The 117,088-nt window shown below is 37.7% G+C and overlaps 2 protein-coding genes across 12 annotated transcripts; one reads left to right on the forward strand and one right to left on the reverse strand.

Annotated features, from left to right (window-relative positions):
• The first annotated feature begins 17,538 nt into the window (after positions 1-17,538).
• pkn2b (protein kinase N2b) lies at positions 17,539-84,114 on the forward strand. 3 transcript variants are annotated; one of them, XM_079841792.1, is made up of 22 exons: positions 17,539-17,950; positions 39,410-39,710; positions 56,855-57,009; positions 63,137-63,260; positions 63,355-63,512; positions 64,866-65,079; positions 66,286-66,471; positions 68,455-68,564; positions 70,376-70,519; positions 70,618-70,693; positions 72,398-72,575; positions 72,829-72,955; positions 76,079-76,200; positions 76,302-76,374; positions 76,564-76,655; positions 77,756-77,932; positions 78,039-78,101; positions 78,194-78,270; positions 78,364-78,506; positions 81,344-81,451; positions 81,613-81,693; positions 81,777-84,114. In XM_079841792.1, the coding sequence occupies exons 1-22, from the start codon at positions 17,930-17,932 to the stop codon at positions 81,978-81,980; spliced, it is 2,934 nt and encodes a 977-aa protein (XP_079697918.1). In that variant the 5' UTR covers positions 17,539-17,929; the 3' UTR covers positions 81,981-84,114. The 3 variants fall into 3 exon arrangements, with proteins under 3 accessions (XP_079697918.1, XP_079697919.1, XP_079697920.1); XM_079841793.1 differs by having other exon boundaries at positions 63,358-63,512; XM_079841794.1 differs by lacking the exon at positions 17,539-17,950 and adding an exon at positions 36,297-36,472.
• Positions 84,115-92,452: 8,338 nt separating this feature from the next.
• On the reverse strand, positions 92,453-101,313 carry LOC307141525 (kynurenine--oxoglutarate transaminase 3). Of its 9 annotated transcripts, none has more exons than XM_079841806.1 (14): positions 101,012-101,060; positions 99,648-99,727; positions 99,511-99,575; positions 99,289-99,433; positions 99,062-99,211; positions 98,890-98,976; positions 98,681-98,806; positions 98,490-98,610; positions 98,320-98,396; positions 93,556-93,645; positions 93,266-93,452; positions 93,112-93,185; positions 92,937-93,023; positions 92,458-92,737 (listed from the first exon to the last, which is right to left on the reverse strand). In XM_079841806.1, exons 2-14 carry the CDS (start codon positions 99,723-99,725, stop codon positions 92,681-92,683), a joined length of 1,344 nt encoding a protein of 447 aa, XP_079697932.1. In that variant the 5' UTR covers positions 99,726-99,727; positions 101,012-101,060; the 3' UTR covers positions 92,458-92,680. The 9 variants fall into 9 exon arrangements, with proteins under 9 accessions (XP_079697933.1, XP_079697932.1, XP_079697931.1 ...); XM_079841805.1 differs by lacking the exon at positions 101,012-101,060 and adding an exon at positions 100,960-100,991; XM_079841810.1 differs by lacking the exon at positions 101,012-101,060 and adding an exon at positions 99,786-99,844 and having other exon boundaries at positions 99,648-99,702.
• Positions 101,314-117,088: the final 15,775 nt, after the last annotated feature.

Consider the following 117,088-nt stretch of genomic DNA (forward strand, 5'->3'; position numbering starts at 1 on the left):
ACAAGAAATGACCCTTACATCATTGACCCATCTCTCTTTTACAAACAAAAACATTAGGCCTAGGATATTGCACTGGTGGGAATGAACGTCTATTTGTAATGAATGTGAAACCCAGTCAGAGTACAGAAGTAGGGTTACACTGCCCAATACGGTCTGAAATTACAGCCTTTCCACTGTGCAAATTAATGAAGTCGACAAACACTGGCCAAATGTATGTGACCAAGCTTTAACGAACATCTGTGATGGTACAGGGCTCTGAAGGGAATTCCTCATAAAGGGGCCATATGACAAAATTTATGTTTCTTCCTCCTATTACCAGACCTTTAAATAATAGTGTAAAATAAATAGCATCCATTAAACTGATCGCATTGTGCTAACTCAAATTGTGTTTATTATGCTAATGGTACATGAAATTAAGAAAAAGACCTTGATGTCAGGAGAGTTAATTAATGGACTTTCTGAGAAAGCGCAGAGATGTAATTCATTTCGTGGTAAGCGACTCTCATTTGCAGTTGCATGGGTCCGAGCACTGCTGATTGCATGAGTTATTCTTGCAGATGTGCCACTCACAGCGAATTCCCTTCATTAGAACTGAACACCTCATTATATAAAGCAGCTAATTAAACATAATATAGCCCTGCAATGACTCATTAATACAAGGCTCCTGTACATAAGTGCTATGACTTCAGAATTTCAATGCATCTCTATACTTGAACCAACAATGATATTAAATACACTAATTGGGAGGGTAACATCTTTTCCTCAATCCTTTTCATCATTATTTTTAATCTACCTACCGATTTTTCTTTACCAGGTGCACCTGTTATGGTTTCAGTTCATATTCACTGAATTTGCGCAGCCTTGGTTGTTAATGCACTACACATCTGTTCTTCAAGGGACTCATAATCAAATTCATCACATATCATAGTGAGGATACTGTAATTATAGCAATGTAGGACAAAACAAAGGAGGGTGAAAAACTATCCAGGCCACTGTATTGAATCTCAATCACACAAGTTCTAATTTTCCTATACAAACACACACTTTATTCCACCACTAAGCCCCATAATTCATAGCTAATTAGAAACGCTCCAGAATACACAAATGCTCTGAGAGAAGGGGGAAATCATCAATCGAGCGCTCTAAGGTTTTATTCCAGTAGCTGTGTGTGTTTGCGAGCATGTCAGAAAGACAGACACTCATTATGCCACTAGTTGGCAAACAAGTGACTGTCTTTATGAGTGAGTCATTGAATCATTCACTGAACCAATTTCAAACTCATTGATTCATTATGAACGATGTGTTACTCAGAGATGCTGCCCGATTGATCATGCTTTGACTTCTTTGGAACTGTTTTCATTGCAGAGCAAAAATAGACCTGCAATATTGTGTCTAAATTGTAAGTTACTCATTATTAACAGTGTTGGGGGTAACTCATTACAAGTAACTTGAATTACGTAATAATATTACTTTTTCTAAGTAACTAGTAAAGTAACGCATTACTTTTCAAATTTACAACAAAATATCTGAGTTACTTTTTTAAAAAAGTAACGCAAGTTACTTTTTCACATTAATTTGACTGACAGCTCTCCTGTCCCCATGTTGAGAAAAATAAGTGCAGAGGTGTGTGTGTGTGAACATGATGGTTATTGTAGTTCTAGACTAAATGTGAGCATTTATTTATCTCACTTGCACAATAAAGATTCTGTACTCCTCGGAATGAATAAAATCAGTCAAATGCAAAATCAAAATACTATGCAAACCTCCAATAATTGAATGTTAAATAAAACATAATATTTGTATGCATAATCTACCTTTATATTGAATTGACCAATGTCTTGCTGCTGACCTTTGATGATGAAAATTACTAGATTTTTAGTTTTTATTGGTAAAACTTTTTTCTCCTGCATCCTATTCTACCATTATCCAGAGCTGTGCCCTCTACTGTTCATGCGGGAATCTGCATTTTTACCATTTTTATTATTTCAATTTTGGTATGAAGAAGTCTTTACCGTTGCACAAAAATATAACTTTTTTGTTATAAAAAACAAAACAAAAACAAGCCCAGCCCAGGTGAGAAAAAGTAATGCAAAAGTAACGTAACGCATTACTTTTCTTAAAAAGTAACTAAGTAACTCAATTAGTTACTTTTTAAGGGAGTAACGCAATATTGTAATGCATTACTTTTCAAAGTAACTTTCCCCAACACTGATTATTAACTTCTTGTTTTTAGTTGTATAAAAGCAATATCAAACTTGTCTGAAAAAATATGGCTCATGCCTATGACCGAATATAGGTGGAGGCCACATGGCTCACTTGCTATTGTGATATTACATAAATAAATATCACTTATTGGTCCTATTGCTCTTATTACAATTAGGATTGTTATTTTGTTTGTCTTTTGTAATATTACTACACATATTACACTATACATATTTCTTAATAAGATTTCAATTTGTCTTGCTGCTCTGGCAGTGTACTTGTTTTAAAGGACTAGGTCGCCCAATATTCAAAATTCTGTCATCATTTACTGACCTTCATGCTGTTCTAAATACACTAAAAATAGACTTTTATTCAACTCAAAACACAAATGAAGAACAAAAACATTTATAAAATGTAAGTAAACGTAATCCATATGAATTGTCTCAAGCAAGCACATTTAAACTTCCATTGACCATATTTGATGTGGTATGTGTATTGATCAATGTTTATATGATAGTAAAAACATAAACTAAAGGGATAGTTCACCAAAAAATGAAAATTAGCCCTTGATTTACTCACCCTCAAGTCAGCCTAGGTGTATGTGACAACACTAGTCTCTCGCGAACATGCGTACGACAGTTTGCGGAAGTTAGAGATTACAGTTTGTAAAGTTTCAAATATGGATATTTTTCTTACACAAATCGCTTCACTTCAGAAGGCCTTTCTTAACCCCCCCGGAGCCGTATGGATTACTTTTATGATGGACAGTTGCTCTTTTATGGACTTCAAAACAGAAACTGCCATTCACTGCCATTATAAAGCTTGGAAGAGCCAGGACATTTTTAATATAACTCTGATTGTATTTGTCTGAAAGAAGAATGTCATGTACACCTAGGATAACTTGAGGGTGAGTAAATCATGGGCTAATTTAAATTTTTGGGTGTACTATCCCTTTAAATCTGTTCATGATCATATCTATTCAGAAAACTTGGATTAAGTATCTTTATTTGTGCTTCAAATGTATAAAAGTCTTATGGGTTTGGAACAACATGAAGGTATTGATGACAGAACTATTTTAAGTATAAACAAACAATGTTAAGTATAAAAACAATGCAGAAAGACAAAATACACTTGTAAAATATTATCTACAACATGTTTTTATACATTCTAAGCAATGTTGCATCTCAAGTAAATGTATCTTTTAAAAAGTTGTAGATATTTTAACTGTAAAACAAGACAAAGAAAATGTCAAAGAAAATGATTTAGCTGATGCTTCACACCTAAGGCAATTTATACTACACTTATAGTGGAATAGACTCCCTGGAGAAACGTTTTCCTCTCTCAGTAACTCTTGCCGGCACCAAACAATGTAAGAGGTATTACTGTGAAAACACTGGTGTAATTCTAAGTTTGTACTGCTGTGGTTTAACATACACATATACTTAACCTATGATTCATAGCTTTCATTACTCCTGGCACAATACTAATTAAACAAATATAGCTGGTTCATATCAGCCAACAATATACATGTCACATAATTAGAAGTGTTCAATTCACCATGTTCAAATAACACTCCCATTCCAGGCTCTGTTTCATGAGAAAACATGAATTGTCCATTCTGTGAATCCACAGGAGAGGGCATAGCCTCAGTCAAGCAGACGGTTCGAGAAAAGGCCTCTCGGTGGAAGTTCAACTCTGTCTGCTTGTGTGTAACATAAAACCTTCCTGAAAGTCTAGAGATCTGACAGTGGCTTGACGTTGAGCTGTGTTAATTACTGTAATGGCACACATTCTCATTAAGACATTGTTTACGTGTCCCGGGGCCTCGTGGAGTCCAAGTGGCGGTCTTGCTCACTCGTATATGCCACCGTGTCGTTTTGTTCATCGCGATGGCCTCGTTAGTGTAGACAGCTGTTCCTCCCAGCCAAAGACAAGGCCGTGGCAGTGAGGGCAGCCTCTACTGGGTCAGGACAAGCAGCGGCACAACTTGGGAAAGGGGAGGACATGCAAGTGTGTGCCCCCCGCTGCATCAGAAATAGCAGCGTGCCACAAGGTGGGCTAATGTTAATGAGTAATCATATGAAGAGGAATAGGAAGAGGGTGCCCAAGGACACATCATTCGCACCACCCCCTACCCTTATCCAGACACCCCCTTACTAAGTCCATGTGGCAGACTCCCACGGGCCCTCACCCTTTCCTAAAGCAAACATGCATGCTACCAAAATTGAGAATTGATGCCAGAAGCATCAGCGGTGGAATTTGTATCTCACACACACATATGCATATACATTGCCCTCAAGCGTAGCCAGAAATATTGTTTTTACTAGATCCAAATGCATGAATCAAGCAAAGTTTGCACTCGAAAGGTTTTGCAGTGATACTATAGAAGAACCATTTTGGGTTCCCCAAAGAACGTCTTAGTAAACAGTACTTTAAAGATTTTTTAAAGGACATTTTAATAACCTTTTGTGCAATGAAATACAGAATTGAAAATATCAAAATAAATATAAAATATGATTAAAATTATACAAAATATCCATATTATTTTTATGATTTGAATAATAATAAATGACCATCTTGGAAGTAGGAGCTTCCCAGGTGCTCTTGAAGGCAGCAATAGAGCCTGGTAGAACATGCTCTAGGTTAGCTCATCAGAGGAGCATGTTAAACCTACTCATTAAGCTTTGTGATAACTCTTAGGTGAGAAGTACGTTCATCCTCTACTCGACTGCAGACAGCAAACGCAGGGGATATTAGAAAGGAGCTCTGTCTTCCACCGCCAAAATCCCACCAAATCTGGGAAGAAGTCTCTTTCACTCACTTCCGTCTGCTGCTCTGAATGCCAATCAGCATGTACCAACCTCCATTTTTAGAAGCTGGTATAGTGATCCAACCAGATGACGGCATATATCTGCTCTCTCTCTCTCTCTCTCTCTCTCTTTCTCTTTCTCTCAAGCAGACTAAGCACAGTAATAAGGCAAAGCAACACCCACCCACAACCTTTAGATTCTACACACTTTCAAACTGTGAAATGTTGGTTCAATTAGACATTTGTTTTTTTTTTAAATATGATCACTATAAGCTGACAGTATTTAAATCTACAGTCTGTCTGTGTCCATAGGCACACACAAAAAAAATCTAAATGTCTAGTTAGTGCACATGCTATTTCATCTGTGTGTGCTAACTATAAAGCTTTAATTTCACTATCATCTCTAGGATCTAGCTGAAATTGGTATTCTTTGTTGGGCGCCCTTCTGTTGCTGCCACAGAAAGCCTTTGAAAAACAAATTCCAGTGAATAAAGGAGAGAAAGATTAATTTGTCATTAAGGCTGCACCTAATTGCAGTCAATTCTGAGCAAACTTAAATTCAATTTATGCTCATTAAAATGAATATGCAGTGCGTTTCTCCCCATCATTGCTTTGAGCTCGGAGATGAGAACAAGGGAATAACTTCATCCTTATTAAATAGAGGGGAGTTTATTTGGCCCTATTGTAGCCGAGCCACTTTGATTTTGGCACAGATCGAAGAGAAGAGCAGCTGGAGGAGAAATCAAGTTGAAACCAAGCCTCGGAAAATTGACGGAAACGTGAGCGTAATAATATTTAATAATTAAATTCGCACAAACAATGTCAGGCAAATAAAGTAATCTGCGGGAAAAAAACACGAAAACGTAATTTGCATAATTGACACTGGTCCCCCCTCACCATACCGTCATCCCCGTGCAGCACACCCCTCCCCCCATAAATGAATAATGAAGATAATAAAAGATGTTGCTAAAATTGGGCACAATAACAGCAAAATTTCATCAAGGCCCCCGCGCTCTGATTAATCTGCTCTTGCAAATCAGCACAGCGAGGAGAGAGAGGGCGGGAAGCGCGTGATTAACAACGCCGGGGACCGTTGCGCTGGGCACGCTGCCCTGCGCGCGAGCCGCCCCTCCGCGCGCAGCTGCTGCGCTCGCGCTGTCTGGCGGTGCCGCCGCCCGGAGGAACAAGACCAACTTTCCGCTGCCGTAATTTGTAATGTCGTTAACCCCTCGCGTACCGGTCCGTGGTTTAAAGCCTCATTAGGCCCTTTCCCTTTTCGTATTCCACCTCGAGCGCACCTCTCGCTTAAATTAGCCGCGGTGTAGCCTACCTTGGAAACAAATGAGGAAGCCCGAGGCTTTTTTTTCTCTTCTTTTTCTATTTATGTGGGGGTTAGCGCTAGATATTGTCCCCAACTCGAGGCTGGTTCTTTAAACGAGCCAGTGCGTGATGAAATGGAAACTAATTTAGGTTATTAGAAACTGGATTACAGTTCTATGATGTTTTGTTGGCATTAAATATCATGTTACCACCCTCATTGATTTAAAACATGGTTACACAGGCTGTCGTTACTTTTTAAATCATGGAGACAGTTTAAAATAAGTTAACAGAACTTTAAATAGCCTAACGTTCTGCAAGGTTCTCTAAAGGTTTTGAACAAACGCTCTTCCAGTAACGTTAACGGAATGTTCTTCCTAAATTAGACTATATGGTACTATTTAAAATGTTTTTTAAACATTAGCACAACAAAAATGTATTTATTCATGGAAAATGTTTTCCTCAAACATTTTAGATGGAGGTTCATTTGTTTGTTTGTTTTTTTATGTTAGGCTATACTTACTTGTACTCTGTTCTCTGAACAAAACAATCCCATAATGTTTGCAAAATTATAAAATAGAATCTTCCCTTAACGTTCGCATAACCAAGAAAAACGTTTTAAATGTTTAGAGAACATTTCATGGGAAAGTAACCATTCTTAGACCTTGTTAGCTGAGGAGGTGTATCCCTGCCATTTAATTTGATGAGTAAACACAGCATGAAGCCATAGGCTACACAGACCTCCTGTGTGAATGATAAAGGAAATATGACTCGACAAGTGTTTCTCTCCCTCCCACTCTTGGTCAAGAAGCTGACACTATACTGCCATCTTTTAGATAAGATCTGTGCTCATTTACTAATGTTTACCAAGATTGAAAAGCAAGCTGAGTTATATATTTTCTTTTTTATAATCCCAATTACACTTGTCTTTAATAGTCAATTATCTTGATTAAATTCATAACTGTGAAATACAGTTTAATCTTGCTGAATGATAGAGACTCTCATCTCAACTTTCATCTGCTCTATGTGAAAGTAGAAGTGTAGTGTCCTTTTCTTGGTCGCTGTCCACCCCCTTTAAAGCTATTTGCATATTGCCCTATTTTTAATGTATTTATTTTTAATTACCTCACTTTACAAGGACATGTCTATTCTAACGTCATTTTTATTCATCATCATTTTATATTAGTGCCATTTTTTGTGATTGAGTGCTGAAATTATCGTTAATGGTTAGTTGGTAATTGCAGTAGCAATAAGGTTGAGTTATGCATTTAGTAGATAGATACCGAGCCCCCCTCCTCTCTCCACCCCATAATCAAAAAGACAACAAATGAAAAAAACAACAGATGGGCGATGAGAGCACTCTCAATGTGCGAGTTCTCAGTTGCCATTCGCCCAAGTGCTTAAACACACATTCTATGTGATTAACAGAGCACACATTCAGCAACTCCATGAGTCAGATATAGAGGAATTAGACTTCAGAAGAAAAACAAAATCACTTTCACTCTTTTCTCCCTCCCACTGATCGTCAGTCTGCAATTTGCTACGACAAAATATTTAAAAGCATTTCAGATGTTCAATAAGCCCACATCAGTTCCTCAAGATATTAATAAAGATATCGATGTGACAATTACACCCAATTCCCTTCTAAAACACAGAGGTTCATAGGGAAATGAACCTCCAGTTAAATAAAAGACATTCTAAGTGATATTGTAATGTCACTCAGCTCTTTCTTTTGCACTTTAGAGATAAAAAAATACTCATGGAAATTAATTTAAAAAAAAAAAATTCATTCAATAAATATTCAGGAAAAGATGAGTTTTCACCTCTGAACAGTCAGTGTGTTAAGAAATAGCACTTCCAACAAGTAAAAATCTCCTGTCCAAATACTGGATGTACACTCTCAGGAAAAACTTTTTAGGTTTTTTAGGTTCCAATATGCACCCCTTTAGGTACAAAAGTGTATCTTTTGAAAAGGTACTGCCCCGATGACAGCTTTTGTACCTTTTTTCTGAGAGTGTAGTCAGTTGTTAATCATGGACATGCATTTAAAATGGCAGCAAGTTTAAAAAAAAGAAATTAATACTTTTATTAAGCAATGGCAGTTCTTTTGAACTTTCTATTTATTATTTATGGAGGGTAAACTGTTTAGAACCTTAAATAATAATAAGAAATGTTTCTTGAGCACCAAATCAGCATATTATATAAAGGATTTCAGAAGGATAGTAATTCATAATTCAGCTTTACCATCACAAGAATAAATTCTATTTTAAAATATGTTTAAATTGAAATTTGTTACTTTAAATAGTAACAATATTCCAAAATATAGTAGCCTAATGTTTAAATTGCATTTTTAATTAAATAAATGCAGCATAACATACTTTTTTTTTAAACATTAAGAAATGTAACCAATTTGGCTAATTATATATAGTGCTCTCATTTTATATATATGTATATATACCATATATTATTGATAGCCTACACATATAGCCTATAACAATAGGCTATACAAATATACGATTTAAAAAAATTCATATAGGGTCCTTCCAAAAGTAACTCGTGGCTTAGAGCTGTGCAGAATAATCTAGTGTCAGTAACGGTATGACCCCAGGCCTCTCTGTGCTGTTATTTCTTCAAGCATAGCTGACCTCAAGTCTGTCCATTGTGGCATTAACACCTTTGACATCATTAGCACTATAATCCCTCCACTCATTAGTATATTAATAAAGGCTATGAACATCTGTGAGGTTCATCTGCACACAAAGCACATGTATGAATGACACATTCCCTTATTTAATGACAACAGACTCCCTCAAGCACCCAGCAAAGATCACTCATGACTTAATATTCCCGCAAGCCAGCCAGCCAGCCAACGCCGTAGCCTTTCTTGCAAATTCCGTACAATTAGCGGGTTCTTGCATAGCCGGAGACATCATTTGATTTTAACCTCCTCTGTCCAATTAACAAAATGTAGGTTGGAAAATAAATGGCAGACGCCGGGGCAAATTAATTATGTGTCCTGCAAGATGTTAGCCAGCGAGCGCCATACCGAGCTGCCATTGGAGGCGAGGGTGAGTGTGTGCGTGTGTGTGTGTGTGTGTGTGTGTGTGTGTGTGTGTGTGTGTGTGTGTGTGTGTGTGCCATATGGCTTGTGTGAGAACGGACATCATTCGGGGTGCAACAGTGAACCCCCTAGATGTCTAGCAGATCTTCTCACTTGGATTTCTCACTTTCTATTGGACTACATGCAGAAATGCGTTGTCTCTTTAAAGAAGAACAACATTAGCCTATATGTTGTTTGTTTGGTGAGTCTGTGAAAGTTGATAGCAATTAGGAAAGCTTTTCAAAATCTGGGTAGCGTTATATATTTCTCATATGGCCTTCCAAAATTCTATCTCAGCAATATAAACAGTTCATCACAATCAGTTGTAGTGACTCGCTGTACAATACCGCCCTCTAGAGATTAAATTGGGAATGATGCAAACAATATATAGGCTGCAGTATTTGTGCAGTAATTTTAAGTGTAAAACTCGAACATTTTGGAATGGAAGGAAACTCTAAAGCATGAGACCATAAGGGTGGAGAGGGAGTTGTATTTTTATTATATGTGCGCCCGTTGAGGCCAAATTAAACAGACCAAACAAACATGTTTTTTTTAAGAGAGAAGGTCTTTCAGAGCTTTGCCTCAGCATGGAAAACATCAAAATGCATTAATTCCCTTCGCAGCTGAATGCATTGAAACAGATCTGCCTTAGTCTAAATATTTGATGCATTTTTTGGTGGTCTGAGTTGACTCGGTGTGTATAAACATGAGGTGTGTTCTGTGCGTCATGGCTCAGGTGGCGGATTTGTAAGCTAGAACTCATGAATGTCACAACATCCTTGTTCGTACACTGGCCCGTACTGTGCTTGATAAACATAACTACTGCCATCTGCTTCGGTCTGCAAAAGGAAATGGGAGAGAAATCTGTGATTACACATTGTGTTCTCAACCATTTCAAATATGACACATACAAAACTGAAATAAAACCAGATCAGAAGAACAATAGCTTATAGGCAGCCCACCCAAGGAAGTAATTTATCCTGTTGAAAAGCTGATGGGTCAGTGACAAACAAGAGTTCAAAACACATGTGCTAAGTAGAAATGTATTTGTGTTGGTTGCATATGTTTTTGAAAAGCCTTTCGAGAAATATTTAAATGTAATGACTTTGGTTTAACCAGCTTTTTTGATGTTGTTGTTCGGTTTTACAAACATCAGGTTTTTGGGATCACATCACGATCACGTGACATTTTACAACCTGAAATAACCTTGCCTTGTCATAAAAAGCTCAAATTATCTGATATTTCAAGAGATGTATTGACTTTGACAGACAGTTGGGAGGGTCTGCAGGGGTCCTCTTTCTGATGTCAAGTCTACATGACTTTGTTGGTCGCACCACATGACTCTAAGCTATATTCATTTCAAATATTCATTTGTTAAGAAGAACTAGAACTCTTTTAGTTTAAAAAAAGAAAAAAAAATGTGACAAAGAATATTCCAAACATTTCGTTTTTTAGAATGTCTTTGCCAACATTCTTCAAAATGTTTTTTTTTTTTTTTTGTAATCAACAGAATACGGAACTGTATAAAGGTTTGGAATTACATAAGAGTGAATTAAAGGGATAGTTCACCCAAAAATGAAAATTACCCCATGATTTACTCACCCTCAAGCCATGGTGTATTTGACATTCTTTTATATCACAAAATATCCTGGCTTTTCCAAGCTTTATAATGGCAGTGAATGGCAGCCCAAAATCTGAAGCCCAAAAAAAGTGCATCCATTATATAAGTAATTCATACAGCTCCGGGGGGTTAATAAAGGCCTTATGAAACGAATCGATGGGTTTGTATAAGAAAAATATCCATATTTAAAATGTTATAAATTAAAAGATCTACTTGCCAGACCGCCTTCCCTATTTAACTTACAAAGAAAGTATAATGCCTCTCGCTGTTCAAAATGCTTACGCTATATCTGACGTCATATGTCGCGCCATTTACTTTTTTTTCCGTAAGTTGAATACGGAAGGTGGTCTGGCAGAAGGCTGGCTCCTTTATTAACCTCCTGGAGCCGTATGATCTAACCCTTTAATAATGACATAATTTTTGGGGTAAATTATCCCTTTAACTCGTTACTGTTGCTTTAAATTTCAGAGCCTGAAAAATGAGAAATACTACTGCAATAAACCCCTTTGTTGTCTATTAAGTTAAATTGATTATTAAACCTAAATCTATCTATCTATCTATCTATCATCTATCTATCTATCTATCTATCTATCTATCTATCTATCTATCTATCTATCTATCTATCTATCTATCTATCTATCTATCTATCTATCTATCTATCTATCTATCTATCTATCTATCTATCTATCTATCTATCTATCTCTATCTATCTATCTATCTATCTATCTATCTATCTATCTATCCGTCTGTCTTGTCTGTCTGTCAGTCATTCACTGTGATCCATTCTGTAACATTTATATTATCAATGTTACACCTGTCTGCCTGCCTAAGTACGTCTGTCTGTCACTTAAAATAATAATACATTTTTATTTTAGATTGAATGTGATTTAAAACAGCAAAAACTCTGAAGAATCTGAAAAGGTTGTAGTTTTAATACTTGTAATCATGTTTTCTTCATATAAGTTGTATATCAACATTTATTTTAATATAGAGTTAAAAACATGTTCATCACAGAGCTAGCCTGAAGTCTCTTAGTTGTTTCTTTGTAAGCTTATAAACGCATTGCAAAGTGACTGATGGACATTGAATGCCCCTTTCCGTAGTAAAAAAGTGCTGTTATCAGCTGATACATAATCATTTGTCGAATTTAGTGTTATTAACTCAAAAATTTAAATCAGATAAATCTCAACTTACAGATAAAAAGAAACATGAACAATGAGAATTATCTGGTAAGAGTTTGCTTATTTATGAGCATCTGAGGTGACACATGCAGGTAACTATTTACATTTGTTATTTGCTCTGGTTAATATGGAGATTAAATTAGGTGCTGCTCCCTTTAACCCTGACATTGACAGCTGTCATGTTTTAAAGTTGATCCCTCACTGCACATTCATAGGGGATTAAGGACTGAATATGGCAAATAGCTTGAATGTGTATAAAAATGGATATCTGCGATAAGCTATGGATAAATGAGCTGGGAAAATGGTAATGAAAACCTGAATGAATGAATGAATGAATGAATGGTCAACACCTGCTGTGGTTTGAATTGCTTTTTTTCTTATTGGTGTTTATTTTACTTCAGCTCTTTGCTAGATGCACCATGAATCTGAATCGAATTAGAATCACTTTCATTTGCCACATGTAAGAATTTTTAAATAAACTAAAACGATATATACAAAGAGCTATTTTAACTAAAAGCTAAATTAGAAAAGTGTTTTAGAAGCTTTAGAAGCATAAAAACAGATTGCATTTCACATGGTGCTTGCAGAAAGCCACTCACGCAAAAAGCATGCAAACTCTATAATAGCCTACAATATAGCATAACCAAATGTGATATATGTGACCTGAGAGAACACAAATGCATCTCCCGCTCTAATTGACCAAGATGAATGTCTTTAATTGTTAGGTACAGATACCGTCATCATTCTATACATGTTGTCGGAGTGTACATCAGTCGGGGCAACTTTGTCTTAATTAAGTGTCTATGTGTGAATAGATTTCAGAGGGGATAATGGGTCAGATTTGGGTCAGATTCCCTGAAGGTTGACAGCTCTGAAGGAAAACCTTTTTTTATTTTTATGTTTGTGTTTAGTTGGTTCTTCTAAATCTTACAGGGGAATTATTTTATCCATTTTTATTGTGCTTCTGTTTCACCCATGAACATAAAGCTCATCGACATAAATAACATAATCAAATGACATAAATAACATAACGCTCAGGTGATGTTTCCCCACTGAAATCGTCATCCCCCATGGTATACACGGGAAATAACAAAAACATACGTATCTCTAAATTGGAACATAAAGCAGATCAATTTGTAATCACGATAAGAGACTTTTCAGAAGTTAACCAATGTAACTTTTTAAAACAATTACATTTAATCACATTAACTAATATTTGTATTATTGTAAAGAAATGTATTTTAATTCTTAACACAGCCTATAGTGAATAGCAGTTTCTTAATTTCTTCTATATCTATCTGTCACACTTGATTTTGGAAGAATATCTTAGTTGTAAAATTACAATTTACCACTAGATGGCGCAAAACACATGGTAATATCCAGATTCCAGATTCAATTTAAATCAATTCATAGTCCATGACATTAAAATCATTCATTCAAGCCAAGCCAAAAGGTTTTGTTGTTGTTGTTGTTGTTGTTGTTGTTGTTGTTGTTGTTGTTGTTGTTGTTGTTGTTGTTGTTGTTGTTGTTGTTTAAATATCATGAGTTGTCAGTTCATAAATATAAATGGATTGGGAGTTTTTATAGTATACAATATTATAAATATTATAATATATGTATACAATATTAAAAAATATGTTAAGCTATGTGATGGTGTTTTGGTTTTGTGGACAAATGTTTTTTCAAATATTATTAAAAAATATAATAATAGTAAATAATAATAATAGTAAATAAATAAATAAATATATGTATATATATATATATATGCTATTTAATAATTTCATTCTTCATTCGTTCATATAATAATAATAATAATAATAATAATACGACGGAGAAGAATATTTACTTATTTGTCATTTAACCCTTGTATGGTGTTCGGGTCTGTAGGACGCGTTTTCAATTTTTTATCAAAAGAAAAATTATACGATTAATTATTTTTTCAAACTGAGACTCATTGGCCTTGGCTCATTTTCTGTGAGGAATATATATCAGAAATCATTTTCAATGACTACACACTGTACACAGGATGTTCGGGTCCACTGAACCCGGGGCTAATAAAAGTGTGGAAATTGTAGGTCCTGTGTACCTTTACTCTGTCCTCCTCCTGTCAGGGCCTGCTGTTAGTGTGTGTATGTTCATGTATATGGTTTATAAGGACACAAATGTGTATAATGACATGGGTATTACAACGTAAACATGGTTTATGACGACATCTGTGTCCTCATACTAAAACATACTAAATGGTGTTTTTTGAAATTCAAAAAATGCCAAAAGTTTTCTGTGATTGGTAGGTTAGGGATAGGGTTAGTGTGGGGGAATAGATTATACAGTTTGTACATTAGAAAAACCATTATGCCTATGGAGAGTAACCATACACCACATATCCAAGTGAGTGAGTGAGTGAGTGAGTGAGTGTGTGTGTGTGTGTGTGTGTGTGTGTGTGTGTGTGTGTGTGTGTGTGTGTGTGTGTGTGTGTGTGTGTGTGTGTGTGTGTGTGTGTGTGCGTGCGTGCGTGCGTGCGTGCGTGCGTGCGTGTGTGTGTGCATGCGTGCGTGCGTGTGAGAGAGAGATTGTGTGTGAGAGAGTGCAAGAATGAGTTTTGTTTACCCCTGCCGTTCCCACACGAGGTTGCAATTATTAAATGTGATCTAACAAAGGTAAAGAGAAAATATTAACCATATATGCTGTTTATATTGCTTGTAATTGGGATGAAGTAAACATATGTTAAGTATTTTAACATAACATTTTTGATTGTGTTGAATTAAAAACCCAAAAATGCAGCGGGTCCACCAGACCCACGAACACTGGCTGAATAACAAAAATACGAACACCAAACAAGGGTTAAAAAAGCAGAAACTATAAACCAAAAAGGTATCATAATTGTTATATTGAAATTCTGCCACTAGATGGCGATAAAATGATACAGTAATAGCCAAATTGAAGTATTTAGACCTCAAATGGGAATTGATAGGACTGCAATTCCCAACACTGAAATTAATATTTAATTATAAATTAATAGTGTTCACTAGTATTATACTAAATGCATGTGCTGCTGTGCAGAGTCTGATCATCTATCCCAGTGGGGAATTCAACCTGAATGCACACAGACTCATGGGGACAGTGTGTGTGCGTGTGCGTGCGTGTGCGTGCGTGCGTGCGTGCGTGCGTGCGTGTGTGTGTGTGTGTGTGTGTGTGTGTGTGTGTGTGTGTGTGTGTGTGTGTGTGTGTGTGATGTATGATACAATGTTTCAGTCAGTCAGAATGACAAATATCATTTCATTTTTAAATGATACTAAATTGCATGGTTCTTCAAAGTGCCTGTATGTGTAACATCAGCTCTGTGTTGAATATTAACCCAATCTGTACAGTCTCTCTCAGGTTTGTTTGACAGCATAGTAAGAGAATCCCTCCTTCAAATATCACACATCTTGCTCGTTGCTCATGACTCACGATACAAGGCCAACCTGCTCCCAGCACAGATACAAAAATCAATTGCTATTATTACTCCTATTGCCCCAGAGACGGGTTTTACTGGTTTTCCCTAGTGAATGCACAGGGCATTTATGCTTTTATGGTAATGTTCTCATCTCCATACAGCTGATAAAAGCACCATAAGAAATGTATTAGAAAAGCTATTTTTAAGGTAATGCTAATGTTTTTAAGGTAATGAATTCTCATGCAGTACAACAGTAAGTCAAAGTAAGTTTTTAAGTTTTAAGTAAGTTTTTATTAATTGCCCCATAGAAATCCATAATACACTGTCATTCTAAATAAGGAACTCTTGGGATGCTATTGCCATTTCATGCTTTAGTCCAATGTCCAAACCCCTGTACCGAGCTTATACATTATAAAAGCAACAGCAGATTATCATGTGTGATAGAGAAACACATGGTCTAACACAGGAAGCCCAATTGTTACCACAGGAAGTTCTAGCTCTTAAGCTCTTTGGAAGCTGGGAAGTCAGAAAGCCAATGGTGGTTACAGAGGTTTCAAACAGGAGATGACTCCCCATGGTATGGACCAAATTCAAACCAAAGATAGATCAGAAAACAGACGAAAAAAAGGCTGGACAGATTTATGAACAATGTACAAAACTACTTTAATGATCTAAACCTAAAACAATCTTGTGGGGTTCATTAATAAAGCGGAGAGGGAAATCTGAGAAGATGTGAGAAGATGAATCCACCAAGCTCACAGTCACACAATGGGTGTATTATTCCTTGCTTTTATTTCACTGTGCAGCTGTCAAACCAAATGATTTACATACATACTATATTTGTGCCTTGGCTTGATTAAAAACTTGCTGTAGAACAGAAAAACTGTTGTTTTGTCCTTTATAAAAGACCTTTAAGAAATTGGGTGATAAAAAAACAGGCTACCAATATAAATCTGCTATATTTAATTTATAATGATAAGCATTATATGCGACCCTGGACCACAAAGTCATAAGTCGCACGGGTATATTTGAGCCAACAACACATTGTATGGGTGAAAATTATCTATTTTTTTTATGACAAAAATCATTAGGATATTAAGTAAAGATCATGTTCCATGAAAATATTTTGTAAATTTCATACTGTAAATATATAAATAATTATTCGTAGTAGCAATATGCATTGCTAAGGACTTCAATTGGACAACTTTTAAAGGCGATTTTCTCAATATTTAGATTTTTTTTTTGTTGCACCCTTCAGATTCCAGTTTTTCAAATAGTTGTATCTCGGCCAGTTGTATTGTCCTATCTATAGCAAACCAAACATCAATAGAAAGCGTATTTATTCAGCTATGCATAATTTGAAAGCTGAATAAATACGCTTGTATAACATTTTTTTTTTGGTTTTGTGGTAATATTTTCACATATTATAATTATTTAATTTAATTTTATATTATATTAAATTATTTTAATAATATAATAAAATGTATGCTAATATAATATGTTGTAATTATATTAAGCACTACAAATATATGTTGTCCTTTATTTAAATACCATATCCTAAATACACAATAGCCTATTTGTTAACAACCTACAGTATTCCTACATTTCTGACAGGTTAAAGCCTACGGAAAACACTGAGCCCCACCTAGTATCAGTCTTGTGTAAAAAATTAATTCCACAGATTTGGATTTTTGCTCTTGTTAGAGAAATGTTTGATGGGGTTTTTGGTGTTTTTTTATTTGATTAATTATCAAACATTAAGCTCTGATGTAATCTGATACGACGCTCTAGTAAATATACAAGAATGATTTAAACTCTATATTTGGCAGTGTGCATGGACACTCATGGGAAAATGCTTGCGAGTTTCTGATCACATGACTGGAAGTGTAGGATTTGACTCCAGCTGGGAGAGCAGAGGAGAGGAGCGTGTTCAGCAATACACGCTTTCAAAACACTCGCATGTCCACGTCCCTATGCGTGGATCTGTCACGGAAAACTATTGCATCGATTTCTTAAAACTTTTAAAGCTTCTACCCTATTGCCTTTTTAATACATCAAACAAGGATATTTCGGCAGCGTCATGGGAATTGGGAAGTTTACCGGCTGCGCTGTGGAATAGCCCAAGTCGTGGATCCGATGTGTTTTCTTCAGTATCAGGAAGAAATACGAGCTAACTTGGAGAGAAGTGGAGAGGTTTAACTTCTTACTGACATTCCTCCTTTTTGCTTCCTTTGAGTTTGATTCAAAGTTATTAAGAGGCAAGATGGCGGCCGATTCCGTGCAGGTGAGGGAATTATTTTATCTTTTATGTACTAACGCCGCGCTTCAACATCGTCAACACTTTGATCTCGGCATCCATGTTTACATCTGTTCACTACTTTAACATTTCAACACTTATCTTAAGGATTAGATGGTAGCGACTTTTAACGGTGTCTGAAAGGGTTAAATGTGGCCTAGAAATATTGACACAGAGACCAACTGTTGCTTTAATCCCACCCCATACCTTTAGTTAAACTATCCATTTTATTGTAAATACAGTGTATTATATGTATAATGATATTGTATTTACATAACTCCAGTAGCATACAGAACAGCAGTTGCTCACTGTTTTTTACCTCTTTGTGCCGGTTCGCATAATGTAGCTTTTGTATAATGCTAACGTACATTACTTTTTTTTTTCAACGGCATATTTAAGTTACAGTAAGTTATGTTTGCTATGTTGACTGTGTGAAAAGTAAATAGGTTTTCTTTGTGTATACTGTCTAAAATTTACTAATAGTGTCCTTTCGTGCCTTGGAAGGAAATATTAAATTATAAAAAAAAACGTTTGGCTAAACAAGTGAATTTGTGCACATTAAATAAATGTAGAAACAGTGGAGCAGAACCTATCTTTCGTGTCTGAGTCGTGGGGGGAAATCTGGAGTAAAATCTATTATTAGTAACATATCCTGAACGATTCCACCCTAGCAACTCCCTGAAACACTTTTGAATGTACTGTGAGGCAATGTCAGTGTTTGTTTGCCTGGTTTTTATGAAACGCGTTTCTAAAAACATTCCCTTTGCACTTTGTTTTAAGGTGTCATTGTTACAGTGTAATTATATATTTAAGTACCGAGTAATATTAATTAACTAGTACTTACTATAGGGGTTGGTTGAGGGGTAGTTGCATGTAATTATATGCATTATTTACTGTTATTACTATGGGAAGTAGGCTACATGTAACATGTAACAAGAACACTGTAAAATAAAGTGTTACCAACATTCCTTTTAAAATTATGTGGGAAGTTACTTAAAGAAAATGTAGATGTAAAATAAAACTGAGCAGCACTGAACAATAAGCAAGTTTTGATTTATTAATGAACTTACTGAAGTAAAAACGGGCTTTTTGTGAATGAAAGGTCAGATATGTAAATGTAGGGTTTTAGTCCAGCTGTTGCTTAATTTGATGGTCTTCACATCATGGTCATGTAACTAAAGTTTGTATCTGTTATGGATCTGTTTATTTTTTATTGTAAGCCATGTTTCATCAAATATAATGCTATGTTGTGCTGTTTTGGATTTTTGATTCATATACTATAGTAAACCTTTTACATTTATTAATTTAGTTTGTGACATCTAAACATTGTACAACTGCTGTCATTGTAATGAGACATATGTTTCAAACTTCAAGATAGAATATAAAAATGCAAACAATTAATAACACACAGTAAAGTAATAGAATAGAAAGTGTAAATCAGGCACTTGCTAATATGATCCTTTTTGAACTCCTGTTATTTTGTTGTTTAGTTTGATTGATGTGCTTTGGTTGTCTCTTCCCCACCTAATTGCAGTGAGTCACAACTGAAACCCAACAAGTTAACTGTTACTCTCGGTTTGAATGTTCAGAGGGACTCTGGTGGGTTGGTTTTGGCTGGAGTGTGGGACAGGTATCCTCTTTGGCATGGCCCTTAACTGGAGCCAAATCACCAGTTATTGAAGGAGAGAGAGGCATTAGCTCAGAAATGCCACTGTCTTTGGGTGGGAAGTATTTGTAGAGCTGAGGGAAGAGGACGTAAGGATAAGCTATTTATTTATAATATATTTTTTTTATTGATACATTTATTTATTTAATAAAAATCTGTATTTAAATAGTATTGGTTAAAGGGTTAGTTCACCCAAAAATGAAACTGATCCCATAATTTACTCACCCTCAAACCATCCTAGGTGTATATGACACTCTTCTTTCAGCCAAACACAGAGTTATATAAAAAATATCCTGGCTCTTCCAAGCTTTTTATTGGGAGTGAATGGTACCATTTTTTTAAAGCCCGAAAAAGCGCATCCATCATAAAAGTAAGTTAATAAAGGCCTTCTGAAGCAAAGCGATGTGTTTTTGTAAGAAAAATATCCATAATTATAACATTATAAACTGTAATCCCTAACTTCCGGTAACTGCCGTCTGCGTGTTCACGAGAGAGTCAAGTTCCGGCATAGGACGTAGCGTAAGCTTAGGTGAGAGTAGACGCCTCTCGCATTTCAAATAAATAGGGCTGGGCCACAAACTCAAGCTCCTCCGACATTTCTCTTTAAAAATTCTCATTTTAAACTTCTAATTCGTGACCGGTGTTTTGTTTTGCCTGATCCTCTGCACTTCCGCATTCGTCAATACGTCATGTGTAGGGTCAGAGGTCACCCTTCCGCCAGAACTTGACTCGCGTACGGCCGTTCCCGGAAGCCAGTTATTACCAAGGGGGTAATCCAGCCCCCGGAAAGCGTACCTTACATAGGGGTAGCCATTGCCAACCAAGCCATCACCTGCTGTTAGCATCCCATTGACTCCCATTCATTTTGGCCTCACTTTGACAGTGAATATCTTTCCATCTGAGGCGTTTAAAGACTCCAATTGTCCATTGTTTATTTCTAAACAAACACGACAATGTATAAAATGCTCCATTACCTTGTAGCTTTCACTATCGCCCCGTAGAAGCCGTTTTTGTAAAACATAGGCTAACGATTGCGTCATAACCACACGACTCCGTCGCGCTGTACCGTATAGACCCAAGGAGAAGCTCGCAGCAATCTTTTACTGTCTATGAGGCAATCGGGGGGGCGTGGAGGCATAAACGCCGATAGAGATGTACTCAAGCTATACTTGAGTAAAAGTATAGATATCTTACCAGAAAATTACTTTGGCAGGGCTCTACATAGCGACCATTTCGGGTGCATTTGAGCCTGAAAATTACTGCGTGCGACTGCAAAAAAATATTTAGGCGCACCAGTGCGAGTGACCCGATCGATTCTCATGAATAGATGTATAATACAATCGGAATAAAAACTACAACTGCCAAAGTGCATCAACACTGACTGAGCAACAGTTACGTTTCGTGCTGCAATCAACTGCTTTTCATGCATTCTGTCAGCAGAGCATGTGCGAAAAACGTGTCCGACGGACTACACTTCAAAGATTGTTTACATGGTGAAACGGGTGTGATGCAGCCATGCGCACTTACCAGACGCCTCGGGCTGATGTTTCTTTGCAGCCAAGTCCAAATTAACTAGAAATACCACATTTGGATTATCATAAACAAGGTCGGGAATTAACGGGGGCTTGGGGCAAAAATGCCACCAAAAATTAATTAATACAAAATAATTTAAAAACGCCCCTATAGGAGTTCTTAATTTAATCTATCAGCTGCAGTCCATAACTTTTATTGTGTTTAAAAATGACTAGATGTATATATGAGTGAGTACATAATGAATCCATTTTCCAAACCGTGTTTTTATCTTACCCTGAATCACTGCGGTACACATACAATAAGTGTTTATATTCTGACTATCCAGTTCAGGCCGCAGCGCTGCCGAGGCACAAAGTCCCTGTGTGACTCGCCATTGACATAAACAGAGAGAAGTAGCACCGGCTGCAATGTTCTTCCGCAAGACGCATGCAGTTATGTTTATTAAGCACCAGAATGCCTAAAGTTACAGACTGCTATTACTCCGAGTATTGGCATAATTGCAAATGTGATACAAATGTTTTAGCCACATGTGAAAAAATGTGAAAACACTGTTTTAGCCACAATACTGTCTATTTCGTGAAAATCAAAACTACACCAGAACTGTTGCTCATCTCCAAGTAGTTCGATTCGAATGAATCTTTTTGAATGATTGAATGAATGAATGACTCGCACATAGACTTGACGCCACCCACTGGCGGTTTTTATATTCGTATTTATACTTTGCATGGACTTTTTATTTAAAATATAAATCTTTTTACTAAGTTTAAGTTTAACTTGTACATAGCCTATTTCTAAATTCAAAAACTTATATTTAAAACATTTATACAACATTATTTACCCATGCTGCATTAAGTCTATGTAAATGTGTCTAAACACCACTCCAGATAGAGCTGCTGTGCCACTTCTACAGTGCAAAGATTGATCTTTTGATGCTGATTTAATTAGATTGGTAACAGTCTGGTTGTGTCTTATTGCTCTAACAGAATTTATTGTTTAAATTAACATTTTTAAAAACAACATTTCTATTTTAAAGGAATGAAGAGATGATGCATACATTTAATAAGATTAGAAAACATTGCTCTTATAGTGGTGAAAATGCCCCTGGACATTAAATTAAAGGGACAAAGATTGTCCTGTAATGGGAAAGATATATTTGGAATGCATGTTATTGATCAGAAAGTGCTCCTAAATTTTTGACTGCTCCTAATTTTTTTTTAATTAGGAGCACAAGTGCTCCTCAAGAAAAATGTTAGCGTAGAGCCCTGTTTGGTAGAAGTTAAAGTCACTGTTTAGAATATTACTTGAGTAAAAGTTTTAAAGTATGTGATATTTATTGTACTTAAGTTATTGAAATATTTTTTAAAAATATTAAACGTACTTAAATATTGAAAGTAAAATTAAATTTAATGTTTATGCAAATTACAAAAGGAGCAAAATAAATAATCATTTTTGAATAATAGAAAGGCAATGTTGAGTTAAAAAGGCAATGTTTATTGTAAGTTTTAAATATTAAAAATTTAATATATTAATTATACCTTGATCATTCATGTTAATTCATAGTACAGTAACTCATTTAATATAACTTTAAAATGTATTAGTAAATGTTGAAATTAACAATGTTATTAAGCTTATTTAATGTTACAAATGGACCAATTCATTGAAGTGTAGCATTGAAATTATACACTTGTATAATGTATATTATGTGTATACTTTCACACGTTATTTGCTTCTATTTTAGAACACTTGATAATTATTTAATCAAAATATGTGTTACGCTGCATTCACACGGGGCGTCTGCGTTAAAGCTTGGCTGAAGCTTCGTGCTGATGCGACCATCATAGTGACAACAGCCAATCACACGTCTGCTCTGGGGTTGCATGAACGCAATTGGCTAGCGTCTGCTCTAGGGTATTTGCATAGGGCGATCTGATTGGATGATGCCTGCGTTGACGCTTGAAAAGTTGAGAAATCTTCAACTTCTGCCACTTGCAACGCGAGTGAAGCGGCGCGACGGAACCCACAATTCAGTTCGGCAACGCATGACGTCACCCATTCAAAGTAAATGAGAAGCGTTAACGCAGACGTTGTGAATGCAGCGTTACAGTGCTGATAAAAAAACACTGAAATCGAATGCATTTCTTATATGTTATGTTTCTGTTGGCTGCATGAGGATACAGGTTCCGACTCGCAGGAAATATGCAATTTCGCTGAATAATGAATGCATTAAAGTGAACAACTGGATAAAAACTCATGCAAAAAGATGGTAACAATCGTGACATTAAACAGTTGGGTCAGTTTTGAGTGTGTCTACAGAGGTACTACTAAAGTTCCGCTCAGCCCTGATGGCAAACACAGTGCTGTTCTCCATTTAGTCAACAAAGTAAATACTTTATTGATATGAAAACATATGGCGTACCATATAACATAGTTTTGTTGTCTGTGTTTTGAATCTGTTTTTAAAGTGTCCCGACTCGCGTGTCACAACAAACTCTACGAAGCATCGGTGAGTTTTTATTTGGGCTCTTGTACTGTATAATGACTGCGCACCCTTCTCAGCCGCTATTGCAATGGACGCAACCCGGAAAATGAAATCAGCCGCAGTTGTGCATCACTTGTTTGCACATGCTTGCTTGCAGTCTGTGTTCTTCTGATTTTATTTTGTAGTAAGTAACAAAAATGCTTTGGGGAAATGTATCGGAGTAAAAGTATACATTTTATGTAGGAAATGTAGTGGAGTAAAAGTAAAAGTTGACAGAAATATAAAAACTAAAGTAAAGTATAAGATTCTCAAAATACTCAAGTACTGTAACGAAGTATTACTTCGTTACATTACACCACTGGTTATTAACATGGTTTCTAAAGTTATAAATATGGACATTTTTCTTACAAAAACAAGTCGCTTCGCATCAGAAGGCCTTTATTAACCCCCTGGAGCCTTGTGGATTACTTTTATGATGAATGGATGTGCTTTTTTGGACTTAAAAAAAAAAAGTACCCTTCACTCCCCTTATAAAGCTTGGAGGAGCCAGCAGGATACTTTTTTTTTGATTGTGTTTGACTGAAAGAAGAAAGTCATACACACATGGCTTGAGGGTGACTAAATTTATGGGATAATTTTCATTTTTGGGTGAACTAACCCTTTAAGCAGTAAGCACCAAACAGAAAACAAACAATGGTATGCACTACTTCCTTTTTTCTTTCTTTTTTGTTTTAAACCAGTTGGGCTATGTAAAAAAGCCAGATGGATGTGTTTGGCCATCACTTCTCATTGTTTTGTAGTACCTTTGGTTTTGGTTTCAATCCCTTGCTGCATGCAGAGCTGTCTGAGCTGTCTAAACTAAACTGACAGTAGCACTGCACGATTCTGGATCAATTGAGAATCACCATTTTTTTTTTTTGGTTTAAAATGGAAAGAGCGATTCTAAATATAGACAACTAAACAAAATAACATGTAATTTACTACAGGTTCTGACAAAATGTTAATTGCTCCAATTTAATTAGCTTGAAATAATTATTTTAAAAAAAAATAGTTTTGAGTGAATGATTCAATGACTCACTCATAAAGACTTCATTACATTTCATTACTGGATGAATCAGTGTTTTTTTATAAACAATCCTGCTGGCACAGACAACGGTGCTTGCATCTGAACTATAACCTATCCCAGTACTTGTGTGATAATTTGAATTATTGTAAAACAGAAATAATGATACTGTTTATGAAGCTGTTTCATACCTATACATGACAATTGCTCTCTGGCTCAGTGGCAGCATGAATGTTCCCCTGTGATCATACTTGTCAAAGGTTGACATAGCCAAATCACAATTAGGAATAAGATCGCATGGGGGTTTGAATCGAGATCAGTCTTTTAATGATTAATCGTGCGGCTCTAACTGACAGCGTATATGCGTAAATATTGCTTTCCCATTTCTAACCAAATAGACTGCAAGGTACTGCCCAATATGCCATTGTAACCTATTGAAAAAATAAATATAGCTGTAGGTAGGGCTGGGCGATATATCGCATGACATTGTTAAGCGCATCTCGTCAGTAAAGCCGGTTCCTTGATTAGTAGTAAATCGCCATCACCTGCTTTCAGATGGAGCGGCATTTACTACACAGAGCCGTAGTTCACTGACAAGCTGAGCCATATCGCATTAATTATCGCAGGCGATACGTCCGCGATAATTAATGCAATATGGCTCAGCTTGTCAGTGAACTACGGCTCTGTGTAGTAAATGCCCTGTGTAGTAAATGCCGCTCCATCTGAAAGCAGGTGATGGCGATTTACTACCAATCAAGGAACCGGCTTTACTGACAAGATGCGCATAACAATGTCATGCGATATCGCCCAGCCCTAGCTGTAGGTAACATTTTTCAGAATGCATATGCTATAGGAAGTTATAATGAAGAAGTACATGAAATGGACTTCTGTGTTGATAAATGTCAGATCAGTCAAGTAACAGGGTTTTCTGAACTGAAGCTGGACGATGACATCACTGTTTTCTCCAGAGCTGCTGTATAGATAAATTAACTAAATTAATAACTAGTGTTTTTTCCAATGGAAATTAATAAACACTGAACTTACTTAAGCTGGACAATGACAATATTTTCTTCTAGAGCTGCTATACAGCTAAAATAAACGGTTGCATTATTTTCCTGTTATCACTCTAAAGCTGCTTTGAAACAATCTGTACTGTAAAAAGCACTTAATGAATAAAGGCTTGACTAAACAGTATAACAATTTATCAGTAAACTTAAATATACCTGTCAGAATTTCTAAATTTATATATATCAAAATAACCGCTCCACTGGGTGAGCGCGTTCATTAGAAGGTTTTACCTGTCAATGTCAAATGCTAAAAAAAGTATCATGGCTTATGGGTCAACCTGGTGCCAAATTTGTTTCCGATGAGGAGTGGGACTCTCATGTAAATAAGGTAGTGGGGCTGAATTGTTTGAATTATTTAATATTTATGAATGATTGAATGTTTATTTATTAATATTGTTCAAAATTATTACATTTATTTTTGAATGTTCTTCTTTGAATTGAAAATGTGACCTAGTTGCTAGGCAAACATACACCATATCCATCAATTAGCCACAGACCGTTTAAGAACCGCCTAGTCAGACAGGAAGGGGCAGCCTGACCAATGTGTAAAACGAACAAATGTTTTTTTTTTTCTTTTCTTTTTTCTGTCTTTCTGTCCTTTAATCTGTCTGTCCTTTAATCCAAATTTTTACTTGGCTAGTCACCTGACATAACACATTATTCACTTTGTTTAATCTAGTCCATAAAGCACTCTGTGCAAGACGCTTCCTGAATGATCCGTGCCGGAGCACAAGGTCTATTGGCTTACAGTATGTGTTTGCTGTGAGTTAACTGCCGTGGTGAAGGTAATGGAGCAGATAAGGTTTTGGGGTAGAGGAGAGTCGTTTCACTGCTGTGGGTCATGGTAAAACCATTATAGAATGAGGTCTGAGATAAAACTGAAAGAATGATCTCAAACCCTCATTGGCTCTGAGCTCATCCATGACTCTCTTCAGTGGGTGGAGTCTCAAAGAACTGGCCAGTCACTGATGATGTCATGGAGTTCCAGCTTAGTTCTGTGGAGGTCATCATATGTCTTCTTTCTTCCAGTTTTTGAACATGGACACTAGAAACTTGGAGATTTAGTAAATGAATAATGTATGAAATGTATATTTATATATTTAATATTATAAATATATTTTTTATATAATTGCAGGTTATTATTTGTTCATTATATTTAATAATTTTCTGTTATATGCATGCACTAATATGTTTTGTTTTTTTGTTTTTTTGTTTTTTATTAAAGACATGCTCACCAAGGGTGGAACATTTTAGATGCATTAAAAATAATTGTAATTTTCTCATAGAGAGGAACTCAGAATGTCAAAGAGTGAGAATCTGTTGTATCAGTTTCAGCCTTTCTCTCTCTGTTTGCGTCACTATTGTCCAGTATGTCTCTCATTGAAACAACTCTGACCGCAGTAAGGAACAGTCGTTTCAGAGATTCCGCTTATTTAGATATTTCTTGTACTTACAGAATGATATGTGTAGACAAGTTTAAAAAGGTTGAATGCTGAAGGGTTGATGCTCTACTGCAGTCTCCGTTACAATAAAAAAATTGCAATGCAGTAGGAGGTGATAGGGTTTGTGAACCTTATCTGTGAGAACCTTTGTCTCACAGTTCGGTTCTATTACGATTATCATGCCATCGATTCGGTTCAATTCGATATCACGATGCATCACAATGCTTTGATGATGCACTGCATCCTCATGTATACAATTTTGTCAGGCAGTTATATGAAATGAACCTTTAATTTTACCTGTTTAAAGAAAACTTGCTTCTTGAATGTATCAAACAAAACTCAAGTCTGGGCACAGAAGACAACAGGAGCGTTTTGAACAAATACACAAATACTAAAAGCCAGTTCAGGAGGTGATCTAAATGCATCTAGTTGTTGAAACCACAGATGTAAATTTTACTCCTCGCAACAATGCTATAAAAAAATTAACATGTGAGAGCGTTATGGGCTATATGACAGCGCTATATAGCTGTATATCTCTTCATCAAGCAAACTACTGAAAGTAAAGGTGCTCAACATACAAGCATATTCATTAAAAGTAAAGAAACTGAATGATCTTACCAGTGCTGTTGCACGCTCTCCTATTGCGGTCTTTGATTATGAAATGAGCTGATGATTAATAAAAAGCTGTTGTTCTCGGTGACAAGAACTACAATAAATATGCATATAGTGCGGGAATTGAAGATAGGATTTATATCCGTTTTGCGGAGATACATTTATGTGCCCAAGTGTAAATGAAATTGATAAATCAGATAGCTTTGATTTACACACAGCACGTCTTCTCCAGGTCGTGCTTACCAGGTTGTTCATAAAAGCCGAAATGTGCCCAGATGTCTGCTTTTAAAGTAGTTGGAGCATTTGAATTACTCACACTCGCGTCTCGCCTCCCACTGCCATTGTATGCTACCGCGACAAATGACGTCAGAAAAGAATCAGTACATTATATTCGGTTATGGTCTATTACTGAACTGATACCGAATCGTTCTTGTCTGCATCGCGATGCATCGAAGAAACTATTAATTTCGACACCCCAGTAGGTGAGCTACTGAGCAAGTTTACTATATAAGAAAAGTCATACATATGGAGCTGTTATGTGATATGAACATGTATTATTTTACTAATCATGCACAGTTGTAGAAGTGTTTTGACTGGTCATACCATAGTATTCTGCAAGAAAGAAAAAGAGCAGAAAAACTCTTTATTAATGGATAATCTGCCCCTGTAATCGCAATAGAGTAAAATTTGCTGGTGTTTTACTGCCACTAGTGTTCATTTCAGCTGGAAACTGCAGTAAATTATATAGGATTGTTTTTTTGAGTTTTGCAAAAATTTAGGTGAAGGCACGTTTTTCCAACAAGACTTTTCCCTTTAAAATGATCAGTGACAAATTAGTTTCTCACAAATTCTCACTTCTCACAATCTTGTACATGTATGTAAATGGTCTGAAGGTCTTTTCTACCTCAGTGTCACAGGCCATGTGGCAAACTGCTATCTGCTGTATGGCAGGTTGTTATGCAATGTGGCGACTGTGTTCCCAGTGAGTGGATTTGTTCCTCAGCCAGGTTCTTCTCACAGGGTGGGGTATTTGTTACTGGAGAAAAATCCAACTGAGAGTCTCGGCCGACGTCCTTTTTGTTCTTTATTTCTTCCTTTTCTTTTTTATGTACATTTTGTATATGTTATGACCCCACACACACACACACATACACAATTCACTGACTCATGCTCTTGGCGTGGTCTTTCTTTAGCGTCAATTCCTGGCTTTTCTGTTAGCTGCATTACTTTCCGTTTTCAGCCAGCCAAAGCTACATGACTCTCCACAGCCGGCACACAGAAGTTTCCCTGTCTCTCACTATCCACGTTTCCATTACAGATTTGCGCGAAACTTTTGCAATATTTTCTAAATGTCGATTAAAAAAACTTGTGAAATGACTGTTGACTTTCCGTTAACTGATGTTATGCGACTAAAACTAGGTAGGTTTATGTATATCCCAGGCACCGCACTAGCCATTATTTTTAATCGAAGGAGACATAGACGTATCCAAGGATTAATGGCAAGGAAAGCCCCTTATACTTGGGAATGGCCACGTATGAGGTGTTTCTGGGTGTTTCTCCGTCAGTCTGCTTTGAGGTTTTGATAAATTGTGCCATTTCTTTGTTGTTTAGATTGAATCTTTTTATGAGTTTAATAAAGAACTCTGTCTTGTCTTCTGTCCATTGTATCCAAACATTTACCATGCCATCTATGTAAATGCAAAAAACCCACCATTGGTTACTTTGCAGTTTCCATTGCGGTTTTGCTCAATATTCCTTTTTCAAAATGCCTGAAAAACCACCTCATGCAAGCATAAAATCTTTTTTCAGTAATTGACCTGTTTCCATTGGGTATATATGCAATTTGCAATTTGGATGGTAATGGGAATGGCTGCTGCTGTATATCATAAATCTGAGAAGGTGAGGATGTTTTCCAGCCACACTTACCGCTGACGCATCGCACTGCACCGCAACAACTAGAAGCTGTCTACACTGGACACGACCGTTGCAAATCCATTTGTCCTTCCTATGAGAAATATTGTGCTTGGGGTACGTCATAAATAGAACGAACCATCAGTTTACTGTCGAGGATTTGTTGTCGTGCCGCTCCACATACAGTGTAGACAACATCATTGTCTTTTGTCGCGTTTAGGGCTGAACGAGTTTGGAAAATAATACAATTTTATAATTTTTTTAGCAATATTGCGATTTAATATGTGCTTATTTTTTAAGATCTTTATCTTCTGTACTATTCAACAATAAATCATTGTATAGTTATGGTGGGAATCTTTAGGCACCTCACGATCCGATTCCAAAACAATTCTTGAACTTTTACTTATAAATTAATCTCATAGATTTAAAAAAAAAAGATTGTTTTATTAATATGTAATTAAAAGTACTTTTTAAAATGATTACACATTAGAAAATGTAATTGATACATTTGCATGTTAATAATTTTAAATAATATAAACTAATATAGTTTATAACACCGTTTATAATATAGTTCAAAACAATAAATGCTAGTGAATGATGAACAAAGAGTTCTTTCAATATTTAAGAGTATCTGAACTGCGAGTGATTTTTCTCTTTCTCAGCTTTACTGTTGCTTGATTATGGTGACATCATAGAAAGAGGGAGATTTGCATTCACACTAATGCACAGATCTCTTTTGAATTACAACCCCAAATCAGAAAAAGTTGGGACAGTATGGAAAATGCAAAAAAAAAAGAAAAAAAGAAGTGATTTCTAAATTTACTTTGACTTGTATTTCATTGCAGACAATATGAACACAAAATATTTCATGTTTTGTCTGGTCAACTTCATGTCATTTGTAAATATGCATCCTTTCCTGTCATTCAGACCTGCAACACATTTCAAAAAAAGTTGGGACAGGAGCAATTTAGGGCTAGTAATGAGGTAAAATGGTTAAATAATGATGTGATTTGAAACAGGTGATGTCAACAGGTGATTGTAATTATGATTTGGTACAAAAGCAGCATCCAAGAAAGGTCTAATCCTTTAGGAGCAAAGATGGGCAGAGGATCGCCAGTTTGCCGACAAATACGTGAGAAAATTATTGAAATGTTTAAAAACAATGTTCCTCAAAGAAAGATAGGAAGAGATTTGGATATTTCACATTCAACAGTGCATAACATAATTAAAAGATTCAAGGAATCTGGAGGAATTTCAGTGCGTAAAGGACAAGGGCGCAAGCCTAAGCTGAACAACCGTGATCTCCGATCCCTCAGGCGGCACTGCATCAAGAATCGTCATTCATCTATAAGCGATATCACCACATGGGCTCAGGACTACTTTGGCAAACCTTTGTCAAGTACCACAATACGTAGTTACATCCACAAATGCCAGTTAAAACTGTACTGTGGCAAAAGGAAGCCCTATGTTAACAGTGTCCAGAAGCGCCGTCGACTTCTCGGAGGCATCTGGGATGGACCATCACACAGTGGAAACGTGTACTGTGGTCAGATGAATCAGTATTTCAGGTATTTTTTGGGAGGAATGGACGCCGTGTGCTCCGGACCAAAGAAGAAAAGGATCATCCAGACTGTTACCAGCAACAAGTCCAAAAGCCAGGGTCTGTCATGGTATAGGGTTGTGTCAGTGCCCTTGGCAAAGGTAACTTGCACTTCTGTGAAGGCACCATTAATGCTGAAAAGTACATAGAGATTTTGGAGCATAATATGCTGCCTTCAAGAAGACATCTTTTCCAGGGACGCCCATGCATATTTCAACAAGACAATGCAAAACCACATTCTGCACACATTACAAAGTCCTGGCTGCGGAGGAAGAGGGTACGGGTACTTGACTGGCCTGCCTGCAGTCCCGACCTGTCTCCAATAGAGAATGTGTGGCGCATTTTGAAGCGCATAATGCGACAACGACTGTCGGTACTGTTGCCCACCTTAAGACTTGTTTGCAGGAAGAATGGGACAAAATTACACCTGAAACACTTCATCACTTGGTGTCTTCAGTCCCTAAACGTCTTTTAAGTGTTGTGAAAAGGAATGGCAACATTACAAAGTGGTAAATGCTTTACTGTCCCAACTTTTTTTTTAAATGTGTTGCAGGTCTGAATGACAGGAAAGGATGCATATTTACAAATGACATGAAGTTGACCAGACAAAACATGAAATATTTTGTGTTCATATTGTCTGCAATGAAATACAAGTCAAAGTAAATTTAGAAATCACTTCTTTTTTCTTTTTTTTTGCGTTTTCCATACTGTCCCAACTTTTTCTGATTTGGGGTTGTATAAGATGTGGTTTGCCCTCTTTGTTTAATTCCTTAAGACATTACTGACTGTGTTTACATTAATTTTGCGTCATTAGAGCATTTTGAGACGCGCACTGCCGCATGCGAGAGCACTCTTCACAAAGCGTGGCACGAACATTTGAAACTGAAAGTCTTCTGTCAGTGAGTTTCCTATTTTTAATATATAAGAACACTTAATTCCAAACCACATAAATTAAACCTTCATAGAGCATTTGTAAGGAAAATACTGACGGGCGAGAACACGCTCTGTAAGCGTAACATATGCGCTGTGAGAAACGTGCACTTAGCTTGATATCCTGTGCAATGAAGCCCGCAAATGTCATTGTAATTTGTTTCAACCTTTACAATGCGTTATGAAATATTATTTTATGGTTTGAGTGGTGTGTGTGGTTTCTAAAACACACGCAGCGCCATCGTGCACTTGCAGTTAAAAGCTAAGCTCAGAATCTATCCAGAATCATTGGAGAGAGAATATTTTCTCCCACCCCTATTGAATAGTACGACCAACACTATAGAGTCTGGGAAACTACGTCATTGCGCATTGCATTATGGGTCATCGCCACCATGTTTTAGGACACGCTCAGGAGCGTGCAATGATAACAAATGCGAATCACCAGAGAAAAAAATGACTGTATTTACGTTAATACTTTTTAAAAACTGCTTGCACTCACTTCGATTGAATGGACTAATATTTGAATATCTTTTACGTACATGAGCTCTCAGTCATGCGGCCAGGACATTGCACATATTCATAACGTTTCATAAGAAATCATACGGCCGCCTTCTATCGCACCACACACACAAGACCACACATTGGTTTGTCTTTGGCAGTTTATTTTTTAATAGCCTAACTAAAAAGACTGTATCTGATATGTAAAATAATAAATAGCCTACATCTTGATCTCAACCTGTGGATCATTTATTCAATCAACATAGCCTACATCATATCGCCCTAATTCCTTAAAGTTAAACATTAAGGGATAACCGATTATGGCTCGTAATGCAGCTTTGAAATTATATGTATTTGAAAGCGCTTTAGCCTACAGTACTAAAAAGTTTTACTGGACTTAAATGGAACAAGTACAATATTCCTTCTACTGAGAGAATCTGACCAATGAAGCATTTCCAGACGTGTTTCATACATTATTTATGGTGTGAGCACATACAAGTGGTTCAGAAAGTATTAATGTGTAATATATCTGTTATAAATAATAAAAATTATAAAGACACATTTTGGTTAAGTTGTTTATTTTCACTGAGTTTTACTTTTACTTTCACTTCTTGTTTCCAAGCTGGTAAACTGAAAAATTGCGCATTATTTAAGATACGTTTTCCACGCAGGTTGTGAGAGCGGCTATAGCAGTCCATAACACAGCAAGCGTAGACCATTCTAATGTTTTTTGAACTGTATAATACAAGTTTTGACGTCTACCTCCACTACTACTCATTCTCTAATGTAGTGTACATGTCCTAAAGTCCACAAATGCATTGCGTTGCTGACGTCACGTTCCTGTTCTCTATATTCGAGCGATTAAACACAAACGGTTCTTTCCTTTAGGCCAGGCTTGTAGGTGTAATGTGCCAAGCTGATGCTTCTTCTGCAGACTGCTTTACTCTCATGGTATTATGGTAAATGCAATTAATCGTTCAGCCATAGTCGTGTTTCATCGCGCCGCTCCGGTTCGCTGTAGACACTGTGTTAGGCTTTTGGTTCTTATTACAAGAAGTTTACTTTTAATTCGCCTGCCTGTGAACCATCATCCACTGCCTCCTCATGACTAGGGCTGGAACGACACTTCAACGTAATTGATTGTTGATTAGGCACTAGGGGTGGGAATCTTAAGGCACTTAACCGATTCCGATTCTGGGAGTAACGATCCGATTCCCAAAACGATTCTTAACATACATTTTTGGTAACTAATTATCCTGCTGTGCAAATACATGAACTTTACATTTTAACAAAAATTGGAGCTAATGTTTTTTGTTTATAGTTAGAATATCTGTTTGACAGTATTGCCATATTAAAAATTATTATGAAGATTTCTTTCAATACTTTTATTTTATTAACGAAGTTATATTCAAGATTAACAAGCTCTAGTGAAACATAGTAAGCCATACAATTGCAAAGAACAATCATTAAGAATAAACAGTTCTCAATTTGCAACTGTGACAATTTTTCAGTTTCTTTAGAACATTTTAACAAAATTTATTTAAACCAAAAAAAGGTTTACTTTGGTTAGAGCCACAAAAAAATCTTTAAAACATAGGCTAATGCAGAAGAAAAACAACTTTAGCGCTCGCTGAGAAGCCAAATTCAGTGTGTGCGCATAACATCTCACATGAGAGAACTTGCCGAGCTGCAACAGTCATGTTAGAGACATTCACGAATCACTCACCAAAACGAAGTCTTTGTTCAGAATTTTCCATTCTTTTGAAACATTGTGCAGTAGTTCAGCAATATTCAAGAAGTCATTCCAAAAATTATGCCACGGATGTTGGTAGGTTTATGTATATCCCGGCCACCACCAGCATTAATGGCAAAGTAAGCGCCTTATAGCCTACTTGAGCACCACTTTGTTATTTTGGTTCAGAATTTCGTTTGTTGGAAATATGAACTTAATTTAGAAATGCTTTTGAAATGAAAAACTTTGCATTTAATAAGCAAAATACATTTTTGAAGTGGGGAGGCAGCCGCAGCGAGCGCAGACAGAGCAGCCAGAGAAACAGAGGAGCGACTGATGTAAGGCGTTTGTGCAAAATTGCGGAAAAACTGCATAAAAAGTGCGGGTGTTGAACCCTCTCACCGGGAAAAGTGTCCCCACGGGTGCGACGCCCCTGAGCGGTCGCAGTTTGTCCATTTTATCTTAAACGAAGCCAATTCACCAGCATACGAATGTTCGCCTATCAGCGGGTTTTTCTGTTTGGCCAGTGACCACGCGCGCGCAGTGGTGAAGTGGCCGTTTGAATTTAACACAGAATCGATTCTGAATCGTTAGATAACGTATCGCGATGCATCAACCTTTTCTCCCACCCCTGTTAGGCACTGTTTATGTTCATCCCTTATCCCCTGTCAAGTTTCACACTAAACAAAACTCTAACAGATGCTAATGGCTAGTATGGCAGCGTTGCTCAAACGTACGCTCTGTTTAGTATTACTAATAATTTAAAGTAGTGCTGGGGACATTTTTTTCCGTGATTAATCACATCCAAAATAAAAGTTAGTGTTTACATATTGGATGTATGTGTACACACTAGGGGTTGCACAGACTAGTCGACTAATCAACTTTAATGCTCTGCCATGATGCTTTAAGCTTGATGTCTAGTCGCTGGCCTATAGAGAGGGCGCAACAGGATAAGCCATTCCCTGACATGCACGCTCTGTTCCCCACAGTTAAAATGAGAAATAGATTCATACTCCGAGAGCTCTCCACAAGACATGTTTGATCATGCCATCTGGATGCTTAAAATTGATCGGGAGAATGCACATTTTAAACAGTTTCTTGTACACATAAGTTAATCACCATTCTAAACGAATGTATGTTGCATTGTAACGCACATCACACAGAGATCGCACGCACAGCAGAGACTCATTCAGTAGCACAGACATGTATTGTCAACACTGTTCTGTGATTTATCAATAAAATAGCTTAGAAACTTAAAAGTTCTAGCCTATATTTCTCTAGTCTAGTCACATTTACAGTTGTTTTGAAAATTTGTGATCGAAATTTCAATAGGAATCTTGTCAATTGTGTAGGGGCAATTGATTTACCCATGCAGATTTCACAATGGGTTCAAGTTGGTCAGATGAATTTGCCTCGTTGACCAACCTGCTTGGTTTCAAAGTGACCTCTGTTGTGAGCTGTGCTTTATACATCACTACACTACTGAAATACACAATGGACCTTTTTCCGCACCTTCAAATGTGAGGAATTGTTGGTGTCTCTTATGCTTTTCTAGTAGCAAGTCTACATGCAAAACAAGCAGCTTTGTAATGTGGCCAGATGTAAATTTGTACTTTGTGTCGTTCTGATTGGTTGAATTTGAGGAAGGAGATTTTTAAGGCAGCTGGAACTGCAGTGTGGTTATTGTCTTTGACCCTCATTATTGTAAGATCACCATGACCTCTGTCCGAGTTGCTGTAATTTAGCAATAGCTTAATACAAGGCTTATCCGACATCAGGCTTACCTTGAATGGAACTCTTCGCTGCCAAAACTGGTTTCCACATTCACAGTCTGTCCCTGTTAGAGCTCTGTGCTGCTTTATAGTTTTACATTTAGAGTGGGAATGTATATTTCGAGAGATTGCTTGAGGGGTTTTGTGCTATTAAGAGGGAACAATGTTGGGATCTGTGTGCACAGCTGGAATCGTCCATTTCTAGGTAAGAACAAGTTCTGTATTGTTTGGTTCATAAACTATGCACATGTTTTATTTACCTTTCTTTTTTTGTTATGTGATTATAGAGGATGGAATCTTTGGGTTACTTAAAAGCCTAAAATAAAAAGAATAAGCATGTATAATAACTATATTAAAAATACTATGAAAGCATTTCATTTTAAAGAAAAGCTGTTACAGTAGTTGTATTTTAATGAAAGCAGTAACTATATTGTTATGGGGTATAAATGTAATATCTTCACTATATTCAGATAAGTGAATGTGTGTGTTCTTTTGTTTTTCTTTAGTGTGGTAAGTTTTACAATGTAATGTTTATATTTTAACCTTTTTTTGGGTTAAATTATATTTCGATTTTTAAAATATAATATAATATTTATTTATATATTTATTATATATGTTACATATTTATTATATATCACTTTATTATATATATATATATATATATATATATATATATATATATATATATATATATAATATATTATATTTTCTGCGGGACAAGATATATTTTTTTATTTATTTATTTTTACTTTTTTCAGATTAATCGAAGACATAATCAACATATTTATCATTATCAAAATAAATGTTATTGTTAATGTTATTGCAGCCCTAGAAGAATCATGATGCATTGAGGAATCTGTTTTTATTTTTATTTTACCCCTACTGATACTGACATTTATTTCTTCCAGATATGGTCTATAGCCTTACGATTTATAGACTGTTGCACTTAAAAGCTTGTGGTGACCTTCCAGACGTTTATACTTCCCTTTTTTCAGGAAGCCTCTAGTTTAAATCACACCACTTGTTTTTCTCTCTGTGTGGCCGCATCTAGTTGATTTGAAGCAGTTGGGCTCCTCGGTCAGTGATCTGTGTGTGCTGACCCCACCCTGCTGATAACACACGCTCTGAATGCCAAACCCCATGTTTGCTGTATGTCTATAAATCTTTCTCAGGAGTGGTCTTCTTATTCACTGTGCAGGCATGTTTGTGTGAACTTTGAGAACTACAGGCCATGCTGTAGTGAGAAGGCAAGGCTGTGAACCGACATAAGGTGGAAAATTATTCTCAGTTGAACTTGTTTTGATATATGCTTTGACCTTGCAAATGCAGTTTAATGTCTAGTTGTGTTAAATGGATGCAAACAAACCGTTCTAAAGACTGTAAATGGCTTATAAAGCATTGTGAAGTAGGGCCATCACGGTACAAAGATTTCAGTAATCGCTGGTACCAATAACAGTAAAATTGTGCAGTTCTCTGTACCAATTAAGGTACCAGAGCAAAAATTGTTGAATTAAAGGGATAGTTCATCCAAAAATTTAAAATGCGCCCATGATTTACTCACCCTCAAGCCATCCTAAGCCGCGTTTCCACCGCAGGAACTTTCCCCAGGAACTAGGGACTTTGGGGTGGTACTCGGTGTGTTTCAACCGCAGGAACTGAATTAAGTCAAGTTCCGGGTAAATATTTCCCCCTCAAAATGGCCCTGCTCTTGAGGTAGTACTTTTTCAAAGTTCAGGAACTTTCGGGGGTGGGACTTGGGCGCTGAACATGCTGATTGGTTGCGTTTACGCAGCATTTTGATTGGTCAACTCGACGCATTTTATTTCAACCACTATTTTTAAAAGTCTGTTGCGGACACGGTGCGTGCTGTAAGAGCTGATTGCTATTCTAATCAACAATGGAGTTTAAAAAATATGAACGATGGGCCGACAACGAGGTTCAGGCTTTAAGTTTATTTGCAATGGACGAAATCCAGTGGTAACTGGAAAAGTCGCGCACAGTCCTACGTCACCGGACTAATCTTCATGGTAAATCTTCAATCTTTAGCGCATTATGGAAACGCAGACAGCAAGCAGGTCTGGGGATAAAAGTGTTCCTGGGAAAAAAGTTCCTGGGACAAATTGTTTCAGGGTAATTTCAGCGGAAACAGGGCTCTAGGTGTATAAGACATTCTTCTTTCAAATGAATACAATCAGAGTTATATTAAAAAAGTCCTGGCTAATCTAAGCATCATAATGGCAGTAAATGGCAGCCCAAAATTTGAAGCCCAAAAAAGTGCATACATCTAATTTTAAAAGTAATCCATATGACTCCAGGTGTTAATAAAGGCCTTCTGAAACGAATCGATTGGTTTGTGTAAGAAAAATATCCATATTTAGCATGTTAAAAGTAAAATATCTAGCTGCCTCGAGACCACCTTCCGTATTCAACTTACGTAAAAAACGTAACTGCCACAACATATGACGTCAGATGTAACGTAAGCATTTTGAACCGCGAGAGGCATTACACTTTCTGTGTAAGTTTAATACGGAAGCCAGCCCTAATTATATGTGTAAACTTTAAAATATATTTTTGAAGATAATTAAATTGTGTATGCTCACTTGTATTTAAGGTGCAAGTTATTTTTGGTTTGATGTTTACACCACATTACTTTTTATTAAATTTTTTTTTTAAGAGTTATTAAATGTAAACTTGTTGTGAAAAATGGAATAAAAGTGTTTTCAAAATCAAATAAAACCAACTGCTTTTCTAACTCCAAACTACATTTCTATAAAACTTGGTACATGTATTTATTTTAATCATGTACACTCTTGTTTATCATTGACCTTTGTGCTTGTCTGAAGGTGTTGCATTGTTCTTGTGAGCTCCCTGGGCCTCCTCAAGCTGATTAGCTAGTACTTTATTCCATTGCATAACAACCTGAACCGGGTCATACCCACCACTGTGTATGTGAAAGTGAATTCCCATCATTCTGCAACATAGAAGGATATTACTCAGAGAATGCAAACCACTTATTATTTTGAGAACTTGCCGTTACATTGCATCTTGAGAATGATGCTACATTCCAGGACGCATTCCATTTCTATGAAAGCCTCGGATAATTGTAAACATTTCTGCTATCTCTTTCTCTCTTGCTCCTCAGGGTGATACTCGGGGTCAGATGGTTTCAGAACGTTTGGGTCTCGGCCATAATCTGGACCTCTCAGACACTATGGTCCAACAAAAGTTGGATGAAATCAAGGATCAAATAAAACGAGAGATCCGCAAAGAGCTGAAGATCAAAGAAGGAGCCGAGAACCTGAGGAAGGTGACCACAGATAAGAAGAGTCTGGCTTATGTGGACAACATGCTTAAAAAATCCAACAAGAAGGTGGAGGAACTGCATCAGGAGCTTCAGGAACTGAACGCACACATAGTGGTGAAGGACCCAGAGGAGGTTGTAGGTATGGCTGACTTCACTCCATCTCAAACCATATCTCGTTAGCTTTTATATACTTGTATATTTGTTTTTAATCGGTGAACATTTTTTAACAAAAAGTTACCAGTCATTTTTTAGTCATAGTACTTAGGCTGATGGATATATCTTGATATTTTTCAGCCATTTAACTTTATCAAATGTATATCCCCATATTTATTTATTCGCACTGAAATGGCTTGAAGCTGCAATATGTAACTTTTTTTTGTGCTCAATTTATATGAGTGAGTACTAGGGCTGGACCAGAATATTCGTTCGATGGGTTGGTATTCGATTTTCAAATTTATGATTTGAATATTCGTTGTTGTTTTTTTCCACGAACACCTGGCATCCCGCTCGAAACGGCTCTCATTCGCTTGCATATGTTTACACTATAAAATCACTATAAAATACAATACTTTTTTTCAATTATCTTATAGCCAAGCCATTTTTAATAGCCTCGTTATACTTAATAAATATATTTGCTTCTTCTTAGTGTTCCCTGCAGCAGAGCGCACAACTGCACAAGCTTATATGGCAGAAGCCATGTCTGAGCTTGCATTTTGGGTTAAACTGCGTTCGATTGACATTGTGGAAAATAGAATAATAGAATCAAAATGTATTATCCTTTTTACATGTTAGGGATGCGACAGTGAAAAATGTTTCCCTCACCGCTGTGCTTGTCCACTGAGCGGCTGAACGCATGCAGCCGTGCGCAGTTTACTTTCGGTTTGCCAATTCAGGGGCGGGTTGCTTGAATTGTGGGTTCATTAGCTATTATTCTTAATGAAAAACATAGCAACAAAACAGTACAATGGCAAACTCCCTTAAATAGGCGCTTTTATATCGCTTTGAAACCAGATATTCCGCGATCATCTTGTAATTTAGCTCCTCGCTCTTGTGAAGAATATGATCTGACTGCTGCTGCTGATGTGCTGAGACGCCCGTTAGTTTGGCTCAAGTGGCACGTTCAGTTTTTTAATTGTAGTTAGTCTTAGAGCCCTGCACGGGCCTCAAATCTAGGCCCTAGCCCGGCCGTGTCCGACAGCTTACCAAAACTATCGGCCCGAGTCCCGTGATTTTTATTTAATTTTTTTATCCTCCCTGGCCTACACATCTTTGCAGCCATTAAAATAGTTCAGTTTTGTTTTTAATGTCAAAGTAGTTATATTTTGTTTTGTTTCTTTATTAAGTTAATTTAGAAAAATGTTTAAAGCATTTTTTGGTTTGTTAAATTAAAGTTTTTTTTTTTTTTAAAGTAACAACACGTTTGATCCATTTATCCTCTTAAATCAACACTTGACTTGTCTTGCTTATAATAAAATCCATAGATATAAAACACTTCAAGCATCACAATGTTGGTTTAAACGTTAAGCCTATACTATTACTTTTTTGAACAACTTTTAGTGCCATATAGAACCTTTTTTTTTTTTGAGTAAACGTGTTCAAAAGTAAATAAATAAAAAAAACAGGCAGGTTGTCTTAACTTACACCTCTCCGCAAAATTAATATCCGATCTTCAATTCTTGCGCTAGCCTATGCACATTTAACGGAGTTCACGTCAACGAAAGCAACATATATGAGCTGCATTATATTCAGCTCATTTCAAGAACAAGTGACCTAAGCACTGTAAGAGCATTTAGTCTCATTAGTTTTAATGAAGATGATTGTGTTTTTGAGCATCTAAGACGTTCGGCAGTTTGCGTGATGGCTTGCTTTGCGGCGATACTTTAAACACTGTGCGAGCCGTCTTGACAGTCGTGGTGTCATAGTCTCATGTTGTTTCTACCAGTGCAGCACACCTCATTGTTTCTTTTAATTAATGAATGTCTAAAATATAAAATGAAGGAAAAAGCCCGCGTTTGAGGTATGACGTGAAAATTGGCCCGAAGCCCGGCCCCAGGGGCAGAAATGCAGGGCTCTAGTTAGTCTGTTCTATAACTGAACATAATTATTTTTACTAGCTACTATAATATATCAAAACTAACAGACCTGTGTGTTTTGTATCACTAGTTCATTGCCCGTACGCGGAGCATATAAGCCCTGCCTGCGTGAGGCGCGCCCCTTCTTCAGATTCCAGCCTTTATTAGAGAGAAGGATATGTTCAGCTCCTTCCCTCCGAAGCTTCGAATATTCAATGTTGATTACTACCAAAGCTTCGAAGCTCAAAAAATGGTATTCGGACCAGCCCTAGTGAGTACATCATGAATCCATGTTCCAAACCGTGTTTTTGTCCTATCCTAAATCACTGTGGTACACTTATAATTAGGGCTGTAATCAACCAAAGAAAATCTTGGTCGACTGAAGTCCTGAAATTTTCGACTAAAAATCGACTAAAAATGACGTTAGGAAAAAAAAGTTAAATTAATTAGCTGCGCACTGTGCGCAGTACTTGGTAGCCTTGTTGTCTGCATAAATTAATTATAAATAAACATAAAAAACTAGTAGGCTATTTGCAGTATATTAAATAGTTTTTGATCTGATTATTTTGCACTGAAATGAGTCTGACACACGAGTCTGTCAGCTCTGACAGCGTCGCATCACGTGCACCTGCGCAATATCATAGCCTATGACTTCCCAAAATATAGTACTATTGTCAACTAGATATCATCACAAGAACTTTTGAGGAATATGCAACATAATTTAGACAATTGTTTTTGTCATATGTATTATAATAACTGACAGACAGTATAATTTCAGCCGCTCTGTGCAGCTCGAACGTTAGGAGCTCAGCTTCGCGGCTGAGACACGAATAGACTATTAACTTAAAGCTTTTACTCTTAAACACAAAAGGCACGTCCACTTTAATAAAAAAATTAATATTTATTAAACAAGCCAGATCAAGAGCAGAAAAAACGCTCTCACAATTAAATAAATAATATAAGTTACAGAAAACTAGCCTTCTTCTATCTGTCTCTCTTCTCCAGTGGGTTGGGCCAATCCAAAAGTGAAAACAATGGGGGTGTTTTGAAGACAGTCTGTTACCTGTGAAACACGGGTGCTCTGAAAACACCCCCATTAGCAATTAGTGCTTTCCACCTGATGAAATGAACGCGGCGCGGCAAAACTGATGAAATGAACGCGGCAAAACTGATGAAATGAACGCGGCAAAACGGACAGTACAGATCCACTTTTGCGGCACGACTGAAGCGTGGTGTTGTGACGCTTCCCCTCATGTGTATGTTGATGGGCGTTCCTCAAGTTTACCGCTATGGGTGTGGGTTTGAGCCAGCGGGGAATGAAAAAAAAGGACCGGCGAGAGACTTCTCTTCGCCAGTTGGTTGGGCCAATCCAAAAGAAGTGAAAACAATGGGGGTGTTCTGAAGGCAGACTGATACCTGTGAAACAGGGATGCGCTGAAAACACCCCCATTAGCAATTAGTGCTTTCCACCTGATGAAATGAACGCGGCGCAGCAAAACTGATTAAATGAACGCGGCAAAAACTAATTAAATGAACGCTGCAAAAAATCGACCAATCAAAATTTTGGTCGAGCCAGAACGTATCGACCAATAATCGACTAATCGACTGGGAGATTACAGCCCTACTTATAATAAGTGTTTATATTCAGACTATTTTAAACCCGTCGGGTCGCCACCACTGCGGATTAGCCCAGTACCTGCGTGACTTGTCATAGACATAAACAGAGAGAAGTAGCTCCGGCGTCAATGTTCTTCGGCAAGACTCATGCAGTTTTGTTGATTAACCGCTAGAGTGCCAAAAGTTACATAGTGTTGCTTTAGTTTTGATTTGTTTATTTAGTCATTCAATCTGAGGAACCATATTTTCCAAATAGATTAAAAATGTTTAACCCTATCGCACGTATGTTCACACCGATGTGATCAGTCTTGGCTGGTCCCTGGAGCGTACAATCACACTGGTGTGATTAGTACGGTCAGTGCATTAAGTGATCAACAGAAGAGAAGGATTTTTTGAAGGGGCAAGTGAAAGTGAATTTTTCTAGCCCGACCGGAGGGGGGTGGATTTTTTTCAGGGGGGTGGTAGACCTCCCGAAACTACTAGTGTCGCGGAGCGGGAGTGTTATGGATACGTGGTGTTGCCATAAGCCCTATTCGCACGGGATTAGTATTATCTGGGGACCTCTGGTGATTTGTAATAATTGCAGAGAATGTCTGTGATCTTAATCCCGTGCGAATCGGCCATGTCTGTAATGTGTAAAGTAAAAATTCCCCCGCAAATTACCTACCATATTTCGCCGAACACCGAGGTCCGGTGATAATATTAGTCCTGTGCAAATCGGCATCTCTGTGATTTGGCCAGGATTAGGCGGATCTTATATCATTTTTGCAAGGTTTTTGTTTCCTCTGCGCATTTCTATCTTTATCTTTCACGAAGAATGGAGCTAGGCTGCATATATGCGCACAGTTATGAATTCCAGTGGGGCCGCGCGGATTATAGCCTACTTTCACTTTAGAATGAGCACCAATTGTAAATTGCTTAAATGCGTTTAATATTATTCTTAATAAAAAACACAAAAACAGAACAGTACAATGACAAACTCGCTTAAATGGGCACTTTTACATTTAGCTTTGAAACTGAATCTTCCACCGTATATTGTTATTATATTGCTCAGTTCAGTTTTTAAGTGTAGCGTCTGTTCTCTAACTGAACTAAATTATTTTTATTACTATAAAACAATCAAAATGATATCGATACGACGGTTTATAATTTCATACAGCTATATCTATAACGAAAAAACATTTACAAGTCTTGACATCATATCCAGGAGATAAGTAAGTAAATTCGAGTAAAATTACTGGCTTGCTTATCCCGTGCGAATGCGCCACGAAAAATTCAGATGTGGGGGAGTAATTTCTAAATCACACGAGGTCCCCAGATAATACTAATCCGGTGCGAATAGGGCTTTAGACAATAACTAATTTAATTTGGAAAATAAATATAAACAACATTTATTTATACATCACACAACTATTTACAACACTAAAGAGGTTGGATTTGCTTGAGTTGTTTCTCTGGATTTTGTTGCTTTTAAGAAAAAAACCCCTAATTTTAGCCTGTTTAGGTTCGTCACCTTCTCCGTTGCATTTTTACCACTAAAGTTACTACATGCAAATCCGTGTATTTTTTTTTGTTTTTTTTTTGGGAATATATTTCACTCATCAGAAGTGGTGAAAATGTACGTCTGATATGGGTTTCAGAATTAGGCGTGGCAAAATGGCTCGATAGCGCCACCTACAAAATTTCAATTAAGCGCCATTCCTGCTGTGTTTCACGTACGAGTATGAAATTCGGTAGACACATGTAACAGCCCAATACCTACAAAAAAGACCGTGTCCATGGCGACCTCAAAAAATCTGATGTTTCGCCATGAAACAGGAAGCTGTTGTAAATCAGGCATACAATGTCCGATCTGCCCCAAACTTCACATGTTTGATAAGAGTGCTGACCTAAACACATCTACTTGCCAATATTCAGTTAGTCATAGCGCCACCTGCTGGCAACAGGAAATGGCATGCTTTATACTATAATTCACTCCCAGAAACACTTTTAAATATGCCATGAAATCTCAAACATGCTAGAAACACATTCAATCTTGCAACACGTGGCTATGTGCTAATGTATGCGATTTACGCCATGAAACAGGAAGTTGTTGTAACTCAGGCATACAATGTCCGATCTGCCCCAAACTTCACGTTTGTTAATAGTCCTAACCTGAAGACATCTACATGGCAATATTGTTACAGTCAAAGCGCCACCTGCTGGCAGAAGGAAGTGTGGCACATTGAAGTGAGTTTGCCATATTTCTCCTATATTTACCCGCTTAAAGGGATAGTTCACCCAAAAATGAAAATTTTATGTTTTTCTGCTTGCCCCCAGGGCATCCAAGATGTAGGTGTCTTGGTTTCTTCAGTAGAACACAAATGAAGATTTTTAACTCCAACCTTTGCCGTCTGTCATTCGTATAATGCATGTCAATGGGGTCTAATTTTATAAGAGAAAAAAAAAACATGCACAAACAACTTCAGGTTAAACCCTGCGGCTCGTGGCGACACATTGATGTCTTAAGACACGAAACGATCGGTTTCTCAGAGAAACCGAGCAGTATTTATGCTATTATTTCACCTCATATCAGACGAATGTCATCAGCTCTCCAGACCGCCATAACTTCCTGTGTGTAAGGTCAAAATACCCGCGAGATCATAGAATATATACGTAGATGCCTCATTCGACCGATCCGCGCAGGCACTAATGAGGCATCTATGTATATTTCTATGATCTCGCGGGTATTTTGATTAAAGCAGTATTTCTAGATATCATATGTTCCAATCATATGAAAAGCGTCAGTGACGTGCATTGAGTACACAGCGCAAACAAAGACACAACAGCAGTAATCGAAAGTAATCCAGTTTATTGTGGGGATAGCTGGCTAGCCTAGCCCAGATACGCTCACGCTTACCCCCTTCTGCTTAATCTCACCCCGCATTTGGTGCCTCCGCTGTGGGCCAGATGCAGTACTGGGGGTCGGGGATGTTGAAGGCCGACCGGTCAGTGCAGCCCGAGCTTCGGCGTGCGTGAGGTTTATCTCTAAAGAGATGTGAGTCTGCCGATGTTGAGCAGAAACTCATGACTGTATGCACATTGTAGAACAGATAGACGCGACGAGGACGTACAAAAACACTGACTCACAAGATAGAAAACAGTTGAAAACAGAGAGAAGCCGCAGTGTGTGCACGAATAATAAATAATTAGCTACACATAAGAAATCACTGATCACAGATCAGAAGGAACTGAAAAAAGACTTCTGTTTTCACTTGTACATCCAAACACTGAGAAACTCGTTCACAAGCCACAAATATAGCGCTTGCATGGGCGTGCCAGATTCTCTGGGCGGAGGAAAGGGAGGTAACCGTTCCTGTGTGGACGTCATAACAGGAGACTTCAGGATTGGCTAGTCTGGCCTGTCATTTTCTCAAAGGCAGAGAAAGACAGCCAGAACTCGGTTTTACACCGATCAACATTTCTATCCACTTGGGGACAATATTCAGGCTAGGGGAACTCTTATTAATGTTGAAATACCTCATAAAATGAAAATTTCATGCCATGGGACCTTTTTAATCAAGTAGTAAAGTTAAAAACGATTAAAAATACATTTTCACTAAATGAACATGAAGATGAACAATATTTGATCATTTTCTTTTGCATGTAGTAAATATAAAAAATCCATAGTAATAAACAGCAGAAATAACCTATGTTTATTCTATTAAATCTTTTAAATGCCATTTGAGGAACATTTTCATTTGAGTGAGTCAGTTGATTTAAACCGATAGATTGAACCAATGCATGGAAAATAATCAAACTTACCAACTCTTTCGCAATTGTTTGCTTCTAAAGTTTAAAGGGTTAGTTCACCCAAAAATGAAAATTCTGTCATTAATTACTTACCCTCATGTCGTTCGACACCCGTAAGACCTCCGTTCATCTTCGGAACAGAAATGAAGATATTTTAGTTGAAATCTGATGGCTCTGAAAGGCCTCCATTGGCACAATGGCACTTTACACTCTCAAGACCCTTAAAAGGTACTAAAGACGTCGTTACAAAGTCCATCTCACTACAGTGGTTCTAAAATAACTTTATGAATCGGCGAGAATAGTTTTTGTGCGCAAAAAACCCTAAATAACGACTTACATAGTGATGACGATTTCAAAACATGGCATCATGAAGCTTCGAAGCGTTATGAATCAGTGAGCCGAATCATGATACGGATCGCGTGTCAAACCGCCAAACTGCTGAAATTTGGCGATTCAAACCACTGATTCGACTCGCTGATTCATAACGCTTCGAAGCTTCATGATGCCTTGTTTTGAAATCGTCATCACTATGTAAGTCGTTATTTAGGGTTTTTTGCGCACAAAACTATTGTCGCTGATTCATAAAGTTATTTTAGAACCACTGTAGTGAGATGGACTTTGTAACGACATCTTTAGTACCTTTTAAGGGTCTTGAGAGTGTAAAGTGCCATTGTGCCAATGGAGGCCTTTCAGAGCCATCAGATTTCAACTAAAATATCTTCATTTCTGTTCCGAAGATGAACGGAGGTCTTACGGGTGTCGAACGACATGAGGGTAAGTAATTAATGACAGAATTTTCATTTTTGGGTGAACTAACCCTTTAAACAAAAATATGCTATTAGAACTAAAGTGTGGCAAGGACGGATTGCAAAACTAGTCTGACATTGTCTTTTAAGAAACTAAATGACCAAATAAAAAAATAAAATTCCTTTAATACGTATCTCACTTGGTACCATGGCAATAGCATGATTTTGGACTGTATAGTACCATAGAATTATTTGAACCATGTTGTAAAAATAACATAAATATCGTTATCAGTATAATGGTATGCTTTTAAGCACCATGTTATTACTGTCTAATACTGTCACTGACTCTACCTTGGTACAACCACAGCAATTTTATGCTCTACTGTGGTTTTACAAGGGCTTTGTATCCAAAACAAGTTATCCATGGATGTTACTCTACCCTGTAATATACTGAGAGAAAACAAAATCACAACAAAGATCAATGTTAATGATTTGCCAGGGGTTTAAGGGATTATCTAAAATAGATGGTTTTGTATTTGCGCTTTAGCTTCTACAAGAGGCTTGCTTTTTAATTATGTTGTTACTTATTTGAACCATCAACTGGTTTACTGAAGGAAGAACCTGTTTAGTTAATCGAGTGTCTTTTATTATTTACCTGTGAACTTTATTGTTGATAATACTACAGTAGTATAATATACCAAGTTAATCCTAAATTAATGCAAAGAAACAATATGGCAAGAATGGATGGAGTGTCTCTGTCTTTGCATCTCTCTGTGTGTAAGTGTTGTATTATGCTCATGGCGTTGTGGTTTGACATATATTATAGTGACTCTTTGTGGACTCAGAAAATGATGAATGCGGACTCATGATTACAAAGCTGTTTTTTTTTTCTTTAGTAGTGCTTCAGGGAACTTCTGTTGCATTTAGAATAATGTCTTTAGTTTCTCTGTACACACATGCATTTGTTACTGTCTCACCAGCTGTTTTTCTTGTTCTTGGTTAAGGCCAGCTGTATTCTTGGCTAAGGCCAAGAGCGTTAACTAAAATAACTATATTCCCGTCTACACGGTAGACACTTGTTTATTTTAAGTTCACTTCAGTTATGTTCCATGAATGTAATTACAGCACATGCTTTAAAGTAGGAAGTATTTTGATTGGTTTTTTTAGTGTTATTGTTCATCATCTGTGAAAGTGATCCCAACAATATTCTTCCTCTGTATCCTTATTGTTATTGAGAATGAGGAGATACGTCATGGTCGTGGGCGGAGTCTGAGCCCTACACCATTCTGGGATCCCACGCTATTGGTTGCCAGGGGTAACATTGTAAGAGCGATACAGAGATCAGAGCAGGAAAGACGGCTCGAGGAATTATCATCGCGGCGTTTAAGCGGATAAATTACGAGAAAACTTAGAAGAAATGGAGAAGAAGAGGTCTCTTACAGGGAGAAACTTACTACCAGCGCCAAGCTGAGGTATTTAGAGAAGCTGATATCAAAAACGTTGACCCATACAAGCTGCCACGGCAGAACTCCGAACTCTTTACCACCTTACACTGAAATGTTTCTATAAATATATTTCCTGTGCATTCTGAATGATAAATATATCTCCCCACTATCCTGCAGCAGTCCAGTGCTCGTCATCATAGCAGTGTTTTTCTCTTACTGATCATATTTTATACCTGTTGAGTTTATATTTTTAAATTAATTTGACTAAAAATTTAAATGATCGTTTGTGTGCGCTGGTGCTTTTATTCCAGCCTTCTTAAGTAGAATGAATGCTCAGTACGTGCCTTAAATGAATGTAACGTTAACAATGTTAAATATTGAATTAATCTTAAACAGTGATGCACACAGTAGAGGAAAATGACAGTCAACTAGGCCTACCTTGAATATTAATTAAGCGTTTTGGGCATAAACATGTTTATAACATACAGTAAAATGACTGACAATGAAAAATGACAGAATAGTGATCAACATGTTTAATACAAATAAATAAAGGTTCGTATTGATCAGGTGTCTCACACTTCAGCATCGCGCTCACTAGTTAAGACCATGACTGACACCCTGTGGTGAAATAATGGCGTACGTTTACCAGCCGCTGCTTTCTCAGATCGGCTTGGGTGGATTAAAACTTCATGTTCAGGTGAGTTTGGAAAACTATGTACATAGTAATCATCAGAATATCTCTTCTCCAGTCTCTGTCCGAATCAATTACCTGGCGGGCAGACCCCCAAAATGGCGGAAGGGGGGCGGGGCGCTGTGTCGTGACGACATCTCCTCATTCTCAATAGTTGTGGTGTTGACTTTTAAAATGTTGTTTATGGTTATTGTTATAAATATTGTTCTTGAACGGATCAAACCAAAACATTTGACTCTTGAGGTTTTTCAATTCAATGTACGTTTGTGGTATGGTATGTTTAAATGCATGTTTTTACTAGTCTGGAAAAAGCAACCTGCCCATCTTCAAGCGGGGGAGGGTGATAGAGGGATTAGAGGAGAATTAGGACAGGAAGTGTGTCTTTCCTGGCACTTAGTAGTGGGGAAACCCATGGCAAATGTGAGACTTTTCCTGGTCAGTTCCACAAGTGCTTCATAAAAATCACTGTTTTATAAAATATGTTTAGCCAGATTGCAATAACAACTTACTTACATTTTGATGCATAGAATGTCTCTTGAGGCCTGTTGCGTAAAGCAGGTTTCAATTTCTACCCAGGTAAGTTTGAGATTAGTTTGAGCAAGCTAAGTTTTTCAGGCTCAAGAGGGTGGATTGGCGGTGTTCATCGCTAATTTTCGCTACACGGCTAACTTGCTCTGGAGCAAGTTTTATTCTGGGTTAGAGATCACAAACCAAAACTGGACCAATCAGCTGTGGTCAAAATGATGTGTATCTGATGCAATAAAACCACTCCTCCATATCTCCCGCTTCAAATTAAAGCCGTTTACATTGTGGATTTTTTTTTCACAAAATCTTTTGCTGCTAACTATTTAATATATTTTATATTAAATAAGTACACATGCATTGAAATGGTCAGATTTTATTCATTCACTTTAAATTAACATTTTTCATAATAAATAAGTGACCTCTAGTGGCGGAACTTGCATACTGTGCCTTTAATTTGCCTGGCTTCCGGTGTCATTCGGTTTCAGTTATTTTTAGCTGTACAAACCTGCTTGTTATGCTTGACTTGGTAATAAATAGTTAAATAAACCTAAAACTTAACATCAAGAACATCCAGGTAAACAAAGACACCTGAACTAGGGGTGGGCGATTTGTTTTTATTTAAATTGATCTTTATTAAAAATAAGAACTAAAAAGGTAGTCTTCACATTAATTAAATATACACTGATACATAATAAAGCTAAGGTTATTCAGCCAAAAGCACTGAGTGATCTTTTCTTGTTTGACAGACAGTGGCAGGTTTACTGTATTAGCAGGCTGTCACTTTAAGACCTAATGCACGGATCCTATTGACACGCATTCGGTTTCTTTCCCCAACTGATATCATTCACTTAAAGCATAACCGACTGTGTTTACATGAATTCTCGTAAAGACAGCCATTTTGACATAACTGTGTGTGTATTTTACAGTTTGAGTGTGTAACAATGCAGAACTGAATGGATCACACACTTCCAGAGAGGCGGCTTGTGCTTTTGTTATTAAACTTTTTATATAAAAAGTTATTAAACTTTGAGTTTAATAACACTTTATTTTAACGTCAAGCAAGTCACATAAGTAACAGTCGTGTGCCCAGTCTATTCTCTGCCAAATGCGTCAACATAAAACGTACACTTTTCACAATGTTAAAGTAGCCTATTAAAATCATTCAGATATTGCATGCCGTTGCGATATGCATATCGCGATATGTACATTTGCTATATTTCGATATATTGTGCAGCCCTACAAACTGGTGTTTCTTACCATACTATTTTAATGTGTTGTCAGAACACGCTGGTTTATAGCGCAAACAGTTGTACATTTTACTGCACTTTTGATATATTTTTCTCGTTATTTCCCTATAGTGTCTAATAAATAGGAAGTCTCGCACATTCACAGAAAACACCTTACTTCCGTGTTGAAAAATAAGGTTGATTGATACTCTTATTCATGATTCCCTACATTACTCCACTAATATAGTCCACTTGAAGGAGTGAATTCAGACACCTGAAAGGCTGGCCCTGAAAGGCTGGCACTTTTTGCGTAGTTTGAGCTTGATGTTCATTTTGAAGCAGACTCCAGTAGTAATTAAAATATTTATCTTGAACTCTGATATGGATACTCGCGTGTATAAACCTTATTAAACTATTTAATAATCAATTAAAAGGGACCTTAATTGGACCAGCAGTTTGGAAAATATGGATGGATGATTCAGCTGCAGCCCCTGACTTGATGGAGAATGTTTATGCTGAGCATTGTGAACCCGCTGAAGCTGATCTAAACCATGTTGGATTTCTGCAAATACAACGTCTAATCCTAACTCATGCACACTATGTACTAGAGCTGCGCGATTAATCGTTATAAGATTGCGATCTCAATTCAAACACCCATGCAATCTCATTCCTAAATATCAATGATTCGCTTGTGTCTATTGAACCTTTGACAAAGTCATACCGGAACATTCAAATCTGTGTTCATGCTGCCGCTGAGCCAGAGAGAGCAGCTATCATGTAAAGTATAAGCGGCTTCACAAAAAGTCTTTCCAACCACACAGTTTCATTATTTCTTTTACAAATATTCATCATCACAGAAGTACTGGGATAAAGTTTATAGTTTGGATATAAACACTAAAATGTCAAGTTCACATTTTGCACAAGGGATTTTTTTCTTTAAACATTTAAAAGTATAAATCAGTGTACACAAACTGTGAAGGAAGGCATATGAGCTTTTTTTTTTCATGAAATTACTATGCAGAACAAGTCAATTGGAAGAAGCGTAATAAGTGTAAATGGTGCAAGTGAGCATCTCATTTCCAGAAGAGAATAACACACAGAATGAGCATTTCTTAGTTTATTCAGAATCATCTGAACCATTTACAGGAATGTTCTACATTCTGATATACTCTAGATGTGTTGCTCAGAAATCTGAAATCATTACTTTGCTTTCAGATACAGTGAATAAATACATGTGAATCATGCAGGGAGTCATCTGCTCGAAGTCAGAGGATTTCAGATTGGTGAAAAGATCAGATTTGTGCATCTATGTTTGATTTTACTGCTTAATTTGAATCTTTTTTTATTGCTTTTAAATGACAACTCTGAGTACCATGGATTGCATTGAGATATAAACATTTGCATATTTGTGTGGACGTTTCTTTTAAATCAGCGAGCTTGAGATTCAGGTATTCAGGAGAAGGTATTCAGGTTATATACTATAAGCTGCTTGTCTAACAATTAGCTAATAATTAGCAAAATGCTATTTAAAACCGTAGATTTAGTATTGCATGTCACATTGCATTTCATGCCAGCTATAATTTTTTTTGGTGACAGAATTTTATTTTTTTTATTAATATTTAGGGCTGCAACTAACAGTTATTTTGATAATTGCTTAATCCGATGAAAAAAGAAAAAAAAAGAAATATATATTATATATATTATATTATATCTTATATATTAATTATTAATTATATATTAATTATTAATTATATATTAATTATATGTTATATTTAGGGCTGTCAAAATTACTTTTTGATGTTGTTATCTGTCCTGCAATTAAACATTTTTCAGCTCAGGGTCAAAGTCATATACAGAATGGATTAATCTGCGTTATTTTTTTTAACACGTTATTTTTCCTCAGATTAATTAATCGAAATTAACGCGTTAAAAAAAATAACGCAGATTAATCCATTCTGTATTGGACTTTGACCCTGAGCTGTAAAATGAAGGAGGGAGACGAGAACGCGCTGCCTGGATCATTGATTGGAACATTTACGTAGCCTATATTAAAACGGCCTGATGGAAGTGCTGATAAAAATAAAGTCGTCTGCGATGTCCTGCAATGTCCACTATCCCAAGAGCGTGTCATAGACACGCCATAAAGTCCGTATCATATGCACGTGAAAAACTGCGTAGCGTATACATTCCACGACACTGCACACTAGGCATTCTCAACAGGGAGCGCGCACTCTTAAAGGGGCCACACTATATTCCTACACATCCATGCATTCAGCAGCCCAAATGAATACCTGTCTGTCATTAATGTTAATCAAACAACTACAGGTGTTAAATAAATGTATACATATTAAATAAACCTACTGTATCTGTATATTTTTTAAAGAAATGTATTATTGTTTTTGTAATTTGCTTCTTTGTTCTTTTATTTAGCCTATATTCAATTTCTCATATTAGCCATATTGCCCACCTGCACATGCCAGCTGATATACAATGTAGTCTTGATTTGGGTGGTCACTCTGTATTGAAAGTTTGAAAGGGTTTTAAATCTTCTAAATCAAGTAAAATGACTCAAAATAAAGTCATTTAAGCATGCCAAATGCAACCTTAATCATATAAAATGTAATTTCCAAGCAGCAAAATTGTGGCCAGTGAAAAAGTTTCACTTTGGAAAACCACTAGCCACAGTGGCTGGTGAGCAAAAAAGTTAATGTCAAGCCCTGTTTGAATGTACAGTGAAAAAAATCTTCTTCCTGAAGCAATTTTTAATTATATATTAGGTCATATTGTTTATTGTTATGGCCAATATTTGAACAGTGAAAATAATAATAAGAGCGTTTTTGAACTTTAATGTCACTAATGCTGATTATTCATTGATTCGTTTGAATTGAAATATTTAAAATACTTTCACAGCAAAAATTGTGTATGTGATTAATTTAGATTAATTAATCACAGAGTATCTAATATGTAATTTTTAATCGATTGACGGCCCTAATAACATTATATTATAATACATTAAACATTTTTTTTTATTAATCCATTATTTTAAAACATTTTATTCCATATCCTGCCCAATGCTGTCCTCCAAATAATGTGTGATTAAAGCCTATGAAAACAAATATAGTGAATGTTTTTATGTAGGCTATGCTCTACATTTATTAACAAAAAAGGGATGAAAACAAACATTACATTCTAAACCTAAAAACAACTGATTGCTTACTATTTGAAAGCAGAAATTAAAACAATTAAATTAAAATGATGATAAACAAAAACAAAAGCCCGAAAAGTTAACTTGTACGAGGTTTGAAGATCACACACATTGACTGGTCTGCATAGTAATTATATTACATTCAATAGGCTATACCAACAATAGCGCCTTTACTGCTCTCATAAGTGTGATTACTTCCGTACATGTATATTTTAGTCAGACTTATTGCGGCCCAATTCTACTGCACTCCGTCTGTTTGACACGCATTTATTTGACTTTTTCATTGAAGTCTGTGAACTTGTGAAGTTAAACAAAACTCGCTTGTTGCCAGAATATTCCAAATGGAAATCATCATTCACAGGACTTTCTAACATTTACAAATAAGGATATAACCATAAAATGTAAGTTATGCGCTGAGGAAAACACTTGTCAGAGGTATTAAACAGCACACGCATCTATCATCGCACGACTGGGCAAGACGTGATAAATATAATATTAATATAAATTCTCATGTTTCAGACAACTTGTATCATGTACCTTTCCTGCAGAAGCTCGCTCTATGTCCTATGCTATTTTCCATATGTGGTTTGTTCATAAAAATGGGTTATTCACTTCTCTAAAGTGACATGACTGGCTAATGGTTTCCAAGCACAGAGCGCAGACGCGACTTATCGATAATCAAATTTTGTTGTCGATAATAATCGATTAGTTGATGCAGCCCTATTAATATTAATGTTTTGCTTTAGTCCTTTATATGTCATGACAGCTGTCAGAAACAGGGATTCCACCTTACCTTCGCAGGTGTATAATTTGTGGTTAAGTGTTCTTGTCAGGACATGAGTGGATGATCTCATCATTCTGAACCTCAGCTTATCATAAAACAAGTCTGAAGTATATGGCGTGTGTATGTGAGAGAGAGAGAGGGGGGAAGAAAATGACAAAGTTAGCCGTTCACCAATTCCCTTTATCACGTTCTAAATAGTATGCAAATTTGAGTAGTTTTTAGAAATCCTTGTTTAGGAAAAGATGAAGAACCTCTAATACTGACTTACCAGTTTTGCCCCATTCTTTCTGTTTTTCTCCTAAGGTGTTTTCGGTTCATGTTTGTGTTTGCTCAATCTTGTGCAAGTCTTTCCATGATGGCCTAGTTTTTCTCACAGAGAGTCTTTGAGAAACTGGCACACTGTCACCTGAGAGAACATTTGCATTTTTCCTGCCTGCGCAAGTCCTTCACTGGGTGTCATTATATCATTGTCATTTTTGTGTATTACACAACTCCTCAAACACTAAAGTTAAATAAAAAAACACCCTCATAATATTTGGCTACGTTTGGCTAATATTTGGCTATGTTTTAACTAGTTATAATTTTGGCTTGGAGGTCAAATGTTCTTTGTTATAATATACCCTAAGATTATTCTTAGTATTGTTTCTGTTGTCACAACTCTTATAACATAAAGTTTTTTTTTCTTCTTCCTCAGTTAAACACTAACGTCTGAGGTGCTTAGTTTAGTTTGAGACATTTATGAGGCAATTGATCAAGATATCCACAAGCGAACTGAATATCCCATCAGTTAATTTCTTCCTGGAGACGTAGGTGGTTCAGGTGGCCAGAATTAGCTATAATGTGAACAGGACCTTTTGCTGTTTAATTAAAAACCTTGCTGTGTGAGACTTAAACCTTTATATAAAGGGTAATCAAAAACATGCAAAAAAGACTGTTAGCATCATCCTCAGCTACACTTTTTTTTTCAGTGTAATTGTTGTGCTCATGCTAGCTGTCCTGCATTTAGCATTTCCTACCTGCCCTGAAGGATCAAGTGTGGTTTTGCTAATCTTATGTGCATTTCCTGCCCAAGTGTTTACAGTTGCTGTAATTTCTACAACATTTCAAACATGCTGCATTTGTTGTTGTTTTAGTGCTTTTATTAACTCTTTGATGTTGATTTGTGTTTGTTCAATGTCAGAGTACCCATTAACCCCAGACACCCCCAAGAGTGAAGCCCGGACGTCCACCAACAGTAGCCGACTGGCCGCTCTGAAGAAACAGGCCGACATCGAGCTCAAAGTGAAACAGGGAGCGGAAAATATGATACAAATGTATTCCAACGGCTCTTCCAAGGTAGTAGCCTGTCTTTAGAGGAACTGTGGTGTGGGGGTTGTGTTCTCTAATGTATTTGCTTGTGAAAAGAACAGTCATTTTGATGGACATAAATTCACTGGAAAGAATGGCCTTGATGTTTCCTGAACATTGCTCCTTTTTGATAGTTCTGCAACAAACTCGCAGCATTTAGTACTGTGCAATAGTCTTAGGCACGTTTGTATTTTCACACACAAAAAAGGTTTTAAGCCAGTTGTTTATCTTTTGCTGTAGTGTGTCAGTAGGAAAATGTTTACATTTCCAAACACTCCTTTTGCCATTAATTGTAATTAATTGACTCTGACAACAGCCGGTATGCTCCACACAGAGATCTGATCTCACCATCCAGTTGGTCTGTGATTTACTAGCCTGGTCCTACCGGACTCTCGTACATTTAATTTGTACAGAGAGTCTGGCCACTCTCCATTGACAAGCGTTAACTTCCTTGAAGGCGGGTACTCTGTTGAAGTTTAAAATTATTGGATCTGCCCAGAGCCACTCTGGATCTGCCATAACCAATCGCTAACTGCGTTCACACCGCTGCCGGAGAGGGTCAAAGTGGCCGGAAGTCATTCATTTTCAATGTGAGATGGCGGCGAGAGTGGTGTCGCGCGTCTTGGATGTTTTGGGCGTCGAGGAGAGTTGAAATCAGCTCTACTTTATGGTAATGAGCTATGACGTGGTTCGGCGGCAACCAATGGGAATGTAGAAGTGCTCCGCTTGAGATGATTCTAGAGAACGCTGTAGGGCTGTGCGATATTGAAGAAAAATGCTATATCCTTGTTAAATAATGCGATATGCGATACGATATTGCTTTAAGTGTGTAAAATCTATTTATTTTCCCAACTATAACTTCCCAACTTCCCAGCAATACCGACTGTGTTTACATGAATACCGTACTCATCAAGACATAACTGTGTGTGTATTTGACAGTTCGAGTGTGTAACAAGACACAAAAAAAATAACTGCTTGTGCGCACTTTTCCGTGTGCGTGTCAGACAACAGACAGCACGAGACTGCAAGGAGTTGTTTTTTGCAAGTTATTGCGTTTAATAACTAATTTTAATGTCAAGCAAGTCACATAAGTAACAGTCATGTGCTCAGTCTATTCTCTGCTATATGCATCAACCTAAAACATACACTTTTCACAATGTTGAAGTAGCCTTTTAAAATCATTCAGATATTGCGTGATATTGCGATATGTACATTTGCGTTATTTCGATAATTTTGATATATTGCGCAGCCCTAGAACGCAGTGCTGTAAACTTTGGTTCCGACCACATTAGTTCCCTAGCAAAAAATGGAGGAGATGTTGATCATTGCTGTGGCGGGTTTGATAAGAAGGCATGCAACATTATTCATAGGCAACATTTTCGCTTTAGAACTTTTGTTTTTCGGCAAGAATACAATTAATTTGCTCAAAACAACACCGATTTGACCACTTGCATTAATGCTGCACTTCACCCAGGACAGTTATTGTAATGTAGGCTGTACACAAATTAATGTTAATTAAAGGCCACGGCTAGCAAACGCCTTCTATAAACTGCATGTTGAAATTATACTAGCACTTAACCATGAACACAAAAGCCACACCACACAAATGGCTTTTAATTGGTTTGTTTCGTTAGCAAACATGTTAAGTTCTTTCAATCGATCTCTTTTTTTTTTTTTTTGCTTTCACATTTAAATGATTTCATGAGGTTATCTTGTTCTTGTATGGTTATACCCTACCTGTGGTCAGTCTGCACAAATGCCGATCAACATGATCGTTTGCTTTGCAGCCCCTTTAAATTAAGTTTAAAAAAAGACCAAGCATTCGATCAACGTCAGAGCGTCAGCGTGTCCACGAATCTTTCTACAGCATCGCTGGCAGGGCGGCCAGAGCGAAGTTTGACGCTCTCGCCGGCGGCGGTGTGAACGCACAGTAACGTTTGGTAGTGACGCATGTCATCTCAAACTAGCGCACAACATCAACGTCATCATTCTCAGCCACTCCCTCTGTTCGCTGATTGGACTGGTTAAAATTTGACTGGAGAAAACTAGAGAATATACTACAATCCCAGACGGAGTACTGAAGGAAAAGGAAAATTGAGCGGAAGTACATAGGAGGGCGGAGCCAGGCTAGTGATTTACATGAAGAAACAAAAAACTGAGACCGACTAAATCCAGAAGAACTGCGGCAACGTCTACAAGATGCTTGAAGAAACCAACCTGCAAAGCTACCTGAAAAACAGCAAAATGTGCAAGTGTACCTATAGGACAAAATCTGTTTTACACGTAAATGGTGGTCTCACCAAATATTGATTTTTATCCAGTTAATAGAAGTTAATCGACAAATAAAATCTATTTGACATTTATTTTTGAAAGCAATAAAAAAAAACAGACGTACCCAAGAATTTTGCACAGTACTGCATATAAAAAATACACTTAAGTTTTAAATTACAGTAAATACTATACTTCGCTCTTACTTTCAGAGAAGTTAAACCGTTTGATCTCTCAAAGATGAGAGAAGATTCATCCCAAGAAATGAAAACAGATGTTAGCAAAATGTCCTCTAAAATTGGATGAAATCTCCTCTCCTTTTTCCAAAAGAGGTAAAGGAAGCCAGACTCATTTATACACATATGCCAATGTCATGGTTGTAACCCCCTAGGGTGCAGCTGACATTAAGGAGAACTGGAATAGAACAGTTTGGTTATGTCTCCACCCTCCCCCTCAGGAAATCAGGCTTCAGTGCTGGTTACTGTACATGCATAGTGTCTCTCTACATGTAGTATCAGCAGAATCGCTCTCATGGTTTGGTTTGGCTTTGGTCTGAAGTGTCTGACCCTCCTTCCCTCCTTTTTATCAAGAATGGCGCTGTTAATTAAAGAGGCTCTGTGGCTAAAATTATCATCTTGGACTCACAAAGGAGTTGTTAAATCAGCACAGTCTTTGTGGGGGAAATATATGGAGTGATAAACACAGGGAGACAGAACAAGGGAGTCTGACTCATTTCCAGATGTATGAACAGTTTAGTACCCTCCTAAAAAAGCTGTCACGAAAACATGCTCAGCACTACGGCACATGACTTCATTTGACTCTCACCGATTGAGAGATACTCCTACGTTTCTCTTGGCCCACGAATGCTCTGTTCAAGAACTTTTAAAGCTGATTTGTGTCATTTTTGCGCCACTTGTGGCAACAAACCAAATTGCAACTATAAAAAAAAAACGGCTAACCCCGTCCCAAACTCATATCGTTGGTTAAGCTAATGTCGGGCCCTGAAAAAAAGGATTGCACATTTTACTGGTATGTGGGTTTTGTCTGGTCAGTCAAGATGAAGTGGTGAGTCCTGCATGCAGGTTCCCAGCTGCTTTAGACATCCGGAGGAAAGGCCTCTAAGGTAACGTCAGCCTCTAATGGCTGCTTACAGGAAGTTCAGTCCATGGAGACTCCTGACCCACAGTCAGTCACTAGATTTGAATGCTTGCTGTGACAAGGAAACATCCCTTGACACTTCTGACAAACAGCAAGGTTTTCATTTGTTGGTTTCACTTTAATAACATTTAAATCATAAGTAATAAATACTAAGAATATGAATAAGGTATGAGAGGTCATGCAATGTTGTGAGTGTTAGGTACAACATGCAGCAACTTTGATTATATGCACAATACAACATGACCTCAGGGACCTTTTTTATTATTAAACAGTTTATACATATTTTCTAGGCCGCCTCAAAAGGGAACTGAGGGGCTGTTTACACTACCGTTTTCAACAAAAAACTGAACACTTTTTATGCATTGTGGCTGTTCATTTACACGACAGTAACGTTTTGAATGCTTCAAAATGCAAACTTTTGAAAACTGGTTTAAAATGGCAAGTTTTTGAAAACAATACCGTTATTGTCGACAAAAATGTGAATTTGTGAAAAAGTCACTTAGTAGGCAAACCGGCAGTTGGCATCACATTGGTTCCATTGATTAAAAAAACAAGCTGTGCGATCAACAAAAGTTTGATACTTACACGTTTTGTCCATCAAGATAATTATCACAGATGAGCACAAATTTTATGCATTTTTGAAGCCTAAATGCAGTCACCAGAAGTAAAAAGCTAAAGGTAGGCTATAAAGGGACTACACCACGGTCGCTCGACTTCGACTTCAACATCACCATTACCAAGCTTCCGACAACTCTTTCAGTTTTTATCTAAAAACATTTTCCCCGAATGTTTGAGACAGACTAATTTAAAAGAGCACAATTATGAGCATACGGTTGTAAAAGCGGACTGAGGTTACCTTTTCGGCATGATGACGTTTAATCTCCACCACAGCCACTGTAGTCCCATTCACCCACTTGTTAGCAAATGCCTTTTTCAAGACCCGTAACTAGGGCTGTAACGATTTGCCCAAAAATAAAAACCTCGATTAATTGAACATTTTACCTCGATTACGATTAATGAACGATTATTTTGCTGTTTTTTTTTTGTTTTTTTTTGCCCTCATAAGGTTTTTGAGTAAGTTCACTGATAAGGTTTGTACTGTAAATATGTTCTACATATTTATATATAGAACAGGTGGATTTTTTTCTAATGAAAAAGTGCATTTCTTTGTGATTTTAAAATACTTGAAGGAAACGGTTCACTTTCAGCAGTTATGGTCTATGGGGCAGATTTATGTTTGTTGTACATCAGATACAGATACATTAACACAGTAGTAGACCTACATTACATTTATTTGAATGCATTAATGAGAGAGTGATTGTGTGTGTGAATTACTCATTCCGTCTCTATTCATTATGAAGCTGTGGTTTGTACTTCAAAGGTATTAAAATGTATGCCTATAACGGTTGAGTTTCTAAGCTACTTTAGTGACTTTACTTTAGTCACAGGACAGCGTTGATCCTGCGTTTCTGCGCGCGATCTTCATGTGATGTGCGAGCTTCTGTCTGAGTGTTCGTTTGTCACAATATATCAGGCATTAGTTCAACATAACACACATCTGATGGTCGAAACTCGTTTTAATGTTCAAACTGGCAAGGCTTAAACCACATACAAATGACAAACTTTGTGAGTACGCAGATGAAAGATCTGCCTTCAGGGCGCGCGCGTTTTCAGAGACGCGACACGGCTCGGCTCTGTGTATCACAGAAAGAAGCTGAGCCCTGAACGGATAAGTTTTCCGTATTGTTGTTTTTGAATAGAGCACAATCGCTTTAAATGTTGAAACTGGCAAGCCTTTAAACGCATGTACTTGACAAACTTTATGAGCACGAAAGTGAAAGTGATCTGGCTTCAGGGCTTGCGCGCTCTGTGTGTATGTGTGCGCGCGCGTCAGCGGTAGGCTATATGAAGAACGGCAATTAACTGACCTGTATAAACTGTGTAAAACATGCAGTTACTATAGTGATTCTGAGCATCTATAAACACAGATAATCGCTCCTGCATCTCTCTGTGTGCCTGCAAACTGCACTTGATGTGACTGACGGGGCGGAGTCACGTGAAAACCGAAATAACCGGCATGGGAAAAAAACGCCGGTTAGAGGTTCTGAATGTCGGTTTCGGTTATTTTTCGATTAATCGTACAGCCCTACCCGTAACGGCTTTAAAAAAATCACGAGTGGGGTAATACTGATGTATTTTATGTCTTGGAATAAAGCGTGAAAATGTCTTGAGCTTGTGCTTACTACAGACCTTATTTCAGCCATTTAACCAAAACTCCATTAAAAAAAACAATTAACTTCTGGACAAGGGAACCGGAAGTGCTAAAATGCTAACGGCCTTCCGCGTTTTGGCCTACAATTGATGTCATACCCGCACCATTCTATTACGTGTTCAGTCTAGAGGCACATAGTGTTTCTTTACAAAGTAACATCGCCAACTACTGGCCTGGCATGCATAGTAAAGCTTTTTTTAATTGTGAGAAGGGGGATCGTTTTGACAACATTTTTTTTTGTCTGAATAGAAATTGAACTTGTATATCTCCTTTTATATTCATATTTGAAGGTTTATGAATTATGGTTCTGCATTAAATGCATGTCATTGTTAAGTGCTATTTGTGCCTATTTTATTCCTTCTTTCTTTTCTGAAATCCTCTTCTGTTTTTACTTTTGTCCTGTGGCTACATCTGTAGGACCGCAAACTGCTCGCAGCAGCTCAGCAGATGCTTCAAGACAGCAAGACAAAGATAGAGTTCATTCGAATGCAGATCCTCAAAGCCAGCCAGACCAGCGAGATGAACTATGAGAACAATGATGGTATGTGGTGTAACTGATTTCCTCTCTAATTATATCTATGAGTTACACTTTAAATGGGCAGAAGTTGGGTAATAAGACATAAATCTGATGTTAGCAGTGACTTCAAGCAAGCCTATTATCAGCCCCCTGGACCTGAGGATAGAAGAGCTACGACATCACTTCCGGATAGAGTCTGCTGTGGCAGAAGGTGCCAAAAACGTGATGAAACTGCTAGGAACAGCGAAGGTGACGGAGAAGAAAGCTCATTCAGAGGTATAGTTGCTTCTGATTGATTGATCGTTTTCTTGTGCTTAAATAAATACTTTCATTTCTGTATCTATTTCATCCAGTTTTTCATTTAACTATATATTTGTAATGGCCTGCATTGCCTCAAGGGCCAAATGTTTACAGCTTTTCTCACTTAACTCACTTTTTTTACTTTACACAAAGTGGTTAAATAGTCTTTAGAACTGTCATGAAATTGTTTTATTGTGTGAGTAATACTTTGTCACTTTCCTACCAATTGGAAGGTGAATGGGAAGTGTGTATTTGAAGTTGATCAAAATACTAGCCATAGTCACTGAATCATTGTGTATATTTGGGATCTCTCCTGCTGCTCAACTGGTAGAGCAAAAAAAAAATCATTGGTTAATTTAAGGGCTGGAGTTTTGTAAAAAAACTGATTGCAATATTTTGTTTCAGAATATATGCATTTATATACTGTATATATAAATATAAAATAAAGTATTTCTCTATTTGAAAAGAATAATTCTAGAGTTTATGGGGTGATTTTGTTGGGGATGCATTACCAAAGAAAATATAAATAATTGCAAAAGAAACTGGAAAAGTTCTTTTTACTCTAAAAAGTAATTATGATAATTGTTTTTTTTAAAACATTAAATAAAATGAATATATTGTAATAATACTATTGTACTGTCCAATAAAATGAGTTAAAAAAATATAATTTTATAGCAAAAAATATTACAATACTTATATTTACATAATTTCTTCATTTTCGAATGGTTATCCTTTTATTTTGGCAATCAGGATTATTAATGCTTCTCATTACAAATCTGTTGAAGTGGGTAACGCTGTTCACAAGTGTTCACAAGCGTATATTATAAGTGACTCTCAGCACTTGCAGAGTTCATGTGGATCAGTATTTACTGTGAAATATCCAATATAGAGTGATTTATGTCCCGAATTTACCCATACTGATAAATGGCAAAATCACTAATATTGACCCATAACTGTTTTGCTACCAATATATTGCTCATTCCTATACAAAATAATAACTATTTAAAGCAAATAATTAACACATTAATCTAAAAACGTTTTTTAAAAAAAACAATCATCTGCAACAATTTCTGGTATACGTTCATTTGAACTCTGAAGCAGCACTGCCACAAGTTAGTGATGCATTTGCGTTAAACTGTGGCATACGTCCAGACTATGTCCCATAGATTTACCATGCAGTTTTCCACTCACACTGCCAATGTTACTCATGTAGAACTGTTATCTTTGTGACAGGTTCTAATCCGGTTTCAAAAGTCTTTGATTCTGCATTCAAAATGTGTGTATTTATATCGATGCATTTTGTAAATGCTGTCTAACTTTGTCTTGCAGGCTCAAGCCCGCTTGAATGAGTCCAGTCAGAAGCTAGACTTGCTGAAGTTCTCTCTGGAACAGAGACTCAGTGAGCTGCCCAGAAATCACCCGAAGGGCAATCTGATTATGGAGGAGTTAGCCATGGTGTCCTCCCCACCTCTCAGTCCCCGCCATAGCATCATGTCCACCAGCAACCAGTACAGCACTGTGGCCAAACCTGCTGCTCTAACCGGTAACAAAACAGAATTAATACAGTCACATGGTGCTAAAGGGGTTTTGAACTCTGTTGTTATTTTCTAGTTCCATTTTAGCTTGGTTTTAACAATGGCAGCTTGTAATACTTCAAATGGTTCATAAAGGTCTTGTAAAAGTAAGGTTAATTTGGTTTAGGCTTTAATTCAAATAAAACATTGATTAACACACATCAGATATGGTCATTGGTAGCTCACAAGTGCTTCCTTGTCGTGTCAGAACCAGGTTTGTTGTCACACATCAAGCAACTGTACAGTTGAGCTGCTGTTGACCATATTTAATGTACTCTATACATGGGTTGATCAAAGATTATATGTGAATAAAAGCCTAAATTATATCTGTTCATCACATTAGGCAAACTTGTCTTTTTCAAAACACTTAAACAGCTCGATTCCTATGGATTACTTTGATAAAAATAAAAGTTTTGTGGAATGGACTTCCAATAAATGGACAGAAATCTCTCAGCTTTCATTTGTTTCAAACAAAAATCATATGGGTTTTGAACAACAATATCTGATGACTCTCATTTAGTTTTCAGTGTTTGGTAAAACGCCGCCCCCAATTGTATGTAGAAGTTCTAGACAAATGTATATACTTTATACTTTATTGGTAGATGAGTTTTGTCATTGGAAGAAAAGAAAAAAAACCTATACAAGGGTGTAAAATCCTTCTGTGTTCAGCTAAATTTTTGTCTCTGTGAATAGATCCGTAGGAATGCATTGTTTCAATATATAGTCTTGTTCCCTGCAAATATTCCCTCCCTTTGTAAATGGGTCCTTTAGTCCTGTATCACAACACATGGTACTGTATGTTCAACCCTGTTTGAGAGGCGGAACAGCTGTCTGGGTATAGGCATGTAGGAACTACACTCGAATTTTCGCACTGCGTCCACACACTCGGCCCCAGCGGCCCCTCCCCCACCCTTGGCTTTATCACATACAACTTTGACCTTCACTCTAAAGGAGAATGAGAGCGCTTACGTTACCATTATAGACTTGTACCATGTAGTGCTTTCCATATAAGGCTCTATAACCACTGCATGTGTCTTGAAATAGACATTTGTGATTGTTTGCAGCTTTGCACACTTATTATCTTGTGTTAATCAGAATGGATGTGTTTAGTGATTTACATCTCCAGATCACGCAGTGTTTTGGCTCTGAGTAGGGTTTCTGTTGTAAATCCACAGGCACATTAGACGTGAGGCTCATGGGCTGTCAGGACCTCCTGGAGAACGTCCCAGGTCGCTCAAAGACATCATCTGTTCCTCTGCCCGGCTGGAGTCCCAGTGAGGCACGCTCTTCATTTATGAGCCGAGGAAGCAAGAACAAATCTGGCAGCAGCCGAACCCTGTCCAAGTCCGATGATCTGTCCAGTTGAGTGGCTTTGTATTTGTTTTAAATGCTTTTTGAAAATCCAAGTTAAGGTCATTCCTAAGGTACTTGCATGGCCGTTGTGCTTCCCCATTTCAAATCGAGTAACCACTGTAAATTACACTACATTCACACACATATAGTCCGCATTTGGTAAACTACAAAGTTAGGCTCTGCAATTCGACATTATTTCATCTTCACTCATTGTCTCCCCATCAAAATGTCTGTACACTTGTATTCTATAAAGTTATTTGGAAAATAACAGAGACTTGTTCTGCAAGTGAATACACTACCATTCAGAAGTTTGCGGTCAATAATATTTTCTTATTAATACTTTTATTTAGCTATGATGCATTCAATTGATCAAACATGACAGTAAAGACATTTGTAATGTTCTAAAAGAACTACTTTACAAATAAATGTTTTTCTTATGAACTTTCTATTCATCAAAGAATCCTGAATAAAAATGTATCACAGTTTCCACAAAAATATTAAGCAGCACAACTACTTTCAACTGTGATTAATATAGAAATAAATGTTACTTGAGCAGCAATTCAGCATATTAGAATGATTTCTGAAGGACCATGTGACACTGAAGACTGGAGTAATGATGCTGAAAGTTTAGCTTTGAAATCACAGGATTACAATACATTAAAATATATTTTAAAATCGAAAATTTCATTTCAATTTTCATTTTAATGTTGTAATATTTGACAATATTACTGTTTTTACTGTATTTTTGATCAAATACGTGCAGCCTTGGTGAGCATGAGACTTCTTTCAAAAACATTAATAAATTATGACAGTCCCAAACTTTTGAATGGTCAGTCAATTCAAAATATGAATTGAATTACTCAGTGATTCATTACATGATGTGCAGATTAATTAAATCACAATTAAAAATATCAATATTTGCTCAAATAATCATCCCTGTAAATTCAAAGTCATTTAAATCAAGTTTATTTAAATCTGCTGAGTTGTATTCCATCTGTGCTATTTTTACATTTTTAGTCTAGTATTTTTGTTATTTTAATCATATTCAGACTGACGTCACATTTTTATTTTCATCACAGCATTTTTTTATCACATTACATCAATCTATTGAATATGCATCTCTTATGTAAGGATAATCCACAGCTTGCTGTGCATTAAACCATTTTAATGCGTGACGTGGAGGCAAAGAACCACCCAACGTGAAGCGGAGGTTGCCTCTTCGAAGTGCATTAAAATAATTGAATGCACAGATAGCTGTGAATTATCCCGCTTTTACCATGGTCATGTGACAGCATTGAGAAGTTAAAGATGTTGGCAGCGCAATATTTGACTGGAAGGGTAAAATTGGCGGTTATTTTCATCAGTTACGGCTCGTTAGATCTAGCATTCTGCCCACTTTGAATCAGACACAGAATCAGACACATTTGAATAAACTAATTATAGAGAGATTTGTACCTGTCGTCTGTTCAGTGTCTCTTTCTCTATTAACAATGAAGCTGTGTTAAGTGTTTACTTACTTCAAAATAGCGATGTAACCCCCTCGTTGCTGGGTAATATAATGTAGAGATTCAGTAGCGAATACATTTTATTGCTAAAAGTCAATTGATAACAAGTTTCTATGCTGCTGAATGTTTCTGTGTGCGCAGTGCAATCTCCGCTCTCTGTGCGCGAGTGTAACCCCTCCTGTTCGAACCGCCCGCTCGAAGCGGGACTCAAACCCGGGTCCGCCAGCATGAGAGTCAGACGCACAGCAACTACTAGCTGGCCTCCGTTACACGAGTGTTGTAAATTTGTGCGCTTTAATGAAAACGGTGCATTAATATTATTGAACGATGATTAAACTGACTTGGAACTACCTGTGTATTATTGCACAACTTCCAGTCAATCAGAATCGAGTATTCAGACAGACCATGGTATAAGAATATGAATTTAAATGTATGCCTCTGTTAAAGATTGAATAGTTAAAGAGGTGTTCTGTGCTGTTATGGCAGATGAAATCGGTGCTGTTCTGAAGCTGGACAACACGGTTGTGGGACAGACCCATTGGAAGCCAGTCAGCAACCAATCTTGGGACCAGAAGTTCACACTGGAACTTGACCGGGTAATGCATGAGGAATTGTCAACACAGTTGTCAAACCACAGTCTTATCCCATAATCCCCCAACACATGAGTCAAAGGGCACACATATGCACGCATGCTCACCATTCCAGCCTCTCTTTAAATTAACTTTGGAAAAGTTAATCCCAGATTTGACCCAGTTCTTATGGAAACTCACAAAAGGCGGATCAGAAGTCATTGTTCGTAATCTCTTCATTCTCACATATATATCCCTTTCTGTTATGGCTATAGATTTATTATTGAGTCACACTGTTGCACAAGCGAACCTCAGCTTACTTTTAATGTTTGTCATTGTGTTCACAATCAAGAGTTCCTTATTCATTCAACTTTATAATGTATGTCCATTCCTCCAAATTTAAGAAACTTTTTCAAACTTTTTTTAGAAATGCACAGGTTTCTCCTTGATTGAATTGAAATTAAAGGACCTCCTTAGGAATGATATTAAAAATAGTTCAAAGTAAGACTGATTTGGAGGCTTACTACTTGCTATGTTATTGTATTCAATTTATATTTGAGGATCGATTATTGAATGAACTTACACATACTGTATTTGGACTTGCTTGACGGCGTAATCTTTTAATCTCATGGCAGGCAATGAGAGAGAGCTCTAATTAGCAGTTGTGCAATGGTAGACCCACTCTGAAAAGACCTTTAAAAGGCCTAAATGTCAATGTCAAACTTTTGGCTGTGAACTGTAGTAATACTCATAAGTGGTGCGTGCTGGGTTAAGCTTCACAGTTACTGTTGCTCATACTACAGATTTATGCTCACAGCATAAACAATGAGGTGTTAGGCCCATAAAATTCTGCTGGTCCTATTTAACCCTATTGATAAATAATAAAGCACTTGACCAATGTTTTTTTTTAAAACACTTTTTAATTGGCATTTAATATTAATTATACATATATTTTAAGTTTATCCAACATTTTAAATATAATTTAAATATTATTATTATTTTTATTTTTTTTGTATAGTGACTTGTCTTTGGATTTCTTTTTTTTTAAATAATATATTGATCAATTGATTTGTTCTTTTTATTTTTAACTGGCACTAGTCGTCCATATACTATTCCTTGCTGATCAGAAATACAGTTTTCGCCTGATGGACCATAAAACGAGTAAAGATCTCATAGACATAAAGTTAAGGAGTATCCAGTAAGCAACTACCCATAAGTTTCTAGCAAACGCATAGCAATGACTTGGCAACCATGCAAAACACTAAAGAAACTAGGCAGAATTTTTCATTTTTTCATAAGTAGTTTTAACCAAATCGCATTTATGTACACTAACGTTCAATAGTATAGGGATGGTCATTTTTTCTAATGTTTTTGAAAGGAATCTCTTATGCACCAAGGCTGTATTTATTGTGAAATATTATTGCAATTGCGGTTTTATATTTTAAAATGCAAGTTATTCCTGTGATGACAAAGCTGATTTTTTTTTTTTTTTAAGCAGCCATTACTTCAGTCTTCAGTGTCACATGATCCTACAGAAATCCTTCTATAATGCTGATTTGGTGCTAAAGAAACTTTTCTTATCACAGTTTAAAAAAAAACGGTCGTGATGCCTAATATTTTGTGGGAACAGTGCTAAAAAATGTAATGAATAGAAAGCTCAAAAGAAAAGCATTTATTTGAAAAACACATTTTTGTAATAAAAAAAAGTGAACGTCTTTACAGTCTCTATCATTTTAATTTGTCCTTGCGGAATGAAAGTATTCATTTCTGTCATAGTGTATACAGTGTTTATGTACTTAATATCAGATTTTAAATGCTTTTTTTGGGTTGACCTATAGTCTCGTGAGCTGGAGATAGCTGTGTATTGGAGAGACTGGCGCTCACTGTGTGCTGTGAAGTTTTTACGCCTGGAGGACTTCCTGGACAACCAGCGCCATGGCATGTGCCTCTACCTGGAACCTCAAGGAACACTGTTTGCTGAGGTATTTGAATTTATTCATCACACACAGACATGCAATATACAAATTTGATGGCCTTGTTGAGGATATTATTGAGATTATCTCTGCCTCTTTGGAAACAGGTTACATTTTTTAACCCAGTTATTGAGAGGCGACCTAAACTACAAAGGCAAAAGAAAATCTTCTCCAAACAGCAAGGTAAGATTATGAAGTGGCAAATATGCCTCAGTGTTAAGAATGGTTGACATGTTCACTCAAACAGATTAGATTAAGCAGCCTACTCTTAACACAGTTCTGTGGTTCAATATTGCTCTGCTGCGGGGCCAGTGTTTACACAGTGAAGTCAGCATGAACTTTGACCTTCTTGTTTGAACTCCTTTGAACCAAGGAAGGTGAATAGCTGGTTTAAGCTCTGTTCCAAAATCTCCTGAGCTGTCTACTGCCTACATAGGCAGCTGCCTTCTAAGAAAGCACTCTACCGTCATGGATCCTCATAAAGGATCAATTTGGAACGGGCAGCTTAACTGGTCACACAAATAGTGCTCTGCATGGGAGTCTCAAGTCAGAAGATTTCAGCTAGCATGTTGCTAAGCTAACAGCCTATTCACACTAACACAAATGTTCGAAAAATAAATTTGGTCTGATTCGGTCTGTATGTGATTTAGCCGTTTAGACCAATGCATAAAAAAATGAAGACCGGCTGAATGAACATGTAAAATTCACTCTCTGACAGTAAAGGCCATTACATACTCTACAAGAACAGAGAAAAAAGTTATCGCTTCCAGGGCTACGAGAACAAAATTACGTCATTTTGTTCTCGCAGCCCTGGTTTGGGAGTTCTCTTAACTAGTTCTCGACACATTGTAAAGAAAAGCAGAAATAACCTGGTTGCTCCTGTAGACAGAGTTGCACAACTTTATTTTTTCAGACAGCTGTTCAGATTTTAGTATTTGCTATGGTGTTTATAAAAAGAAAAAAACAATGGTACATAGACAAGAGACACTTCCGGATTCTTCTGCTATTCACTGTCTTTTAGCAAAACACTGTTCGTAAGCACCACCTCTGTTTGTAAGCGGCACCAAGTGATGGTTTTATGTAACATCAGTGACTCTGGGCATGTAAATCTTATTTGATGGCCATATTTATGCCCAGTGCAATAGAAAAGAGATTAGAAAAATAACTATTTGAAGGATACATGCTATGTTGTCTCAGTGTAGCTAAAATTAGGTATCTTGGGGTGTTCACACTTGGCAGGTTTGGTTTGATTAAAACAAATTCTTATGCAGATTGCTCCGTTAGAGACCCCTGAAAAGGGCCGCTGCCAAATGAACTCTGGAGCGGTTAGACTAAAATATGTATGCAACACGGCCAAAAGCATCTAAACAAACCAAAGACATGACGTGATGTCACAAGATGTGACCCTAAAAACCACAGAATGCTCAAGTTTACCTGTTTTGTCTCGTCATAGTCGTGATGTTGCCCATTACAGTTCAGAATAGGCATCGGAAACACTGTCTTCTTGCAGAAGATCTTCATTTATGTGTGTAACGGAGGAATTCCTGGCTGTTTCGACTCCTTTAAACATTTTCTAAGCTCTGTGAGTTCTCAGCTGGTAACAATGAGTGCTTTTAGCCCAGTTCCGTCGCAAAATGTAAAATGTTTTGTGTTTTGTATCTTTAGATTTGGTGTTAAAAATGACAGTGAACACTAAGCGAACCAGGACTAAATGTATTAGTTTATTTTTTTTGGTCCGGACCAAGCGAACACACTCGTAGTTGTATATAAACTTGCCGGAAAATGTAGCGTATACTGCCTCCATAAGTAGCGCACAAGGCTCTGGAACTAATGTTGTCTACTTCTCAGAAGTTTCTTCATCTCATACATAAACCTTGTTTCTCTTAGGTAAAACGTTCCTGCGTGCCCCTCAGATGAACATTAACATCGCCACCTGGGGTAGGTTGGTGAGAAGAGCCATTCCGTCAATCAATAACTCATTCAGTCCTCACCAGACTGACCTGGGTTCAGCGTTAAGCCCTGAAATGGTACCCATCGGCCACCCAGACGGCGACTCCCTACCCAGGTGAATATGTGTACAAATTCATTCCATCTCATCCACACAGACTAATTTCCTAAAAGAGCATCAGTAGCGGAAATCCCTCAAGTTTTTCTGCAGTCTTTGATAAACAATGACTAATCTGTCTGGAAACATAATTGGTGCTCTATATTTAGATATTGAGATGACTTAACATTCCTGCTCTGTATCTCAGTGTATGCATCCCATAATGCTACTATTGCTATGACGAAACTTTTATGATTTGTCTTCTCGTCATCAGCGACCCCACCGTGACCAAATTAGACTTTGACAAAGCAGCCACCCCTCCCTCAAAACGGCACTCCGTCGAAGTGGAGATAGAGGAAACGGCACCACCAGATAAGATCCCAGATAAAAAAGAAGTGCAGGTAAAGGAGTGGTTGTATTAAAGGGATGGTTCAAGCAAAACTGAAATGTATGAAAGATGTCATCATTTACTCACATTCATGTCGATCCAAACCCATCTAACTGTATATGTTTTGTGGATCACAAAAGGAAAAGTTTAGAAAATTGACCTATCGGTAAGCCCCGCCCCCCTTAGTTACTGTTGCTAACTCGGAAAAACAAACAGAGTTGCTATATCTTACAATGACAGCCGTCAGTGTGAAAACCTTATCCCAAGATGTTTTTGGACACAAAATGTAGCGTATATCCCGTCCGAATGATGGCCAGACTTTTCTGATGGTTTATCAAGTTTATGTCCTTTTTCACTCCAAAAAAATCATTGTAAGAGCTGAACAAACAAAGCATAAGAGGTGCGCATTCACGTCTCATTCACAAACTATCTCTCACCGTTGCTCTCTCCGCTGCATTACCATTAACATACACAGCAAACTACACAAAAACACTCATAAAACTAACAGTAAACAAACATATACACAGACCGTATGCCTTTTCGAGGGTGCAGTTAATAACTGGTAAACTTGTATTGTATGATCTACAAAACAACTCCGATAAACTGCGTGCAAGCTCTCCCTTTCACCACCCGTAGACTATAATACCCATCAAAATAGGAGTCCTCCTTAGTAGGACAGATAATGTAGACCTTAAACATATCTAAAGTTAAATTAATTTACATATAACCAGCTTAATATGGAGAGGCACAGAAATGTAGACCTTCATGTTTTTGACCTAATTTATAGTGTTACATGTAGGGTTGGGCATCGAGAACCGGTTCCAACTTGGAACCGTTTAAAAAATAACGATGCCATTGGAATCGTTTAGAAATTTTGTTTTCGATTCCGATCATCGGTTCCAAACGCGCAAGTTTTCGGAAGTGCTTGCCGCGCCCGTTTGTTCTGTTGCAGCCATGGAGCACGGTAAGTGGCGCTCAAAAGTGTGGCTTTATTTCACAAAAAAAAAAAAAACCTGGGTCGGCACAGTGCAACACATGACAAACTTATTTCTTGCACGGGAGGATGCACTACAAATATGTGGTGTAGCTATAAATTAACGAGTGTAGCGTGTTTGAAATGCTGCGCAGGTCTGTCCCTCGGGCAACCCTGCGCTAACCAACGTTATTAACGGGATAGTTCACCCTGAAATGAAAATAAAGCCTTCTTTTACTTACCCTGATGTTGTCCCAGTGCCCTATGTCCTTTGACATTTAAAATACTGTTCCTGCACGCGCTCCTTCCTATTATGGCAGTGAATGGCGATCAGCTAAAACATTACAAAAAGTAAACAAATGTATCACGCAACGATACAGGGAGACGCGCGCCATATGGAAAGTGTTCAGTGGGCACACTATAGGTTTTGCGAGAAAGAAACCGTATTATTCAGTCAAAACACTGAGCTCGGCCGTTATTCTGAGCGCGCTCCTCTGTGTAAGTTACACTATGAGCTGTCAGCAGCCGCCGGCGCTCATGCCTACTATAATAACTCGCACTGTTGTCATTGCACCCACGATAAGCACACACACACACACACACACACACACACACACACACACACACACACGCGCGCACCATTTTGAGAAATCAAGCTCAATAGAAAAAAACGCGATTCTCGTCTTTTCTATAACGTATATGATAAGTAATAATACTAATAATATAACCTCCTTAAGTGAATATTGTGTAGGCCTACCGGTTGTCATGACAATATTGCACGAGGCTACTGCGGCTTGGAGTGCGCACACACTGGAACACGCGCATTTGAACAACAGCTGGGTGAGTAAAAGATGGCTTTATTTTCATTTCAGGGTGAACTAACATTATCCCACCTCATCATAATCAGGTAAGTGATTGTAGTGTAAACCCCTTGACCAAATTGAGAATTGTGGTGAACAACAACGTTACTGAAATTATTTTTTCCCCCTCGTAGATAAATGTAGCTATACGCAAATTGCCCACGCTAGTAGCAGTCCTAATGACTGCTGTTAATGCTATTGTTAAACCGGGACTCGGTGTGGAACTCCATTCACCTTTGCAGCAAAGCAAGTGAAAATGCCAGCGGAGAAAGTCCCAAAACTAAAACTCATTATTGAATCAAAATACAATTTTCCTCTGTGAAATGAGCCTGTGACATGTTGTGACTCCACCCCTCAAAGAATCGGAATCGAGAATCGAAAAGAACCGTAATCGAAACTAAGAATCGGAATCAGAATCGTTCAAATCAAAACGATGCCCAACCCTAGTTACATGACGTGAGAACAGTTAGTTATTACAGTTGAATGTTAGCAGCAGGGACTTTAATCGTAACTTAACGAGAGTATGACAAACAGAAAATCCTCTCAGGATACCTGGAATCAGTGTTACAGTACCTCAGGCACAACATGTTAGCATTTTTGTAGCATAAACACCATCAAACTGATGAGAGCTTCGGATTTTCCAATGCATCTCTATGGCGCTGAAACCTAAAGATGTCCGAGTTCCGGTCCCGGTGCAACTGATTCTCAACTGCTATTTGCTCATCTGCGTTCAAGGGGAGGGGCTTACCGATTCAATTGGTCAATTGTTGATACCACTCTTTTCCATACAACAAAAGGGATCACTGAATATCAAGTCCTCAAAAGGACCAAAAGCACTATACAAATTATATGATTGCTTTGGGTAAGGAAAATAAATTCAACTCTTTATTATCCACTGATAATCTTCACAGCAGCTCTTAAATCTCATTCATCTTCATGTATATTTAAAGATTGCACGCCAAGTCCTGTGAATGAAGCGAATTAAGACTTTTTGGTCTATTCCTTGCACATAAATCATATGGCTCTTTTTTTTTTATTATTATTATTATTATAATTTTTTGTAATTTGTGGACCTTGAGTGCCCCCGATTGCCATTCACTTTGGTTCGTAAGGATAAGAGCAATGTGAAAATCCTGCCCAACATATGCTGTTCTGTGTTTGATAGGCAAAAGTCAGATCATATGAGTTTGGAACAATATGATGAGTAAACAATGACAGAATCTTCATTTTTGGCACAACTGTCCCTTAAGGAGAGTTATTTTGCTATGGTTTGGAATGACTCTAAAGTGCCTCTTGCCTACAGGATGCCCTAGCGACCTTTGACTTCCTGAACAACCCAGTAGCTAAACCAGATTATGACCGTCTGGTTGAAAATAAGCAGCCTGACCTGGAACTGACTGCAGTTCAACGAAAAAATGAAACAAGGTAGTCTGTCCCCATTTTGTGTTGACTGACATCATGGCTGCATATAAACATGCATACATTAACAGTAGTCAAATGCTTAAAGTGTCTGTTCATGCTTTTAGGGAAGAAGAGGTTCAATTCAGTTTGACAGACTTTAAATGTGTGGCTGTTCTGGGGCGTGGCCACTTTGGAAAGGTAAACTTTGTGCTTTCACATGTGCATGTGCAATGAGGCGAGCTCTGTGAAATTTGCAAATGTGCCATAAATGTACAGTACATTAACCATCTGTATTTGGGAATTGTGTAATGTTATCTCTACATGCCACCAGTTTGTGATTTCTGCTGGAGACACATTTTCATTCTCATCTGTTTAATTATTCAACAGGTTTTACTTGCGGAGTACAAGACCACTGGAGAAATGTTTGCCATTAAAGCTTTGAAGAAAGGTGACATTGTTGCAAGGGATGAAGTGGACAGGTAAAGTCTATGTTTGTGTGTTTAAGTAAAATAAATTAACATCTTCATATACTTGAAGATGCTTGGAAGCATTTGTAGAGACATCAGGAATCATATACAGTGGGGACTTTTCTGCTTCAGTTTTACTTCCTGTTATTATTAAAGGCAAAAAAAGAGAGCTGTACTCTAGACATGTTGGAGCCACATGTTGGAGTTTTTACAGTAAAAATATTTCTACGAAACCTTTCAAGGGACATTTTGTTGGAAAAAAATATATTTCAATGCTTTTTGCATTCTCTTGCAAAAGAAGAAACGTGCTGTTTTCTCGCACTCAAAAGTTTTGCGAGTGAACGCAAAGTTTAACAGGGGAATGCAAACAATTTGAAGTCAACGCAAAATTTCTTGGGGGAATCTACCTTATCAGCCTATCTAATATTTTGTTTTCCATCGTCGTGTTCCTTTAGGGGCTCCATAATATTTCAGCATGTCACATTCATTAATTTTAGTCCATTTTTATAATTTATTTTTTATTTCTTATTTATTAATTTAAGTTGATAATATTCACAAAAAAAAAAAAAAAAAATATATATATATATATATATATATATATATATATATATATATATATATATATATATATATATATATATATATATATATATATATATATATATATATATATATATATATATATATATATATATATATATATATATATATTATTTATTTATATTATTTATTTATGTATTTTGTCAGTAATTGACTAGAATTCCTCACACATTACCCCCACACCTCCATTTTTACATACATTATCAATAGTCACTGTTAATATTTTAAGCATTTTATCATGCAACATTCCATTCCAAAACAGCATATTTAGCATATTCTGTTATAATTATTATGAATACAGTTCATGTGGCCATGTTAATTGACATACTAAATGAATGTTTCTACTTTTAAAAATACATTTGGTACACTGCAGGACCATATAGTAAAGTTGACCATCTTAAATATAGCACCTAAAGTATGTATGCTTATTTTAACCAGAAATGTTAAAAAAAGTAACGGACATGTTTTTCATCAGCTATCCATTTACACTAACTATTAATATCTGTCCACAGCCTCATGTGTGAGAAGAGGATCTTTGAGACCGTGAACAGTGTTCGGCATCCATTCCTGGTGAACCTCTTCGCTTGTTTCCAGACCAAGGAGCATGTGTGTTTCGTCATGGAGTACGCGGCAGGAGGAGACTTGATGATGCACATTCATGCTGACGTGTTCTCTGAACCTCGTGCTGTGTGAGTGACTGAATTTACTATTGCGGCTGTCAACCTTGACATGATCGTTTCTTACATAAAATGCTTAATGTTAGATTTCAATCTGAAATGTTTTTTTTTTCCTCAGTTTCTATGCTGCTTGTGTAGTCCTGGGGCTGCAATATCTGCATGACCATAAAATTGTGTACAGGTAAGTGTCAGTCCTGAATGTACTGTAAAATCCGAAGACTTTATGAATGTTCTATGACCCACATGTGACTCTCATAATGTTTTCTTCTGCAGGGATCTGAAGCTAGATAACCTTTTGCTAGATACTGAGGGATATGTCAAGATTGCAGATTTTGGTCTCTGCAAAGAAGGTAGATAATGCAATTACATTATCAATGTTTGTGTGATTTTTTTTATGTGTTTGTCAGTGCAGTGTGTAACTCATTCCATCTCCCATCATGTAGGAATGGGCTTTAAAGACCGTACTAGTACGTTCTGTGGCACTCCTGAGTTCTTAGCACCTGAAGTTTTAACAGAGACGTCGTACACACGAGCAGTGGACTGGTGGGGTCTGGGAGTTCTCATCTTTGAGATGTTGGTTGGAGAGGTATGAAAGATGGATGGATGATTGATTGATCCCAATGCGAAAATCTATTAAGACTGTAGTTAATAATTGTTGTGAACTGACAATTGGGTACAAAAAATTATTTAAGTAAATGTATCATATCACAATTAAAGGTACACATTGTAACTTTTGTCCCTCTATTGGTTAAAAAACGAAACTGCAAGCGTTTTGCTAAAGGACATTGAACCATATTCATCTGTCCAGTCATGCAGAGCCAAGGCACAAACCAAAGCATTCACTATATTAGGCTTAAGAGATTACCTTTTTAGACTTAGTATAGCTATACCCATTAACAGACTCGGTACTAACTTGAAAATAAATTCCAACACAGCGCTACAACAATCATAATGAAATGACCCTTCAGAATAGATAATGCTTTACTCTGTGAGAGAGCTACATATGCAATTTATCTGTTCAATAAAATACCTTACTCACATGTTGAATCTCTGAAAACCCGATTACGAGCTCTGTCTCTTCTCTTTTTTTTGGAGGTTCGAGATTTAATGTGCTTCATGTAAACCTTTCTCACTCGTTGTGACCGCTAACCCATGCCACTCCCACACCAACACGTGTCAAAGTAGCCAGAGCAACTTTTCTCTATTTACAGAGACGGTGAAACACGCACGGGCGAGTGATGCAGGTCTAAAATATAAACTTATAATAGGCTTAGCATAGTAAATCAGGGTAAGACAAAAACACGTTTTGGAGGAAGGATTGATGGTGTAAAGACATAAAATGTGACTTCAGAATTTAACACATTGTTTGTTTTAAAGTATTTCTGTATAATTAAACATAAGTCTATAACTGACTTGCAGTCCACAGCAATCCATGTTGAGACAGGTTGACAATCTGTCTGAGGTAGACCAATGGACCGTTCACACAGAATCTGGGGCCGGATTCACAAAAATCTTCTTAAGAAAGAAGTTAAGAAAATTCTTAAGATAAATTCTAAGAAGAGAGTGCAATTCTTGAAAAATTGTCAAGTTCTCAAATATTTTCTAAAGAACATCTTAATTTTTTACTTAAGAAGAACATGAAAGGTGTTATTTTATTGAAAGGCGGGTATTGCTGAATGAAAAACACATCAAAGCCCGTCTTTTTGCGCTGTCTACAGATTACCGTAGATATCATAATAAGTGTGCAGACTATTTTGCAGACGCTGTGTCATTAAAATCTTTATTTTAAAAGAGGCTGTCTCAAGATGCAGTGGTCTTTCCCATTCATTTGCGCTCTGTCTTTCTTCCGCTCTCTCTAGAGTGCACGCGTCTGGTATCTGTCAAGGGGGTAATCCAGCCTACGGAAAGCATACCTTCCATAGGGGCAGCCATTGCTAACCAAGCCATCACCTGCTGTTAGCATCCCATTGACTCCCATTCATTTTGGCCTCACTTTGACAGCGAATATCTTTACATCTGAGGCGTTTAAAGACTCCATTTGTCCATTGTTTATTTCTTTCTATCGCCCCGTAGAAGCCGTTTTTTTAAAACATAGGCTAACGATTGCGTCATAACCACGCGACTGTCGCGCTGTACCGTATAGACCCGAGGGGAAGCTCGCGGCAATCTTTTACTGTCTATGAGGCAATCGGGGGGACGTGGAGGCATAAACGCAGAAAGAGATGTCGCAAATCCTGCTTCATTCATCAAAAGTTGCTCCTGCTCACTCTCTCTGTCTCTACAAGATTCGGTGATTCAGATTTCACTTTGCACAACTACTAGAAGACTTACAACTGTCAGACAGGTTGTCACGTCACATCTACATCATCAAGCTCAGTGTGAGGCTGCGCAGTACGCTCAGCCTTCAGGAAGTGAGAGCTTCTAACTGACTTCAATTTTCTGCGTTGAAGTCTATGGGGTTGCTGTGTCCATTTCTTTTACTGTCTATGGTATCTGTGTGTGCTGTGCTGCCTCGCTAGTTCTAGCTTGAGTGAGCGCGTCATATACGTGTAAAAGATCGAGCCATGTCATTCAGAGTACTCATAATAGTCCATATTCATGGTACTATTAGTAATATATACTGTATTATATTTAGCCAGCTACTGTTATGTTGTAATGGTTCATATTTGAAACAACCCAATAAATTCATTAAACATCTTACATATGGGTATTTAAGATAGGTTGGAGGTTATCCTAACTTTAAGAAGTTATTCACAATGATTTTTAAGAACATTCTTTTCGGGAATATGAATACTTCTTAAATGTTTTCTTAAGTTAGAATATAAGAAGAAATTGGCGACAAATCTAGCTGTTTTTCAGCATCTCGTTGAATGTTTTTAGGACAATGTGTCAAGTCAGTTTTGCAAATCTTCTCAAGATTTCTGCATTATGTCCCATTTTGTTACGCTCTGTCCAACTGGTTTTTTTTTTGTTTTTTTTTAATGCAAGACTGTCCCATGTAAGCCAGCTCATTCTGTGCTGTCTATTCTCGTGGCTTAGTTTGCCGTGTTTCCTGTGGTGGTTTCTCAAAAACATGAACGTGACGCTTCAATCTTGAATTACAAATTTGCATCAAGGGGTTATGATGAGTTGTGTGATTTGCATAATTTAGTGCAGTTAAACATTGACAGCACTATTATTAACTGATTATTAACTATAATTTTAATGAATAAAATCAATTTATTAAAGTGACAATACTGATAAGCTCATGTTCAGTGATTAAAAAAAAGATTCACTTCTAAAGAAACTTTTCATTTATTTTCATTCTGAAAATATGATTCATATTATATTAATTGTATAATAATTATTTAAAAAAATCATATGAATTGTGCATTGAAGGCGTGTGATTGTGTGGTGATGGGTTATTTCTCATTTTATTCTCAGTCCCCATTCCCTGGCGATGATGAAGAGGAGGTGTTTGACAGTATTGTTAATGATGAAGTTCGCTATCCAAGGTTCCTCTCCACTGAAGCTATTTCCATAATGAGAAGGGTATGTTTGGACATGTCCTGCTGTGGTTTAACTATTGTCCTAGACTACGCCTCATTTTATTGTAAAATCACAACACAGCTTTTTCGAAAAGGCTGTTCTCTTTTGTAATGGCACTTTACTAGCTATGTTTATAAGATTTAGACATTCTCCTCCTTATCCAGTTGTTAAGGAGAAATCCAGAGCGGCGGCTTGGCGCAGGGGAAAGAGATGCGGAGGAAGTGAAGAGCCATCCATTTTTCAGAGTAGGCCATCTGTTTTACCTCCTTTTTTTTCAACTTTTGTCACCGATAAAGTCCTTACCACATATTTGTTTATTCTCCCTCAGACTATGGATTGGGCTGAACTGCTGACAAAGAAGATCCGTCCTCCATTCGTGCCGACCATCAAAGACCGTGAGGACGTTAGTAACTTTGATGACGAATTCACCTCAGAGGCACCGATACTGACTCCACCTCGTGAGCCGAGGGTTCTGACTGTCAACGAGCAGGAGATGTTTGTAGACTTTGACTACATCGCTGACTGGTGTTAACCCAGATCCTCATTAACCCTGATCACACATGCTCAACACTGAACCAGCCGAGAAACTCCCTTTCTACAGGACACATCAGAGAAGAAAAATGCTCTTACTCGTGCCATTCAAGGGATTGGTGATAACCTGCTTTAAGAAACAAGAATGAAGTGGTTGAGTCTTTGTAGCCTAATGTGGCTTCTTTTCATTGTCAGAGCACTGAGACACTGATTGGTGACCATTACAAACTTGTGAGGATTCAACAGGAATCAACTGCAGCTTCCCTCTCCATTTTCCACACATTTTCTCTGCTTTCATAGACTAAAATGTGCCTATTGTCTTCAAGATTTTGGGGGCAGACACACAACTGAAGATCTGAACCTGACTAAGACCTCAAATTGCAAGTTCTTCACTCCATAATAGAAACATCGTACAAGAGGCGCATGCTCGAGGAGAATTCTATTGAATAATTTATTTTCATTAATTCCCTTCAATGCCTTAAATTCTTTACAGGGCTTCCAAACAACAACTATCAGGTACAGAAAACCTACCAAAGCGTTCCTGCCAAATGTTCTTTTGCCCTTTTTATTAGATTAAAAAGACCTTGGCCAAGAGCACAGATAAATTAACTTGAATTTTTAAAGGTAAAATGAGAGAAAGCTGCGATTTTTAATTAATCTTTCAAGAATTTTTCATTTCTATAAAAGCATCCTTGTACTCTAATCATCAAAAGAAATGTAAGTTATAGTTTTATACTGTATTTTTAGAATATTATCCATTTGGATCTGCTGTATGTTATGACAATGGTTGTACACATATATATGAATTGTAAGATTATCATTTTGGAGAGGGCAGCTCAAAGTTGAGAGCAATTCTGAACTTTTCAAATGGAATGTAAAAATGTATATTCATGAATACAAAAAAGGTATATTTTTGGCATGTGGTCATGCCAAAACTGGCTGTATGTTTTATTAGTTGACATTTTTTTTTAAAGGAAATTTGTAGTCTATTTCAGATCTTTGTAATTTTACAACGATTGCTCACAATTTAGCCATTTTGTGGTTGTATATGTCAACATTAAACCACCTTTAATAGAAATGGTTTTGTATGTCAGTGATTACCATTACTACTTGTTAGACACATTTGTTCCTACAGTGATCTCACCCCGCTCTGAGGTAGCTTATGATGGACTCCTGCCAACAATTCCACTCAAGTGTATCATGAAACCTTCCTCAAATACATTCTGTACACCAACTGACACCTGGTTTCTGTCTGTTCCTCTTGGTAAGAGCTTCACAGAAGAATGTGTGCTCCAAACAAACTAATGAAGACACACACCCATACTATCAACATGTTTAAAATGTTTACATGCAATTTAGAATTAGACTTGAGGTGGACTAAAACAATATGTAGTTTTTTTTAATTAGTGAAAAATGTTAGTCGGTCTGACATTGTCAAATTCATTTTTTATTTATTTAATTTTGCAAAGTTGGACTATAGACGCCATACAATGCTTGATATCAATTAGGCTACGCCGTGTGTAATGACGCTAGTCTTGCAATACTGAAAGACGTGTTTTATCATTCTTAGCTATATTTGATTACACATTGGCCCGGTTTCACAGACAGGGCTTAGACCAAGCCAGGATTAGGCCTTAGTTCAATTAGGACATTTAAGTAACTTTTATAAACGTGCCCAAGAAAAAAACATTACTGGTGTGCATCTTGAGACAAAACAATGCCACTGACATATTTTAAGATTTGTCAGTGCAAGATTCTTTCAGTTAAAACAGCTCAAACATGCATTTTAGTCTAGGATTAGCTTAAGCATTGTCTGTGAAACCGGGGGATAGTGTCATTTTGGACAGACAATGTTGCAAGATTATAATTTTGCTTTGAAACGTGTTGTGGCGTGCTGTCTTAAGAAATAAAGAACTGGCGGTTTTACTACTAAGTGATAATGTGATTGTAAATCTTACTACAGGTGGAAGATGACTGACGTACCGGTCTGGTCAAACCTGTTGGTCTAGTTTTAGTACTTAAATGTTACAATGGGTTTTTGCATAAGTGACTCATGCAAACCGGTCTAGAGATTTACTAATAAGCTAATTTTTCCCCATTTCCTGCAGTGGTTGGCATGTGACACATTCGCTGTGAAAAAAAAATAAATAAAAAAAACAGAAGCAGTTGATGTTTGAGTCACCTCACCTGGCTGCTAAGTGAAAGAACCTATCGCTCTGCGGGTCTAACTGGTCCTGTCTGGGTGTGTATTACATGAGTAACTAGGCTTTCCCATGGAAAGCTTCATCCACTCTGTGAACCTTCATAACTCCCTCCTCTGTGTGCTAGATGAAGTTAATGTGTTTAAACAACCTCCTCTGCACAGTATTATAAACATGTGAAATAGTTCCCACTGAGGTGCTGTTCTTAAAGTGTCCCTATTATGCTATTTTAAAGGCTCCTAATTTTGTTTTGGTGGTCTCCTACAACAGGTTTACATGCATCAAAGGTCAAAATACACTTTAATTTTCTCATAATATACAGTGAGGAAAATAAGCATTTGAACACCCTGCTATTTTGCAAGTTCTCCCACTTAGAAATCATGGAGGGGTCTGAAATTGTCATCGTAGGTGCATGTCCACTGTGAGAGACATAATCAAAAAAAAAAATCCAGAAATCACAATGTATGATTTTTTAACTATTTATTTGTATGTTTATCAGCTAGAATTCTGACCCTCAAAGACCTGTTAGTCTGCCTTTAAAATGTCCACCTCCACTCCATTTATTATCCTAAATTAGATGCACCTGTTTGAGGTTGTTAGCTGCATAAAGACACCTGTCCACCCCATACAATCAGTAAGAATCCAACTACTAACATGGCCAAGACCAAAGAGCTGTCCAAAGACACTAGAGACAAAATTGAACACCTCCACAAGGCTGGAAAGGGCTACGGGGAAATTGCCAAGCAGCTTGGTGAAAAAAGGTCCACTGTTGGAGCAATCATTAGAAAATGGAAGAAGCTAAACATGACTGTCAATCTCCCTCGGACTGGGGCTCCATGCAAGATCTCACCTCGTGGGGTCTCAATGATCCTAAGAAAGGTGAGAAATCAGCCCAAAACTACACGGGAGGAGCTGGTCAATGACCTGAAAAGAGCTGCGACCACTTGTTTCCAAGGTTACTGTTGGTAATACACCAAGACGTCATGGTTTGAAATCATGCATGGCACGGAAGGTTCCCCTGCTTAAACCAGCACATGTCCAGGCCCGTCTTAAGTTTGCCAATGACATTTGGATGATCCAGAGGAGTCATGGGAGAAAGTCATGTGGTCAGATGAGACCAAAATATAACTTTTTGGTCATAATTTCACTAAACGTGTTTGGAGGAAGAAGAATGATGAGTACTATCCCAAGAACACCATCCCTACTGTGAAGCATGGGGGTGGCAGCATCATGCTTTGGAGGCTTTTTTCTGCACATGGGACAGGGCGACTGCACTGTTTTAAGGAGAGGATGACCGGGGCCATGTATTGCAAGATTTTGGGGAACAACCTCCTTCCCTTAGTTAGAGCATTGAAGATGGGTCGAGGCTGGGTCTTCCAACATGACAATGACCCGAAGCACACAGCCAGGATAACCAAGGAGTGGCTCTGTAAGAAGCATATCAAGGTTCTGGCGTGGCCTAGCCAGTCTCCAGACCTAAACCCAATAGAGAATCTTTGGAGGGAGCTCAAATCCGTGTTTCTCAGCGACAGGCCAGAAACCTGACTGATCTAGAGAAGATCTGTGTGGAGGAGTGGGCCAAAATCCCTCCTGCAGTGTGTGCAAACCTGGTGAAAAATTACAGGAAACGATTGACCTCTGTAATTGCAAACAAAGGCTACTGTACCAAATATTAACATTGATTTTCTCAGGTGTTCAAATACTTATTTGCAGCTGTATCATACAAATAAATAGTTAAAAAATCATACATTGTGATTTCTGGATTTTTATTTTAGATTATGTCTCTCACAGTGGACATGCACCTACGATGACAATTTCAGACCCCTCCATGATTTCTGTGGGAGAACTTGCAAAATAGCAGGGTGTTCAAATACTTATTTTCCTCACTGTACATTGCATACCAGATACGTACCACCACATTTTTCGACGATTCTCAAATGACTCGATGGATGAATTTGTCTCTCTAAATCCCTCCTTTGCATGAGCCTACTCTGCTCCGATTGGTCAGATGGCCCAGTCTGTTGTGATTGTTCTACCATGTACAGCGCATTTCGGAAACTAATGGTCGATTACCATAATGCTGCATTCACACGGGGCATCAACGCTTGCTTGACTGAGGGTGTCTGGAGCTTGGTGCTGATGAGACCGTCATAGTGACAGCAGCCAATCATATTACTTTCCCGGTGTTGCATGAACGCTAGGCTATTTGCATAGGCGATCTGATTGGCTGACACCTGCCTTATCACTTCAAAAGTTGAAAAGTTTTTAACTTCTGCCGTGAGCAACGGCAGCGATGGGACGCAACGGAACCCACAATTCAGTTCGGCAATGCATGACGTCACCCATTCAAAGTAAATGAGAAGCGTTGGCGCCGACGCCCTGTGTGAATGCAGATCAACTCTGCACGGAGGCTTCTTAAAGCGCAGCGAATGTACACACTGTAAAGACAGTATTGATGATGTAGATTTTACCATATCAATCTGAGTGTGAGTCCAATGATGAAATGTTGGAAGAAAGTTATTCAACCTAAACCTCTATCGCAAGGACAACTTGAGCAGGATGTTTGTCAGTGATATGCTACGCATTTTGAGGTACATTATGAGATGTTGCAACTATAATTCCTCACCATTAGCATTAACAAGAGTAAGTCCACCAACAAACCGTATATTTTGAATTTATTGCGGTGCACATGCTGAAACTTTATCAATAACAGCGCATACATGAGCCGAGCACTAACGTGAATGACTAATCATGTAACAAATGTCCTTTATCTTTACTCAAAGTAGTAAGAACGACAGACAATCTGCATTAATAAACAGTTTTAGGTAATAGCGGCCCACACCTGATTAGCATTACCTCTTTCTGTAAGACTGTAATAATGTGAGTTAGCTGGAAACTTACACAATATAAAACACAAAACTACGTATTTTGAACATCTGGTAGAAAATATATACATCAATAATTACTCATACTTACAGGCTGTGATTCTGAGGAGTAACTGACCCATCTTTGAAGAGCAAATGTTTTGCGAATCCTGCGTTGAACTTCGAGATTTGAGAATCAGTCATCAGTAAAATGATGTTCGAGGGTTGCTCAAGTTGTTTGCGGGCATTATGCAAATGTATGTGAGATACCTCACTCTGTTATCAGAGAACAGGGTTACATCAGTAACCTAACGTTCTCTTTCTAACATTCGTTTGGTATCTCACTATAGAATATAGACAACTCCCGCATTGCCGATATGCTGAAGAAGCAGACTAATGCATGAGTGGGTTATTATCAGAATGATAGCTCCAGACAAAGGTGAAAACAGAATAAAATGAGGAATTCGCCCCTATTAAAAACTACATTATACAACCCAACTGAGTGAGACAGAGAGGGTTCCATCACATCAAGTCTATAGAAACGAACAAATGTGTGCGGAGAATACCAGCTGGCTGCCACGCAAATTTCTTGAATAGAAATTCCTTTAAATAGAGCCCAGGATGTAGCCATGCCTCTAGTAGAATGTTCTCGTAGTCCTACTGGGGGCTCTATAGTCGCGTTAATGTAACATAACACGATAGCCTCCACCACCCAGTGGGAAAGGCGTTGATGGGAGATTTTTCCCTTGTAAGAGTCAGCCCACGAGACCAATAGCTGGTTTCTCTGTATGTACGTATAAAGAGTATGAACCGGACCTAAACAGTGTACCCTCTCCTCCTTTGGAGATGAAAAGGGTGGTGGATGAAAAGCTAGCAAGTCCACTGATTGAACCGCACTGCGTGATCAAACACTTCAGGCACAAACGCCAGGTTAGTACTAAAAGTTACTTTTTGACCACCTGGAATGGACATCATACACGAGGAGTGAACTGATAAAGCATATAGTAGTTCACTCACCCTTTTTGCTGTAGTGAGAGCAAGTAACAGAGCCATCTTTAAAGTAAGAAGCTTCAAGGCAATGTTTTCAATGGGCTCAAACATCCCAAGGCAGGACCAGCAGCTTTCGATACTGGGTGTAGCCTTTGTGCACCTCTCATAAATCCACAGATGAGAGGGTGAGCAAGACCAATATGCCAAGATAGCGGACAGATAAACCTTAAACATAGAAAAAGACTCTGTTTCTTACAGGACCTTCTGGATAAGGGCACAGCACGTCCGAAACTGAACACAAGAAAGGAACAATATTCTTATCTGTGCACCATCCCTCAAACACCCTCCATTTGAGATTATAAAGAATGTGTCGAGGCAGCCCTCACGTTCTGAATTGTCTCAATCACTTTCTGAGGTAACCCGGCTACATTCAGATTCAACCTCTCACAGGCCAGGCCCAGAGAGCTAGTTTCTGAGGGGAGGGGTAGAATATTTCCCCCCGTGCTTGTGAGAGGAGATCCCTGCATGGTGGTAACGGCCATGGGTGGTCGTTGAGCAGAACCCTCTGTAGGGTTCGGCTCGATCAGGCTCAATAGAGGGAACGCATAGCCACTCGTGGGCTTGTGCATCGTCGCTGGCAAGAGAGAAGAACAGGGGACATTGCGTGTTTGTGCACGATGCAAAGAGATCTATGGGGGGGTGGAGTCTCCACTCCCTGTGCAGAGGATTCCCTCTTGACAGTAGATCTGCTCCCCTGTTCATTATTCCTGGAACATGTGTCGCACGTAATGACAGGGGGGTCCTGCTGCTCCACATAATCAGTTTCTTCGCTAACATGTGAAGCTTGTGAGAAAATACTCCTCCCTGCCGATTCATGTAGGCTATCACCATTGTATTGTCAGTCCTGACCAATACATGATGATTCTTGGAATACTGCCAGTAGCTCTAGAAAAGTTATGTGCTTGGCTCTCAGTGCAGGAGACCAAACTCTTCTCACTGTTCTACCCTTGAACACCTTGTCATCGTCATCTTCCTCTCCCGCTAACGGGTCTTCAAACAGCGGGGGAAGGACGGGTGACACACTCACCATCATCTCTCCCCACAAGCTGGCAGCCTGCAGACAATCCATAGATTCTCTGGGTTGAGCAGAGAGGCATTGTTCTGACTTCCCAGCTATTGCCACGCAGAGTCCTCTCTCGGGTTTTGGCTGAGAACGTTGCACAGTGAGTGGAGCCCTCGGGGTTAGATAGTGCTGCCTGAGCGTCTTTGGCGCCCAAACAGAAGATGCAGAGACCGTGTGGAGGATGACCTTTTCCTTTGTGGCTCTCCGGCTCTTTCGCGGTGGCCATGATGGAGCCTGCACCCTCTTCATACGTTAAGTCCACCACAATGTGACAACTAGTACGGAGCTGTGCTGTGATGAGAGCTTTCCTTTTCCTTCTTTTTGGTGTGGTGAGCGCCCCAAAAACTTGGAAAATAAATTGGAAACTTAAGAGTAGAAAACTCGCCTTGACGCGTTGGTTATCTCACAAGTGACAAGGTCACTCAACAGAATTATTTTCCCCACTGTAGCTGAAGCTGAAACTTTGAGTTGACAAGCAACAGCCAAGAAACCTTAAGGATTTAGAGAGGATCTGTAAAGAGGAGTGGACCAAAATCCCCCCTGAGATGTGTGCAAACCTGGTGACCAACAGCAAGAAATATCTTACCTCAGTACTTGGTGGAGAAACCCTTGTTGGCAAGCACAAAGTCATATTTTGCTTGGGGATCAAATACTTATTTCACTTACTGAAATTCAAATACATGTCTAACCTTTATATGCGTTTTTTTCTGGATTGTTTGGTTGATATTCTGTCTCTAAATAAACCTACCATAAAAAAAAGTATTGACACTTCATTTTTTTGTAAGTGGACAAACTTGCAAAATCAGCAGGGGATCAAATTATTTCCCCCACTGTATATTACACACTGCCTGGATGGGAACATTCGAAAAAAACATAAGGGCACTTTAAAAGAAACCAACTATTTGGTGCAAAAGGTGTATAAAACCATACCATGTTATGCAGCATTATTTGAGAATGTTCCAAAAAGCATCTTGTGATTCAGTGGAAGCTAGAACATCTGACTATTTGTACAAAATCGACATGGCAAATGTCAAAATGTACTTATTTGATTAGTGACTGATCTTAAATATTTACATATTTATATTATCAGGAACATATTAGAATAATAAAAAGGACATGTCTGACCCCTTTTAAACCGTTTTCAGTTTTTTTTAAATGAAAGTAAACCAGATTTTCAAACCTGACTCAGACTTTTGAACGCAATCTTGGAAAAATGTCATAGAAATAGTAGACTACATGCTCTCGAGGGGACAGTCAGGACATGGGACAGATTTACAGACAGGAAGAGGAAAGGGAAGCTGGGAAATAGGTTGGCTCCGCCCTTCACTTGCTGGTGCTTCAGAGAATCATCTGCAGAAAGGAAGTGAACAAAAATATAAGATGGAATTAGGCTATCACTGATGAAATACTTCAAATTAGGCAATAGGAATTCGGATAACTTAACCGTGTTTTAGAACAATCCTGTGGATTCCTTCTATTTCAACATATGAGTTATTTGTATGTGTTGTATGTGCATCTTATTGTGACATACGACTTGAGTGTGGTTAAAGGGATAGTTCACCCAAAAATGAAAATTAGCCCATGGTTTACTCACCCTTAAGTCATCCTAGGTGTATATGACATTCTTCTTTTATATTTAAAAAGTCCTGGCAAATCCAAGCTGTATAATAGCAGTAATTGTTGCTCTGTTTTTGAAGGCCATAAAAAATGCATCTGTCCGTCAAATAATGTGCTCCACAGAGAGTAATAAAGGCCTTCTGAAGCAAATCGATGCATTTGTGTAAGAAAAATATCCACATTTAAAACTTTATAAAGTAAAGTTTCGGCCAATCGCCTTCGGTATTAAATTTAAGGAAAAAGTGTTAAAAGTGCCATGTAAAGCTAATCAAAGGCTTACGTTACCAGGTACGCTCGTCAGACGTCGCATACGCATCTTGAATTGCAAAGGCATTTTCAACACTTTTCCACGGAAGGCGATAGGCTGGAACTTTACTTTATAAAGTTTTAAAAATTGATATTTTTCTTCATATTTTGCTTCAGAAGACCTTTATTAACCCCCCAGAACCGTGTGGAGCACGTTATTTGATGGACAGATGCATTTTTTATAGACTTCAAAAACAGAGCAACAGTAACTGCCATTATAAAACTTGGAAGAGCCAGGACTTTTTTAATATAACTCCAATTTTATTCGTCTGAAAGAAGAAAGTCATATACACCTAGGATGATTTAAGTAAATCATGGGCTAATTTTCATTTTGGTGAACTATCCCTTTAAGTATTTTAGTTTTTGTGCATATGAACAAAAGTCCCTAAATTCACTGAACATTTGCTGCTGACAGAAAAGAGCCAAGAAGTCAAATACAAATTAATTGTCTAATAATATATCATTTATATCACTTAGGCCTGATTTCTCAGACAGGGTTTAGATTAAACCAGGATTAGGCCTTAGTTCAATGAGTACATTTAAGAAGATTTTATAAACATGCCTTATGAAAAAAAAAAACATTATCTTGAGACAAAACAATGTCACTGACATATGTCAGTGTAAGTTGTTTTCAGTTAAAACAGCTCAAACATGCATTTTAGTCTGACACTAGGTTTAAGCCTTGTCTGTGAAACCATGGATTAATGTTCCACCCATATGAACAATTTCAGGTAGAATAATGCCATCTTGAGGTTGACCAATGATATTGTCTTGGGGAAAAAAACCGTTGGCTCTCAAAAAAATTACTAAGACAGTATAGAATGACAGGAAAATATTGATCAACAGAAATGGGACCAGGACATGTTGCAGGTCAGACTCAAACCTGTATCTCTCACATGAGCACCATAGCTCAACATACTAGAATTATGTTTTCAAACTTATGTGCAATGTGCAAAAACAAAAGCTGGGACTAAATAATTCCTGACTTTTAGCATGGAGGGTCAGATATTGTAATATATACTGATGGAAACTGATATCAGAAATGCAGCTAAATTAGATGGACCACTACATGGTTTTGCATTCCATCTCACAAGACCTGAACTAAAAGCATCTTTTACACATTATATTCTACCTATAATACCATTGAAACGTTTGGGGTCAGTACAAATGTTTTATTTTTCTTAAAAAGAAGACCGTTATGCTCACCCAGGCTACATTTTAAAATGTTATTTATTAATGTGATGGCAAAGCTGAATTTTCAGCAGGCATTAATTCAGTCTTCACTGTTTATCTTACTGACCCCAAACTTTTGAATGGTAGTGTATGTGTGCAGCCAACTTTATATGTAAGGTACCTTGAAAAAGCCAGACATAAATTATGATTTCCCACATCAAGAGGATTTTATTTATACAAGCATTACATTCGGTTAATGTAATACAACTAGTAGCCTGTGACAAAATATTAATTTAAAATTAAACCATAATCACAACAGGCTTTAAAAATGACATTATAAGTACAGGGCCAGGCGTATTAAATTAATATAGGTTATAAATCTGACTACTGCTGCACATTTATTACTGTATTATCAAGCTTTCAGAAATCAGCTTTTGTTCCAGCTCTTCAGAATGGCCTCTGCCGCATCCAAGGTACTGTCTTGCTGTAGTGAAAAATGAAATCCGATACATACCATCAGCACCAGCAAGGCATTTAACGTAATTTTTATTAGAAAATCATCTCTGCAACATTTAGACAGTTTCAGAAAGGAAAGACTGCTAAACATAGATTTGTCAGTCTTTAGATAGACAAATAATCTTTTATATTGCCTGTAAAAGCCTTAAAGTAAACCCATTCCTTACCTTGATAAAGCACAAACGAATGTATTTCTCAAACTGCTTTACAGAATCTTCCCCCACAAAAGCTGTTACGGGAATTGCAGCCAGTTTCTTTAAAAAAAAAAAAAAGTTATAATTTTAAAGACAATTTTCTATGCTTTGTTCTGTTATAGATTCCTAAAATCAGAAAAGAGAGTACCTTCTCTTTTATCATCCATTTGACAAACTTGTAGTCATAAGGTTCTTCATCTCCCATATGTGACAGGTCCTGATCTATATTTAGCAGACAAGACAGAACATTAATAAGATTAAACTGCCAATTTTATTAACATACATCACTTCAACCCACTTACTGAGTGCGGTAACATCCACTATCATGAAGTATCCTCCCTCAGGGACCACTGGAGTCATGCCAGTCTGTCTCAACATGGCTGCCATACGGTCTCTTTTCTCTTCCAGCTCTAATGCTAGAGAGGAAAAGTAGCAGTCGGGTTGACCCATCAGCTCATAGTCCCGAAGAAGACCCTGGCCAACCGCTTCCTATTGTGCAGTACAATTGTCACAAACACATAGAATGCATAGAATAGGGCATTGCAACACATCGTAAAACCAATAACAAACCAATAACACAGACAAGACTTGCCTGTAGTGGGGTCGGACACGTATAGAGACTGTTTTGCATAACAGTCTGCAGGTGTTTGATCAAGTGTTCAGGTCCGATTGACCAACCTAACTGCAAAAAAAGAAAATAAAAAAAAGTTTGTTTTGTGTACTGTACATAACCTCCAAACACACCAAATGTTCTCATCTAGTTACTTATTAGAAATGTATATATTTTTAAATAAACAAAATTCACATTTTTATATGGGTGTAATTAATTTAAGCTGTTGAGAAAAATATCCAAGTACAGTCAAGTTAAGTTTACCCCATACCTTATTTTACACATAAATTGGAAGAATCCTATTATAAAAACCCATAGGAAAATCTCAAGGGAACCACTTTTTACGTTTATACGACAATGTATTAAAACCAGAAAAGTTTTTCCTATGCGTTTTTCACGTACAGGTAACAATGATGTCAGAATGATCCCCGTTTACACAGATCCACAGGAAAAAAACCCCATCTAAAAACGCTGTATTCTGTAGTTGGCAATGTCACATTGTAAAGAATCACATTGCAGCCTTCGTTTCACATCCTTCATTCGGCCCATTTTGACGCATTGGCTGTATCCTTTGCGGTCTTAAATCACCCACAAACCTTTGTATGCATTTAATTTCACGGAAATAAAATGATGAAAAACGAGTCAGTACTGAGCTTGTCTGAGTTTATTATGAAATGTAAGACAAAAAGAATGTTTTTGTATATGAAAGCATAGATGTTATCTTTTGTTTTCACTAACACTAAACTGACAATGATGTAAGCCACTGGGAGACCACAGACGGCTGTCATTCACTGCATTTAAGGGTTAGTTCACCCAAAAATGAAAATAATGTCATTTATTACTCACACTCATGCCGTTCTACATCCGTAAGACCTTCGTTCATCTTCGGAACACAAATTAAGATATTTTTGTTGAAATCCGAAGGCTCAGTGAGGCCTGCATAGCCAGCAATGACATTTCCTCTCTCAAGATCCATTAATGTACTAAAAACATATTTAAATCGGTTCATGTGAGTACAGTGGTTCAATATTAATATTATAAAGTGACAAGAATATTTTTGGTGAGCCAAAAAAACCCTAAATAACGACTTATATATTGATGGCCGATTTCAAAACACTGCTTCATGAAGCTTCAGAGCGTTATGAATCAGTGTGTTGAATGATTCGGATCGCGTGTCAAACCGCGAAACTGCTGAAATCATGTGACTTTGGCGCTCCGAACCTCTGATTCGATACAGTGATTCATAGCGGTTCGAAGCTTCACGAAGCAGTGTTTTGAAATCGGCCAACATTTAATATTTAAATATGTTTTTAGTACATTAATGGATCTTGAAAGAGAAAATGTCATTGCTGGCTATGCAGGCCTCAATGAGCCATCAGATTTCAACAAAAATATCCTTATTTGTGTTCCAAAGATGAACGGAGGTCTTTCGGGAGTGGAACAGCATGAGGGTGAGTAATAAATGACATTATTTTCATTTTTGGGTGAACTAACCCTTTAATAGATACCCAGTTAATATAAATATTTGTAATACAAAGTATTTTTCCAAAGTTAAAGGTAGGGTAGGTAAGAATGATCTAAAACACTTTTGTCCAAATTTGTTTAAACTTTCTTTATATGTCAATACATAATTCAAATTTAAGTACTCTGAAAAAGAGAGTATAAAAATCGAGTGACTCTATACTTTTTAATCTGCAATAAACACTGCTCATTATTTTCGTTCGGGCCGGAACAAGTGATTGGCTTGGGCGACTGTCACTCTCTCTCGCTACCATGGCTACCACCCCTTTTGCTACAGGATCTGCCCACATGCACGCACCCCAGTGTTGCCAAGTCGGGCTACTTCAAACACTGTTGCCGCGGGCTGTTTTTCATGTCCGCGGGTTGAAGCGACCCCAATTATGTGATATTTTGCCCCGGGATTTGCGAATTTTAGCAGGCAGCCCTACCAAAAAGACACATATTTTACCCCCCAAATGCGATTTTTACCGGAGAAACACGATTGGGCTTGTTTTGGGCTAGTTTTGAGTAGCAATTGGGCGGATTTTGTTGTGAAAACCTAGCAACCCTGGCGCACCCGTTTGATTTGAAGAGTTCAAGAGGCTGTATTTCTGCTGGACAGGTAATCTTTCATTTTGATTATAAATTTTTTTGGTTTATGTTTTCATGAAGCATGTATCACTAGCACACGTAGCTGCCTAATATAGCTAACATAACATTACTTAGCATAAAGTTACAATGTTATACACTTAGCGAACCATTAATAGAGATGATAAATACTCAATATGCTTAGCTCAAGTTGATCACTGTCTTGTTGAATTTCGCAAAATGTAACTTTATATAACAAAATGCATGTGTAAAAGCTAGTACACCGCATCCAGGAACTTTTTTTAGAACTAAGTTAGCTTTAGCTACTACCCTCTGTCTAAACTCTTTTACCATGTTCACCGGGAACTTTACCTGCACGTTTATTTCGGCCCTTGGTTTGTTTTTATAAACCAACGTTTACTGATGTTTTTATCTTGTATCTGTGTGTGTCGTAGACACTGTGTTGTGTGTGTATTTTAAACTTTACCAGTATCAGTATTCTAGCTTGATAGTGAGTACTAAAATACATCTTATTTGTTTATATTCATAATGATAAAGTTAGATTTTATTACATGTGATTCTGACATGATGTCACTACATGCACTTCTTCTCCGCTCGCCTCAGGTAAATAATGCGTCTCTCAGCTGAGCGGTCGACGCTTTTACGGTCTATGGGTCGGCGTAGCGCGTTCATGTGTTTTGGGGGCGTGGCTTTGGAAAGAGCCCAGAAGGGAGAAGGTGGAGTGAATGGAAATAATGAGCTGTCTTTAAAACGGTCGTGAGAGGTCTACAGACACTCAATTTTTATACTTTCTTTTTCAGAGTACTTACATTTTAATTATGTATTGATATATAAAGAAAGTTTAAACAAATTTGGAAAAAAAGCTTTTTAACCAAATCCTACCTACCCTACCTTTAAGTTTTAATAGTATTTTCGTGCTGTGACCATGGGGGCGGGAATATGCGTGACGTAGCCACATTTACTGGACTGTCTCATTCAATGGTTTAATTGCTGAGGAGGACACTAGCCTACAAGCCTCAGAAGGACTGGTCTAGGAAGGACGGAGTCTCGGTAGGATGCAGCCTTCCGTTTGGGAAACACCCGTAAACGCTGTTGTCTATTTGCTTGTTTTGATTCTCTGATTGGTGGAGATTTAGGTAAAGTAGTTTTTTTCAGTGTTGATGGCTTTAACAAAAGCATACAATATATCACCAATTTACAACCTCATAGCTCGCAATTGGTCTGTCTTTAAAGGTTTATATGTTATTCTTAAAAATAATTTCCCCTATGGAGAAAAAGAATGGAATTTTTGCACTCTGGTGCAGTCAGTGGTACCAAACTTCCCATGATGCATCATTTTTTAATCTGATGATTTTAAGATGTTTAGATTATCAACATCTTATGTTGCTTTTATGGAGTTTTTGGTACTTTTTTGGAGACTGGAGTGTTTAAAAAAAATCTCTCTGTTCCACAGAGAAAAATAACAGGGGTGGGTTATGAAAGGTGGATTCTGAAATCCACTACCGCTTCAATACTTCAATATATTATTATGTATATATATATCCCACTTAAATTCATAATCAAAGCCTCAATCAATATTCATCCTCCTATATAATTATTATGATTTTAATGATTCTTTCCTGTTAGGATTTTGATTAATCAATAGGACCCATGATTGTTTCTTCCTTTCTATTTTCTAAAGATTGTATTTGGTCTCCGAGTGGTGACTGAGGGTCGGTCCTGGTGGTGTGTGTTGTTTTGCAAAAACACTTGATTTCAGAACATGTTGTCGTGTGTTTGGATTTTAGAGGCATCACACACTCGACCGGAATGCAGTAACAGGGATTGCTCATTTAGCCCGGCTTCCAGAGATAAAATATGGATTTGTCTTTCATTTCATTTTATATTTCCTTTTACTGAATCCCTAAAGAATTGTATGAATACAATTGTACTATTGTCTGTATCTCTTGCTGAGAGAAAAGCACATGTTATCAGCATGTTTTGGTGAAGCGCTTTGTTGATATGTAGTTAAGACTCTCCAACCTTGGGAGAGCTGTGATTCTAGGGAGCTTTTGTGTATGTTCGTTGCATGATCTGTGCAGGCCCAATATTGAAGTTGGACATTTTCTGCACACAACACCAGACCTGAAGACGCCTTTCAGCAACCTCCGAGGTCAACACTGATCTAATTCTAGTGATGGGGCGACAACTAGTCTACCTAGTTTAGTGATATGCTCTGCTATCTATCCTTGTGTGGAAATTTACCGTGACTGTGCATTTTCTCTGAGCCAATCAGAATCATTCCACATGGCAATAATGACGTGGTTAGACCTTGAAAACAGTATAACTGTTCAGAAATGTATGTACGATAGGCGGAGACGGGGAGACTGTTAAGAGGGAGCGCGGCCTACGAACTCCTTGTGAGACTTGAAGCTGGCTTCTGCTGGTGAAACTGCAAACTATTCTTCAGTAAATTTTTCTTTAATTAATCTAACTCCTGACTCTTGGTCTTCATTTTTCACTACTGGTCCTGGGTCCTTAGCTGTTACCCCAACAGTTAAAATTGACAGGAGGAGGGTAAGTTTGGGTGAATTATTCCTTTAAGATAAAGCTGGAAATAAATATGAACAATGAAGACTGAAGATAACGGTCAAATACCTTCCATCCAGTCACGCTGAATGTTTTCCCTGCACTGCCGATAGTGATGGTTCTGTCCCACATTCCAGGGAGGGTTGCTGTTCAGAGAGAATACTGCAGAATCATCACCTTTTTAAAGCACATGTAATCCATTGACACAAAAGATTCACTTCTGGAGAAATATCACATACCTATCTTTACATGCTCATGGCCTTTATATATGAGCCATTCATATACCTCATCACTGAAGCACAGGGTGTCATGTTTGATGCAGAGATCTGCAATCGCTTGCAACTCGCTCCTACTGAATATCTGGGAGTGGAAGAGAGCATTAGGATATTAAAACGCATTTCAAAACTAAATATACTGTATGTCACCTTACTTTTCCAATAGGGTTATTAGGAGTGTTGATGATGATAGCCTTGGTCTTGGAGTTGAATTTACTAGCAAGTTCTTCCTGATCCAGAACCCAGTCAGCACTACTTATACTGGTTGTTGCGGTTGACTTCTATAGAACAGGTCAATCAATTGTTATGTTTCATGGAAGTATGACAATCCCTATTACATTCATAATAGAGAAGGCTAACCTACCAGTCGCAAAGGTATAAAAACAGGTTTGGCTCCTGCCATTTTCACCATAGGAACATAGCAGTCAAAAAAAGGTTCTATAATAATAACCTGAATGGAGAAAAGGAGAGTGCATGAATCAATAATATAGTGCAATGATATAAGTATAACATACAAGTACTAAATATGTTTTCACCTCATCTCCCTCCTCAACCAGAGCCTGCATAGAGCTGAACAAAGATCCATATCCACCCACTGTTACCAGGATCTCTTTAAATGGGTCAAGCTGGCGGTCATAGACTTTTCCATATACTTTTGACAGGGCTTTAACCAGTGTTGGGTGGCCCTGAAAACAAGTATATCTATTTGAGTGCTTTTTCCAACACATAATACAGGATGATCATAAAGTGTTGACTAACATACAAAGCCACGTGTGTACTGGTTCAACCTGTCTACCATTGCTGCCTGAGCGAGACCTTCTTTCACATAGGAGGGAGGAGGAATGTCTGGGTAACCCTGTCCAAGATTAACAATGGAAGGGTCTGCTGCCACTGATGTGAAGGCCACCCTAAACAACACATGAGACATATATTAAGAATATATAACATGTCTGTGAAAGTGTTTGCAAATGTTCTCTATACTTACCATACATTCTTGTCCAGACCTTCTATTCTTTTCGCGTTCTTATGTTTTATGGATGCCATCTTACACTAAACAAAGTTAAAGAACAAAATAAAGGAATGTCAAAGAGAAATTAGCAATTCAGTGAAACTTGCACTCACTTTGCAGGATGATAAAGTTCTAAATCTATTGGTTTGTAATATGCGTGGAGCAGATCTAAACATAGGGAGTAGATTCATTTCTGCCAGTGCCAACAAAAACAAAATGAGTCAAAATTGTATCAAATATTCACTGCTCACTTCAAAACATTGCGGTCACAGATAAAAGACTCCTTTCAGTTTATTGGTTGCGGTGTTGTAAATGTATTTTGTGTTTGACTGGAGCAGATTCTGTCTGACGCAAATGTCCCACGCCTCTAAAACGGACCAATCAATTTGCTCTTTTCAAAGATCCGATTCAGTTCTGTGTTCTGATCTGGAAGTAAGTGGGCATACAATGATAACGGCCGATAAGTTACGAGATGAGCTTTATTTCATCGAGAGTTCCAAAAGACAAAGCCAAACTATCTAACGTTATATTCTTCGCAGTGATATATGAAGTCCGAATCATTTCCAAGAATCACTTCTTTCGAATAGTTCATTTCAAAGAACCGAGTCAAAATGATTCAGTGACGGCTCCAGATAGAGTGACCTATACCTCATCTATTTTACGTTTTTATTTTAACGATTAAAGTTTAACGTTAGCCCTAAGGTGTGTTTATTGTAACCTAGTGTCCGTTTCGCGGCAGCCATATATATATAATTTAAGTTATTAAATAAGTTATTTACGTCTGATTGAAAAAAAAAATCCCTAGCTGTTTTAAGTGTATTTAAAACCAACTCGATAAACATATAATTAGGTCAAAGAGCTTGACGTAATGGTGACCAGTAATCTGGCCTGTCATACTCGAAGTAATCAAAAGCATAAAATGTGCTTACCTTTCATTATTTAAACAATGAAGGAAGGCTATACAACATTGTGCCGAAAACAGCACCCCTGCCGTGAAAAGCCCCCTCGTCGCGAGAACACGCATTGATAACCGCCTTAAAACGAATAACAACCGACACCAATCATTAGCGTTCTTGTTTTCATATTTTACTCTCATTAAAGTCCAGATATTATGTAGCCTGTTTCCGCCACTGAATAAAAAAATATTTATTTTTATCTCGCAAAATACTTTATTTTCTAGATTGATATAACCGTGAAATGTGGTGACACTTTTTTCAAGTCATCTTAATGGCAAGTGCAGGACAAGTGATGATAGCAAAATAAAGTAAGCTGTAACATTATACACAAAAAATCTTCATACAGTGCTACCAGTAAAATTGTGAGAGAAATTCTTAGAAAATACAGTGCTGTTGATAAAGCATAAATATTACAGATCTTGATTAGTTCATGTTGATATATTGTAACAATGTATACCCATAATAACACATGTGTCTTGCATTTGCTTTCGGCACAACACCAGTAACACTTTTATACTCACGTTTGTGATTCGCTTGTTGATAACGCCTCTATTAAAGGCTCCTGCAGGAAAAGCAACGTGCCTCGGGGCAGGAGTTTTATGTTTTTTTGTTTTTTTGTCAGTCTAGGTTAAATTAATCATAAACAGACTAACGTTAGAGACATCAAACCCACGTCTATCCTAGACAATGTATTACTTCTTGCATGTCACCAAATGTTGACATAAAGCAGCCGTAGGGCAATGTTTAAATGTCCACAATTTTTTGGTAAACTTAGTGGCAGTGAGATCATCTAAACTAGTTTCTGCTTTTTACATCATTTGTCAACATGCATTTTTTTTACACAGCAGGTGGCGCTGTAACCACGGAGACGTGATAATAGCCTAATACTTTAGTGTTCGTAATAACATTAGGCTATACGTCTCAGGCTGCACATTCTCTGTAAAAAGTTTTTTTGTATCAAGCCAAGAGAATTGATACTTTCCTTCTTGTAATGTAGCGTCATTTTATTAGGCCTATTTATTTAGCCCAAGTTACAGGTTCACTGAAGTAGATCTAATCCTGTTGTAAAGTACCTAAAGAAGAATTGTACGTAGCAATACGGGTAGTGAAAGGTCTGTAAATGTTTGTTTAGTGTTAGTTTTATGAGTGTTTTTGTGTAATTTGCTGTATAATGGTAATGCCAAATGCATAATGCAACGGAGAGAGTTTGTGAATGAGACGTTAATGCCCACTTTCTATGCTTTGTTTGTTCAGCTCTGACGGTGAATCTTTCTCTTTTTTTTGTCGTGAAAAAGGACGCACTAAACTTATTAACCCATCAGTAAAGTGTGGCCATCAATCGGGACGGGGTCCGCTACGTGTCCGAAAACAACTTGGGATAAGGTTTTCAAACGGACAGCTGTCCTTGTAAGATCCGTTTGTTTGTCAGAGTTAGCAACAGTAACTAGGGGGGAGTGGGGGGGGGGGTCTAACCGACAGGTCAATTGTTCTAGACACATTGTGGGAAAAAAATACTCAAGCTGATTTACACAAACTGAGAAAGTCAAAAAGCGTTAGGCTGTGCCTATATTCTTAAATTGTTCATGAATAGAACTGTCTACGGTAGTAATTTGTACTGGCATTTAAATGTTAAACTTTACTTATATTTACTACGGTTATAACAAATGTTTGGTAATGTAAATACTTAAACACTTGAAAGCATATTGCCCCGTTAACGCTCCGACTCCACCAACGTCCAACATTTTGTATTTTTTTAACAAGATAGCAAAGCTTCACGCATAGGATTGTGGGTGATTTGAGAGCGCGAAGTCTACTCGTATGCATCCTTTCCTGTATATGGTATATTTTTCGAACGAAGGACTCAGACCTTGGTTGAAATTCCGAGGATCCTCGACATTGGAACAGTCCTTCGACGGATGTCGATGACGTAGCATTCTCGGAATTCTGGCTTCCGAGGATCCTTCCTTGACATAAAGAAACGCCTTCTGACTCTAGTCAAAATATGGCTGTGTCCGAAAACCTAGGCAGCTGACTAGCTGCCTCACTGCCTTTTCAGACAATGGCTTGTAAGGCAACGTTTGTGCATGAAGGCCCCTCACAAAACTAATTTTGGAAAGACTTCTTAGGCAGTGTAACCGTTTAATGATCTACTAAATAGAGAGAGCTTTGGTGAGAACTAAACACATTTAATTACTACATTAGTAATTTCTCGCTAGAAATGACATAAAAAGTAGAAAATGTTGGTAAAAAAAAAAACGTACATTTACACACAAACTGACCAGCAAACGCAACTTTCGGACGCCATCTTTTCCCCCCAGCTCAACTGTCACAGAATGGAATGCACAGGATTGTGGGATATCAAAGGCAGCGACGGATACAAATATGATGCCTTCAAAAATCGATCAGATGAAGGTATCTCAGGAGGCAGGAAGTGAAGCTAACATTAGATTCGGACATGCCTTGGTGCCTTCCTGCCTTGAAATGTGTCCTCCGAAGGCAGCATTTTCCAGGTTTCGGACGCTGCCCTCGAGTCTGATACTGCTCCATTGGGCTGTGATTGTGAGGCGTGTTTCAACCGAACCAAGAGAGAAAATGGCTCTGCACGCAATTGGATAGCCTTACAACCAATCAGAGCAACGGAGCGACGCATAGTTGTCAACAGAGCTCAACTGCATGCACATTGGAAGAAGTAGAAGAAGAAGATGTGTAAACGATCTTTGCTAGTGTTGTAAAAAAGAATTTAAGGATACACGGAGTACTTACCAACACGATCATTATTTTTGAGAGAAATAGTAAAGGTGAATGCATACAAACTAGTTCTCCGTCTAGGATTATAACGAATTCAACCCAAGCGCTCTTTGGTGACGTGGATGATTATGTCACTGTTGATCATCTGTCCTTCATCGTATACAGCTCTTGTTTGAGCATAGTTGCTCCACAACGGATCAAGTCCAGACCGAACTTCCCGACCTCGAAAGTTGTGGGCTGGGCTAAGTTCGGCTGGCATCCAGGCTGTTTATCTGCGAAGACCAATGTCTCCGCTGCGAGTGGATTGGTCTTGTTTGGAGGGTCTGAGGAAGATGATGCCATGTCCCTGGCTGCTTCAGATGCAGAGAAGTGAACAAACTCTGCTGACGATTCCGCCACCCTGCCACAAAACAAGCAAAATGATTCCCGGCTCTGGCTGTACTCCGAGCTCACAGGAGTCCTCTCAAAGACCATCGAGGAGCCGGGTTTAGAGTGGTGAGCAGTTGATGAGTGGTTCCTGCAGACGGGGTGCCGCCTGCGAGCCCCATGCCAGAGACCTGTCCCATTTTTTCCAGAGGTGCACGAGAAGCTGACAAAGTCATGCCACGCCCCCAACCCCTGCCCAGCCCCTATACTTGCCCAGCCCCACCCCAAGGCAGAGCCTGAGGTCATTCAGCGCTCCTGGACTGCCCACTGTGGCGTTCCCCACGGTTTCGACCCTCTGGATCGGAGTCATCCCTGGGCCAGACTCGCAGGGCCTATTCTGTGCCTTTGGCTTGGACAATCCATGGCACTGTTGGATTGCATTCCCCATAGCATCAGGTATCGACGCAATGTGAGTGAAACGTTATCGAAAGGGAGCATTTCGGTAATGTAACCTATATGTTCCGTGAGATAAACTGGAACAAACACTGCGTAAGCTTGCTGTGTTATGCTTGCACTGCAGTTGCTTGGTACTTCCTCAGTCGAAAGGCTCTCAGCAGACCCAGGAACCCCAAATGTAAAAATATTTAAAATAATAACAACATTACATAATTCTTGTCAGTCCATTATGCCGTACCTTCTCCCTATGCAGTACCTTCACAGACCCCCAGGGGTCCATAAAACCCTGACATTAAATAATAGATGATCTCAGTAGGGTGTGCCTTTTGGGGAAAATTATTCTAAATTAAAGGGAATTCATATTGCTTGTATTTCTTTTTCTCTTAGGCATTTAATATTTAATTGGCTTCCAGTTAGCACTGAATAGTTTCAGTAAAAAAATGAATTGAGGTCACTTGCAGCACACACACTAAGATAGCTTTCAGGTTTTTTTATGTTGCATTGTTCTTCATATAAACCCATGTGTTTTGATAAATACAATAATAGGAATAACACAAGAGTAAACTATTACTACAACTGTCATGTAGTAATTTTAATTTTTTAATGTCATTATCAGATTAAATAGGACGAACAGTTGCAAAAAGATTGTAGTACACCATTAAAGCTGACCTTCAAAAAGGTTTGTCACTGAAACATTTTATTATAATTGTTATTATTATGGCAAGATTTGTTCATGTACACACACATGAACAAATTTCAAGATGTTGGGATAACTTTAATTGTTTGTAGTAAGAATATGCACCAATAGTGGGGCATTTTACAAGTTCAAAATATGCCTTATTTGTATTAAAACAGTGGGGCAAAAAATTATTTAGTAAGCCACCATTTGTGCAAGTTCTCCCACTAAAAAAGATGAGAGAGGCCTGTAATTTTCATAATAGGTACACTTCAACTATGAGATAAATCACATTGTCTGATTTTTAAAGAATTTATTTGCAAATTATGGTGGAAAATAAGTAATTGGTCACCTACAAAAAAAGCAAGATTTCTGGCTCTCAGACCTGTAACTACTTCTTTAAGAGGCTCCTCTGTCCTCCACTTGTTACCTGTATTAATGGCACCTGTTTGAACTCATTATCAGTATAAAAGACACCTGTCCACAACCTCAAACAGTCAGACTCCAAACTCCACTATGGCCAAAGACCAAAGAGCTGTCAAAGGACACCAGAAACAAAATTGTAGACCTGAACCAGGCTGGGAAGACTGCATTTGCAATAGGTAAGCAGCTTGGTGTGAAGAAATCAACTGTAGGAGCAATTATTAGAAAATGGAAGACATGTAAGACTCCATGCAAGATCTCACCCTGTGAGGTCAAAATGATCACAAGAATGGTGAGCAAAAATCCCAGAACCACACGGGGGGACCTAGTGAATGACCTGCAGAGAGCTGGGACCAAAGTAACAAAGGCTACCATCAGTAACACACTATGCCGCCAGGGACTCAAATCGTGCAGTGCAAGACGTGTCCCCCTGCTTAAGCCAGTACATGTCCAGGCCCGTCTGAAGTTTGCTAGAGAGCATTTGGATGATCCAGAAGAGGATTGGGAGAATTTGATATGGTCAGATGAAACCAAAATAGAACTTTTTGGTAAAAACTCAACTTGTCATGTTTGGAAGAGAAAGAATGCTGAGTTGCATGCAAAGAACACCATACCTACTGTGAAGCATGGGGGTGGAAACATCATGCTTTGGGGCTGTTTTTATGCAAATGACCAGGACGACTGATCCGTGTAAAGGAAAGAATGAATGTATCGTGAGATTGAGTAAAAACCTCCTTCCATCAGCAAGGACATTGAAGATGAAACGTGGCTGGGTCTTTCAGCATGACAATGATCCCAAACCAAGCCTGTAGTGCTCCTGTCAGAAATTGAAGCTTCCGCGCCTCGATCGCCCCCCGGTGGCCGGTCCCAGTATAGCTCCTAAACCCCACCCCTCCATGTATTTGAATGGACGCGAGACACTCTAAACAATTCAATTACACTTCAAATAATTGTTTCCTAAAGATGGTTTCTGTCATTTTAGGCAGTTTTTATTACGATAATTTAATTTCAAGTGTTCGTTTTTTAAATAAGTTTAGTTTTAGTGAGTTATTTGATGCTATAAAAACGGGGGGTGTGACGTCATGATTGACAGCTGAGATTGACGGCTTCTCTGAGTGAAGTTGTCACTGAGGCACTAACAGACTTTTTTCGGGATTTTTGGGAGGAGATTGGAGCTTTAGCTTTAATTTCTACATTTCCATAATTGTTTATTTCACACCAACACAGTGAATTATTCTGCATCTGCGAGAGTGTGGGCGGGCTTTTGATAATCGCGCCTCTACTTCCTGTTCTCTACTGCGCAACTCCGGTCCCAAGATCGCTACTGCGCAGACTCGGTCCCAAGATGTCAGCGCCGTGAGCGGGCCTATGAAAGTTTCAACTATGGTCAGCGGAAGTCAATGAAGTCGCGTCGTCCATATTTTTTTACAGCCTATGTCCCAAACACACCACCCGGGCAACGAAGGAGTGGCTTCGTAAGAAGCATTTCAAGGTCCTGGAGTGGCCTAGCCAGTCTCCAGATCTCAACCCCATAGAAAATCTTTGGAGGGAGTTGAAAATCCGTGTTGCCCAGCAACAGCCCCAAAATATCACTGCTCTAGAGGAGATCTGCATGGAGGAATGGGCCAAACTACCAGCAACAGTGTGTAAAAAACCTTGTGGAGACTTAAGCCGCGTTTCCACCGAAATTACCCGGAACTATTTGTACCAGGAACTTTTTCTCCCCCAGACCTGCTACTATCTGCGTTTCCACCGCGGTCTATAGTACCGGGAAGATTAGGCAAATTAGTCCGGTGACGTGGGAATGCGCGCGACTGCTCCTCCCAGTCAGCGGCGGACAGTAATCACTTTTGCAACTGTCTGCAACAATAACAAGTATGGAGGAGATGCAAGCTGTGCTGCTTTTGCTAGTTATGTATACACATTACCAACACTGCTTATTTAAACGTGCACTTTCACCTGGTTTGACCATTTTAATGCAAAATGGGATGATGGGCAATCCAGAATCTGAATGTGTTGTAATAGCTCAATTCAAAAACAAAAGATTTTCTATAAAAGGATAATGAGTTTTCATTCATTCATGACAGATGTGTGAAAAGTTAATTGACTGAATTAGGCGGTTGAAAGATTAGGTACTAGACTGCAAGTATTTTATTTTTTATCACAATAACATCTCTTAGCATTCACTAAAAAAAAAAAAAAATTCACATGAGTAGTATTACAATATGATTCATTAAATGCATAATTTAAGAGACTTCTTCCTCAAATTTGAAATGAAGCAGGACCACACTTATGGCTTCACTACTACTTACTACATTCACATAGTTATACATTTAAAAATATAATATTTGGGTTTTCTAGATATGTTTATGTGCATATTCAGAAAGACTTGCGAGCAGCAGCCCTTTTGATTTGCTTCCTACACTATATGAATACAATTAGAATGTGGTTATATAGTTAGAATGTGGAAATTAAAAAGACACAGTGACATTTTACACATTTGACTTTATTTTAGACAGATTTGTTCTTACAAAATTAAAATAAATAAAATAAGTGTGCAAAGACAAATAAATTACTAGAACAATAAAATGAAAATATAAAATGTGAAAACAACAATATATAAAAAAAGTGTATTTTTCAGTAACCTGTCCAAGAGCTGTGCCAACACGTACAATATATAAAGTACAAATGTGGTAGTGCAAATGCTTCATTCAAGCAGCTGGTCGTTGTGGCTACTTCTTGAACGACTGGACAAACTGTCCAAGAATAGATAGAAACCTGGTCTGAAAGTCCCTCAGCTGCCGTCTGCTTTCTTCTGCTTCTGACTGGTGGAATGCCAATTCTTGCCTCCTCATTTCTCTCTCTCCTCGGTCTGGCTCTCAAGTAACAGCTGAATATATTGGTCACGCTGTTCTTGTCCATGCTGCAGGACGGCCCGGTTAGCATCCTCCATGTCCCTCAGTGCATCAAGAAAGTCAGTCCCTTTTCCTTTTCCCGAAGTAGAAAAATTGCACAGAAACACATGGAAGTTAATACACAAGGCAACCATGAAACAATAGAAACCATCAATTAATTATTTATTTAAAGTGTTTTCACCACAAATAATGAACAATTGTTTGCCCAGCTTGAACAATGCCCAGTGTGTAATTTTTATCATGGGCAATTTAAGTTTACAATTAAAAACAACAAAACTACTCAAAACCATTAAGGATTACAAATCAGTTTTTAAATATATACACATTTTTGTCAGCTTTATACCTCGGCATGTGTGTGTTTCGGCAGGAGACACGGGACGCGGGCTACTGGTGACCGCAGGGGAAAACACGCTGGTCTCGGTTTCGTGCAATTCATTCGTTGAAAAAGTTACTGCAACGTGTTTAAACACTGCAACGAGTTTAATAGATGATACCAAGATGAGATATTTACCTTCAACCCACTCGGATTCCTGGATGGTTTCCAACAACGCACTAGCCGAGTCTTTCATTACCGCTGCACCAGAAAAGGACGGTCTGTGTCCCAACAACGCGTCCAGGCGGTCTTACCACTTGTTGGTACGCCGGTCGGAACCGCTCCGGTTGTTATGATCCTTTAATTTCTTGTAATCTTGTCTTAATTTCTTTAACTTCTCTCTGCACTGTTTTCCAGTGTGAATGGAACCGACTCGATATCTTCAGGTATACCTTTTCATTGCGGGTCGCCGTTTCCAGTTCCCACTGGATGTCCTCCTCTGCATGTATGCTCAATAAAGCCTGAACCTCGTCGTCGGTCTATCGGTCGTATTTTTTGTTGAACTCCATTGTTGCAAAGAAAATATTTACTGAACGCAGAACCCACCTCGCAAAAGACTTGTAAAAATGGCGGTTGAAAAAAAAAAATGCTGCGAGAGCTCAACCAATCAGCATGTTAAGCGCCCAAGTCCCACCCCCGAAAGTTCCCGAACTTTGAAAAAGTACCACCTTGCAAGCAGGGCCGTTTGGAGGGGGAAATATTTACCCGGAACTTCATTTAGACCCTGGTTCCTGCGGTCGAAACACACCGAGTTCCACCCCAAAGTAGGGAGGAGTTCCTGCGGTGGAAACGCAGCTTTACAGAAAATGTTTGACCTCGTCATTGCCAACAAAGGGTATATAAGATGAATATATTGAGATGAATTTTTGTTATTGACCAAATACTTATTTTCCACCATAATTTGCAAATAAATTCTTACAATGTGATGTTCTGGATTTTTTTTTCTCATTCTGTCTCTCATAGATGAAGTGTACATATGATGAGAATTACAGGCCTCTCATCTTTTTACGCGGGAGAACTTGCACAATTGGTGGCTGACTAAACTTTTTTGCCCCACTGTATATGTGTTTAAAAACTTGCTCATACAACAGCAAAATGTAACGATGTACTTTACAGTGTGCACCAAAACCTTATTAGCACAACACATTTTAACATGTTGACTATCATTTAACATAAATGGGTAAACCCGTAACACAAAGCATGTTTCAATTTGAAATCTTTACAAAGCAGTTCAACCATCTGAAAGCAATTTGTTGGTTTGAAATGAACTGATAAACGGATAGTGCATCAATGCTGACCAGCTGTGCATGTTGCTAGAACCGGGAAGCTGAAGACATTTGTCAGTCTGTTTACCATGTGCTTCAGCCCTGATGATATGTCTTCTGTTCTTATCTCTCTGTTTATGTTTGCAATTGTCATGCTAAGAGAAACACTTCATATGACAAGCTACAAGATCATATGTTTACCAAACAACCTTTGTGGAAAAGACATGCCCTTAAACAACAGTTATCCTACATATATCACTAGCACTGACCAACCATTTAGGTATTAATATTTATTTCCATGGGTTTATAAACTTGACATAAAGCAGTATGCAAATGTCAGCAATGTATCATAGTCAACCAAACTGGTTTTTGTTGCTGACATAAACATGGGTAAAGGTGAATTTTTTTTAGCTCGCTTACCCAAGCACAGCTCTAAACCGCCACTGGACAAATTTTCACCATCCTAAGTTCGACATTCTCTCCATGGAAGAGCATTGTCTGAGGTGACCCGGTTGTTCAAAGTGAGGATGCAAAAGAAATTTATTCGAGCTGCGGGGTGTTTTGGACAGAAGATGCATAGGCCAAACTAGCATTTATAGTTTCTTGCGGATGATCATAAACTCCCATAGGCAGTGTCTTTTGACCTAATGTGGGATGAGAGTAGCTACAGTGGTACTGCAGATGTCAAGAATGACTTTGCTTTAATGTCATCCACTGGATCAGTACACTCCATTATTCTTAAAGAAACTCTCAGTGGTTCCGGTTTGGAATCAATCAAAAAGGCAGCTGAAACTGCTGTGCTAGTGAACGGTCCAAGTTCCAAGAAGACATCCACCTTATGTTCAGAAATACGGTTTTTGAACTAAGGGAACTAGAAGACTTAAAAGAATGGGTCCCAGTCTACCACAGAAACTTGCATAACAAAAGAAATATTGATAGACTACCTGGACCTGCAGACCAAATAGCCTTGGCCTGGACTTCACAGAATTGGACAAGATCCTATTAAGTGAATCTTTAGCCTGCAGAACTTTTGAGAGCTCTATATTTATGGAAACATCTTGTTAACGGCAACTACAAATCCAAATTTAATGGAAAATCTGAATAAACCTTCTAATCTTTTTTGCATTATGTTTCATCGTCTGATCTATAAATGCTGTCAAACATTATATAAAGGCAATGTCACATTTTTAAAGATTGTTAATCAATAAGGCCAGTTTTAGGAGTCATTAAACAGTGACACATAATAGCAAATCTTAGAAAGGACAGTGAGGGCCAGGGTGGTATACATTAAAGCCCCCCTTATCCCTTAAAACTCATCTTTGATCACCAAAATGACATTTTCCTGTGAAAAAATATTCATGCCTTAAAATAGCTTGTATATTTAGTATATGCAGAACCATGAATATGCAAATGAGCCCCACCTCCATTCACTCATAAAGGCTCCTCTATATTAAAGGGTTAGTCCACCCAAAAATAAATTCTGTCATTAATTACTTACCCTCATGTCGTTCGACACCCGTAAGACCTTTGTTCATTTTTGGAACACAAATTAAGATAAATCTGAAGGCTCAGAAAGGCCTCCATTGGCAGCAATGATATTTCCTCTCTCAAGACCCATAAAAGGTACTAAAGACGTCGTTAAAAGTCCAGCTCACTACAGTGGTTCTACAATAATTTTTTTTAAACTATTCTTGTCGCTTCATAAAATTATTGTAGAACCACTAGTGAGATGGACTTTTTAACAATGTCTTTAGTACCTTTTATGGGTCTTGTGAGTGCAAATTACATTGCTGCCAATGGAAGCCTTTCTGAGCCATCGGATTTCAACAAAAATATTTTAATTTGTGTTCCGAAGATAATTAAAGATCGTACGGGTGTCGAACGACATGAGGGTAAGTAATTAATGACAGAATTTTCATTTTTGGGTGAACCAACCCTTTAAGTCAACGTATCAATGCGTTTTATGGATTGCCCTCTACAACGTCAGACGCATAGCAGTAATTAATATGATTAGCCCTTTTGCTTGACTATCAAACAGCTAATAATGTGTTGCTAATATTACACAAACCATGTTCCCGTTTGCCACCTCAGAGTCAGACAGCTGCCTTCTAAAAATCAGTATCCTTAGAAACACTTTGAACAACTTAGAACGCAAGTGAAGAAAGGCATATAGTTCTTCTTTTTTTCTGCATTCTGGCTGATTTGTAGATTGTATGCTCAAAAAAACTAATTTCCCATTAATTTCCTATGCGGGTCATTTTTGACCCAAAAGGTCCTGAGTGTGACTTTTTTTTTTTACGTCCACTTAGACTTTTCAAATCCTGTCCCCAATTTTTTTGGGTATTCATATACCAAGTACCAATAAAGTCACCAAGTTTCGGACCATTCCGATGAAGCTACGATTTTTAAAACATTTTTATAAAACGCAAGATCCCCTATAGTGGTAAAAATGTGCTATTGCATGATAAAAATGCTCAATGTGTCCACCGGATGGCACCGATCTCATTTCAAAAATTGCTTTCATGAGACCTTGGCTTGACTCTAAAATGAAATACAACTTTAATTAAAAAAAAAAAAAAAATTATATATATATTTATATACACACACACACACACACACATTTTTTATTATATTCAAGGGGGGAAAAAATGGGTCATAATTATTGCATACATAAATCGGTGCGTACACACCATTGCTAAATGAGGGCCCAGGCCTCTCTTGAGACTCCCCAACTTTGCAGCATAATGATGTGCTAAAGCCCGCCCACACGTTGACAAGGTAGTTTGTGACATAAACACCAGCGTTTGAGTCTTTTTTTTTTAAGTTAAGGAGAAAATACTCAGCAATGGTGTTGACTTATGATTTTTGCAAATGTTGTCAAAGCATATTAAAAACACCACACAGACATATACAAATTAAACACTTTTACCACAGGGGGTGTAAAGTTTGGAAGTGTCTAAGGAAATGTGCTACCAGGATGGCGTCCATTAAAACACAGTGGATCCAGTACTCATTTATTTGTAGTGTAAATAGCAGCATGGGATTCTAGCCATAATTGCATGGAAATTAGACAGTTGTATGAATGAAATCAGATATAGAGTTGCATTGTTTCTATTAACAAAAGACACATAAAGAACAAAATCGTAAATACAATTACCACCATGGAAATTCAACTAATGAATTACTAGTCAAATAAGCCATAAAATTCAGCACTAAACAATTCAAATATCAAAAGTCAAAACACTGAAACATGAATATGATAAAGCACATAGATCATTTCAGAATTAAAACCCAAACAAACATGACCTCATGAATTAACATTATGAAACAATCCAAAAGGGAATACACTTACGATGTCAGGAACACACCAACTGCACAGAACGCTCTCATTTAGGAGAGAGAAGGGAAAGTACTGTTTGCTTCAGCTGCATATTGCACACACAAACACCAAACAAAAGGCAGCTTATCAATCATTTGGTGCACCTGAAACCTGGCTCCTCCCATGACTGGCTACATCATATGTTCCCAACAGGGGGTCTTCAATAAAGCCAAAGTCAAGTTTAATTATATCAGGAAAAACACATATTGATGAAATGTGTACATTGAATGCACTTATATATCTCTAAAAGCCACCTTGGCCCAAAATGAGATAAGGATACTGAGTGAATGCTCTCCGCACATAGTAGCTATACGTTCATCAAATACTTTCACTTCAAACCCACTAAATCCCAGCCTCAGCCCATTCAGAAGTACCGGTACTTGGGTAGAAACCTATAGGAGCCTGACAAAAATGCTAATTTTCATTTAAAATCATCTTTTAGTGCATTCAATGTACACTCAGTATGTGTTTTTCCGGATAATTAAACTCATATAGCGAGAGAGAGCAAATATTGGCAGCCATTGAATCTTCAATGGAAACAAAACACATTTAGACAGTTCACAGAAGAGAGGAAGTAGTTTTGAATGACGGGAGGATAATAAAGTTTTTTTGGGGGGTGAACTATCCCTTTAAAATGCACTACAGCACCTTTTGCGGGGCTCCAGACTAACTTTTTTCACTAGGAGCACAGTGGCCCCCAACTGAAAATTTTACAACCAGAAATTTTAGGGGCGCACATCGTAAATCAACATGCTAACCAAATCTACTAATTTCCACTGTATTACTAATAGGGATTGGTATCGTTAAGGTTTTAATGGTATTACTACTTTTACCGATACTGCTTATCGATCCGGTACTTTAAAAGTATTCTTACCGGTTCTTTTTATTATACTTTATTTTATTTTTTTATATATAAAAAAACATAATTAAGAACATAATTAACATGGCTTTATAATCTGAAAAGTAAAATATCTATAGCAAAAGAAACCGCAAAGTTTGAACAAAAATATAAAACATCTATTTGTAAATGGACCAGGTGCAGGCATTCAGAAGGTCTGTTAACATTAATATTACAGTAAAGAACAAACCTACAAAGAAATCTAATAAAGTAATGAAATGTAAAATAACACTGCATAGTTTTCACTGTATAAATTGATAGATTAATGCTTATAAAAGCTAAAGTTATTAATTCAAGAGATGTGAATATTTTCTATTTGCCTTTTGTTCGATTCGAATTAATGGCTCAATCGTCAGCAGGTTTATTAGACGCTGCCCCTTTAAGACCGATCGAATGTAGAACTAATAATATCATATTCTCCTATTTCTCCAAACTATTTACGCCCATTTAAGATATAAACTGTTAAAATAACTACTCTCCAATCCGGTCATTTTGATACAGGCTATTTGTTGCGTATTTGATGGTTTAGACGCGCACACGAAGCCTAAAATATTAAGTGCAAGTCGGTCCATTTCGCAGCACACACACATAAGCCGCCTTGAAGTTGGAAACAGCGTCTCTTGCGCGGATTATTGTGCATTTAATAGCTCTTTATTATCAAACACATCCCGCAGTTTGGCAACAGTAGAGACTGCAGTTTACAACAATCACTGAATCTGACGTTTAGTTAAGGTTTAAGGAGAAATGACAGCGCAAGGCTGTGAAGGGAAGGATGAGCTCGACGGAACACGGCTATAGGAATAGTTTTACCTCATACCATCTTTTTATAATTCTTGGAAGCCAAAATCGAAAATAAAATTAGATTAATATCACAGCACATCCCTAAAGTTTAAGCAGAATAAACGTTTGTTTAGTTCTTGGCCATCGTCACTCATTAAAGCTGACTGGTGTTGTGTTCGCTGTCCACGTGAGAGTCGAGATCTCGCTTTCTCTCTCTTCTGGATTGAATAGCATCCAGGACAAATGGTTTAATATTATCTCATATAGAAACGGCTGGCAAAGATAGAATTTGCCAGAAAACGTCTATCAATTATAATTAATAAGTGTATTTTCTTAATTTCTCCAGAACCGGGCAAAGCAGGCAAATTTACTGGTCGCACATGTGCGACTGGATGTAAAATTCAGTCGCACACTCTCAAATTTTAGTCGCAAAATGCGACCATTTAGTCGCACTCTGGAGCCCTGTTTTGTCACGAATGCAGATGAAGACGATTCGAATAACAGGCTTTATCAACTATCCAAAAGACTCAGAAAAATCCAAGGATAAATGCAAAACAATCTATTAATGAGAACTGACAGAGAACTGGGCTGCGTCCGAAAACTAGAAAATGCTGCCTTCGGAGGACACATAAGGCATGTCGAATCCAACTTCACTTCCTGTCTCCTGAGGTACGTTCATCTGATCGATTTTTGAAGGCACCACACATGTATCCTTCGCTGCCTTTTGATATCCCACAATCCTATGCCTTCCATTCAGTGACCGTTGAACTAGAAAAAGAAAGATAGCACCTGAAAGTTGCGGTTGCTGGTCAGTTTGTGTGTAAATGTACATATTTGGCCAACGTTTTCCACTTCTGATGTCATTTCTACCGAGAAATTACTGAATATTTGTTTAGTTCTCACCAAAGCTCACTCTATTTTGCTGTAGATCATTACACTGCCTCAGAAGCCTGTCTGTTTTGTGAAGTATCTTCATGCGCTTACGCTGCCTTACAAGTCATTGCCTGATAAGGCAGCGAGGCAATAAGTCTGCCTAGGTTTGTGGTTGCATCCCTGAATACACAGGAAGTTACAAGATAACTCAATTAGACACAAGCAGCGATAATCACAGGAACCTAATTAGAAATGCAGAAAAACAAAAACAAAACTGAACATACACATTACACCTTTTACAATGGCCCTCAACTACCCAAAGAAAAAAAAATATAATAAAATTATATTCTCTCTGCCTTTATCCTTTATTAGACCATGATTCAAAACCTCATAATTAAAGAAAACCCACCCACCCACCACTTCAATGTTCTACTCTGAGTTCTCATTAGGAGTAAAACAATAATACAGGACTATTTTTGGACTTTCCCACCTGCAAGAAATAAATCACTTTGAAACAACTATTTGGTGAGTCAAAAATTCTGTCCCTGACATGACACTCTTGTTTGAAATATTGTCTGAGCATATGCATTTTAAAATCAATTTTAATCTTATATTTAGTAGTTTTTATTCAGAGTTCCATTACAGATCAGTAAGTTTTCAAACCTAACTCTACTGCATTTCCAAGATGCCAGTCTTTTAGCAGAGCTGATTAAATGTCATGGGCTTATAGTGAATAGGCTTGTTGAGGAAGACCTAGGCTATTAAAGTCTCTGCCGCCCAATGTCAAAGAGGGTTTCCGTAGAACAAAGAGGGAGCGTGCAAGCAAGCCTGAGGCAGATGGTGCAGCCAATCAGACACGCTGTAAACATATGATCTAGTGCTGGAGACAGTGGGATGACAAAGTTAATGTCTGTTATGGCTGGTGTGGAGGAGTCTGGCAGTAATGAATAGTTTGTGGACACTTTTATGGCTCATTGCTGTTAGTTTCCATATCTGATTTTGTATATATATATATATATATATATATATATATATATATATATATATATATATATATATATATATATATATATATATATATATATATATATATATATATATATATATATATATATACCTAAAATACATACTTTACATAAATTACATTTCTTGAACCCAAATAGCAACAAAGTCTGGGCCGAGTCTGGCATACATTAGGCACTTCTGGCTTAATTCTGCCACTGTTTTTTTCACACTCTTGTGTCAAACTATAGGCTAAGCTCTGGCTGGAGTCTGGCTAACCAAAAGAAACAAAAATCAAATTGTATCTTTTTGGCTGAGCCCTGGCTTGAGTTCGGTCTGCCAGAATAAGAAAATATTTGGCTGAGATCTGGTTGGGTTTTGGTTAGCCAAAGAGTAAATAAAGATCTCTGGCATGAATGTGCTATACTGTAAAACAGCCGAGTA

The sequence above is a fragment of the Gobio gobio genome (assembly GCF_949357685.1).
Source record: "Gobio gobio genome assembly, chromosome: 17".
NCBI lineage: Eukaryota > Metazoa > Chordata > Actinopteri > Cypriniformes > Gobionidae > Gobio > Gobio gobio.

Coding starts and splice junctions, on each gene's coding strand:
- pkn2b (XM_079841792.1), top strand. CDS start 17,930: ATGGCGGCCGATTCCGTGCAG. Junction 66,472..68,454: donor CAAGTCCGATGATCTGTCCA/GTTGAGTGGCTT, acceptor CTGTTATGGCAG/ATGAAATCGGTGCTGTTCTG. Junction 78,102..78,193: donor GACCATAAAATTGTGTACAG/GTAAGTGTCAGT, acceptor TTTCTTCTGCAG/GGATCTGAAGCTAGATAACC.
- LOC307141525 (XM_079841806.1), bottom strand. CDS start 99,725: ATGAATCTACTCCCTATGTTTAGATCTGCTCCACGCATATTACAAACC. Junction 98,977..99,061: donor TGGTTGAGGAGGGAGATGAG/GTGAAAACATAT, acceptor TTCTCCATTCAG/GTTATTATTATAGAACCTTT. Junction 98,807..98,889: donor TTTTTATACCTTTGCGACTG/GTAGGTTAGCCT, acceptor CCTGTTCTATAG/AAGTCAACCGCAACAACCAG.